The sequence below is a fragment of the Zosterops lateralis genome (genome assembly GCF_965231275.1).
Source record: "Zosterops lateralis genome assembly, chromosome: 3".
In the NCBI taxonomy this organism is placed as follows: Eukaryota; Metazoa; Chordata; class Aves; order Passeriformes; family Zosteropidae; genus Zosterops; species Zosterops lateralis.
Genome location: NC_139764.1, coordinates 35819551 through 35955499, shown reverse-complemented (window position 1 = coordinate 35955499; position 135949 = coordinate 35819551). Strand labels below are relative to the sequence as shown.

Here is a 135949-nt window from a genome sequence, read left to right as displayed (position 1 = left end):
AATGACCCAGTCTCTCTGTCAAGATTTTCCTGGAACTGATAAATACAAGATAGACTGCAAGAGAAATTGAAAATAAACTTCAAAATATGATTCTAAGAGCAAACCAATTTGGACAGTCTTATGGAAACTTAGAAAATCAAGTTCAAGCCACAGAGATTTAAAATAAAAAGGCAGAAAGAGCAGATCCTTAGATTCTGTAAACACATAGAACATAATATTTGCTCTGACTGAAAGATTTCCCACTATATTTTTGAAAATAAGTTTGCTTAAATAACACAAAATTGTACATACAAAGAATAATGTACATTTTATACCCTGACATAATCCATCCCATCTCAGATGAAAACCAATTGCACTATATACCTTAAATACTTTGTCACTGAAAGTTTAGCTAGACGAACAAATGCCTAACAATTTTATTGTTCAGTTCTTGAAAGAACTGAATTCTGGTTTTCATTACCGCAAAATTTAGCTATAAAAACGGCTTTTCACAGACTGACATTAGGTATCTAAATGAAGCCCATGGTGAGACTAAATTATGGCATATTTTCATCATCAGTTGCTAGATATTTGCAATCAATTGCTATGGAATTAAAGTCTCTAATAGCATCTAGAGCATGGACAGTCAAAGCATTAATCATTCCATCACTTTCCTTATGTTTTTAATTAGTTAAGATGACATAGGAAAAGACATCTCTGGTATTGTGAAGTCCCATAAATGTAGCCAAGGCACAGCTTTTGTGATTCTGAGCAGATCATGCCAGAAAAAGCCCAGCGTATCAAGAGATGCAGGACCAAATATCCCACAAATCTCATCTGTGTCCTTCCAAATAAAAAGGTGGGCATGAAAAGAGAGATGGAAGAGATGGGAGTGCACTCTCTGATCCTAGGTGCCTCCTTCCAAAAGTAGATGGCAAAGCAGGATACTTCAGCTAGAAAGGGCAAGGCAGAGCCAGGGAAAGGGTGTGATGGGAACCAGGCATGCTCAGGTTATTTATTTCTACAGCTGTACAGGAAATTTCAGCTGTGTGCAGCCCGCCTTGGCAAGCCACACCTTGTCACCCTTTCTGAGCAGACAGAAAAGAAAGAAGGGGAGCCAAATGAGATCCCTCTGTGGATTCAGCCACCAGTATCCGAAATGTGATGTTTGAGTACCTGCTTTATTTTACTTTGCTTATGGGGTAGAGATTTCTGCTTCACCCTCAAATTGGGGAATAGTAGTTGGCCTAAGTGCTGGAATGGCAAATGCTGGTAGGACTGTGAAACACATAGAAAAGTTAGATGCTTTCACTTCTCAGCATGGGAAAGAGCTCAGCTGAAATACTCTGCCCCATTTGGACTCTGCACTTCATAGATGGAGCCAAATGGAGACAGCCCTGAGGGGAGCAATGGAAACTAATCTGAGGTTCCGAAAACCTGACATACAGGGAAAGACAGCATAAACAAATTGTTTAGAGAAAAGGGCTGTGAAGAGACTTGAGAACAATCTCTGGTGTATAAGGCTGAAAAAAGAAAAGGAGGAGAACAAACTATTTTCCAGGTCTAGCGTAGACAGGATAAGAAGCAATATGCTTCATTTGCAGTATGAGAAATCTGGGGAAAGGAGTCCTCTAACAAAAAAGAAAACAAAACACTAGTGAGTTGGTCTGGAGAGCTCATTATGGGTGTTATTTAAGAACAGACCAGACAGCCAGACAGATCTCTATGACAAAGTGATGTTGGTTTAACTGATCCTTCCTTGGGACAGGGAGTGGACTTCACAACTTTTCTGAGATCACAGCTTGAGAAAACTCTAAATGAGGTAAACTGTGTGTCATAGTCACACTACAGACCCCAAGACATCACATGTGAAGGAAGGACTGTGCCATACTCCTTGGCACTTCAGTGGAGGATTGTGGGTACTTCTTTTGGCCACATAATGTGTGTGAAACATGACCTATTGACATTCACTTCTCTTTGCAATTTCCAGGTGACTACTGCTTGTCTGGGAGCTGATTCAGAGGACACTCCTTGTTAGGTCACTATTAGGGCCTCGCTTGGCCTCCTTTCCCATGAGGGAGAAAGTGCTCTGGGAAAAGAAATTGTATCCTCACAATAGTGGTTGGAAATCAAAACTTTTTTTTTTTTTTTTTTTTTTTTTTTTTGGGGGGGGGTGGGGCGTGTCAAGAGAAACCTCTTAAATCTGCTTCCAAATTTGGATTAACAGGAACACCGAGCATGTCTACAGTAAGCAGAGCCCTGGGGTGATAAACAGACTATTTCTTAGATAAGTTAAAAAAAGGGGACTGAAGAGAGCCACATCACACATACCTCCTGTATTTGTAAAGGGGCCAGGAGCCTTCTGGCCACTCCCAGATCAAGTGAATCCTCTTCTTCAACCCCATCCCAGCAGGAATCCTTCCAGGAAGGCTTGCCATGCTTTTCTGCCTGCTAGTCAGACAATGTCCTTGACTTCATTCAGCTCTGCAGGGAGCACATTTTGGTGAGTGCTGCAGTTTAAGGAATGCAGGCATGCTAATTATTAGAGTTTCAAAAGATACAAGTTCTAGTGGGCTGGATTCCAGAGTTCTGAATGAAATTAAAACCTCATCTTGATCTCCCCTGGTCCACAGTTTGGATTGTTAGTGGAAAAAAAGAATTGAGTACACACACAAGATGGTTTACCAGTACAAAACAATAGCACGCAGTTTTAGGACTCAGGGATATGTTAAAGAAGGAGCTGTTGTTGGGCAATGTTCCTTACATAGACTTACCCTTTGCTGCTGTTAAGAAAATTCCACAGGAAGATTTCAGTGTTATGTTTACAGTGCTCTCCTTTAAAACAGATGTAAACAGATCTCCTCTTTCTCTACTGTTTGTTTGGAGTTCACATTTCAGTTCCTATGCTGTGACCGTGTTATATAATGGGTGCCACTGGCATTCTGAATGCCATAAGCAAAAAAGAATCGCTTAAAAATATATCAGAACTGAGTTTCTCTGTCTGGAGTTTCTCATTGTGCCCCACTATAGTTTCTTGCTGTTCCTCTCCTTTTGCAGAACAATATATAAAGCTGTTATTTTGCCCCCTTCTCTGTCTGAGGAAGCCTGTGAGAGAATCAAAAAACCCTATGAGCTATGCTCACCCTCTGGCTGCTGAAAAGCTGTGATTTGAGGCATTGGATGTAGGAAGAATAGCACAAATACCCCTCCACCTCTGGTTACACAGGTAAGACAGCACAATCCAGGGCAGAAGTTCAAAATTCAGTCTGTCCTGCCCAGGCTCCTACTGTGGTCAAAATGAGCTTGTTTAGGTTATGATTAAGATGATGAGATGGCTTGTCTAGTAAAATATGACACCAGACAGTATCTAAAGGAATATGAGGTGTGTGTACAGAAGGAAAGGAAGGGGAATTCATTCTCTCATGAGAGCCACCATCACAGCTGAACACTGAGGAAAACAGTACAACCACATTCTGTACTCTCAAAAGTATTTTTTCATTGAGTGAGAGAAAAAATCATATGAAGATGGACTCAGCCACGGATGCACACCTCCTCCTAACAGAGGCAGACACATAAGCTTCTCCTTGCCAGCACACTGGTGCAAACTGTCTGAATTTCAGAAGGTGCCAATCTCCAGCTCTTTCTGCTCTTCAGACGCTCTGTTTTATGAACCACAGAGGTGAAGTGGCTGCCATTTCTGAAGATCAGAATCTCTGCTCTTCACTGCTAGCATGTGACATGTCTTCTCTCCTGCTGGCTCCTGCATGTGTCTGAATAGATGTGGCACAAGGTAGAAACATGAGCCCCTAATTCAAGTTCAGTTTCTTACTTGCTGGATGATCTGGGGCAAGTCACTTCAGTCTTCTGTGCCTCAAGTTCCCCATATGTGAACTGGTGCTACTAACACCTCTCCAAAGTCTCGGGAAATGGATGACCGAAAAGCTCTAGACACGGTAAGCAGTTTATTTCCCCAGCAGTTCTTAACAATTGCAGGGGACACTGACAAAAATACAACTCATTTAAAAGAAGTCAGGAAATTTCCAGGAGTTCAGACTCTAAGGAAAAGAAGTAAAGTCCAAACCTAAGAATCTGTCTAGAGAGAATCCAGAGTTTCTCATTTAATTAAAATATAGACAGCTAGCTCAAACTCCACCTCTTACCTCACTGCCTGTGAGTAATTCACAAGGGTTCCCTAGCACCCAAACAAGGGAGGATTTTCTGTGAGTGGGTAAAGGAAAAATTTGAGGGAGGTCTCTCTGGGATCAATAAAACCCATGCATATTACACTCTCAACTTGTTCCAAAACCATCAAGATTGAAAAATCGCATTTCAATACAGCCAAGAGTTCAAGTACTATAAAAGCACCGTTAAAATGTACATTTGTATTGCATCACTGAGGCAGAGCATCAAAGGATACACACTAGAATTTTATTTCACTGGCTTTAATATAGGCATTGCTATATCCTGGCTGCCCTAGGACTCCCTATGACTTTGCCTTTACCATCCAAATATACACATAAAGTGCTAGAAGTTGTTTCAGTGGACTGCACTGAAGAACACATTTCTTAAAAAAATAATAGTGCATACTTTGCATTTGACTGGATAATTACCTATGCAATTATGAATGAGTGTGCAACTATGAAAATGAAAAGATTAGACTTAACATTTGCCAGCACAGGTTTTTGTAGTAGGGCTGAAATTAAAATCTTCTGTTCTGAGGTGAAAAACTATGAAATCTGGATTAAAGAGCATAGTTAATCAACTGCTGATGGTGGTAGTTCTATGGTCTCACCAAAAGAAAAAGACAAAAGCACTATTTTGGGAGTGCATTACACATCTGCTGTTGTGCACACAACATTGAAAACCTGGAAATAAATCATCAGATCTGCTTTCTCTTATGGGAAAAACTTTGAACCAGGGTTTTCAAGCACACAAAAAATATGTGATAGTCACTGCAGTACTGCATCCTGTTACGTCCAAGTTATTTTCACTAGTGTTTCCTAGTGAAAATTGGAGCCTATGTGATCATTCATTTTGTGTTCACCTGTATATTCATTCCATCCATTTCTTAAAGATATTTCCAACCAGCTTCTAACACTGGTATACTTGTCAAAGATAGCCAAATTCTTCCTTTTTCTTCCTGAAAATAGACAGATGGGTAGAGATGCTATCAGAGTCCTGGCTCTGAGAAAACTTGCAGTTGTGAGTTCAAGATATGAGAAAAGCCTCATGGGAGAAATCTCTTATATAAACACCCCACTGATGGGAAAAGCTTTGCCTGGGGCTCACATCCTCTTAGATAGTGAAAGTCAATCACCCATGAGACAAAAAGCTATAGGAAACCAGGCTTCCTTAGCTCTGCTGCCACAAAATTTACTTGTTAAACAAAATGGCTATTCCAGGATTTCTGAAGAGCACTGTACTGTAGGCATGTGCAAATCTGGATTTTTTCCCCCTTTTTCACTAAGTATTTCTCTTTACTAAGCTGTAAGTTGTGTACCTAACTCACCAAAATGTAGTCTCACTGCCATCAATAGCAACACAAACTGGTGACCTATGAAACACATGAGAGTTGAGCAAAGGTTTGCACAAACAAGCCATGACACAGATCTACTGAGAACAACAAAGAATGAACAATTTAAACTACTTGCCTACTTTGCCAACACATGATGCCTGATTTTTAACAAGTAAATCTTTAGCAGAACATGGAGAGGAAAAAAACAACAACAAAAAAAAAACCCTGAAAGCAAGCTGTTCAGAATTTTCTTTTCAGCAGAATATAGTGTCCTAAATTTTCAGCAGTGGTTTTGCATGCCAAAACATCTGAAACAAGATTAATTATCAGAGAGCAAACTTTGAAAACATAGATAAAAACCCCCAAGCCTATTTTGATGTCTCATTGTTGGTCAACTCAGAAATGAGGTATACAAAATCTTTAACTTTTATTTCTAATCAAGTGTTGTGAGTATACTTTTTTGCTTCTTGGAATTCTCACTTTGTTTGGGAGAGAAGGAAATTTAGTCACAAAAGTCCCTCTGTATTCTTGATGACTGGCATTCTTCAAACACAAAAACAAGTTACAAAACTGTAATAATCTCTCCTTCAAATTCTGGATTTCACACATAATTACACACACACACAAAATACCCTCAACATCCTGGAAAGCTACTGCTATTGTAATTGCACCAGCATTCACAAAAACAACCTGGAGACTTGGGCCAGGGTCAAAGAATTGAATTTTTTCTGCTCTTCAGTATCACCAGTCTGAAAAATTAAGGCTTAGCAGCCTTCTTCCCTGGTGGTCTGCTAGTATGGACATACACTGGTTTAGATTTTTCAGGTCTGTTTCAGGAAGCAGGCTACAGACTTAAAAGAAAAACAACCCAAATTCACCTCAAACCTACTGGACACCCACCATAAGCCTCACCAGACTCCAGCTCAAAAGCCTCAGAAAATGGAGAGAGTGAACGTGACCACAGTCGCACATATGAAATATGCACATTGGTATGGACAGAGATCCATCCACTGGGTCTGGAAAGCAATTGCTTGAAACATTTACTAATTGTCCCATACCTCTTATTTTTTCATCCCTTTCTTGTATTTTTTTCATTTTTCTTCACAAAAAAGTATAGTCTGTGAATGTCTGCAGTCACACAAATCAAAAGTTCCTCAGTTTAGTCCCTAGTCTATATTGCTCTCAGTTAGCACATTGGCAGGAAAACACTTAATGGCTGTAGCCAGATTAAAACTGCTGTAGATTAATATTTTCCTTGCCCTTCTTAAGTCTCACTTAAATTAAGTCTCTTTACTCTTTTAAATCCTCTTTGTTTCTCCCAGCCCTTTCAAAGTAAAATCCCCATAATCTTTTCCTTGCACCTTAAAAGTTGATTCAGTTTGCCACCTCTACCATTTCCAGTTTATTCCCTTACTGTGAGAGCTGCTTTGTATGTCTTACCACAACTTCTTCATATCCAATTTTCAGTTCTCTCCACCCAGGTTTTAAGTGACTGGAGCAACAATAGAATGCAGGAGGTAACATAGCACCAGATGAGCTACAAGAAACATTGATAGTGGGAAGACAATGAGTATCTCTAATGAAAGAAATACCTTATTTTTTAAAAGCCTTTTTTTTTAGCTTGGCACGCCATAACTACTCTCTGCCTCACAGAATGATCTGCCCCATGAGCAAGTTTCCATGTCCTGTGCAGAGCTGACTGGTATTGCTTCAATTAAACACAATTTTCCATTGAATGGAGATGTTTATGTAGGGGATTTTACCATGAGTCTCTTGAATCCCAGACAATTACAGATTCTTAGATGATATATACATGCCTCTCTTCAGTGTTTACAGATTATTCATCAAGCCATTTTGCAATTATTTTACATTGTTTCCTTTTTTCAGTACCTTTGGTGAATTTCATTGATATATTCCCTAACTCAGTGGTTGAGTCACCAGCCCTGGAGATATTTAATAGATGTGTAGACAGGGCATTTATTAGGGCCATGATTTAGTGGTGGGCTTGGCAGTGCTGGGTTAATGGTTGGATTTGATGATCTTAAGGGTCTTTTCCAACCCTAAATGCTTCCGTGCTTGTAAATGGTTAACTAACACCAGAACCTTCACCACCTACGCATCACTACTCTGAGTCCCTTCATTATTTTTTAGATCATACTGATGCATACATTCAAGCTGATTTCAGAATTTGTACGCTGCATATTCCACGGTCCTCCACTGCTTTAGTTGTTATGTAAAAATACCACAGTGGAGTGTGATGAGGTCTGTTAGTGACATAAACAAGGGCTAGGACTGGAATGGCAGTAGCTATATGCAGACATCTGCTCATTGAGAAGAGAAACGATCCACGAGAGTTTGGCATCCTGCGAAACATGAATTAAAGCAGTAAGTGCTCCAATGCAGATATCTGATCCTGCACATTCCAGCCTATCTGGGACCTTGATCCTCTGATTCCCCCCTCTCCTCCCATCTCTGTAAATAACATTTCTTATTATGAGCCACGCCACATCTGGCACAGGATTGCTTATGCCAAGCTGAACTACACCCTTCCCCTGGGGAGTAAGGTCAGGAATCACGATAAACATAGCAGTATAGGAATTTCGCACCTTATAAAATTATTGTTTACAAGTAATAGCAATGATTACTCAAAAAAACTCAGGAAAAAAAAAGATGGAAAAAGCTAATCAGATATGTAGACACAGTAATTAGGTTGTAGCCACTACCAGTTATCAATTTATCCAGCAGTCTGTGTCTGTATTTATTCTTCTGCTGATTTTTCTCTAAGAAAGCAAACCCCCTGTGGTCCTACTGAAAGGAGAAACATCATTTAGATACCCTGCCCATGCAGCACAGAGCCCTGATTCAGATCCTTTCCTAACTCCCCAGAAAGAAAAAAGCCAAGAGGGTGCCTTCTGGAACACATTTATTTTGCTTACTAGCTTGAGACGAGTGAGATTTGGAGCCTATCCAAACTATCCAGTCTCGTAGTCTTCCCTTATGCAATTGCTCCAAGCATAATCCCACTGGGAGCACAGGCTGCCGGAAGACATTCAGCACTCGTGAGCTTCTGCATCCTTTCTATGTGTGGCATGGATGGCCAACCAGACAGAAACACCAGAGACACCATCTGGGAGGAGGTGAAGAGCAGCTTCCTCAGCCTGACTGTTCTGGATGGGCAGAGATCCAGGGCAGGTGACCTGCAGCACACACAGCCATGGCAGGGAAGTACCTGCTCAGCCACACTTCCAGCCTGGAGCTGACACTTCTCAACTGAGATGGAGGAACCCTGGTGCCACCAAAAAACCTGCTGTAGTCTCCCCAGCCTACAGTGTGTTTTTTTCCACTTCAGTTTATTTGCAAGTATCATCAAGTATCATACCTAAAGTGGGAAGTTGACTGTTTTCTGACTTCCCATACAGGTGCTCACCCCCAGTGTGGGGCCACAAACAACACACACAAACTCCCTGCAGCCCTGGAAGCCAGACAGCACCACACCTGAGTTACAGTGACCCTTGCTGGGTGCTATCAGCTGCACAAGGTTGGACAGGGAAGGTCTGACACATCAAAAAACAATCTCTTTCTCTCACTCAGTCTTTTGGCAACAAAGACTACTTTAGGGCTCAGGCTTTCTACATTTAGAAAACTTTCTCCCAAGCTGAAAACATCACTCAGGGACTTTCCAGACCCTTCAAAGCTATTGGAAATGGCAACAACATGTGTCCTCCTCCGCTCTCATCAGTGAGTTATTTAGGAGTTAGTTCCTCTGGGTTAATCTTAAAAATAATCAGAGCACAAAAATAAATCATGCCTGAAGGTCAGTTAAAATGAAATCTTCCCAATGGTGTTAAAAGTGCCCCACTAGATGCAGCTAAGAGTAAGGACTGGGATTTATTTCCCAACACCTTTCATATAGCTCAGTCAGTATTATGCCAACGTCAAGGGGAGACAGGGAAATATTCCAGAGTCAGATTTTGCATCTCTTCCTTTCTGTGTAGAGATGTGAATAGACTGACAGAAATGGTGGCAGCATGCCCATCACAAAGTTGTGCTCCATGACCAGGGACACATAAAATGGGGTTACAGAAGACAACAGCTACACCTTCCCTTGCCAGTCAGCCACAGGATGAGTCCATCTGCTGTTAAATTTACAGGTTCTTTACAAAGCAGACAGTATGGCCTGGCTGTCCCACCAGGGACAGCCAGTGCTGTCAGCTGTAGCTGGAATATAGCACATGGGGGACTGCAGGCATGCATGAATTTTGGATTTCTATTTCTTCCTACAAATTAAACCCTTTTACGGTTATATTTCTCTAAAGATATTTGAGCCATGAATATATGTTCTGTGCAGCTGCATAGATATATGCATGTTCTTTGACTCTATATAGAAGTTGCATCTGCTATAATCACCATCTGCTATATTCTCAGAAAAGTGTAGTATATAAAAATAACATTAAGGTGGAGATAGGAGCTGACTAAATGAATGCAGAAGATTAAAAGCCTTCTTCAAGGGCAGAAGAAAGTAGTTAATTTTAGTGGTTACTGCTCACTAGCAAGTTTGATTATTTTATGGTTCCCATCTCTTTACCCTTTCCTGTTTAATTATTCTTCCTTATCAGTCATTTGAAGACTAAAACCTTCAAGCCTGGCTTAATTCAGTCTTGTCCTCTTTTATGTTTTCTTGTCAAGACTGCTGTTATCTACTACTTCTTCCATCTGTGGCTTATTTTTCTGTCAGGGCAACAAACTTCTCTTTGTCAGCTTCCCAAGGTCACTTCTGGGACATCTTCCATATGTATAACTACATCTAAAACCAATGGCTCTAAGGTCACCTGCAAAGCCCTTTGCTATTTACAAGGCCTTACCTCATATCTCCTCCAACTGCTCACAGGAGTTCACAGTAATTTGTACATAAAATGAATGTACTAGAGACTGATGTTCTTATTCCTCTGCCTATTTGGCAATCCTTGGCCTGTGGTTTTCCTGGAGTAGGAACTCAATTCTTCAGCTATGTCTAGACTGCTCAAACTAACAGTGTCTGAGCACAGACCCACCCCAGTCACCCACTCAGCTGAATTGGTAGAATGGCCTCTTGGCATGGTTTTGGCTGAGGCCAGCTAACTCTTTTCCAAGCATTATGTGGGCACAGTTCAAGTTTGGACATTAAAATGGGCGACGGACCATTCCCAATAGGCAGTCGAGTCCCATGTTTGGGAGAGAGAAGTGTTTCTCTGTGTGGATGTGAGCTCTGTCTTGCCATCACAGAGCAGGCTGACATCCTACCAGACGTTACTGCAATCCCCAGCTCTTGCAACAGGGGCTGCTTGGGATGTGTGCAGTGCCCATCCCTGGGGGATCTCAGCCGTGACTGAGACCTCAGCTTGCTGCCTGAATCTCAGTGACTAAACAACGGCTTTATTTTTCCATTCCTAAGATTTCATGAGTGCATAAGAAAATATTTGCCTTTCCCTCCTCCCCCTCCCATTACTTGAGTATCCCTTTCTTAAGTCACAGAGGCACTTCACATAACACTTCAATGAGAAAACCCAATTTCAATCTCCCTTTCATTTGAGAGAAGCCAAGAGAAAGGATCAGTACTCTCTGCACTCCCATCCTCCTCCATGAGCCATCTGCATTACCTTGGCTGACTCAAGGGTTAGCAGGCAGGCAGTAAGTAGCCAAGTCTGCCAGGGACTTTCTGTCCAAACTCTCCCTGTGAAACCTGTGGGTTCCTCTTAAGGGACTACACTGGAGCAGTGGGACCTGGAGAGATTTCCCAATTTCCGATTCCAGAAAAGCCATGCTGCAGGGGAAAGGAGGGTTCTGGAGAGGTACAAAGGCTCTCAAAGAGCACCCTGAAAACAAGACAGCTGGCAATGAGTTGAAGCAGGGAAGGCTAATGTGTGAGGTGGTGATAGAAGGCAAGCAAGATGCAACAGAACCAGCAGCTGCCAAACCTTGCACTATTCAGAGGCTGTTCCCATGATGCTGGAGGGAGCAGAGTGTCAAAGATCCCCTTCATGTGACTGCACATAAAGCTGTTATTCCTTCCTATAAGGCCCCTCTCAGAGTCTAGGGAAGAGATGGGAAGACCCATCTCCTATGGGTCATTAGGAAGAAGAATTTGGTGGCAAAAGCTACAAGAAAGAAAGAAGCAAAGAAAAGCAAGAATGGCTGTGCATATCCCCTGCTGTCAACAACACACACTTACAGCTTGATGCCTTTCTTGGGCATTGAAGTGCTAGAAGGCAAAGAAAAAGACTGATACCTGGAAAAGTGGGCATTTTTTTCCTTGCATGGTTCTGACAATAGCTCATGGAGGTTTTCCTGCTACTGTGGCTTAGAAGCAAAAAAAGCAAATAGGGACAAGGAGAGTGTGTGCATATTCTTATCTAGATTTTGCTCATATATGAGAAAAGTCCAAAGAATAATTCATCTCTCTCTCTTAACTGGGATTCTTAGTGAGAGCATTGCTACATCATCCCTTCCAACTGCAGGCACAAGGCTGAGCCCTGAGATCTTTCAATCCCCATCTCCTAAACCCTCTCACCCCATGGCTGCATTACAATATTTACACAATATTTACGAGTGAGACTTACAAAACAATTTCATACCCATGCCCTCACTCTGCCACAATTAAACACCATCTCCAGAGCTGTTCTGAGATCACTGACGGTATCAAGAGCAAACAGGACAGTAATTTGTAAAGACACGTTGGCATTGTTCGCCTTTAAAAGGCACAAACCCGCACACGTACGTGCCCCTCGCACATACACCGTTCTGCCAAGCATTACAGCCAACGTTATTTTTAAGCTTCTGTCAAATAGATCCAGAACTGTGGGGATTTTATATGTTTAAGATGTCTAGCATTATTATAGATATTTTCCTCTTAGATCCCCACTTTTTAATTATTTTTCCAAACAGGTTTTGAAATACTCACAAAGCCTAAACACATTTAAGCTTGCAGAAGGACACATTTAAGATCTGACAAGAAAATGTTTAAGTAAGTTTGAAGAATCAATACTTTTTCAAGGGTACTGTTCTTACTATAGTGCTGGGTTTTGGCTTGATAAATCTACATAGACACAGAGGTAACTTTTCTCCACTGCATCCAACAAGAATATGCAAATGAACCAGGCTCACAGGCAGAACAAGTTATGAGAGCTACTGTTTTAAACTGTGAGGCCTCAGTTTTAGGAAGCATTCTTTACACTACAAATCCTCGAGTGAACAGAAAGGCTGTTTCACCGAGTTTCTCAGGGGAAGTTCATGGCCTCTGCATTTGACAGATCAAAATAACCCTGCTGCTCCATTCCTGAAGTGGTGATGCAATATTTTCACTAGAACTCTCAGAGAGAAAGTCCAAAGAAAAAAACTAAAACACCCTAGATTAATTTTCAGTGAAAATAAATTAAGGCATGATTGCTTTTAACAACTCAAATGCAATTGCTTGTCTGCACAGATACTACCTTGCCATCACATGATACAAACTCCATTTGTTTTCACTGATGCAGAACTTTGCTGTAGAAATGTCATTACAGCAAGAAGCAGCATAAGGGAAGCTATCAGGTTTTCCTTTGGATTTATGCCTTGGAAGGTAAGCACATCTGCACTATATCCAAAACACGCACAGGCAGGATGTGACAATGTATCCCAGTTGTGTTCACCATTGTCACAGTAAGCTACCTTCACTGCTTTCCCAATACTTTCACAAGAAGTAGACTTGTACGAAAAATAAAAATCATTTGAAATGTGCAAAATAACTTCTAGTGTGAATGTATGAGAAAATGCCCAGAAAAGATCTAAATACCTTCCAAAGTTCTTTGGCTCAGCTCCCCAAGCTTCCCCATGTAGCATCAAACTGATCACTCAGCTAAATGCATTGCCAGCAAAATAACACAGGATTCAACTGCTTTTAGAAAAAAAATAAAAAATTGCAAAACTTTCCTTTTAGAAACCAATCCAACAAACAAATCACCCCACCACAGTATTCACAAAACTGGTATCTTTTTCACTCAGTTAAACCTCATGGAAATAATAAAACCTTAACCAGAAACTCTAAAATTTAGCCTCAGGCAGAATGTTTGAAAGAGCATAAATCAAAAGCTCCCATGATATCCACAAGAGACTTGGTTATAGCCAGTGATATTATGCAGCAGGCACTCAAGCACTGCAGTAGCAGGTGGGAGGATTCATGTGCAGGAATTATAAACTAGGAAAAAAACCCCAAACCCCCAGTTTCAGACATGTCACCTTGGGAAGCTGGAAAGTTCTGGAAGAGCATTCCAGATTACTTTGCCTTGCCTCGATGTGGAGGGAGGATTACTACAAACATGTGTGATCATGTGTGTTTATATGTTCTACGAGTGGTCTGCAATATCTGCAGCAAGTTAGGTAGTTGCTGTAACCCAATCAAAGCAGAAAACCCTTGGTTTTATTTATCCAAGAGAGTGAGGCACTCAAGGGTATAATAGACTCAAGACACCGAGGAAACAGGGTAAGCAAAGGCTTAACCCCAGGAGATTGAAACTTTGTCCAAGATGTTCAAGATGATTGAATCAATCTCCTCGTTCAGGAGATTGAATCTTTGTCCAAGATGGAAAAATTCTATTTACCTCAGTGCCAATCCTCCTGATTAACAGTTTGCCAGAAGTTTGCTATAGTTCTGGTTAGGAACATATCAGAATCTGTATTGGTCAAGTCTTCCTGCAGTGAAACAGCATGTGCAGACAGCAGCAAGTATCTCTCTGCCTGTGCCACCTGTGAATGCCATCACAACACTGTGTGTCCTTGGTACTATCACTGCTTCATTTCATTTTATGGACTTAACTTCCCATATTGTTTCCATAGGCCAGTTCCCTTTTTCTCCTTCCTCCATTAATTTATAAATCCCACAGGACTCAAAGTCCTATTTGAAACTGTGTAAGTCATTCTACATTGATTCTTTACAACTGGCTTTCACCATGTATCAGCTTTCTTAGAGATAAAAAAGTGCAGTAAAAGCCCTTATGAAATACAGACCAAATGTAAGACATATTTTAGCTACAAAAGGCCCTCCTCTGCTTACCATGATAATAAGTTGAGATTACAAAAATTATCTGATTTCAGTAGCTTGCCAAGCTTATGAATCACTTGCCTGTTTTTCACTAGGAAACAGAAATGCAGACTGACTGAAGCTGTGTTCACTATACCTGGATTTAAGACTGCATAGAATTTATAGTGAAATTAAAAATCTCTCTAACAGGAGGCAATGATAGGACTGACAATAGCAAAAACTGAACCATGGAAGATGGACTGCTACAACTAAAACAAGTAAAAAAATTGCAGGTACCTCTGGAGCATTCCCTGACACACAATCCCTCAGACCACAGGGGCTGTTACAAGTCCTGCAGTGTGCTGGTTTGTGCCTGAAAGATGGCTCTTTTAACTTCGGGCTATTGCCAAACCATGACTTACCTTTCTCTCCAGCTGCATCTGTTACTTCTGGTTGGTCTGCCATCTCCCTCTGGCAATGTATGATCTGCTTATTTACTGCTCCAGCTTTTACTAAGGAAAGACTTGTGCTTTCCTGTCTGATGAAGAGTGCTAATCTTCTTTTCCTTGTTTCAGCAGTTCCACAGAGACCATCACCACCATCTTTGGGCTGCTGTTCTTCCTCCACAGTCCGAGTTTTCTGGCAAACACTAATGGTGCTCTTAACTCCCCTTAAAGATAAAGGTCCTTGCCCTATGTCGCATCCCCAAAAGGCTCAGCCAAGACAGAAGGGGAAAATGCCCTTTTCCCACACCTTCAAGTAACTCTCATCTCACTACAAATGAAATTTTTCATGCTGCTGCCAGCTAGTCTACAATAATTGCAATCTAAAGGTCCTGGCCAGCATCTTTCCTATTAAGACCTCATAGACAAACCTTAAAGCAGGGAAGAGAGATTACAGGGACAGTGGGATAGTACTGCTGGAAAAGGACAAAATGAAATTGCTGTGAGGCAGAAGCACATGAAGAACTATAAAAACCAAGAGTGTTTTTCTAGGGACCAAATGTCACAAAACTGACAGAGGGCTGGGAGATCACGAAGATGGGCAAGTCAAGTCTGTGCCAGAGAAGGTGGAGAAAGAATCACAAGGTAGTTTCTGTGCTTGTAGGATCACCATTCCAGTGTGCAGAAACTGAAAAGCAGTTCCTAAGCAGGAAAAATCCACTTGGAAGTGGATGCAACCAGTGCACTTAAGACAGAATGAATATGATGCTCATTTAGAGATGATAGTGAAAAATAGCTGAATTGTAGGGGTTAACTTCTAAAAGCAACTTTAAAAATGTAGCTACTTCACTTCAGCAGTGATGTCATTAATAGGCTAACTTGCAGTTTTGAAGTTCATGCTGTTAATCCCAGTTTTCCATTGCATGGCTCTTGGCTGGTACCTCTTTGCCTGGTTTGTTACACTGATTTTAGGCCAAGAACTCTTGTAGTTGACTCACAGGTCAGTAAGGTTTAAAATAAATAGGAAAAAAAACTTAGAAGGGACATATGACATCACTGGTGATGAAAAGGTTCTTGGTGTGTTCTGAGAAAACATTCAGATGAGAGTAAACTGGAAAAAGAAAAATGGACATTTGTATTTAGGTTAACTTGGAAAACAGTTCTTTTAAGAAAGCAGAGTTATTTAACATGGATTTTTAATCCTAAATCACTCCATTGTTGCAGACGCTCATTTTAGGTTTCTATCAGTATTAGTGGATTGAATTTGTAATAGGTCTCCTAATCCAGCAGAGAAGAGCAGCAATTACTTGACTTGGCATCCTTGTCTTGCTCAGTGAAGAGAGCCTGAATCCACAAACTTACTTTTCTTGCCTTAAGAAGGGAATCAAAGGGCAAAGGAAAGTCAAAGGTGCAAAAGTGTGAGTGAAAGGACAAATGCTATAAAAATGGTAAAACAAAACAAACCAAAATGTCCTACAAGATAGCTGCTGTTGTCTGATGGCTCTTTTTTTAAAGAGCAGAAACAAACTCACTTTAGCTGAACTGCTCCCAAAAGGAAGGTTGTCTCCATTTTCAGTAAGGAATTCTAAGACCATACTGTTAGGTTACTGATTTTCAACTCATTTCCTGAAAACCAAATACTGTCACTAATAATGATTAGACCTTGGTCTTTGAAGGATGTTGATAGTTAAAAAGAGAACCCTGTGCTACTACACTCAGCCCATAAAGCATAACTTTTATTAGTGTAGCTGAAGGATTAGTAGAAATGTTTGTCTAATGAATGCAGCTACTATATTTGAGCACATGCCTGAATAAGCTACTGGTTGGTTGAAACCTATCTATTTTTAAGTACGCCTGAATGTTGCAAAAACTTGCCCTAATGCACTATTATATTGGGTTTTGTATAAATGTAAACATTTTATTGCCAGAAACTTGTGAAATTCACCTTATTTGCAAGTCTTATGCCTGAAATACATAATGTAAAATGTACAATGTCTTTACTACATCTGGTCTGACTTCCAGTCTCTGTAATGCATACAGCTTTCATGAGATCTATCTTTCTGTAAATGTACCTCTTACACCTTCAGAATTAATAACTGTTTCTGTGACAGACACAAGATTCTATATATGTGTGTATGTGCATGTTTATACATGTATACATATAAGCTTACAAATATACAGACACAATATAAACAACAAAAAAAAAAAAGTTTTGAAATCGTTTTTGAAACACCAAGCAGTTAGTTTGAGTAATCACACTGAAAATAACTCCATACAGCTGATGGCAATCTTTTCTTCTTTACAGTAAGGTATTTCCTATCAAATTCCAGTTTATTTTTAAGTTCAGAGAACCCAAGTTGTACCCTATCAGCTGTTACCTTTTCCCTATTTCGTATGCACTTTGGGTACAGAGCTCTGCATGAATGCAGATGAAGAAAAATATTAGCTACTTGTATATTATTTTCATTTGTATTCCTCTGGAAATAGAATGAGTTTGTTTAGCTTCCTTTTATCTCCTGAAATACATTATGTCCATCTGTACTGTCAATCACTGATACTGAGACAGAAATACTGAACAGAAGAGTTAAGTCAAAATAATTTCAAAGAGACTTTTACAGCTTCTCTAAAGCAGGGTAAAATTAATACCTGGGATTTTTTGTCTAATTTATTTTGAAGAGGCATAGTTTTAACCAATGTATGTACACATCTGAAAGCTGATCTTGTAAATAGGTTCTTTATATTTGATATAAAACATGCACCATTTTTAGAACAGAAAAATTATTCAAAGCTTTCTTTCTTTCCATAGTTTTAGTACAGAGCTCTGCATGAATGATGGGATGAGAACTGCCTGCCTTTCTGAATGGTCAGTGTGGTGGAAGGAACACAAAGGACAATGTGACATGGAACACAACATTTACTGGCCTGTACTTGGGATGACCTGCCTGAGTCAGTGTGGCCTCACCAGCCCTAAGAACATTCACTTCAGCTCATGAGTAATGTCCCAACCCCCAAAAAACTTTTACTACCACACCCAGCCCAACACAGCCCTTTGGGTGAATCAGAAGATCTTCCCTGGGTTCTAACCACCAGGGGCTGAAAACACATCATGTGTTGAACCATATTAGGTCAAAGACATAGTAACAAACCCTTTTAGTCCATGGAAATTCATTCTTTTTCGTACATCATACTTCCTGGCTTTATATTCACCTTCAAAACTCTGAGACAGTTGTTTTCCCTGTCTGGGTTGGTAGAAATTGAAAAATCTCGACTCATCTGTTTTACCTCCATGTCACACCACATTAACTCTAATGGCAGACAGACATCAAAAGGGGAAAAGCCCAACACTTCTGAAGTCAGAAAGACAAAAGAGATCGGGAAGTACCTGAAGTTCTACTGTGAAGTGTAAGCCATTCCTGCAACATACTTCTTAATTGAGTCCATGCTACACTAATCATTAATCAGTAGCATGTGCTGTACATTAAGCTTTGAAAATAACAGAGGGGCCATAGAGGTATTTGCAGATGTGACAACTGTATCAGTAAAGGATTGTCCAGTTTTGCTAAATTGTCAAGGATTCTGCAGTTGTCATGAGAGTGATCCAAATAAGAAGACAGATGCTCCCAATAAGATGGAGAGCTGAAAAGTCTGAAGTCTGTTTAAGAAATGATTCTTCCTCTTTCAAGACTAGACAGAATTTTTTTTGACAGTCAGAGCTTTTATAGAAACATTGTCTTTACGACAACAGTCTCCTAAAGCTATTCTGAACCAAACGCTTCTGGCATGAATACAGAAAATCAGTACCATACAAAACTGATGTGGTTTTTGTGTCTGGAAAGTTTTAAAAGACTTGTGATGATCTCCAAAGAAACAGTATGGGCTCACCTTGTACCTGAGGAAGACGAAAACACAACCAACACACAGGAGGAGTTTGCAAGTACATATCTGGTAGAGAGATTTACATTAGGTATTCATGGATAAAGGCTGAAGTCTTCTGGCATCATTATCTGCTCTGCTCTGAAAAGCCAGACTCCTTAGTGATGAGCCAGCTCCTGCCTTGCCATCTTTCACACCATGTATATTGTCTGTACATATTTAAGTTGTGTATTTATAAGTCTCTGCAGACATCTATTACATTAATTGTGACAGGAAAACGGTCTGTCATAACACTGGTCATCCCACTGCACAGGAACACCCTGTCTGTTGACACCAGGCTTTCCCTGTATTAGGCAAAAGACAAAGCTGCTTATGTTCCATGTGTCTACTAAGACAGGGAGGCACAAATGGGGAAAAGATCTGTGCTAAGAATGCACATGAAGCACTGTAAGGAAAAGACACTGAGAGCAGAATGACATTTTCACTTGACCATCTTAGGCAAAGAAACAAACATAATTTTGAAAATAACAAAATTAAAGGGAAAAGGACTTGAAGGTTTTTTCACAGACTTTTCTAATATTCACATGAAGTGTTAACTTCCCATCTATCTTTTTTAAATGCTAGGCAGAAACGATTACACAAAAATTAATCTGGCCTCATGTTCTGCACTGCCAACTACAGCTATAAAAGTGTCTCAGGTAGACTCAGTAGAATTATTATCTTTTAAATCAAGACAATGGAATTCAAATCTCATGTTTTCAAGCTTATCATGGGATGTAATTCTGGTTTAAAATTTGCCATAGGATTACTACAAAAATTGAAGATTTTTCTGCCACTGAACTATTCCACACCTAAATCCTTTCTTCCTAAAAAACTTAGTGCTGGGAACAAAATAATAGTTTTAAAGATACTTTATTTTTCCTTAATGAATAAGGTTAAGTCTTGTCAAAACATAATGACAAATCAAAAAGATGGTAGTGGCGCTAGTCTGTCACAAAACTCTAAGCCTTCATTTTTTTTAAAGTCAGGTAGACTCCTCATTATATGTACAAGCAAAATGGGAGCAGCTAAAGCAAACTCCCTCTGCAAAAACTTCAATGTCTCCCCTCTTTCTGGGCAATTTCAACGAAATTTGGAGCCAGCTGTCCTTTGCCAGCAGGTAAACCTATCACCAAGATGGCAATTTCTGTGGGAACCTCATGTTTAAATACTGTCACCAAATAATTTATTCTCCATTCTAAGAAGCCTTAGAAGATGCACAAAGATGTGCAGCTTTACAAATGGGTCAAGATGGTTTACCCCTTCATGCACCAAAATAACATCCACGTACTGTTGCTTCAAATCCAAATAATTGTTTCATTTACTTGTACCTTCTGGCTTTCTCTTCAGGGAGAAAATTCTTACCATTCAGCAACAGATCGTACCATAGTCTGTACAAAACCAGAAGATAGATAGCCACACCATTCTCAAAGGGAGGAGGCAAGTCAAAACCATATATATGAGGGAATTATTTCACACAGTTTTCTGGAAAACACTGAAAAAATCTTATTTTAAAAACAGCAGTAGCAAAGGTGCTGAAAAATGAAACCATGAAAACAGTCTAGATGAAAACAAGACACTTGGGTCTAGGCAGATGTAAATATTTTAGATTAGACTGCAGTTTTATTGCTGCCTTAGTGAGGGAAATCCTCCTGCCTATAAAAAGTCCAAATGAGGTACCTGTCTATTGCCCATGGGACACAAGTTATGTATATTGAATAAACCAACACTGCTTTAAGTAATAACTGTTTTCAAATCCTAATGCAACAAACAATCTTCTACTTTAATTGTACTACCTGAAGAACAAAAACGACTAAATTCTTGCTTTCGGGACCCCACTCCCACCCTGTAATCAATTAATGCTGAATTAAAATGGGAAATAGGCTGGGCTCAGCTCCCACCTCTGCTGCTTGCTTCTTCCTCCAGCCCAGCACCTCTCCTGCTCCCCCACCTCGGTGGGGCATCCTCCAGCATCCCAGCACCAAGGTGGATGAAGCAGGCAGAACTAATCCTCCATAATTACCTCAGAAACATCAGCAGCTCTCTTCCAGGAAATCTGAGGCTGAAGAACCAAAACATGCAACTTTGTAAGACAGTAGGACCAGGTAAGAATGAATGTCTAAAGGCAGCAGCTGGAACTTTGAAAAAAGCTGACCACAAGAACAGCACTGTACAGAAAAGTGTTTATTGAGAGTGTTGTTGCCTGAGAATTGTTACCATTTCATCACCAAAAGCAGTGGCAAAGGAAACATGTCATTCTTGTCATTCGTGTCATCCTGTCCCAAAATTTGGTCCGTATGTCAGCACTGGTCTCTCAGCTGGTTGCTCAGCTCCTGAAGTTCAGCAATCATGTTGTCCATAGCTGTCACCTCATCAGCTATCTCACTGTGAACCTCATTACTTGTTACATCTATGAAAAGTTGCTGCACAACAAAAAGAAATACTTGTAAGTACTTTATAAATAAATATCTTTAAAAGATACATACAGTTTCTCTCTTTCAGGGAAGAGACCAAATACAGGAAGCTCATCATCTCTACACTGCTTTTCATAATTTTGTAAACTATGATGGTATCTCTTAAGAAAAGGCGATTTTGTGGTTAATAAACAGAAGTTATGCACACACATACAGACACATATCCTGCACACAGACCTGCAATCTGTGCCACACACCTGATGTTGTGCCAGAAGGGTCAAATCCTCCTGCAGGTGTGGGGTTTCCACTCTGACCTGACTGCCTATGCTGACTCCTGATTCCATTGAAATTGAAGGACTTTTTAATGAAACTCAGATTAGAAGAGTATCTCACTTTCTGTCAGTGCAATTTATAAGCCCATCTGCTGAGAAATTGTTAGTAAATTTTAATGACCATTTTTCCTAGTGTCATATTCTGTTGCTTCATTTTCTCCAAAACCTCAAATAAATGTTTTTTCACATCTGATGTCAAGACATGCATGGGTGGAGGCATTCACCTGTGTGTAATTAGGTTATACCAGAGAAAACAAAATGCTACAGAGCAATAAAAATATTGTTCCTAAAGACCTTAAGATATTAACAGAAACAACAACAAGAAAAAACACAGCTAACTTGTGAGCAATCATAATCTTCATTTATTTAACACTGAGGCTGTGTGAGGTACCACTACAGAAATATGGGGAAGGGGGGACACCCAAACATATGTTTTCACTTCATTATGTAAAGAGAGAGTGATTCACACTTCATTTGACACAAACAGAAAGTCGACATTTAGAGACAAAAAACAAACTGAGAAAACAAAAGTTGCTCTGGAGTACATCTGTACATCATTATATCATGGAAACATAATGGGATAATACAGATATGTATATAAACAAAAATGTACTCAAAAGGCTTGAACCAAGGTATTCACTGTGCATCAAAACAATACTGTCACTGAAAAAAGGAACATCTTACACAAAAATAGGAACATGTTCATCCTACAAGTACAGCAATTTCTTTGATTTTCAGCCCAAAAACCTCACACTGAGAGTGTGACAGAACAGTTTGGTTTTTTCTGGTAAGACAGCTAAATAAATCAGGATGATATAATTATTTTCTTTCTCTCTCTTTTTTTTTTTTTTTTTTCTTTCTTCCTTTCTCTACAGACAGAGAAATCTATTCAGCTAGAGACAGTCTGGGGGAGTTTCAAGCACCATCATTCTTTGGGCTTTGTGCCCTATGTTTCCCCCAAACAGTGCCCACATTTCATGCATTTACAATGTGCCTCCATAACCTTCCTGTTTGTTCTGATCCCACCTGTCAGATCCAAATGATGCATCGGGACAAGGACCAGAAGAGTGCCCAGAAGACACTGTCTCACCTGTTCTACTGATTTGTTCCAATTGCATGGTCCTGACTACAAAATTTTGGAATTTTATTTTATCAGTTATTTTCACTGGTTTTTCATTCCTTCTGAGATCTTAACTAATGAGTTTGCTCTTAGCCCATTTTTAAAGTGCTTTTTTCAGCTGAAATTAAAAATAAAAAAAAAAACAAACCCCACACTAATATTGACTCATAGGGCAGCAAAACGAGATGCAGTGAAGCTTGGACAGGCATAAACAGTGCTAAACCATTTGTGCATAGGGTCTGACAGAAGGTGACTGAGTTTTTAAACTTTTCAACACACTTTGAAAATTCAATATGACTTCAAATTAAAAGTAAGATGGCATTTTGGAAAGGATACAAAACTAGTGAGTTCATATAAAATGCTTCATTTCTAATATGGCAATTTTCTTAGAAATTCTGTAAAACCACTAGCTGCCAATAATATAGATGTTCATTTAATTAGCATTCTTGGGACTTAAAATAGAATTTATTAGACTCATACATTCTTAATCTTTCAGATACTACATGATCTTTCATAATATAAACTACCTGCACTTGTATTCATATAATTTGTCATTTTTTGCTTTCTCTACAGTAAGACTCAGTCTATACACCTTTTTTAATGCTTTTTTAAAGCACTCATATTTTGTGAGTAACAGCAAAACATATGTTGTCTCTTTTTCAACACATTTGAAAGTCATACCTATGCCTGTATCTAAAAACTGAGTTTTTAGAAAACAGATACAGCTTGTGTTTGCTAATGCAACTCTCCTAGGCTTTTATCCTTAAAATTAAAGGACTTAAGAGAAAATGAGCCAAGTTTCGCACACTGATGATGAATCAACACTTTGTAACACAAGCACACATTATAAAACTTCAGCTCTATGATCCACAGTTGCTAACTGCTCTTCACAGGTAGGAAGAATCCCTTTTTAAGACAAGATGTGTATTTTAACAGAAAAAGTATGATTCAAATATTATGACTTTTTCAAGTAATTGGTATCTGAATTGGTAGGGTATCCACAAAAACCGGACTAAAAATTAGTTCTGTCTTTTAATAAATAACTCTTTTTAAAACACTCTAAGTGATGCAAAGCAATCTTGACACATCTGGGTCTTTTCTGCAGGTTTAGATTCATTTTTTCTGAGACTGCCCCATTTATCCCATGACTGCTCACATTAAAAACAGGTCTTTGAAATGACTAACTGCTTTCAAACATTCAAATCTGTTTGCCCAACATTTTAAGTAAAATTCTACCTTACTCTAAAATGTCAATGCTGCCTCTTAGACTAGTATTGCAATCAAAGCCTAGCAGGAAGAAGGGAAATGAAAGTTTATTTAAAACTGGAATCCTTAACAGCATTGAGATGAACATCCACCTGATGATGCACTGAGACAGGCAGGTATTATTTGATCTATAATTGATTCAAAACAGAAATTCTGGCAACAGAACAAAGATTCCTACCTTTCAAACATTCCTACCTTTGCCTTGGATGACAAGCCACGCAAGTTGAGCCGAGCTGAAGAAAGTATCTGCAAAGCTTCCTGACGATTAGATTTGTTCTTGCTGCATTTTATAGCCACTAGAATCCAAACATAGAAGTACCCCAAAACAAACAAAAAAACCCATTACCACTCTTGCAATAATCTTGGAACAAAAACATTTAATTAAAGATCTTGATACCCTCCACAAACAATTTTAAATGTAATATCCCCCCCAAAAAACCACAAAGTAAAAAAATAAAGCCAAGTAATTTTGAGAAGACAATTTTAAACAAAACAGGTATCTGTATCCTTCTTAAACATAAGTACAACAGAACAGGGAATAATCTTACTAAGTTTCATTAATTTCCTGACTGGCACACTCAATCAAACAATTTATGTGATGATCTGAGGACTGAGATGAACTGCAGACACATTTTCACTTGCATTATGAAGTTGCTAGATCATGAAATTAATTGATTCCATGTTTACCAGTCATATGTTTACTGACTCACCCTACACAATTTCTGCCTCATTCCAAGTATATTTTTGTATGCAGTATCAGGATGATACTCTCTGTTACAGGACTCCTAGTAGTAGGAATAAATACAATATGTAGAGTATTATTTTGCCACTAAGCTTAATAAATATTTGTTACACTCTTCATGAAAAATATAAGTCTTTTTCAGGTAGAACATACCATGTGCAACCTCTATGGCTCCTTTCACCACTTCCTTAAAAGAAGAAACATCTTTCTCCCAATCACTTGATTGAATTTCACATTTATGTGCCTTAGTGAGATACTGCAGTGACTGCAAGAAGGAAAAAAAGAAAGTATTAGTATGTCAGAAAATCAATTTAAAACAAGTTAGTTTTAAGTATTTATGAAATTAGTGGCCAATTCAGAAAATGAATCTATCTTTACTAGATTTGATTTCTTGTGAGTTCTGTAGTGTCCTCCTGTGCAGCAGTAAGCACCAGCTGTAACACAGATGTTCTTCACCAATATTGCAGCTCAAGTATGAGAAGCATATAAAGTAACATGTGTCTAATTTTTATCTTCTAAAAATCTGTCTAGACTGATGGATGTGACCCATGTTTGCCAAGTCATCATAATTAAATGCACATGAAAAACAGAAAAATACTCACATTCACACTTCAAACAGCCAATTCATATCTAAAATAATTGTAACTGAACACATCAAAGCTTTCTTCCTGTATATGTAATCCTGGGAAATATGCATTTTACAGATGTAGCTATTAGTTGCCATACTGCTCTGGTTCTCAGTGTGAACAGGAAAAAAATGTAAACAACATGGAAGGAGGGTCCCATTAAAGGGAAAAAAACCAATTTTAGTAGAAGAAATTAAGTTTTGCTTTTTAGTTTTGTTTTCTTTCTACAGCACCAAAACCATGAAACAAATACATGCCAGAAATTACATGGCTTAGTTGAATGACAACTCTCCAGTTACCTTTTTAAAGAGTTTAAGTATAATATAAAAGATTAAAAAAAAGCCAGTGTGGTACATATACATGAGCACAGTAAAGACTTCTGATCTTGAGGGTTGTCACCCCAGAGGCTTCCACCTTCTCTCTCCCACCAGAGTTCCAATCACTATGGCACATGTGACTGAACTGCTCATGCTGCTGTAGATGGCAATAAAGGAATATTAAGTCAAACCAGAGTGAATTAATTTTTTTTTCATAATAACCTAGGTTATAACTGGTAGTAGTTCTGGCAAGCAGAGGCAAGAATTTCCAAGAGAAGGAACAACAGTTTTTACAGCAGTCTTATTCAAGTCTGCATGTGTCTGACTCAGAGCAGCAAATTAGGGGGTTTTGCTGACAGATGTCAAGGAGGGGAAAGAATTCAAAGTCTTGTGGGCTGTTTGTTTGCACTTCTGGAATCTGGATTTATCCTGAAAGGAAACAGTTATGAGCTGCGGAAAGTTCAAGGAACAGAAGGGATTCATAGCCTGGGATGGATCAGCAGGAAACTTGAAGGCTGGAAAGATTCCTCAGTGGGAAAGGTGTGGACTGGACTGCATTCAGTGTAGGGAAGAAAGAAGTACTGAATGAGGTGGCAGTTCAGATACATCGAAGTGTGAGAGTAAATATATGCTAAGCTAAAGAAAAAAACTCCAAAACAGAACCACAAACTCAACATCTGCAGTAGTTTTACACTCCTAACTTGCAAACCTTGTCTTTGATTCAATTTGCAAAGCACTGTTGTGAATTACAACTGTAGAACCTAGTGATTCACGTGGCTTCAGTTCTATCAGCACAAGAGAAAAGTAAAAAAACCCAGCAACCAAGACACTCTTTTACAATAGCCAGACATACGAAATTGTTCTTTCAAATTCCATGTTAGGAACAAAAGTGGTTAAATATAATTAAATCTGAACTAAATAAGGTGCAGAATGGAAAGATACAGAGTAAAAGTCAAACCCTACATTTGTAAGGAGGTGCATGACACTTTTAAAGGTTTGTTCCCATCTCTTTGTCCTTTGATGCCACAGTACAGTAAGTAATTCTCTTTTAGAATTCATTGACCTTTTGCCTAATAAACATGGGTGGCAAATACATCTAGAATTTTTCTACAGATATGGTTATAGTCACTGAATATCTGACTGACTCATGATAGTGCTTGTGGCAGTAAAGCCAATAAATACTGGTTTTATAATTTTTACTTCATAATATGCTATCAGCATCAGTGATTATTTAGTGTATTGCAAATTAATTTTTACACTGTAAATTAATATATGCTGTGGCTGTAGGCAGTTTTGCTCTTTTATAATCTGCATCTATGGTACTGTCATACCAGGATATTTGGATACATACGTAAGCATACCTTAAGTATTTATAAATATAATTCCATCTCGCAGGCAAGCTAGACTGTGTGTTCCACAAGCAGTCTGATTAGGAAACACAGTTAAAGTACTGTCTACCCTACAAATTGAAACCATGTTTTTAACTGGGTTAGTTAAAAATACCGTGATGTAACCAGATTCTGAAGTGATTACATTCATAGTATAGCCAGGGCCTCTGCTGCTTTGCATGTCTGAGTAAGAATTTGAGGATATATTACAGGATATTGCAGTGTCTGTATTTCTGCATTCTAAATAAGCCAAATCCTTTTTACTGTTCAGCTGTAAAGAAAAATAGGGAAGACAAAAGGGAGGAATTGGAGGTATAATAGACACCAGCAATGACTAAATGAGACTCTTTACAGGGCAGAACACAAAGAGACAATGAGCAAGGCTCAAAGGATTATTTATCCTCAAATGATTATTTGAGGATAAATATATCCTCAAATTTAAGCCCACAGGAATACACTTTGTAGGCCTAACCATCCTCCTTGCTTGACATCAAGCAATCTTCCAGAGAGGCATTTCTTGCCCAGGCCAAAGGCATACCCCCATTAGCAAACACATGCTGAATGCTGACCCTGTGTATTTTCAACTTCAGTGAAGATCTGATAACCCTTAATTATTTTTGAACTGTGCAAGGCTATTTGAACTTTTTGAGATTTAATATCAAATGCAAAGCACACTCCAGCATACAAGAAAGTAAACACTTCTAGCAGTGCAGAGTGTTTATTCTGGAAAGGCAATCAACTTAATTCCTTGGGAAATGATAAGGACAAGAAATGGAGGAAGTTAACATAGCAATATCCAGTGATGGGTAAAGAGAAAACAATGGTTCAAAAGACTAAGAATTAAATAGCATTATTTAATTCCATTTTAACCTAATTAATGAAAAAAATTCTACTCTGGGTCCTCTAACTGTGGTGTAAATTACTTTAAGTGCATCTTCCCTTAGTGATTGCAAAGAACACAGATGGCTTATGCTGCTACTGAATCATGCCTTTAAGATTCATTTTTTTTCCAGAAGCTGCAATATCCTGTCTCCAGAATCAAAGATTTCAATTTAAAAAAAAAGCCAAAACCCAGACCACCATTTGATTATAGATGTTAGACTGTTGCCAAGAAAAGTTTCAGAATACAAGTTCAGGACAATGCACTTATGCTGTGATATGATGGTTTGAAATGAAACATTGGTAAGAAAAAAAAGATTCTTTTTCAAGCTCAAGAAAACTGATGTAAAACATTTTGCTCCTGTTGTGCATAACAAAAACGTGTCCTAGGAACGTGAAGAAAAGACAATGAGCTTATAAAAACATTAAAGCAAAACAGGTCTGGAACAAGAGCATGTTCTACTACAGCACTATAGTTCTTACCTTTTCAATATCTTCACCACTATCATTCTCTCCATTTCCATAAAGTTGGGCATAAAGTCTCCAGATTGCCCCATCATTTGTCACTCGTGAAGTGACTCTGCCCAAGAGCTCTTGCAGTTTCCCCTTCAATCCACTTGATACCTCTCCAGCACGATCTGCCAGACCATCCACTACAGCTCTGACCAGAATAGCCAGCACCTTCAAAAAGCAGCACGAGAGAGTTGATACTTCAACACAAATCAACATCAGTATATATAATGTTATCTGTAATAGTTGGTCTCTATTAATGATTGTGCCATGAGAAGTAGAGAATTTACTAAGAAATACATGGAGTAATTGCACTGATTTAAACCTCATCTATAAGATCCTATGTTGGTGAAGGTGAAGAGGCCAAAAAACTAATTCTAAATCTAAGAAATTAAAATGCATCCGAAAAAATAACAGATTTTTATCAGATACAGAAAATTCTTGGCAGAACAACCCTAATTAATCAAAATGACTAATAATTTTATTAAATAAATCTAAGTAATACAAGAAGTGAAAGCAAATATACATCTACATGGTATCTTTTCAGAATTAAGGGTATCACAGTAACATGAGTTAAACAGTTCCCCTCTTGTGTCCCCAAAACCACAGCAGTTGCTTATATTCCTTATAAAATGATATGACAAACTGGCAGTTCCCTCTCTTCAAGATCTCTTAAGAGTCACTTAAGATAACAGAAAATATGATGAACTATTAGTAGTCCAAAAGTTCTGAACTGAAATTAATTTATATTCGTGATATGGAATAGAAGACACCAAGCCCCATCATTAACCAAGTCTTCTATAATGAGTTGCTAGAAAAACACTGGCAAGTGTTGGTATTTCCATTACTATAGCAATGTAATAAAAAACATAAGAAGTGCAAGAAAAAACACTAAACTATGTTCTCTTTTGACAAGGAACTAGAACTGGTCCTGAGGATTCATGCATAGGTGTATGACTTCTCAATCGATTTCTCAGTTTTACAAAACTGTTAGTCAAAGTCCAAAATGTTAGTTCATGTGAATATCATATATAATCATCAAAAGTTTTAAAGTCAATGATATTTTGTTTGTACATGAAAAAAAGGAGCTTCCTTAATAGGATGCAGAAACTGTAAAATTACCCCTATTCCCATAGAGTCCTGGCTTTGCTCACACTTCTATCATAATAATCAATTTCCTTTTTTGTAATCCATCATGTAAACTTTGGCACTACAGCAGTTAAAATGAAACTAGTGTCAAGACCGAGATTAAAAGGTCCATTAAACCTTAGTTTAATAGTAATAGATCATTAATGCTACTTGGTTGTGAACACTTGTTAAATAAAGTTATTTCAAACTGCAAGTGAATTGTACTACCCATACAAAAGTATCAGCAGTGTAGCAGAGCTTTGCATTTAGGTTGCCATAAATGTTAAAATTTGTATCTCTGAGAGATTTTAAACAGCCATACGTACTAAACTACCAGAGCAATGCTCTGCTGGCCCAAGATCCTAAATAAGCAGTAGAGGATTTTTTTGGTTGGTTGGTTTTTTTCATGTCTCTTTTAATGAACTGGGCTCCATATGATCAGAGGGTTCATGTTTAGTATGACATCACACCATCTGCCTTAGTCCTTCTCCTTTGCTTTTGTGAATAACGTGTTTACTACAAACTGAACAAAAGTCACTGTCAGACAAAACATTAGAAATAAATGAAGTAATTTATAAATGCTGCAATTTTCATCAGTTACTCTCATTTCACAATTGTTCTCCAAACAACTCCTTCCATATAAAAATTCTCTTGGTCAAACCATTTTTAAACGCTTCACTAATACTAATCAAACTTGACAGCGCCCCAAGAAAGATGAGAACCCTCAGATAAGAGATCAAAAATCACAAATCTGCAGCCTGTGAGCTCTCACTATTCCCCTTCCAAATTAAGGATTTTATAATAAAGACAATTGCCATTAGTGAGCTACTTAGGTGAAGTAGAGCTCCAGAAATCATTAATTCCTAGCCTTGCATTTCAAAATCCCCTCGGAAAGTGCTCTTATGGCCTTTTGTTAGAAATGGCTTGGCAACATGAACTGCTGAAATGAGGATGTTACTTAATGGAAAGGGTACCAGATAAACTTTGCTAGAATCAAAGTAGCACAGAATTGCCAAGTGGAACCCTTTCTCCATGCTTCTGTATTCATAATCTTTGACAGCACATAATAAAGATATGGTTTCTGAAACACTATATCTAAACAGTTTTTCCAATCACAAAATAATTTAGTAATTTACAGGCCTGCAACATTCCAAGTAAAAAAAGTTGATTGCCTCCACAAGCACACGTGACAGAAAGCAGTATAAGCAGGAGCTGCAAAAAATGTTCCAGGTACATTGCCTAGCTCATACCAATAATTCAGAGACCAAACTGATGATTATAATAGGTAAGGCTTTCTCCTGGGGTACTTTTTAGTGACTGATTTACTAGTGGAAACTACAGATAATTTAATTAACATTTATATTTGATGACATAACACATACCAAAGGTTTTCCAGGTATATTTCTCAGCTTTGTGAAAATTAAAAGATATGTGGAAATGTGAAGCATTTTAAGAACCAGTAAGGAGGTAAGAAAGTCTGCTTTTAACATTTACAAACTGATACTTTTGAAACTGTCCTTTGATGTAATCTTTTACTGCAATGTTGCTCATTTATAAAGAGCCTTTTAGCTCTTCCTTGTTCAATTATATCTGCAGAATTTGTGCATACATATCTTCATACATGATCTCAGAACCTTTGCCACAGGAATGGCATTGTTAAATAACCAGAACAGCACAGAAGCAATATTTTCCAAATCCGTGTGCTGTACTCCGAAGACTGGGAGAAAGGACAACAATCCAATCCTAACAGTCCTGTTAGGCACAAAGGCCTAACAGAAATCACCAATAAGAATCTGAATGCTTTACTAGGCAAAACCTGATTTTATTATTAATTATTAATTATTATTAGAAACCTGATTTAAAAATATTACTTCATGCTATTCTGAAATAAAATTAAGAAGTCTGATGTAATTATAGAAATCAAGGGCATTTCAAATTGTACATTAAACTGCACACTTGTCATGGATACATTCAGTCTCACATGGGGTATTCTACAACAATGATTATGCTAAAGGCAGTTGGTTTTCACAAAGAACTGGAATCTATGACTCAACTTGTTTCTTCCAGTCCTGTGCATATTTATTTTTTTTTAAATGCCTACCTTGTTTCTCACCACTATGTCATGTAGCTTAGTAGTCTATCAATTAAAATCTATGATGACTACAAATACTAAATATAACCTGAGAGTAGATGATACTATGTTGAATGGAAACAATGGTGTATGTTTTCATTTACTCATGTTCATGATTTCACATTGTCAAAATACAATTGCACAAGATGGTTATAGATCATCCCTATTTAAAACAGTCCAGCTGGAAAAAAGGAGAGGCTCACCAATTAATGATGAACTTGGTAAACAATCTCAGCAGAAGCTTTTATCTGCTTTTTGTTTTGCTACGGAAATACTCTTCTCTTCCTTGTAAGATAATTGTTTCAAGCCCGAAATTCTCTAAACAGGCTCTGAGGTTTTTCTTGGCAACTAGTAAAATCCTCCTAATTGAGGCAACTGTATTAGAAGTTACAATGAAACCCATAAAACACTTCATATCAGAAAGCCAAAGTTAAAATTAAGTTGCAAAAAGAATTTAGGAAAGATAGCATATATACTTCTGTAAAAGTTATAAGAGTTGTATGAGAATAAGATGAAAAAAGTTATGCCACAAAACCAGAAATTTAATACAAGCAATATCCTCAAATCCTTTAAAAAATGTATTACATAAAATTTGACATATAACAGTTATAGGCATCTGTATCATCTCAAAATATCTCAAATGGGCAAATATATGTAGAAACCTCTATTCCTAGTCAGCTGTCAGTCTGTTTAAAAGAGTACAGTAGACCACCCCTAAAAATGCTATTTTAAGTAGCAATTGAGAAGAAAATTCATTGAAAAAACCCAACCATCTACAAGATGCTTCACGACAGGCTGCACCAGTACTACAGTACTGTAGCTGCCAAACACACTTATCTTTACCACATATAACACAGTTTTCCATTGACACTCTTTAGTGCTCATGTTTAACGTTTAGCTATATCAAATCTAAAAGATTGTATTAATACAGAATGTTATCCTGTGCATGATTGGCTTTACTAGTAGTAAGTATTGCACTCACGTACGATTTGTTATTAAAAAGTAATGTGAAAGAAGTATTTAACACCCCTGCCCCCCGTGCCCATATGAGATGTTTCCACAATCATAATTAATTCTAGCTGCTCTCTCCTCCTCCCTGGACTCAAATTCTCAAGATTCAAGAAAGCTACTTTTTCTCTTTTTATGGGACAAGAAACAAAACACTCCTGGGATCCATGAGCAGCAGCAGCTGGTTCCTCTTACCCTTGTACTACACAATCTCCCTAAGAGTCCATAAGCTCTTCAACCACATCTGCTAATTTTGCAAAGGCTCTTAGAGGTGTGTTACTACTTTCCTTAGAGATTCTCTGGCTTGTCTTGCCGATTCGTCTCGCTATTTTCACTGAGGGTACAGAACCCTGCTTGGATCAGGAGCTGGTTTCAGGCAAGGTAACATCCTAGGTAGGTTCTCTGGATTTTGTCCAGAGTATACATCTACAAACACAAAATTTAACTGAACTTAACTGAACTACAGTGAAAGATGAGCAAAATAACTTTTATTTTTATTTGTTCAGGTTATTAAGAATCAATATTATGACCATAATGCATTCAATTTACTTTCAAAGGCTCATCTGTAGAATTTTCCAACACATGGGAAAAGCTTCCCTTTCTTTAAACTAAGTAATTTATATTAATTCTGATACAGATATATTTAGGAACAATATGGAAAGATGGGATTATGCACTGAATTTTACATAAAAATAGGCCTTAAAACTGCAAGGCTCATGTGTGTTCTTTAACAAAGTCTGCTGCAATCTGGATGCAAAGGTTTTCAGTCTTGTCCAGTTTCATTTTAAATATTTATTCCTAGAGTCCAAATCTCCAAAACTTAAATCACTAGCCTACATAACTTCATTGGCACATGCACTGTCATTACTGTTACCTCTATCAGCAGCGATCAGCAATCTCTCTGCCTCAGAACAAAAATATGAAAACTTCCCCACCTGTGTATCCTTGTACTTTTCTCTTAAGTCCATGAGCCGGTGATAAGCTTTAATTGCTTCTGAAAACTCTCCAACATCTGTACTGGTGAGAAGATAGTTCTCCCATATTTGCCAGTGCTCATAGTTGCACTTGAGAGCTTCTTGGAGGGTTCGAAATGCTTTGATCCTAATCAATTAGAATAACAGAAATTATTACAGAAAATTTCTACGCTAAAATCAGTTGGCATAGCATCAACTAAAAACCTGCTTATTTTTAAAAAATCACATTTAGAACACAGAGCAATGAAAAGCTATCACTTGTAATTTACAATTTCTTAATCTCTCTTGCAAACTATTTTATATTAGTTCATACACAACAGTACACTCAGTAGTTCAAATAGGTAACTTTTCTTAACTCTCATAATTTTCTTTTTTTTTTTTCAAAAAATTATCAAAATTTTGGCATCTACGTCAATATTTTCCTTTCCAAATTTTTAACTGGAACAATGAGAAAACAATCTTACTTATGCTGCAGTTGTAACACACATTAAAAAATTAAAATTCAGTGAGTTTGTGGCAGATGCAGAATGGTACTGACTTACTTAATCACACAGAGGAAGGCTACTTGACAGCTTTTTGTGATTTATTTTAAACATTTACATATGGCAAACAAGCATATCCACTGCACAGAAGCCCATCATTTTCAATTGTTTTTTTCCTTAGGTCAGGTGGAAGGTTTCTCTACACCCTCTGCTCCCTGATGTTGTGCTGCTCAGTACAAACGTGTCAGAATGGTCCCAACCACTACTAAGGTCCTTCTCCAATCTGACCCATCTCATACTGACAGGAGAACGTGTTATGGAATAAAGATGGACAGCACAGTTCCTATAAAATCATCAAGTTACGAAGCATCTTTAGTTTTTCATATGCATTCACTGCAGGCAACTCTTGACCATCTCCTTACCAAAGGAGAGCAATAATGGCATCTTCTGATAAGAAAATGCCATTTGAAGTGTATGTTTGTGAGGTAAGGTTTGTGAGTTTACTGTTTAAAGCCTTAAACATACTACCAAAAGTGGCAACAAATTTGAAACTTTAAAACAGCTCTACTAGAGAATTGGAATGATACAATTCTTTCTAAGAGACTGAAGTTGGACAGTTGTGACATGTAAAAAACCACAAAGGAACAGATTCCTTTAAATTAAGACTTGAATCAGAGCTTTCCTAGGCTGGTAAAAAGATCTTCTTCGGTAAGGCATAACAATACATCTATTCTTAATAAATATCATATAAAGATGGCCTGTTATCAAAATTTGCAGTTCACTTGCTCTATATTGCTTGAGTAAGTTATTAAAAGTACTTTCTCTCAAGAAAGACAGCACAAAGAAATTGTTGGCTGAGTTTCAAAAAGAGGGTCCAAGAGAGTGTAAACATCCCAGCCAAGACAATGTAATATCTAAGTAGTTGATCAGGCCATTAAAAGTTTGAAATAGCTTGGTCAGGGCAAAATGTCAATAAGTGCCAATCTAAGGCCATGATATTAAGAGTTATCGAATCACACAAAGCAAAATTATTGAAGGAGAGCAAATACACTTATAGGGCAAAATGATTTAAGGAGAACAGGTCATCTGTCATAGCTAGAGCAGAACAGTCCACATGCAGGATCTTCCCACATTCACTCACCTTTTCTCTCACTTCTGATACATGAGGAACAAATGTACTAACAGTTGAGTTTTCTCCACTGTTAACTATCTCACTAAGGGATTTCAGACCCCAATTTTACTAGATTAAATGAGAAAAGAACACAGTCCTGTTCCTTCTGTGGATTTTGCTACAATGGAAGTTGTGATCTGCCAGAGCTCTCTGACTGCCTGGAAGGTGCTCTGCCTGACTCATGTATTGTTTCTGCAACTGCTCTTCACCATCTGTAGGGCCAGCCTGTATCATCTCCCCTATCTTCCTGAAAATTAGTAAGCTATCAGGAGGGCAGATGCCAGTAAGATGGAAATGTGAAATGTAGTCAAGATACCAAAGGGATGGGAGAGAAACAGTATTCCACAAATCATCACTCTTGCTATGTAGTAAAATCTTCCAGATTCTCAAAACAAATGTGTATTTAACCAATCACATAATGATGGAGTATCCTTAACCAGTTAAGTAAATTCATACCCAGACAGGAAACAGTGGGCAGGACAAATGCATTATCTGGTCTTGGAAACCAGGAATCTTTCATATGAAGGACAGAGGGCCAGTCCCAGTTTGTTCTGAGAAATCTGAGACCTACATTTCAAAGACCTCCTGGCAGACAGAGTGGTTTTTCTGGTAAACCAAAGCAAGCAGTCTGTTTTCATCACAATTAGTTTTTCTGGAGGAAATTCAGAATACACAAAACTTGTGGAGTCTTAAAAAGCAAACAACCCCAAAAATCATCAAACCCCCTGTCCTTTGGGTGTTAGCAAGTTGCTTGCATATGCTTTTCAAAAAGTACTTATGTTATATATGTCTGTTTTGTGAGACTCTGCCAAGCCTTGGCCAAATGCACAATCTCTAAGTGGGCCTGAATTAAAAGCCTGGTTGGAGTAAAGCCAGATTTCTTCTGAGGAAGTGAAAGAAAACTATTAACTACCTTACTTTTGTTTTCCTTTTTTAAAATCCTCACTCCACTTAAAACTTTTTTTCTTCTGGCAGGCTTGAAAAATAAGAATTTATGTATCCCCACACAAATTATTCAAGTCCACTGCTATAGATATTCCCTGTTTTGAGACAGAGTTAAACTAGCTCACACACAGTCTTGACCTATAAATGACTACACAAATAATCAAAGAAGTTGTTATTCCACAGCAAGTACAGGCCACACTTGGCTATCAGCACATAATACTCAGTTTAAATTTACTGTACATTGAGTCCTATCTCACATGTTTCCTGTGGAAAAAAAGCTCAGTAACATGTCCCCATTCATTGCTTTTGCTACCATATCAAATAGGTTACAAGTTTTGTATGTACTTAGCATATTAGATCACAAGAGTAGATTAAGAATAGTAAAATTTAACCAGTAAACTGAAATTAATCACTCAGTAGTTTCTCAGCCTTGTAACAGATTAACAGACAGAAAATGAGTTTGATTAAAACCACTTTTATGAAACAAGCATAAGCCAGTACACTGAACATCTGACATTTTGAATCGTATGGAAATACAATTTTGAATTGTATGGAAAAGAAGGAGCAAGAACCACATGAATTGCACATACTCAAGGCACTGCAGAAGATGGAAGGAACTACTGAAAAGCTAAAACAAGCTCTTGCTTTCTATTACGTTTAGCCTTGTGTAGTTATTTTAACACTTCATTTTCTCCTCCCTCCTGCTCCCATTGACATTTCTGTCTCCTAAGTCTATATTACTTCTCACATTTCCTATGTATGTTTATAAATTTACACTTTTATGCAAGCTTATTATTCTTTCTCTCTTTTTTTACCTTGCCTTCTGACTACATAACCATATAAATCGATGTCAGATTTCAAGTAAGGTTTTAAAAAATAATTTACCTTACTCTTTTGTTTTGTTCTTTGGTGACAAGCTATAATGTGGAAATTCTTAAATATTAAATTATCCCAGGTAAACTTTTAATACATTGCATTGAAATACAAAACACAAAACAAGAGTGGCAGTCCACTTAGGTCAAAGCTTCTTGCATGAAGCATTAGTTTTGAAGGAAAAGAATAATCCAGCTGGCATGTGTGCAGATTTCCATCTGCTTTTGTATATAAAAACCAAACTGCTTTTCCCTTAAATCTACAGAGAATAATATCCTATGAAATTACATAGGTCTGAATACATCATTTGCTTGAAATGGACCTCTCTTCTTAAATTCACAGTCAAAGTAGTTTTTATTATTGATCTTTATTATGAATATTTTGCACTGGTTGTACTTACTACATTGCAAATACTTCTAACAAGAAGAAAGTGTAGAGAGAGGCTGCTACTTGTATAAAAGTTATGAAATCATTTTCTCTAAAATAAAATAGTTACCAGTGATTCAACCTGGGAGAGAGAACTGAAGGGCTAAGAATTACAAAATATGAGTTAAGCATCTTATAATTATAAAAAAACTCAATGTCAAAAAAAGGGAAACCAGAGTTATTTGTTTTGGAAGCAGTATCTTCTAATACTTTTGAAGTACTTACTTCTGTTTTAATCTGATATAAGCAGTTGATAAGTTGTTCCAGGCCTCAGCATTCTGGAATGATAAAAGGAGAAGTACCAAAGAATTTATTCACTTACGTTGTGTCTACTTGATAAAAAATACACAAGTGAAACTACTGCCAAATATCATTGATTTTGCTAATCACACAATATTGACACATACCTTCTACATAGCAGTTAAAATATTACTTTGAAATATAAATTACTATATTAAAATTGAAATGCATAAACATTTGACTACATCAGCAATCAGGTATATAAATATTAATTAACTGCTTTGTGGCTGCAATAAACTAAGTCAGCTCTTGCCTTCAGACTCAGCTGTAAACAGGCATCCTCTTCTAGGACCTAGCTGGGATGGCTGGAAAGGTCAGTGCTTCCAGCAGCCCATCACTTCTCAGTAGCTGGAAGCTACTTAACCTGCACCACTCTCTGTTACTGGACAAAAATGATCTGATGTCCCTAACGCACGTCAGGTAAAACCAGCAGAGATGTGCAGAGATGATTCCTGCCTTTCACCTGACACTGCTGTAAATGTGAAGCCCCATCACTGAAATCAGCAAAGTGACAACTGGAAATGATTTGAAGAATAGAGTCTGAGCACTGCAATGAAATGCGCTCTGGTACTGAAGGCTATCCTGAGACTTAAGGAGCATTTAACTCATGCTGGAAAACCTTTCTGAGACTTAATGCATGAAAATGGTCACTACATTGCTATAGCTGCAGATCTATAAAGACAGGTTTTGCCTCCAACTGAGAGCCAGTCCAGCACCTTTTCCTCATAAAAACCCCACCACGTAGCCCATTGAGAAGTCAGATGGCTTGGCAATATGAATACAATTAAATATAGGCCCTAGAGAGATAAGTGAATCCAGTTTAAGTATCTACTTGGAAGTAAATTTACTGCACTGAACAACAACAAAAAAACAATATTTAAAGTAAGAATTCCATTTTTGTCTGTATGTGCATTTTTTTCCCTTAAGGAAGTTACTGCATTTTATAATAAAGGAAAAGTATACTCTGTCACTTCTCATTTCTCTTGGAGAAAAGAATGAATAACAACAGTTTCTACTGAGTAGATGTAATTAACTCTAAGCAAGCAACAAGCTGGTCAGGCTTCTGGCAAAAATATTGTCAGTGTTCCTCAGGTAATCCAGCTGGCACCTTCACTGTCTCAATGCACACTCAAACAACAGTATTGTACACATCCATGCCCTGCCTCTTGAATCTATGCTCCATTCTCCCTGTGCTCTTGAAATACACAGATTTACTTGCCATACATGAACTTAACTTTTTTCCTTTCAGGAGAATTTAATTACTTAGAGGACTAAATATTTTAATATAATTTTAATCTCTTTTTAGCTCTCAAAATTTAGTCATTCCCTTTTGTCTGTTTTAGCAATGGGTGCAAGTATAAAGTATTTTTTCAAGTATATGTTAACATTCACACATTCATACTTGGACAAAGTTAAGTACTGGGCAAGTATTTTTATGATGCCTTATGACAAAAATATATCCTTCATGAACAAGCTTAATTTATTTAAAGGGCTAAGGTTCAAACAAGTTTTTCATTATTGCTTTGCTTGTTTATAATGAAAACATCCTTGCTGCTTTTAGATAAGCCATCTGTATCGTTTGTTCAAAAGTACATACATCTGGTTCCAATGTCACACAGCGCTGAAACGCTTTGGCAGCACCTTCGTAGCCTTCTAAAGCAATGTATGCACAGCCCAAGGAAAACCATACACCTAGCTGGAGAGAAAAAATTAATGATTACCTATACACATGGATATTTCAGCACAAAAGAAATAATTTGGCTTGAGTGAACAAACACACAATTCTTGTTGATTTTTACCTAACTTTAGCTATAATGGTATTGCACTGGAAAAAATAATATCCTGTATGCTGATTAGAGAACTTTAGGTTCAAAGTTTTAATAAATATGGATAAACAAAGGTGTTGACTGCATGAAGACCACATAACCATTTGTGAACTGCTCTTTAACAGTCCATTTTAATTTACAGAACAAAGCGATAGCTATTTAGAGGTTTGCATATTTTGCTTTCATTTGTGAAAAATCCACATTCGCTTTATACTATTACAATTAGGTCAAATGATAAACACTAGGAAATGTTTTTCAAGGTAATCACATCTTACAAATAACATCTCAAATGACCATACAGGAACAGTTCAAAGTTACAGTTCTTTCTGCTATTCAGAACATTGACATTCTTAAGTTTCTGTCAGAATGTTTAGAAATAGAAATGTACTTAAATAATGCCTTGCACAGAGAATGGAACTTTACCATTCAGTAATCTTGCATTTAAAGTATTTAGCTGTTACAACCAAATATATCTCATCACTAAAGATTCAACCAGGAAGGAGAGCTCAGCACCTCCCTTCTCCATTTTCCCTTCCCAGGGAGCTGTAGAGAGCAGCGATGTCACGTCTCAACTTTCTTTTCTCCAAACTAGACAATCCTGCTCCTCTCCGGATGTTCCTTCCAGTCAGACCTTTTTCCAGCTTTGGAGACCTCCTCTGGATGCTTTCAAGGACCTTCACATCCTTCTTAAACTTCACATCCTTCTTAAACCTTCTTAAATTGTGGGGCCCAGAACTGCATACAGTGTTCAAGGTGAGAACTGTAGACAGCAGGTTAAACACTTCTTTTGACCTGCTGGTTGTGCTGTGTTTGATACATCCCAGGATTTGCTGCCCATCTGATTGGCTTCCAGTCACTGCTGACTCACGGGAAACTGCTGCCCAATGGGATGATGTTTGGGAATGCTACAAAGCTGCACCAGAGGAGGTTTAGCCTGGACATTAGGAAGCATTTCTTTACCTAGAGGGTGCTCAGACACTGGAACAAATCTTCCTAGAGGAGGTTGATGCCCCAAAGCTGTCAAGTGTTTAATAGGCATGAGGACAATGCCCTTAAAAATGTGCTTTAATTTGGTCAGCCCTGAATTAGTCAGGCAGTTGGACCAGGTGATTTTAAGTCCCTTCCAACTGAAATAGTCCGTTCTACTCTACACAGTATCAGAAAATGGCATAAATTACAGCAAAATAAATTTTCACAGCTCTTCAACAGCAAGTTCCTGATTTGCCACATGGTTCATTCTAAAAGAGCTGTAAGTTTACCAGTATTACTTTTTATAAAAGTTCTGTAATTCTGAAAATTATTAAACCCTAAGTACACTAACAGAACATTTTCTGACAGCATTATGCTTTTTAAATGCATGCAGTCAAAACAAAACAGGACATTTTATAAGGTGCTGCAAAATCATTCCAGGTACTACTACTCTACTGCAATAAATTCAGCCATTTCTCCATTCTATCTTCCAAGGTGTAAAAAAAAAAAAAGTTTTTGTTGGGAATTTTTTTTGAGAGGGAAAGAGGTCGGGAAGAGGAAGATGGAAAACCAGGTTACATTAGATCTGTATTGCACAACAGTGTATTACTTCTTGAGGTGTCTGTTTAATGTTTATATTCTCTTGTATTTTGGGTACTAGTTCTGAAGCAACTAAGTCTCATAACTCAGGTTCTCCTTAGGAAATCATAACAAATATTTAAACACAAAAACATTACCTTAAATTTTTTTTTTCAAATCAGGGATTATACAGGGTTGAGGGTAACACTGTTGATTCATACACAAGGAGATTTTACCTCTATAGACTAATTGCAAACTGTAGTTCTCTCCACTGCAAACTCATTTTCTTGTCTCTGATACCAAACTTATATCTGCTCCTGACTTAATTGCCATAAAATTTATAGTTAATGTGCTTCAAAGCTTAGATCCCAGAATACAAACACATGACACTGATCTTTGTCAAACCTGGCAGCCTGGTGGGTAATCTTCATGATACTTAGAACAGAACAAACTTGAGAATAAAGATAACCTTTTGCTTATGAGGGCATAAGTGGATGGCCCATCTCTGGAGCAGGTGGATAAATAGGTGAAGACAGAATTGGCAACTACATCTGGCATGGGCAAACATGGAAACTTGCTTTTTAGTACAGTCAACCTGTCACTTTTATGATTCATAAACTCATCAATCAAGGAAGAAACTACACATGAAGAGAAAACTCAAATTTTCAAATTGTTTCTCAAATTTCAGATGGCAATGTTACTAGTAAATAAATATTTAGTCAATCTAATTTTTTAAGGCTCTTTTGTCCATCAAGTTTCCAAAAGTCCAGCACTCCCACATGGCTGCTATCTCATTAACTCCCCTTTATTGTCTTTCTAGGTCAGTAACTTCCTGAACAGGAAAAGCAGGGGCAGAGACAGGAGCGATCAAGTATGAAATTGAAGGTTAGTTCCAATTTTATAGCTCAGGATACAAGTTAAACAGTGCTCCTGTACAGGGCGAGAGGAAAAACAGTCACTGCATGTCTTATAAATCTAATGAGTAACAGCAGCACAGTCTGACTTCTGAACTTGTGCAGACATTCACCACTGGAGAACTAACTGTGTGAGCTCTTTCACCTCTGGAATTCTCTGTCAAGCCTTGCAAGATGCTCATAGTGAAAGTACAAGAGATATGCATCTGCCATCCACAGTTCTGTACAAGTAAGTCTGTGAGCAGCAGTGCTGATGAACACAAGTTTCAGGTGTATTTGAATTGAAAGGCTTTCATTTCTTTGTGGATTCCCCAAAGACTGATAGTGATTGGCTTATACAACAAACAACTGCCTCAAAGATCTCAACCACACTTGACCAGTTGGCAAAAAAGTACACAAGAATAAAGGAGGGTTGAGACGGAATGATTTTATCTATTGCATATTTTGGGCAATCACCTGATGCAGTCTAAAAGTCTCTTCCTTCAGAAAGGTTTCTAATAACCACAAATAAAAATTAGAATTTCTTTGTCACAGGGAGTCTTTGATACCTGATAAATTATTCACAATTCTGGGAACAAGTTAATCAATCAATTAATTAATATTTTCCTTGTGTTAAAGTCCTTGCATCTAAAATCAATTTCCACTCTGCTTTTCACCCACAAGACACCCTGGAAAAGGAAGCAATTAATTTCTGTAGTCACAGAATACAGACAGAATTTAGAAGACAGTTATGTCAATCTGCACTGTCTAGCTGCTTAGTATGTTTGTTTGAAACAATTCAACTGAATTTTAAAAAGAGCTTCCTAAGCAACAAGAGGAGGAAATGTTCACTTTCCTATATGGACTGGCCTATTTTTCTTGGATTTCCTTTCATTCTAAACTTCCTTTGGATAGGATACAAAATAAAAAAAGCATTTCAGCAGAATATTTCTCAGTTTTGAGCCCTGTAGGCCATCTTCTGAAGTCCTTTATTATCTGGAAGACCTCTCAATTTAAATAAAATTCCTATCTGAGTAATATATATTTTGCTGGCATTTTTGGTCATCTTCTTTTCCATTCTAAAGATGTTTATAAGTTATCTGGAGTTCATTTGAATAAGAATAGGATGCTGATTCATTGGAATAAATTACATCAGCAAAATACAAAAAAGCTTCATGAAAATGACTTGAAAGGCTGGAGGCCTTTAAAATTTTTCTAAAGCAAAAGTCCAGTTAGTCACATGGAACGTAAAACAGCAGCTTCAGCAGTGTTCTTTGGGGGCAAGAAGAAGGAAAACCCTGCTTCTGAATGGATCTAGAAATGGCTGTGAGGAGCACAGTTTACATACATAAACAACCACAAAGCTTTTTTAACTTCTCAAGACCTTCCACAGGGTGAACCTTATTGGCATGGGATCTACTGGCTGAAAAACTGAAACAAGATTACAAAAGTTGTCTGCAGAATAGCTTGCAAAGATCAGCAAGAGAAACCAGCCTCATCAAGAGAACTCTTTTCACTGTGGTTTCAGTTTTGGTGCATTGTTGTAATAGAAGCTACTGTCATCACAAGTGTAACACAGTGCTTCTCAGTGACCCCAAGACAGACCAGAACACTTAAGAAACATTTCTGTGAAATACAGACATCAGGGTTTGCAACTCAAAGCCAGGGCAAACTCAGACAGGGCAAAGGGATACTTTCATTAAAATCTGCATTCTTCTTGTAACGGTTTTGCTTTATACCCTGTTCATCATTTATTTGATGGCAAATATTAATTTGCAATGGCTTCAACTCTTTGAAATATCTTTGAAAGAGCTCTACAGGCAAAGATTTACCTGCATGCAAAGACATGGATGCAAAAGGATGTCTTCACTTCATACTACCATTTTTAGCCAGTCTTCCAAGCACAAGGTGAAAATTTTGCTAAGGATAGTAATGAACTGTTATTTTGACAACTGTGCCCAGAACTGTCTTTTTAAAAAAGTGTCATCATTCAAAACTCAACCCATTAAGTTCCCGACCTGCATAGGGTTGATCTGTACTGAACGTTCAAAGCACTCCACACATTCCCTGAATTCCCGGTTGCGGAGATGGAGGAGGCCTTTGGAGCGCTGGGCGCGGGCGCTGCGGTGCCTGGAAAGCTCCCAGGCCTTGTCGTAATAATGGTGGTCTTTAAGAACATCACCAAGCAAACAGTATAATCCTGGAGTTTCCTTCTTCTCTAACTCCCGCCTCAGTATTTCTTCTGCCTGTTAAAGAGCAAAGAGAAATCAACACATAATGAGGCTATTTATTTTCAGTTAACTACCCACCTGAACAAATACTGCTTTAGCACCTTGCAATCATCAGCTGAAGACCAAGAAGTAGGGCTAGTGAGGAAACGGTATCTTCATCCGACACAGTAACAAAGATAAAATCCAGAAAGAATTTGGTTCCAAACTGATGTTTAAAACATACTTCAACATAATATGGTAGGTTTGGTTTAACACACCAAGGAAAATTAAACCATAAAAACAAGAAGCAGCTTACTCCCTTCTTTAGGTATGTATTCTGTCCCAAGAACAAATACCAGTCCTGGACATCAAGCCTACACCTAATTCACAGCAATGCAGTATCAGCACCATTAAGGTATTTGGACTGCTAGAAGTTTATTCATTTTTATGTATCCTAATAAGTACTTTTGTAATAACTTTCATTCCCTTTTCTCTAATTGCTCTCCTCTGAAAACAGGATTTCCGTTTTATTATGCCTGAAGACAGTTTCATACTGTTGGCTGTAGAAATGCTATGCTTTTACCAAAGATACAGAAATTATAAAGTTATCTAAATGTTTAAAATAAAATATATTCGAAATATATACAGCTTTATGAAAAAGAAGACACAAGCTGTGTCTCCCAGACGTCTATTATGGACTGTAACTAGCTTTCAAAAGCTATTTTTCTTAGAGAGACTATCTTTGCTCTAACAATAAAATTATTGTTTCTCTTTTAAACAAGCAATAGTCTGCTTTCTGTGGATTTTTGAAAAGATACTGGACAGATGATCTGTTGTTCAGACTGAACTATTACCTCAATCCTCCACTGCAAAAATGTAACATACACAATTCAGATCAGTATAATTTTTCTTTTAGAAAAGATCTACTTGAACCACTTAAATCAAGAAAGATCCAACACAGCCTGAATAAAGATTTGACATTGTAAATCCAGTCATTCTTTTATCATAGCTCTTTTACCTAAAAGGAAAGCAGACATAATCTCTGCATCTAAATTATTACAGCTTTTCTTGTGTAAGAATTGCTTTCTTTGACTCTTAGATGACCTTCAGAGAAGCAAAGTCCTCTATGCCAATCAGTAAAGTTCATTAAACTTATCTCAAAAAAAAAATTTAGAAAATGGCTGTTTTACCTTGGTTTGAAATACTTAATGCATAGCAATTTTAGCATCTCATTCTTACTGCTAGTTTTGAAAAGTAAAAGCACAGTCTACAAATACTTGAAGTGCACAAATGTGAAGAAGGGTTTGATTTCTAAAAGAATCCTAAAATTAGCAAAAATAGAATCCCATTAAGAAGAAAAACTGGTGAGTAAATATTAGCAAGATAACTTGATGGCAAGTGTTTTTGAGACCCTATGGAACAGTTCTCTAAAAAAAAGCCGAAGAAACTATTATTTAACATCTAGAATTAGCCCAGTCAAAGCACTAGAAAAATCTTCACTAACTAGAAGACTATAGTTACAGAATCATAGAACAGTTTAATTTGGAAGGGAATTTAAATCTCATCTAGTTCCAGCCCCCTTGCAACGAGCAGGGACACCTTCCATGAGATCAGGTTAACCAAAGCCCTATTCAGCCTGGCTTCCAGGGATTTGGTTAAACTGCAGTTTACTTCCTCTTAACTGCCCCTATTAGTTGCTATAACATATTAGTAACAGACATTAAAGAAGATTTTTCTCTTCTAGAGCAAAGAGAGTTGAGTGCTTCATTTTTTGTGGTAACTACCTTAGACGCCACAAGATAAGGCGCGTTTTTTTTCCCGTTCAGATAAAGAAACAAGACTGAAATGTTGCTGTATAAGGAGATATGAGGTGAAAAGTGCATTGCAAACTGCTTCTTCACCACTTCCTCTGCAGGGCACTCCCAAGCTCAGAGTGCTATCCTGTGGCAATGCCTAGACTAGAGAGACAACCATTCACGAATGGTATTTCACGTTTAAGAGCATTAAAACATCATGTTCCAGTCTAAGCTTACAAGAATTCATTGCCAACATAAATACTTCAGCACACAGATAAAATACAAAATTAAATAAGCAGAAGTCTGACTTCTTCTTCATCTGATTAGCTATCTGATCACCTCTCTGGCATGTTGCAAACATTTTTATTACTTAAATCTTTAAAGAGTAGTACAAAGATCAAACTAAAAGAAAACCCCTGTGTTGTCAAAATATTTGCCTTCTACAAAACCAGATAATACTCTAAAACCGGATTTCTCATTTTGCTAGGATATTGTGGGAGGGAGAAAAAAAAACCCTAAAACCCTTTCTCCTAATGGTGTGGTAAAACGTTTCAAAAAATCACATTTAATCTTTGCTAAGAACCCTGCAAAAACAAATCTCTCCTTAACAACAAATATTATCAAGATACATTTTTCACACAGTGCATGTAATATATGTAAAAGAAATTTAGCCACTAGAGATTTATTCTTACTCATTAAATGGATACTAATTATTAATAAGCATGTTTATAACAAAAAGTTATAACTAAATTTACTAAGGTTTGATATTAAAATTATCAACTAAAATATAATAATTTTTAAAGAGCTGTATAACCCTCACTGACTGAATCATGTGCATTTATAATAACACTACTTTTTCACAGCACAGTCTGCACCAGAGTGGATGGAATTCAATACTCACCTCTAAAGTCAGTTGATTAAAACATAAGAAAGATTAAGGCTCTTATCTTTCCTTCTGAGCTACTAGGAGTGGTATGAGAATTAAACAGGCAACACTTCATGAAAATCTCCAATCAGTAAAGAGGAGTCTAGTTTAAACAAAAGGTGGTGGTGCCTTTTTATTACTCACTACACACAGACTCCTGGACACCAAGTTCAAGATTCATCCTGCACCTGGCTTCCCAATCCTGAACTTCCACTTGCAATCCCATCTATGCGTTCCCATGTTTTTATTTTATATATCTCCTGAAAGACCTTACTAGCCTTACTTTTCATTGATCCACTAGTTCTACTGTTTTTCAATTAATCCCTTTGCTAATTCAAAGTATTTCCTAAAAAGTATTCATTTTTCTGCTTGTAGGTAATTTGCTTGGCTAACAGAGAAATAGCATGAAGAAGCAGAACAGAGGAGCATGGAAAATGGCAGTGAGAGAAAAAGAAAGCTCTTTGCTTTTCATTTCCTCTTCCCTGTAATTTCATGCAAGACCTTGGGTGAGACACATACTCCTTTTTCTTAGCTTTGTAACCACATATAGGAGTGCTTATCTGCTTCTACAGCTGTTACTATATATAGTGGAAATTAATCAAGTTCTTGAATGAGCTTATGCACTAATCAGTGTAGTACTGCTTCACATCTGGGAGCCAAACCTGACTTTAAAGGTGGGCTCTTGAGATCTTGCAATAATTGTGTTTCCTCACTCAAATGTCTTGAGGTATCTGTGTCATGCAAGACAAGAAAAATAACCCTGTAGAACTTGGTTTGCTGGGGTCTGTCGGTCAAAAACAAAAACTGTATCATGCTGTATACTCTCATGAGATGATGGAATGGAGATAGGGCTGAAAATAGGCTGTTGTAACATGGACTATCCATCTGAGGCCAAATGGCAGATCTCACTCATCTATCAAAGGTCAGCAGCTACCATGTTAGAGTTCCTGCAAGGGAGAAAGGCCTCACTTCAAGGGGAACAACTGAAAAGTACTGTCTCTGGCTCAGCCTTTCTTTTTCTTTCAGCAGGGAAATAGTACCATTTGTAGGTTGAAGAGACTGCTTACACCTTAAATAGAGCAGTCCAATGTTAATAATACTCTTTGAGATCTCTGGGTCCCTCTCACAGTTAAAAGAAGGGAGAGAGGCACTTTTCAACACCAGTTCTCAACTACAGACATGGAGATGTCCCCTTTTGCAACAAGTCTGTTAAAGGAATACAAGGAGTAAAACACTTCAGTGAGAAAGCCACAGCAGCTATCAATATACTGTGTATTCAGGTCTCATAATAGCTCCTTGTTCTGTGCTATTTTGTTCATTGCTTGGCACTCTATTACTCTTATGTTGATTCACATTATAATATTAGCTCCTACTACTTTTGTTCAGGTAATAAAACAAATGAATATAGAGCCATACCTAGTAACAGTAACAAATCCTCAAAACAGTTTGCTAAATGTTAGTGACATCTTACTCGGCAAAATTTGTACTGCTACATGGCCCTGTTATAACCAAATGAATTATGTGTTTTCTGACAGCACAAGGTGGAGCTTCACATGGTCTTATCTACATGCTCTGTTTCTTTATCAGCAGATAATTCCAAAATAGGAGGAAAGAATGTATTACTTTGATGTGTAAATACTCATCACATTGGTATTGCTGATATTTAGCAGTTTTATTAGATTTTTCAGGATTTAAATTCAGGTTTTCTATATAAAAGTATTTCTGAATGAAAAACATACAGAAGTTTATTAAATATAGTTTGTTATTTTGCACAGATATATGTTAAGCTCATTAATGACTTGAGCATCTAGTGGCCAACATACCACTCCAGTAGTTTTTTGTGCATTTCTACAAAAATAACTGCCAGGTTTAAAAACATCAAAACACTTTAGGTAAATATAAGCAGTTCACACTCTGAACACTTTGCAATAAAGAGCATAGACATTCATTCCCCTTGGTGCACAGCTACATGTTTCTAATTTTCTCTCTTTTTTTGGTCCAAAGCTAGATTTTTTCCAATACTGTTATTTCATACTTACACAGCATTTTCTGTTTTTCAAAGCACAGCAAAATCCCTCATTCTGAAAGCATTTCTAAGCAGTTTCCTGTGTCAGATATCCTGTCCTATTCTCCGAGAGCCATTTTCATAACTCCCTAAGGGCAGGTTGTGAATGTAACTAGGACAGAATGCATTTCCAGGAAATGGAAAATACTGACCTCTATTTCTCCACTGTACTGAGAAGATTGTGATATTAGCATGCTATGCCCCAGGCATGCATAATGTGGCACAGAATTTGCCAGCAAGACATATCTGTCAGTTTATAATGAACAAAATCTAGGCTTTGGTGCATGACAATTAGGAAAAAACCATGTAAGTATAAGTAATTCTTATTTTTTTATATCAATTGAAATTATATATCTCTATTAATTAAGCTTAAATTATGTCAGAGCCTACTCTTTGTGCTTGTGGTGTCGTAAAGGCACACGTACAATCGCACACTTAATGCTACCATGTACCAAACAGAGGGAAAGGAAGGATAGAAAAGAAAAATCCCTATTTTTGGCTGAAATTGAATATTTTTGAAAATCTATATAAATTCTGAAAACACTGCTTGATAGTTCCTGCTACAGCCTGTGTGAGAGTTTGCACCAGAAAGAGAACATCGTCACATACAAGTAGGCATTACTTCCAAATATAATTTTCTAAAATCTTCCTATCATTGCTCTAATAGTAAAAGCAAAATAATAAACAATGGGAAGGTTAATACAGCCTGTTACCAGCAATTTTAAACAGTTATGTCACTGATATGCAGAGTTAGGTGATGGCTTGTAATTCCCTTTAGAGCTGATCACATGGAGTAGTAGCAGTGCTAAAGAAATGATGGAGAAGTTCAGGAAAACATCAAAAGAGACTTAACAAGTAAAGCCTTTTCTTTATACCATTTCTTGAGTGTTTTACCCTGTAATTTGAATATGTTAACATTAAATAATTAAATACATCAAACACTGATGCTACTCTATTTAAATTGTTTTTTAAACTAATAGTTTTAAGCTAATAGTTTGAAATCAAGTGGGAAAGAAAATTAGTATCCCCTCCAGACAAAGTCTCAAGACTCTATAATGAATGACTGCTACAGCTTTCTTGAAATGCCCACATTGCTGTTTATCCATAGCAGTTAATTTAATTATCCTTGAATATTTTCAAGGATCACTACCACAATCTTCTTGCATCTGAAGTTGCTTTCTATTTACCAACTTCTATTCCAAGTGACTATTACTCCAAGTCATTTTTTTTTTATTATTCACAGGTTATGACGGCTCTTATGTGATGTGTCCATTTTTCCTAAGCAGATTTTCCTGTGATGAAACCACTGCAGAAGTGTTATTAATGATTTGCCAGCTAAAGCCAGGCTGTCCTTCCCACTCCAGATGTTGTTTCAAGATGGGATCTCAGCCTTATGAAACATTTTTCTTACCTTTCCATGTTGTCCTGCTCTTTCATAGCAGATTACTGCATCTTCCCACATTTCCAGCTCCTCAAATATTTGTAAGGCAGAGCTGGTACATCCCAGCTCGAAGAGTAAATTTGCAAGCTGGCGCTGGAAAGGTAAGAAATTCTAGGTAACTGAAAGTAGCAAATAATGTCTATAATTTTAAGAGATGTTAGAGGCATTTCTGACATCTACAAGAAGCAGACAGATAATACAGAATGATTCTCCTGAAACTTCAGGCTGAAACCTCAGTGTATATATCTCGACACCCCCCAATCAACTGAATAAAAATTGCTGTGCTTTAACAATTGAACAATACAACACAAAACCAGAAATGGACACGGCAAGAATGAATTGACAGAACTTCCAGCCCTTAAATGAGGCCCATGTGGCTGGAGAACAGCTGCAGGAGGATGCTGGGAATGCTGACTGAGAAACACAGCCCAAAGAAGGGAATTAAAGCCCCTTCTAGCAATGCTCTATCACAGTAATCTGCACCTGTGGAGAAACAAGGATGGAGAGAGAGGCTCTGATACAATTCTGTTCAGTAGCCGTGAGAAATCACTGTCCCAAACAGCCACTGCCAAAGGGTGTTGGTTTTTATCCAACTCAGTATTGGATTTAAGTTCAGCTCCCTAGTTGAGTTTTCCTCACAGTTCAGTCAGCCTCTCTGTTATTTCAAATTCAGCTATTATTTCAGTGTACCAATGAAAATAAATGAGTCATGTCTTCAAAAACAAACATGGCATGTTTTCATGACTTTGAAAAGTCATCTTTGGTCTTTATTTTTTAAGAGAAGATTAAAACCGCAAATAGGTTTTAACCTTTGAAGAAAGGGTAACTTATATACCACGCGTGGCAGACAGACAAACAGGATTGCAAAAATAAAGGGGAGCATTCTGTGTATGGACAGCTACCTATGCTGTGATACCCGACACAGTTAACCTCTGCAGTGAACTTGGTGATCCTGAATGGACTCCCTGCAATTCTCTACATATGTCATGAACCCATCTTTATGGGTCTGGATTCAGTATTTGTTGCAAATTCAAGGAGTTACTAGAGGAGAATGGACTAGTAGTAAAAAAAACCCCAAAAAACCAAACCAAACAAAAACATCTGGCTACAACTCTTTGATATAAATGTGTAACAAACTCTGAAAACTCTTTGTTAGCTTGATATTAATCACTTAGGAAAAAAGCATTTGCCATTGTCTAAAACTAAATCTCATTAATGTTTAATTAAGTTTGTTCAGTTATATTTGGTAAAATTTATATATGTCATGTGTCTTCATTACTATGACTAGAAGATTGAGTCATCTTTCACTATAAATCCCTATTTTAGCATTTCTATCTTTGGCTTAGAAAACTGGCTTGGATTGAAAATGCCACTGACAACTGGAAATGAAAACCATATTTGATGGTTATATTGCAAGTGCCTGTTGAAAGGTTATGTAGAAAAATGTGAGAATGCTTGGAGAAAATATGATTGGTTAAAACAACATGCACCGAGATTAGAAATCAAAAAGGAATAAAAACACCATTAAAAGTAAATCAATATGAATACCTTTGGAGGTATGCAATGTTAACAATTTTCTTGAGTTTGTTAAATACAGCATCATCAGATAAGACTTTAGTGTGTAGATTGCTGTTCTAGAAAATCAAGATGAACTCTAGTTATGGGTGTAAAAAAATCTAGTCAATACTAGTAAAAGAGGGGCCTATCTCAAAAGAAAAACTTTCTCCGCTCAAGTTCTTCAGTGTACTATTGACTCCCACCCAACCTGGCTGATTTCACCATGATCAACTTCCCAAAGTGAAATTTAAAACACAAGTAACAATAGCACAAGTAAACCAGTAATAAAAGGTATTAAAAGACAGTGGCAAGTTTATTTTAATAGGAGATATGTTCAAAGCTTGCAAGTTTTAATCTATTCTGTACTGGAGGGAAAGGGAAAGTAAAGAAGTATTGCACTAATAAGCAATTACTCCTGTGCATGTCAGAATGACACATCTGAAAGCAAAGCCTTGTAGAACTTGACTTCTTCCCAGAAACACCTGGTCTATGTTGGGTTATGTCTTTATTTCTACAGTGTTTCAACTCAAAGTTGCATCACTCAGTTGACTTTGGAGTGATGCAGCATCAAAAATAACTACCACAGACTTTTAAGTAAAGATTGAAACAGGATTGTTTCACACCTGTATGGCCCAGCGTGGAGGCACCTGACAACAGTAGAAAATCTTCATGCGTTCGGATACTGACGTATTTGTGCTTTCAAACTGGTCTGCGAGTGCCTGTAAATGCAAAATATATCCTGATTTAGTATTTACTTAGACTTAATCAATCTAAACCCACCACAAATTCAAAGTATTCAGAATTTTAAGCATTTTTGACATAATGGAGAAATTACAATCAACTATAATCAATATCAGGAATAAGAATCAAATTTACAATCCTAACCAAATGCTTGCAGAGTCAAACTGCATCAACTATTGAAGTGACTCAGCCTAATCCATTTCAATTCTTAAGCTGGTTTTCCCCTAAAACAGAATTGATGTGTTTTAGGCATGGCATTTATTATTAAAAAGAGAAAGACAAACATATTATAGTGGACCATGGTTTTGGAAACAATTCTAATACAGAATAAATTATTGTGACTTGGTGTACAATTCAATTCAGGCTAATTTTTTTCTTTTGGTGGAGCTTTGGATTGCTGAAATATTTTCTTCTGAAGCCTTTTGAAAGAGATTGTAACTTTCACAGAGAAAAAACTGCCCCACTAATTTCTTATCTGAAAATTTGCTACAAAGTTACTTAAATCAAAATTCAATAGCAAAAAAAATTTACAATATTAAAGTAGGCTATAGCCAGAAAGGTGGTTAGAAATTTTAAGGTAAGGGAGAAACTCTCTTCAAATGCCAGCCATGATTAAGTGGCAAATTTAAGGCCAGCATTATAAGTAAGAGAATATTAAATTACTTGTGTTCACATGATTGACCTAGCAATGTCTCAATAATAACTCAGTCAAAGATTTACACATGGTGCTACAGAAGTCAGAATTTTCTCAGCTTTCTCAAAATGAATGCAAAGATTCCCAAGCAAAAGGAAAAAACGGACAGGATCACTTCTTTCTCTCTCTACAGCCAACTGTTGATATCAATAATGCAACTGACAGCTGCATAAAATCAATTCTGTGATTCAAACTATTAAGCATCTAGTACTTGCTATTGATGCTAATGGGATTTACTAGAGTGGCTTCATTTTTTTAATAAGAAAAGAAATCACAACATGCAGCAATAATTTAGGCTCTGAACTGATGCTTAACCTCTTAACTTCAAATACTAATATTTCACAATATTTCATCTAATTCTCATTCTTCTTCATAAAATTATCTCTGGAGGCCTGTTCCTACAGATTATCCACAAATCTATGTCAAGCACATGGCTGAGATATATTTGTAGTAAGAAAAATGACACACTAATAAAATTGCATTCCTTTACAGTTTCAGGCAATCCAAAAGAGTCAGATTAAAATAAAACTTTTAAAGTAATATTATTTAATTTTAGAACTTATTTGAATACAAACCATATAATACATTATATTTTTTCTGGTTTAGTTCTGCTGAAATGTTCTAATGCAACGCAGAAGCACATTATTCTATACTGTGTTGTATTAAAAATTAAACCAAAAAATTGTCCAATTCCTTGAGTACTCATTTTACGAGACAATTTAGTAAAATACAGTTGAAAAATTTAAAAACAATAATTGCTCTAAGGCTCAGAAAAGCAGGCAGCTCCTAAATACATCCTGCAAAATAATTTTTTGAGAACAGGAAACAAAAGGCAAGAAATATTTTAAGTGAATCAAAATAGATTTTTTTTTTTTTTAACTTTTTGCCTCCCCCTTTTCTAATTTCTATTGTTCCAAGAGAAAAACTGAAATACAAAGAAAAACATTTTTTCAGAATGTATTCTATTTTAAAAAGTGGCCATATCTTTTCTACACTTCAGAAGCAGAAAAGCCTAATATAAATGACACGTTAGAGGAGAATATGATTGTTAACAAGTAGAATTCTCCCCCTCCCCAAAACTAATACTGTTCTCTGTTCAGAGTTCTAACAAAAACTGAAAATGTAGGTAGAACTTACGAATATTACACATTCCTTGAGAAGAGTAAATGACAATGAATTTAGAAGTCCTAAAAATCTGTGGTTAATGCACTCTTTAATATATTGAAAAAATTAGCTCTGACAGTTCTGCCTGCTATTCAAGTGTAGAGAATAAGCTACTCAAACTTTGAATTCTGTGTTTCTGAATAATGCTTGAAGAAATAAGATTTGGCTTGTATAATGGCAAGAAAAAGAGAATCCTAACATTATTGCACAGCTGATATCTAACAGAGATTAGATCACAGAACAATAAATCAATAAATTCAACAAGTGAGCACTATCAAGTGAGCAGTCTTTTTCATGAATAACCTTCAAGATAAATATGCTGTAATAAAAAAGGTATGTAAATACAGAATACTTGCAACACAGTCAGATGTGAGGTTTTGTGACTTAGTTTAACGTGAGACTCAGATTCTTGTCTTGCAAGTTGTTAAACAGAAATAGAGCAGAAACTAATTAAAATTCACAATTCTAAATGATATGAGTTCTTCCACAGGCAACATTTAAAAACCTCAACAGGCTACTCTCTCTACGCTATTCCCAAGGCTTAAACTGTCATAAGAAATCCAAAAGCACAATACAGAGACACATTAATCCAGTCTGAAAAAACAAAATCAGATAGTGCTGATGGAATTTTATATCATGAGTAAAACTATGCTATTGCCAAATGAATGCAGGAAAAAACCACTCTAGAAACTATGATGCATTCTCCCCATCTCACTCTCCAATCTCTGCTCTAAGATTAAGTAGTACAATATGCAGTCATTTGGGATAAGCATACCATGCTAATTTGAAATGATCACAGTGGAGCTGTTATTGCTTTACTTATCAATCTCAGTCTAATCACTTTTCTAATCACTCTCAGCTGGTAATTATCCACCACCTGAGTACATGAAGCTTGTAAAGTACTTTTCCCACCTTGGACATCATTTTCCTACATTCAGTCCCATTGTATATTCTTGCTTTGCTTCTATGTTCAACATATGTGTAACACCACTAAGGTCCTCATGATAAAATACCAGCTTTGATCTTGAGCCTGACCAAATTTCAGTCTCTTCATCCACTCCCCACATGTTTTGCCATCTTTATCTTCAATGGCTGAGTTAGAACTTCTTTTCTTTTTAGCCAGATCTTATCTCTGTGCTTAATCTCTGAAAGTACTATTACACCCTTATGGTTTCTGAGTTGTCATTTTTCCACAACAATATGCTGCTTGATTTCTCAACCTACTTACAGTACAGTTTTTAAATCTGTTATTCATCCAACTGGTCTGAAATCCTCCCCCAAAGATTTGTTCCTTTTGTAAAAGTATAATCTTCACATAGCTTTTTGCATCTAAGGTAAATAAATGGCAAACCTTCACATGCTTCTTTCTATTCTTAACCTCTTTATTCTAGATGAAATAGTTTACTTGCTTTAAAAAATGCTCTTTACTATGTAATACTAACTATATGCAAACATTTATTTCCATCCATTTCACCTGGATGTCCTGATCTAAGCTTATTTAGGTGAAAAATCCCCCCACAAACAAACAAAAAAGCCCCAAATTCCTATCCTTTGAAAACGGCAAGACATTTAATACTTGTCAAAACCATATTGGAAACAACATAACATCTTGCTTGTGCAGCAACTACTTAAATTCAATTTGGACCTCCCACCTCAAAAACACTGAAGATACAACTACTCATATCCAAAATTTAACGTTGCTGGCCCAAATAAAACATCTCCATTTTATCCATGCAATTTCATCTCACTTCTTCCCAGGTTTTCATATCAGGAACATACAGTGTGACTACACTACCTATCTCTTCCAACGAGAGCATTTTGCAGTTTTAGTGTTCTAATTACAACTGTTCCACCAGACTTCCTTCATCTCTGCAACAGCTTGCTTCACAGACAGTGTTAATCATCATAGCTTGTTTATTTTGTTTTCCTGTCTTGTCCTACTGCTAACCAGGCAGCCAGCTGTTTTCCACCAACCACACCTTATTTAAAAACGCTAGTCTTTACATGTTAGTACCTGGCCATTTGCTATGCATTTACCAGTACTGCTATCTCCACCCTTCTTACATTTCCTCATACCCTTTGATTTATACTGGTACCCTTAATATTCCTCTTTATGGATGATTTTATAGACAGGAAGATGAAGTAAGTTTTTTCTAGACTTCTGCTGCTCAGGCTGCAAGAATCAATCCTCAGTTAATATCTCTGGGCCTCCAGCGCTGACAGTCCACCCACAAAGTCCTCCCTACATGAATGCTCACACCAGCCATAAACCACTATGTTTATCCACCTAATCCAAGGTGACATGGTGACTGTGGCATTATCTTGTCCTGCTTTTGCCCTTCTCTAGCACCTCTAAGATGTCCTGCTTCTCACATATTTTTACCATATTTGACATGGATTTAGTTTGATTGGGTGAATGGAAAAGTGCCTTTCATTCTTTTCTAACACAGAAACTCCAGACACACTTTTTTATGAAATTCTTGTAATTCTAAGGTTCTTTTTCTTTGATTTCTCCCAAGCCTGAAGATTCCTTCTGAAAATTCCACTAATCACCCTGACCTCTCCATGCTGTGCCTAGACAACCACTTCCATTTTCCTTGAGCTTCTTCCATTTCTGTACATTACCTCTGGATGACTTATAAGCAGCAAGTTGGTGTCACACCACTCTACTGCTCTTGCATTCTAGTTGCTCCTTTAGCTACTTCCACAACTTATATACCTGTTAAAGTACCAAAGTATGGACATCAGCTGTGGGACTGCCTGCTGGATCATGGCACCATGACACAGTTGGAATTTTTCAGCTGCTTAGAAGAAAGATGTCTAGAGACAAAGGGGGCAAGAGGTAAAAATACATCTGTAGGGAAAACAAACCTGCTACCTCATCCATGCTATGGTTCCTAAGAACTTAGCAGCTGTACAGCTCAAACTGAACTGAGCTCACTTATGTTATTTACTCAAAAACAAAGTAGAGAGGAAAGCTTTGTAAAAATAACAGCAACTACATGTGTAACTCTGGTTGTGGAATTACATAGTTCTTATTTTGTTCATAAGCTTACTTCAAAAATTATGAATTAATAGGAAAATTTATCATCAAAAAGCTCCTTTGATTTCCTACCACAAAAGTAGGTCTCACAGAGTTTCTACTGTATTCATAAGACAAAGTGGGCATATTTTTAAGCTTATGGAACATTCAGTTCTTGTGGACCCTGTAATAGGTACAGACTTTCGTAAAACTTTCAGAGATTCTGATATATTAATTCAAACTTTCACACAATTTAAGACTAAATTAAAGACAATTAATTCTAAATGCTTTAAAATATTTGTTTTAGGAGGCAGTGGTATCAAGACACTTGTTTAACAGAAAACTACAAAATTCTTAAAGTTTCAAAACATTAATTGGCTTTATAATTTTTCATGTTGTCTTCTACGAAGTTACATTTTCTAACAATAAAGTCTGAAAAACACTGCAGAAGAAAGAACTACAATCTAAGTTAATATGGAGGTATTACAACAGTAACTGTGGCAGCCTTGTTCCACAATAGTGTACACAATAATAAACACAGAAAATTACTAACAAAACTACCATTCTCCCTGAAGAACACGTATGTAATCAATGTCTAAAATTCAGAAACTGTATACATATCAGATAACAGGTAACAAACAGAGATAATTAAATATGGAGAATTCGAATTTTTGAAATTATTTTCCTTTGCATTATGTATTAGGTATTCCAAGCTTTTCTAGTACAATAACTATTTTAGCACCTTGTGGATATGTAATTGGATCTTGAGTTACGCTCCTTTGAATAATTTTGCTTTAAAAAAGCATTAAACCCCATATTTACCTAACTACACACTTATTTCAACAGCTTTTTGTCAAACCAAGAGCTCCTGTAACCAAGACCACCAGGAAAAACTGAGACATACGAAAACTTCTAAAATCCAATGGTCAAACTAACTTAAACTATCAGTGAAGCAATGCCAGAAATGATGAAACTATTAAAACTTTTCATATAACAATGCAGTAAAGTTTTGCTTAATGGGAGAGAGTAATTTCTGGTCTAGTCAAAACTTCATGACAGAGATTATGATGAAATAGTGATTACTTTATTGATTGCCAATTTTTATCACTAGAGAAATAGATATAAAACCATTTCATTGGGTCATATTACATTCAATCATTATTCAAAACAGCATATTGACAGTTCAAACAGAACTTCATTGCTTGGAAACTAAAATGGCTTAAAGGAAATAACAAGGTATTCTTTTAAAAGCTCATAGATTAGATATTTCTGTTAAACAATGAAATGCTCTCTGAATAGTTAAGAACTAAGGCGTCAAAACACACAGCAAAAACCATTAAGCAAGGATGCATTGCAACATCAAGAAGAAACCTCCCACTCATTTATCTGATTTTCAAAGTGGAATTATGACATTAAATATTTGAGGAAAATTTATTACAGTGATCACTATTATAAATTGTGATTTGTAATTCCTGGAAACTTAAACAGACCATTTGTTACACTGTGCAAAGATGCCAAGCTGAAGACAACTACTTACTGGAGAAGTTACGTTATTCGTTTTCTCAGGAGGATAAAAATGTTCTGTGAGAAATCTGCACAAGTTAAATGCTTAAAAGCACCAGAATATTGCCTCTTTTTTACACCTCATTAAAATACAAGTCTTAGTTTCATTAAAATCTTGTAGCCTTGAAGATCTGTGTTTTTGCTCATTTGGCAAATTCACCCTCTCCAGTCATTTTTCCAATCAAATTATTGCTTCTTAGGATTGACCTCAATTGGTATGTTTATTTAAACCAACTAGAGGACTGTGTATCCCCAGGAATTAACAACTTTAAAATTTATGAAAACTAACTTTACCATGTTGTACAGCACTGACTGCCTACTTTGTATTGCAAATAAAAGGCTACAGAGTGTCTGGAACACAGAAACCAGAAAGATTTCAGGATGCTTCACAGAAATAAACTACTAACAAGGTAATGAAACTTGAAACAAAATTAACTAAAACATTCAAGTAAAAGACTTTAGGATGCAAGTTTTGAAATCTGTTTACATTGAAAGCAGTGTTTTACCAACTTTGCTCAAGGCTCTGGTAAAAACTTCTTGACAGTATATAGTCACTACACTTATAGAAAATACAATAGTCACTGACCCAGGTTATTCCTGGGTCCACAAAAAGAAAATGGTCCCAGTTTCTAGCAGCTTTACACACAGAAGGAAAAACACTAATTTCCTTTAACTGAAATGAAAACAAAAATTTTCTATGCATATTCTCTCAAATTAGAGTAATCCCTTTTTAAACAGCAGGCTAATCCCAATTAATACTTTGCTTATTTTTCCCTCTCACCATAGACTCAATGGAGAAATCTCTCTGATCTGTAAAAACAGGTTTTCTGCTACTGGATTCAGCACTATCCACCCCAGAGCAATGTTCTAGTAGCTGATTTTGACGGATTTTTCAGTTAAGATGCTCCAGAGCTCTCAAAGCTGTAAGTACCAAGAGTAGTGAGTATGCATAAGGAACAAGGATTCTCCTCTGCTATCTTCTTTTTCCTTCTTCCCACTAAACAGCTAAAGAAACTCCTTGGCATCAACAATTCCTCACCAAATACTTAAAAACTTAAAAGCTTCTAGGCTGAAAGGACTGCTAGTAGAGGCTTTTTCAGGACAGATTTCTCTCTGGCATCTGCACACAGGGCTGATTTCACTGTCAGCACTTGACTTGAACCTGAGAATAATGTAGTATTCTCCCCAAGACAGATTACAACTAGAGAATTTCCTAATAAGTTTGGAAATTTTAAGTCCATTAAACTTATTATTCCCTTTAAAAACATAAACATTTTTTTTTTTTTGACAAAGGTTTTGTCAACTTTGCAGCAAAGGAGGAACTTGCTTGTAGCCTTTAATAAAGATCTGACTGTTCTTGCACCAGAAGCCTCTGTTTTGGTGCACTCTTTCCTCCCCAGCCCCATCAGGCATTACAGTAAATTGTTACAGAGAGTAAGTTACATCAAACACTTTGTTTTGTAATATACAACAGATATATTCTTTGAGAGATGCAGCTCTTCCTCAGAAAAGCCAAGAAAGGAAGGGGATAGTCAAGCTAAACCCTTTAATTTAATAATTTTTCTATGCAATATATAATTGTTAGTTTGGGTGTAGTCATAAACTCTCATAATGGACCCATTTGATCTATCCTGCATTCCAACTGGAACACTCTGCTCACAAAGAATAATCTATCAGAAATATCCTGTACTTTTTCTATTGCTGGTAGACTTGAGTCTACCTACCATATAGCAGATATTTGCATTTTGCTGATAGTAAATTGTGCAATAACGTATATATATACAAGCATTTAAAAAAAGGTCAAAGTATCTATAAATAGCAGGAAAAAAGCCTCACTCAAGCTTTAATATAAAGCATAAGTAAGCATATTACAAATAAATATTCAAAGTAAACATTTATATATGGCAAAAATATAGAATTTAGGAATTAGATGGTCATTTCTGAAACAACCAATACTTTGAATAAAAAAAGAATTTCAGAGGAAAAGTTCTTAACACCATGTCACTAAATTGCAAGCATGAACATTTACAGCTTCCTACCTAGGGTAGAGACTGGATGATATTTTGTTAGAGAAATAGAAATATCAAAGAAAAAAAACACAGTAGAAAACAAAATGTTGTGTATTCATGTAACTGTTTTGGTGCAAGCGCGTTTGGTTTTGGTGCAGTTGCACCAAGTGTAATTCTTTCATGTTACTAAGATACCTGGAAAAAGGAAAGAAAATCACGTCTAGTCTTATCTAGATACCCACAACATGAAATCATAGAAATTCTGCTGTTTTAATTGCCAGAAGCTCTTTTTTCAGTAATAGAAACAGTCAATTTATCATGGGGGGTTTTTTCACCCACAAAGTGCTCTTTTTGCTCTTTTATCTGTTTTTCAACTATCTTCATTCATTGGAAAACTTCAAGAACTTCTTTGCTTATCTGGTGAACAGGACAGGAGTATAAAGGGAAAAGACAGCCAAGTTCAGTTTCTTTTGTCCTGAATCCGGCCAGAATGGCTCAGAGAACATCTTGAGACACCCACTGTTTTCCCTTCTTACCAGAAAAAAGGCTTTTTGTAACAATAGCTGCCCTATACAATGAAACCTTGACTGATACTCAGTAGTTTCTGTTGAAAAATTACTTGTCAGGAAATAAACATTCTTCCAGTAGCTGAGCCTGACCCAGCAACCATATAGTGTAGGATGGTAAGTACATTAGAAATATGACACACAGGCAAAGCGTTTAAACTTTAGCTGTCCCAAAAGAAAGCAGTCACATGTAAAGAAATCTGTTTTCAATATATGTATTTTCTTGAAAGACATCCAGTCCAGTTCTTCACATGTTCCTGGAAAGCTCTCTATACATGAGGGAAAAACAAACAAACCCCCTATCATTCTCTGCTAGTGATTGATCTGTTCACCAAAGAGGAAAAATAAACATCTTCAGTAACAACTGGTTTGAAATCAGTTCAACTTCTAGTGAAAATGAAAACACTCTAAATGCATTACATGTTCCATGCCTGACCGTATGACATACTCAAACAGAAGTGTATCAAGCTCCCCTGAAGACTCGGTTCTTTATTAAAGAAGGAGGAATCCACAAAAACACAGTTTGTTCCACAACTATATAACCTGTTTGGCACACAACCAACCAAAAACAACAGACCAAATGAAAAATTTTTGGTCAGCTGGACAAAGTTTCAGAGAATGTACTGGTCACATACACAGAACTGGTTGATGGACAGAGACAAGACAAAGAAGACTGTTCTGCTACTTCACAGAAGTCCAACTGGACTTATACTAAAAACCTTGCCCAACAAAACCATGGAGTATAGAAACAAAGAGACAGCCAAGATAACATGTACATCTTTTACTCTGTTAACAGTCTTCAACTGCTTAACTGAGGACCATCAGCTGCAAGTTCTAATGGTACCACTCTTGCACTGGAGGCAATTTTCTTGCAGATCTGCAGGAAGAGGTAGCACGCTGCTGCCAAAGGAAGAGATGCACTTTGCTTTCAGCTAACCCCGTTTTACATGAGAATCTCTAACCTGAGCTAGAAGAAGAGTACTGAAGGACAAATTAACTCTACCACCAGCAGCTGCCACCACCTACTTCCTGCTACCATTGTTTTCCAGAGTACAGAAGAACATGACCCCAGGAGCCTGCTAGGCTTCTGGCCATTCATTAAACCCTCAGCCTGCACCCTTAATGGAGAGCCAGAGGGAAGAAGGCAGATTTCAGGCCAGAGAAAAGGGCAAGGTAGAGCTTGGGAGATCCTGAAATAGTTAAAGATTGCACTGTAATTTGGCATTTTTGACTTTGTAAGGGTCTAAAATTGCAACATTATTAATGACCTCAGCTTGTGTGCATTTCACGCTGAGGAAAACAGAAAGAAAGCAGAAGTGTTCTGTGGTAGAATCATTTACTACATGTTTCTATTTCTAGGCAACTTCAATGTTTTCACAGATCTGTATCTGGAAAAATGAGCAGGTATAGCACAGCAATGTGCATAACAGCTACAAACAATAATATTTATGCCATTTAAAAATCTAGTCCTGGCATGAAAGGTCATATTGCTTACAAAAACATCTCCACGTTTGTCAAAACGCCTAAGTCTTATCACAAAACCACAGTGCTATCATTTACAATATTCAGTCAGAAAGCAATACTGTGAAAAAACTGGGTAACTGCAAAAGTAAATGGAAATATTGAAACAAATCATTATCATATCATTCTCAGAGGGAGGCTGGATACCAGACTGGGGCCCCCAGAGAAGTGGTCTCAGCACAAAGCCTGGCAGAGTTCAAGAAGCATTTGGACAATGCTCTCAGGCACAAGGTGTAAGTCTTGGGGATGGTGCTCTGCAGGGCCAGGAGTGGAACTTGATGATCCTTGTGGGGCCCTTCAAACTCAGCCTATTCTGTGATAATAAAACTCTCCATACACCAATCCCAGTGATTATTTGAATCAATGGTCCTTAAATCAGTCTGGAAAGTTCACAATATAATGCTTCAAAATATATATTTCAATTCATAACTAAAACTGTATGAGGAACTAAATGAGATTAATTAGGCCATAAAAATCAGTTCTCTGGTTAGAAGCTACATCTAGCACACACTATTGCAAAGGTTTTCTCCAGTATAATAGCTTCCAATCAATTGATTCCTTACATACTAGATTCTCCAAATTTTCTATCTTCAAACGCTTAGAAACCACAATGTTCACCATAATAAATAGGGTTTTTTAACAACCAAACCCTCCTTGTAACTTACCTGAAAGTGAACCCCTCGGCATGATGGAAATTATTTCAGTAGAAATATCTCTCAGAAAACGCAGTGCTCACTCTCCACTACTTCATCACAGTTACAAACTATTTTAAACGCATCAACATTTTCATTTCATATGAAACTAGTTTTTATTTTTGTAAATGGTACGATCATTTAATCTAAAACCAGAAAAATAACATTTTCCCTTTTAATTACACAATAGTCCATTCTTTTCTATTTTATCTTTTCCTCAAACATTATTTTCCATCCTTATTTCTGTACTTACAGGGATTTGTCACCAGTTTAATGGCCTTTTTTACAAATCCCTTCATCCCACTTTCTGTGAATTCATATTCTCGAGGTCAAAGATTACATATCTCTACAGCTTGTACTTCAAAATTTTGATGCAGAAAACTTATCTGCTGAAATCTTACTCTTAATAGTGTACAAGAAAAAAATTCCAAAGAATTCTCCTTGATTATCCTTGGTGTTGACCTGCATAACAAAAATATTTCCAATGTACTGTGCTGAAAATCTACCTCTATTTGGCTCTACAAACACTTCCTTGCCTCTAAACACCTGAGAGTAATTCTTTTTGGTTTTTTTACCAGATTTCCCACTGAAAATCTCCTTTGGCAATAAATGCATTGGCTTCCCTTAAAATCACAGCTTGTATGCTGACTTGGGAAGTAAAATATTTTTTTTGTATCAGGAGAAAATAAAAGCCCTACTGACAGACCATTCAGTCTTTCTTTACTGAATGAATATATATGGGCAAGATCAAGGACCACTTGTTATTGGGACTTACTAAGTTGGCTTTGATTTATTACCTATTCTGACTTTTGCAAATATTAGAGAACCAGTATTTCCATATTCATTCACTTTTAATACTTTTAAAACTAAAAGCAGTCTTCAGTGTGATTTCCTGCAATGGGTAAAGCAATACTAAAATACCTCCTAATGAAAGGATTTGTCAGAACAATGCTGGATCACTTTCAAAATATTAAAAGACACACAGATACAAGCACTTCTACCAATAACATTTGTCTTGTTATTGTGTTATTTCCCAGCAATTGTTTTGGTACATCTTAATTTCATTGCATTAAAGAAGAAGGCACTATCTACTACATGCATGACTCTGAATTAAAGACTGGATTAATTCTGTTTTTCAGTACAGTTCACCGTGGTCCTGGAACTATAATAACCAATGCACTTAGTGCCTTTTCATTGTATTGAAAAACTCATGCATTTGGCAGGCTTTTCACAGCAAGATTCCGCAGAGAAAACACAGAGGACAAGGAGAACTGCTTTAATTTGTTTAACTGATTTAACTTCTTCCCTGCAATAAGCTGATTACCATTACTGAATTGTAATTGCAAAACTGTCATAATGAGGGCATTTTATACCTTTGCTGCATATATTTTTATTGGTCTGGGAAATTATTAAAAACTGAAAAGAATACAAATTTCACTGTCTTAATTTGGTTTTAAAAAGCCATTTGATGCAAGAGCTTCCATATTTACAACAGACTACTACCTAATCAAACAAAATAAGCATTCAGATTTGTGTCATTGAAGGTGAAGAATGATTGGGCCAGAGAGAACTGTTACAAATTTATGCATTTTGAATTAATAAACTTCAATACTATTTTAGTCAGCAAATAATTTTTCTAGGGTTTTGTTTCATTTATTAGGGTTTTGTTGGTTTGTTTTTTTAATTTGTATCTTCTCTGCCTCTACAGAAAATAAATTTTCATCAGCAATGAGAATCAGACTACCTTTCAATGATATATAGATTTATTTCTATATGTATTTTTTTAAAATCCAGAAGGATTCAATGTAAACATATTTAAGACAACTCTATCTTTAGCACAGAATTCCTGCTTGATTTGAATTTAATTTAAATTTAATTTCTCATGTTCTAAATTAAGTTAATTTGCCCCTGTTTAAAGACTTTTTTAGTTGGAAATGGAAGTGTGGTTACCAAATACGGAAAATGTACATTATGATCCATATTAAACAAAATTACTGGCCTTATAACAAACACACAACTATCAAAATTAGTTTTGCATTTACAATTTTCTCTTTTCTTATAGATATCTTAGAAATGCACAGGTGTTGATTACACATTAAAATTAATATATATTAGGGCTTTAGTCCTAATTTTACAGAGCAAACACAAAAACCATGCCTTTTGTCCTATGGGCTCCCACGGAGTTTCTCAATTCTGAATAAATTAGGTCTTAAGCTATGAAAGAAAACACACCTTTGCACCTGCCTGCCAGGTACTGAAGGCTGGTTTGCCCTTTCAATACACTCTCAATTCCAGATACTTTGTTAGTGGTTTTTATCAGGTCATACATACTATTGCCCTTTAACCTTAGCATCAAAACATGTCCGGCTGGTATATTTGTTGAGATTACTAATAATAAAGATATTAACATTTTTAAGCATTCAACAATTCAGCTAAATTACCAATTTTAAACAAGTATTCTACACTTAGTCTGTAAGAAAAAAAATCATTTATCATTTCTTGCTAATCTTTCTAGAAGTGTGCACTCAGAAAAATTACACTTGTTTAACTGTCTATCTCTAGTAGACCAAGAGGTTTTTCAGTCTAATTCTTTAGTATACCAGTTAAAGCTGTTAAATTTTTCTATTTTATATAGTGGAAGCCTGGAAAGCTACTGACTATTCAACATTTCCCAATTGATTTTCTTTATGATATTCTGGTTATTCATTCCTTCCCACCCACTACAACCTTGTCTCCAGGCAAAAAAAAAAAAAAAAAAAAAAAAAAAAAAAAAAAAAAAAAAAAAAAAAAAAATCATTCTTCACTTTAACTTGTTCTTTAAGTATCCCCTACACGTTTAAGCAATTTCAACAGCCAAAGTTATTCACATCACAAATAATTTGAATTTAAAAATTATTAAGGAAGAGACTACCTCTTGAAAATAATGTACCCATTTCACCTATACAATCACTTTAATGGCAGGAAAGAGAGAAAGCAAAAAATTAGTAAAGCATCTACACAGAAGAACTTCAGGCACCGGAAGACCAATAGTACTTAGATTTTGCCTAACTCAAGGTGAATTTCTAGGACGCAAGATGATGCTGATAGTTTTAAGGAAGTATGCCAGGGCAGGAGTTGATTAGCGTGATGAAACCTTGCATATTGGTATTTTTTCTAAAGCAAGTCAAATAGCAGATTCTTAATTGCGTATTTTGGTTCATTATATCAGGTCCTGCCAATGTGCGTTTCATTTTGAAAACAATACTAGCCAACTAAGAAACAACATTCACTTTGATTGTTCACAGTCATTTTACTAAAAAAAGCTTCAATTTCTTTATAATAGGGCTCTCGCAATGGGTGGGGATGAAAAGCACATAAGAGGAAATGAGTCGAACAATCCCAAATGAAATACAAAGCATTTTGATATCAAAATTAGCACAAAAGAGGCCAAGGTCACGAGTAGAAGATAACTGGATTTATGACCATCTGACGTAAGATTTCCTTTTTGTTTCAAACACAAAGAAAAGCAGCGTACCAGGCAATTCAGAGCATCCCAATGCAACTGCCCTTTGGAATGTTTTGCTGTAGTCAAACACTACCACCTAAAGAAGGGTGGCAAAACACATGAGGTATCCAACAGCACAGAAGCATTACTGACTATCAAAATTATAAGCTTACTGTTATTTCTGGACAAATACTGAACCCAAAGTTACTCTGAGTGCCAGCACTTAGGATGTGGGTTTCAATGTTAAAACCTGTTAGTGACTTAAGCCTCCACTTCCAGCACAAAATCTTCAGTAAAGTACTGGGTGTATTTTATGCCATTTACACTTACTTTTTATATATGTTACTTAAATGAAATATAATTTCATAGTTATTGCATTATCTTTATCAAGCAAGCGTATCTTCGTGAATGTTTTTGTTTTCAAAGGAAAAGCTTTTCCACCTGTTGACTACGTTACTTCTATGATTTATGAAAAGATGTAAGCAGAATTTCCTCTAAAGTCTGTAGAATAAGCTAGATTTACAAATTTACTTGATGAAGGGTAGATTTAAAACCAGACCACTTTTTGTACTGCCACTGGTGAACAGCAGGTATAAAAAACAATTCGCACAGGGTGCAAAACCCACAGAGGAACTGCAGATGATTCAAAATAGTATGCCTGTGGCAAGTCCCAAGCTGTTGTGGTTACACTGCTTTTATAGCTCCCAAGCTATAAAAGTTTGATCGAGGGAAGACACAACAGCAGTCAGTGCTGAAAAATAGATCCAAAGACCTCTTATATCAGCTCTGCTTTCTGTTTTTCACTAAAGAGGCAAGTAAGGACAAGAATGGAGAAAGAAAAGAACAACTATCACCATTAAATTCAAGTTGAATTACAATTACCTTATCTCTGCCTTGAGATAAGGCAGAGTCTGGTTTGCAGTACCTGGCATATGTGCTGGACAGTGTGACTGTCTACCAGCACACAGCTATTTCAAAACAGGATTTATTAGTTCACCTTGAACCTATCTCCAGATCTGTAATGATACTTATGACATAAAACTGTAAAGACAGATCTATTCAAATTTAACAACAGCTGTATGTCTTCATCTATTCAATTTAGCAACAGACAGAAATAGTGCCCCCTCCACGCCACCTGGTCTGTGGAACTAATTATTTTAATTGTTTAGTTCGTTGAAGTGTAGCATATAATGTTTATGCCTTCCAGAGCAAAGCTGAGGCAGAATGATGAGAATGTTGTGTCCCAATACTTGTATTTTTCTTTGCAACTTCCTGTCATCACTTCATCTATAAAAAAAAGTGTAGTATTACCGCTCAATATGGCTTAAGGATTCCTATCACCACTTTTCAAAATGTCACAACACTGAGTGAAGAGAGTCTAAAGGGAGAAATGTCTTCAGAACTAAGGCTCAATGGGAAACATTTGGAAAAAAATGGAGGCTTCATATTTTTGGCTTCTTTAAGAAACTGACACTGGAAGTGGAACAGCTCAGGTATTGAACATAATTGTCAAGAATAGTTGAGAGAATATTAAGAAACTTCTGTGCAGAAAGAATGGGTTCATTCTTTCACCCATACCAGCTAATAGCACTGATCCAAAATGGCAAAACCAAGAGTGCAGTAGAAAACTTCCAGGCAGAAACCATAACCTGAGAAATTAAACTACTCAATATTCTCTTTTTTTGCTAGTGGTACAAAAGCACTTCAGTTATTCCTGAATAACTCTTGGCAGACTGGATCTCTGATTCCCCCTCCTCCCTGTCCCTTCCATAATCACATAGTCGAAGAAAAACAGAAGGAGTCAAGCACCACCACATTAATTATTTTGAAGTGTGCTAATGAGTTTGGTGTATCCCCAGACTCAGTTGTGTCATGTAACATCTTCTGTCAAATATGTCATCTGTTTAAGGAAAATGAAATATGTTCTGGAAATGTGCGCCTTGAGACTGAAATCATAACTATCACCAAGAGGTCACTCTCTTTTGAGATTGCTTTCTGAGGTAATAAGGTTTATTTCTAGTGTTCTGGAGACCTTATGATCTTGTATAGAATTCAGTAAGGAATGGTTTTATAAGACACCTGGCTTTTCTCATCTTTTTAAATACTTTTTGGAACATGTGTTCTAATAATAAATACAATTCATAATAGTTAAGAACTACTGGGATATCAGTACAGGATCTCCACAGGAAAGAAGAGGGCTGTCATCCACTTATTACCCTCCTGAAGGAACTGATTTATTTCTCCCTCAGTTCTCCAATACATTTCAGATCCCAGTAACTTTCCACTACAACTTTCAACTTCATGTGAAACAAATCTATTAAAATTAATTTTCTCCTCCTTCCTCCCTTCCTCCATTCCACCCACAACTAAAAGCAAATACTAGAATCTTGTTTAATGTACCCCTAGAGTTCAAGTGTGGGTTAAAGAACAGAAACAGGAACTCCTAATACAGGGATCTAGTAGTTCTGCTGAACAGACAGGTGTTGTCATTCCCTTGGTTATGCTACATGTCTCTCCCTATTACTCCAGCTGTGGTTTGAAAGGCCTGATCAGAAAGATATATTACTTGAGAAGCAAAAGAACAGGGAAAAATCTATTTGCCTCAGACCTCTCTAGATGGGCCTTTTGGGAGGAATACTGCTCCCCACTCCTTTTTGAACTCTTCCCTAAAATGTTGAATTTGTCCAATGTAGAACCACCACCAAATAAAGGAAAGCAGAGCAAGCAATTTGGCAAGGAAGTGACCGTTTAATTTTGAAAATAAGAAGGATATATTTCTATGATAAATGACATAACTTTCTTGCATAACCATTTAAAGCCCATCAATGTGAAATTAACAAAAACAGCAAAGTTGTGTTCAAGCTCATAAAGCTCAAGACACCAGTTCTGTTAGACCTCTACCAGCCTTTCCTTTATAGATGCACATAATTTTTTTTTCAGATTTGAAAGAGCTGAACACTAACTAGCATGGTTTTTTAGTAAGAACAATTTAAACAACAACAACAAAAAAATCTCTTTTTTATACACACAGAAAAACATTAGTGGCTGGAGAAAATGACACTCTGAAGTATTATTTAAGTGCAAATTAAAGGGCAGTTGACAGAATTCCCAACCACATACATCTGTGTATGACTAAGGATATAAAACAAGATCTCATGTGACCTTTCAATCTTAGGCATAATGATTAGCCTATAATATTGCTAGTCTGCTCCCAGCTCTCCTGAAGTCTTATTAAAACACCCTTTTTAAGACACATTTCTCTGCCCCAACAGGCAAATTCCTTTACTGCCAAGAAAAGCAAGCAGGAGGGAACTGTATGAAATAGTGCGTATGTTGTACGACGTGCTAGGAAAGCCAAGGCATCAGCTTGCAGGCATGCTGTCACCAGGTGTAATGAGCAGCAGAAAACACAGGCAAAAAAGGGGCCCATAACAAGCTGCTAAAAGCTGCAAATGGAGAGGTAGCCAGTGTAGCCACCCAGGTTAGGGTAGGATACACCTGGGATATCCCAGGTAGGACAAACCTGACAGGCTGCTGGAGTACCAGGCACATGGCAGCTTCACCACTTTCACTGCTGGCATAATTCAGCAGTAAATGATGGTCCTGTTTCTACCCCACCATCCTTTGTACCAAGGATGGCATTTTAATTCATTTTGCTTCATTCTTAAAAATACTGCCAAATCCACTGAAATGGAACAGTAAACTTATTTCATGTACCAAGAAACTACAGTGGGATGATACTCTATGTGTTTTGAACTGGTTTGGTTGTGGGTGGTTTCTTTTTCAGACCATCCCTCACTTTTCTTGTTTTTTCATAGCTCCTAGGCCACTCAAAATTCCTTTTTTTTTCTCTTGCCCATCCTGTTACTTGAGCTCTCACTGCACTTGCAGTAGTAACCTATGACTTAACAGCTTAGTCCAACCCATCTTCCACTATTAATAGTTTCTGAATTACTTTCTTACAATAAAAGGTACGTGAAGATCTCCAAACTGATACAGCAAACTGATACAGGTTTCTGGTTTTATCAAAAACCTACCCCCATTTGTTCCTGTTTTCTCCCTCCACCTTTTCTTTCCACCTTAGTACTTCTCACTCTCCTGGACCTTCACCCAAATGGAGGAAAAACAACCACAAAACCTTAAAAAAAATTCATACTGAATTCAGAGACACATTTTAGTTCCTCAATCCGCATTTCTTTGTACGTTACACTGGTAATGACTAAATATTCTAGTGGAATGTAAAATAACTGGTTTAGCTTACAAATGCTGTTTCCTTTTCTTAGAAAAATGGTTGGAAAAGTCCTGGCATTAGAAATCTTTAACCTTAGTTTTGCAGATCCAAACCTCATTTAAGCAAAAACTGGACAGAGACTACCCGCCACATCCAGAAAAAGTTAAGGAAATAAGTATCTCCTCCTTACTTGCAGTTAGCTACTAGCTGAGTACCCAGAAATCATTTTAAAAATCAGTCCAAACACTGCATTATCTGTAGTTCAGATTTTAAAAATAACCAGAAAAAGGTTTTGAAAACGACCATTCCAATTCTTCTTGAAGCTTTCCAATTTGGGAAAAAAAAAATTTAAAAAATTATGAACACTGTTTAGCATAAAGTAGGGGCATATTAAATATTTTAAGTCTGGCAGTTAATTTTAACCAACACGCCCTCATTGCAAAAAGAGCTGCAAATATTTTCAAGTAATTAAAATAATGTAACCAGACATAGCCAGTCCTACAAAAAAAAGGTAGCTGAAAAACACTTTCTTTGACAGACCAACAATGTAGCCAAGTTTGCTTCACTGCTGAAAAGCAGCATATGCCTACTCAGCAACATTCATTTAAAAATATATTTATCAGCTGCAGACCCAGCATAAGAACAGGTGAGAGTGGAAATGGGGAAAGGAAGAAAAACTAGAGTAGAATGACACAATAGAGTCCCAGCACCCCTAAGCTAGAGCCTAAAACGGCTCATGAACTTTTCAGACAACCCTAAAAGAATGTAACTTTAGTTTACCATTCAAGCTGTTTTACAAGAATTTTTATAATTCCTTTAGAAGACTGATATTGCAAACAATCACATTTGTACCTCCTCCCCTTAATCTACCATAACTAATCTTTCTACAGCACTCTGGACTAGTAACTAATGAAATTGTAAAACAAGAACACATTAAATCCATTTGTATGAAAATTCTGTGCATTTGAGATCCATTTTCTACTGACAAATAGCTGCAGAATTCACTTGTTCTGTGGCATCTTAAAGAAAAATATACATCAGCATCTTCCTGAAGATGATACATCAAACGTTGCTTCTGCTATGAAAATAACATCATTCATGGTATCTTTTCTGATTCCTTCTTAGCACTATTAGAAACACTGATATTAAAAAAATTCTGATCTGATGGAACTCAGGAATGAAAACCTTAAATGGAAAGTTATTCAAGCTATTTGATTAATTTAGCACATACAAATCATTAAACAACTTTTAACTATTTTTGGAAACTGAGCTTGTTATCATCAGATCAACACAAATATGCAATTATATCCAAATGACTAGAAAGCTTAATGAAAGAAAACATAAACACACTAAGATTAAAAGGAATATTTAAAACCACAGATTCTGTGTCTACTATGGGGTCATCTCCCAAAATGTCACAGCCCATGCTAATCAAATCTTTTGCATTACTGCAGTTGCAGCATAAGAAGTCAGATAAATGGACTCGCTAAGAGAACCCCCTTCATGAAGACTTCTGTCATGAGACTGTCAAACTGTCCAATATAACAATTTCCAGCACTCAGGTTTAATCAAAGTAGACAAAAAATGCTGGAGGCACTCCAATTGTTTTATTGCTTAGAGCATCAAGGATTCTGAGATCACTTCCATCAGATTCAACATCTCCCAGATTTGGAATCCTGGCTTCCCTGACAGTCTCCTAATGACCACAGGAAATTCCACTACAGCAACTCCGTATCTTCATCATCGAAAGAAAAATGCAGCAGCACAGCCAAAATGCCCTCCTTCAAAGGCTCATGCGCCATAATGATTTTAAATGAAATATCAGCTTTTTAGGATTTAACTACATAGCACCATAATGATAATTTTTACATTCCTGGCTGTTTTAGCCAGCAGGAGTGTTGCCTGATGGACATACACAAATGACTGTGGTCATGCACAACAAGACTTTGCGGTACAAAGATGACAAGGGACTAACGAAACTGCAATATGAAGGTAAAAATAATCTAAAAGAATCTTGATACAGCCTATAGACCTTTCTTTTGAAAAAATTATTTTTAAAAGAAATCTTACTAGATTACACATTTCAGTATTTTAACATTTCTTTTTTGTATTTGAAAAAATAATCTTCTCTTTGTTTGGACTGAGATAATTTAAATAATCACTGCCTCAAACTTGCAACAAAACTACTAATTGCCAACTATCACATCAAAATGGTAAATTGAAATTGCTGCTTTATTCGCAAATGTGTTTTCTTGTTCTCACAATACCAATGACTGTTTACAAGTTTCAGTGTTTTATAGAGAAGAGTTACTTGAGAAAAGAAAATATCGAAAAATTTGATAGCAGTAGCAGCTTGACGTTCAGGAACATTTACATATACTCCTCAGATCAGAAGTCAGAAACAAGTACAAAAATAGATTTTAATTTCAATCTTCCATAACTTGTCATGTTTTTGAAAGTGATGATTCATTACTTGCACATATAAGCTTATCTCAGGACTAGCAGACACAGAAGGACTTGTGGTTTACGCATCTAATTTAGAGACATAATTAGAAAATTATCTTGTACAGTTTGCAGGGAGGAACTGCAGAACCTCTTAACTCCTGCTTGTTTGTATTTGATTTTATATATGTATATCTAAAATATATATATATATACACACACATATATTATAGTAAGGCAGCTCAGAAGTCTCACCTGAATCTGCTTCATTGCCCGTTCCATTCTGCGAGTGCTTCCTTTCTCCAGTTTGGTCCGAATGAGGAGGGCTGATGTCTGAAGGGCCCAGAACTTTGGCTGGGAGAGCAAGCACTGCAGAGAAAAAGAACATTTTGCCATTACTTCACTTCTAAAGACATTGAAGGCAGAAAAAGCTTTTAACAGTGGTCTCAAACATGAATACTGTTTCCTATTCTGAAAGTCGAATATGTGGCTGGAGGACTCATTTTATGAGCTGAGGGCTGTACAAATTACTTTAATCTATTGTCAACATAAAAAGTGGCCTTCAAAACCACCCTCTCCTTCTCAGCCATGCAGTGCTATGTTTACATGTACCCATACAGTGCACAGACCAAACTGCACAAATGAAAATGGCTACTCAGAATCAAAGGAAAACAAATCATTTGATCCTGGGCTGACTGGCTCAGCCTTCTCCACACCTGCATACTGGGTAGCTGCAGACAGCTGCAGGGATCCTACTTCTCAAGGCTGAACAAATCAGCTCTCTCTTGGCTTCTTCTCATATGCAAGGTGCCCTGATGCCTATGTTAACAGCACTTCCACATGAAAAATGTTGAATTTGCTAGGAATCTGAAGAATATTAATTAATCTAGAACTTGCCATGACTTGAGAATAACAGGAAGAATTTTTGATTTCAGTAGATGTATCAGGAATATGGAATAATCTACATAAGCAGCTTTGCTAAAATAATTTGAAGTTATCACTTGGAACACGCTGCACTCATGCCAGGAACTTACTGCCAGTCTCCAACCACTGATTTTCAGGAAAGTCCAATAGAAGACATGCAGCCAATACAATTTTGGTATCTCTTAATAATTTACAGACTTCCTGGATTCCTTCCAGTATGGTTTTAGACAGAATATACCATTTCTGAAAAGTGAGACAGCAGGAAAACTTCCTTGCTAATTTTATTGACACTGCAAATATAATCCATCTTCTCTGAGAAAATATATTTGTCTATAGATATTTGTAGACTGGAGAAAAAGCCCCAGTGGTTTTATTCTTTTCTCTCAAAGATCTCCCAAAGCATTCAAAAGCGTAATTTGCTCATGGTTTGTGTTTAATGCCTGACAAATTTCTGTCATGTTGTAATCTGGTTTTGTTTTCCCTAGTGATTTCAAAGGAAAGGAAGCAGAAAGAAACAATCTAAAAAAAAATCCTCTAAACAAAGCTACAATAGGAAGAGAGGCAACAGCAAATGAAAACATAAAAGAACGCAGTGTGAAAGCAAACACTTCAACTAATCTTACCCTTTTTGCCCAAGAACCGCTGCACTGACTCCTTCATGACTTCTACTCAGTATTAGACTAAGAGGCAACCAAAGGCTTCTATATTATTCTCTACATTCTGAGGATCTGGAATTAAGGGAATGCAATCATAATGTTCTCTTTCTGTAGACTTTCAGGTCTACACATAGGACACTTCCTCTATTTCTGTAGACTTTTACCATCTATAATCACTAATCTGTTAACTGATATATGTCCTAGTTCTGAGAGCTCATCTCTCTTCTGTTTGATCAAACTTCAGCCAAATACCCATTTTCGTTAAGTCTTAAGGCAAACACAAGCAAGGCATTCCTATCACAGGACATTGGTGTCTGTGTTTATTTTTTAGCAGCCATACCAGGTAGCTGCTAAATCAAAAACCTTTAGGAATTGCTAGGGAAACACTCAACCAACATTTCCTTTACCTTAAAATCTTATTTTATGGGAAAGGTCACATTTTCCCCATTTTCTCCACTATTAATATTTTGTCATTTGACTTAATTTTTTACTTCAAGGGATTTTTTTCTGTGCTACCTGGTGGTAGATCCTAGTATTAATTTTGCAAAAGAACAATGACAATTGAAAGCCTTGGCTAATAATGCTCCTAAAGGTATTTTCATATCTGATTACTACCCTTTTCCAGTAGTAGAGTCCTGGTTCACCTTAGCAAGCGGCCCATGGAGGGCCAGAGCACGAAGCTTCTGTGTCCACAGCATCCGGCTCTGCAGGAGAACCAGCAGCCCAGGAAAGCCTCTCCTCTGTCTCTGTGTGCACCTCCCACACCACCTAAGCAGTGATTTAAGCAAGCATGCTGCATGAGCTGTGTGCAAAGTCAAATAGGGAGGGAGAAAATCTGAAGGGTGGAAGACGAGCAGAGATAATTATGTTTCACTCCTCTGCAGGATCAATGACAAGTCGTATTTTGAATAACGATCCAGCTTCTTAAAGGTATTCATGAAATAAAATGAAAGGAATACCTGCTGTAAAATTACAGTAGAAAAATTTTCCAACAGTTTAATTTTTTTCCAAAAAAACACTGCAACTGCACAAGACAATGAGAAGTAGACCTAGTTTTCATTTAAGAAGCACTTGTAATTTTATACTTGTACAGAGCTCACAATCTTGTGCCAGAATTCAAAATGCTCACCTTTTCATTGCCTAATTATAATGTTTAAAGCACTACAAAAACCTCAAAATAATAACACATAAAGGGCACAAACTTAAAGGCTCTAAAGAACAGTTTCAGAACATCTAAACATAACTAGTAAGCAAGCTTTAATCTTATGCCCAGAATGTCCAAATATTCCAGATAATAAGATCTTTCTCATAAGATCCAAAGCTTTGTATTTTTCACCTGAAGCTAAATCTAAACTCTGTTAATAGGACTATAGGTTAAAATAAAGCATCTGGGAAAAAAAAAAAAAAAAAAAAAAAAAAAAAAAAAAAAAAAAAAAACCCACACAATCAAGATCATACAAGTTTTGCCATATTTTAAAGTTCAATCGTACTGCACCAAGGGCAGTTAAGAAAATTAACAAAATAATTCTGAAGCAACACCACTATTGAGAATCTTCACAAGTCATCTTTGCTCTTACTTTAGGGAAAGAACAATAAAATAAAGAAAGAGAAACACAGGAAGATTAGACAGAGTAAGAAGAAATGAAAGGAAATAAAGTTATGCAACACTTTCTGCATAGAATAGGATATTTTCACATGGGAAAACTCATTTCTCAAATTCTTCCACACATTTTTTTCCTACAAACAATATCATCCTCTCCCATCATATCAGAATGTAAAAAAGGAGATGACTAAAGGATTACACAAACCAGAATATTTAATTCAATGTATCTTCCTTATATGACATTCAAATGAAATAAGATTACGTAGTCTTAATGAAATGTCTTAAGTCTTAATAACAAAGTAGTCCATTATTGTACAACACTTACGGTATCCCCATAACTACATAAGAACAAAAGGCAAGTTTTGTTCTTGGAACAAAACTTTTCAAGGCAACCTGTTCTGGATTGCTCAAGGAAGCAATTTGATGCCCTATCCCTGGATGTGTTCAGGGCCAGGCTGGATGGGGCTCTGAGCAACCTGGTCTAAGTGTCCCTGCCCATGGCAGGGGAGTTGGAACAGGATGGCCTTTAAGGTCCTTATGAACCCAAAACATGCTATGATTCCAAGTGATACCTGAATAGTGAGATACAAAGATTACATCAGTAATGACACCCAGATCAAACCCAGCCACAGTCAAATCAAACCAAAAATCACGTACCATTAATGAACAATTGAGCCTCAGTATTCAGAATTTAACCTAGATGTGAAGCACTCACTGATCACTCTTATAACTTTCTGTCAGAGAACCAGAGAAAGAACTGCATCAGTCGCTCATGAATTACAGAAGGCAAAGGTTGGTCAAAGCAACTCTTCTGCCTTCCTCCATCTACTATTTAAAAAAGTTGGAGCTCCTACAGGAATTGTTCCTGGCATCAAAGTCAGGAAGAGCTTAATTGGGCATATAAGACATGCTAAGAAACCTGGTAAAGGTAAAGATGATTCTTGTTAAATGCACCTCTAATTAATTTTTCTAATTTTTCCTTACGATAAACCTATGCAGTAAGGTTAGTCTTTCACTCCTGAAGCTTGCTCACTGATAAATTATCTGCAGCCTAGCAAAGTACTGTGATTGCTATGATGGAGCTATCATCTGAAAACGGACTTGCAAACTGAGCAATTTTAATTGCAACCAGTTGTGGAATTCCTAAGAATTTGCACATCAGTCCATCAGCGAACCAAAAATATTCTGTTTATTGCCCAAATTGCCAGGATGTGGCAAAATTATTTAACAGAAGTCACAAACATGAGGCACCCTGAGGACTGCTCTGTTCCTCTGTCATGCCTTCAAAGACACGACCCTTAGTTCAGATTTGGCTCAGGTTATTTGCTAACATACTTTAAGTTACAAACAAACAAGAACAAAACACTGGGGAGGATTTAGAGAAAAAAATGAAAAATATTCCTTTTTAGTTCCCTTCTATTATCCATTCCACTTAACATACTTCAGGAGCCTTGTTTACTTTTCCAAAAACCACACATTAAGATTTTCAAATTACTCATGTGGATTACTTCATGTCTACTTATCAATAGTCTTGTTTCATATAACCATGTCTATCTGTATTTGATGATTTTCAGTAATTCATTCAGATAGTTAACATGAAAGCCTTAAACACATCCCAAAGCAAAATGGCAACATTTTAACTTGTTCTATACTTTTCTGTAAAATGAGACACTACCATAGCTTCTTTTCCACATTCTATATCCTGCACAATACTCAGGTAAGTACATTAAAAAAATCACCAGTATAACTGGGGCATGAACAGGGAAAATGTGCATTGGCCTTGTATACATATCTTTTGTTTTTATGTACACAGCAAAGTATTATAACTAATGCAAGTTTTTCTTCTAAAAAGTCATGTTTAAATGACACTTATTTAATTAGAAATTCTTTGGAAATTTCTTCTAGCACTAAACTGGTGACCAAAAAAGCAAAATGAAATAAAATTAAAAGTAATCAACTTAGAGAAAAATCTGAAAGATGCCACATTATTGTGGAAAAACTTCCTTACATTATGCCATATACCTATTTTTTTCAACAGAACCCTATTTCATAAAAGATACTCCTTGCATTTCTGGAAAAAAAAAGTATATACAGAAAACTCTGCCCTGGAAAGTAGCTCAATTAACTTCATTAAACTATTTTTAATTGCCTAAGAAAGATTAAGGGTATCCAAGGTCCAGAGGGATGCAAAAAGAATAGAAGTTTTGAGAAAAGTCCTTAAAATATTAACTCCTTTACTAACTAAGCTCAAACACAGATGATCTGCAGTAGTACTGGCAGCATCTGGTTGAAATGGGATTTGTAACTTTAAACAGTAATTCTGTTAGAACCCTATAAGTTAAAATAAAGTACATTCGTGACTAAGTGGTTTCCAATACCAGTGCACTTTTTATGTTTTAGTGAAAAGCACAAGTATCAAGAGGGCAAGAAAAACACTAAATTTCTACTTACAATTAAGCAGCAGAACCATGGCTTGGCAACAGAACAAGCCAGTCAGCATGACCACTTTTAGCTTTTCTGCTTAGTGTAGGAACATGTAAAAATTTCCTGTTGGCTAAAACAGATCAAATATGTTCAAACCAAGTATTCATACCTATTCTGCTGTACATGCCCACCCCAAATATTTTAAAATAAATAGGATCAAAAGAAGATTTGATTATATGGCATCACTAGCAAATGTATGACACTGAGGTTTCACAGAGCCCAAATTCCTCCTAGTAGTGTTTTTATTCTTATCACAACACTCAACAGTTTACCAATCCTTCAGTGGCCACAAATTAAGATGAAACTATAATAACTATGCACACACACAAACCCTCAAATCAATAAACAATTAAAATTCATTACTGTTTTCTAAATAGGCATATTTAACTGGACAAGAAATAGTATTTGATGTGTAAGCTGATTTAATGTACATGTCAAAGGATTGCTTTTAAGCACAAAATGCAGTTGTGCTGGTGAATATAAATATTTTAATGCAAAAAACTGCTTAGCAACCAGCTAAAGGAATTATTTTATCTCCTTGTATTTATATTAAGTTTCTACTTTGAAATTATCACATTACATGAAATGAAATTTCCAATAAATCTAAAAATGCATTCAGGATTGCAGAACATTGAATAATAGTTTAAAAAAAAAGATTTTGTCTTTGATTACCCTGTCTTTACTTACACCATTACCCTTAGTTCAATGCTACCTCCAAGTTCAATGTGGCTTCCTCTTTTTATTTTCAACTGTTATTGTACACAAATCCTCTCTGCTATTATGTGTAATGATATATAATTACTGTATGTAAATCCCCATATGTATTTTTATGCTACTGCATTGAAATGGAATCCTTAAACTGAAATCTGTATCTGTAAACACCCATCTGATTCATCCCAAAGACTTAAAGTTATTATTTCAGAGAGGTCGGGGGTTTTTTATACTAACAGGGAAACTCCTCCAGTGTCTTCATAAATCATCATTTTATTTAAGTTGAATAATCTGAAGTTCAGACAGAAACAACTCCATACTTCTATACTTTTATATAAATATATTAAATACTTGAAATACTTTTCATTTCTCTGAGGCTATCACCTCAACGCATGACGACTTCACTTCAGGTTCAAAATTCAAACTCAACCTGACAGGCAATAAAGATTTCCTCTTGGACAGTAAATTGGAAGAGGTAACAACAAAACACAACACATCAAATTCAAGCCTATTGACTTTACTGCTTCCACAGGAGAACTTCTACTCATGGAATCCACAGTACAACCCCCAATTTATATAAAACATCATGAGTACATGATGGTTCTAAACAAACAACAGTGGTTAACTTGGGGACAAAAAAATAGGATGACGAAGTAAATTATTTCAAACCATCCTCTCTTTTCAGCTTCTGTCATCCACAATCACTGGCACTGCTGACAACATTCCCAAATAATATTTTTGGAATCTGCACCACTATACAGGATGGCAATTTGAGCACCTATAAATTCCTCACCTTTCTAAGTATTTTGACAAGAAGTATTTGATTGCATGTGTCAGTAGTTAGATATGACATACTAATGTGAAAAAAACTACCCGAATTTGGAGCATCTGTTAATTTGTTTGACAGCAAACCTTCAGATAAATAATTTCTAGAAACATTAGGATTGCTTTAGGCACGAGCAATCAGGCTGTATATTCTCCAGTCACATTTTATTAGCTACAAACACCTTCGTATTTCCTAAGGCCCAACAAGAAAAAAATTATATTAGGATTTCACTCCAGATGATTCACGTCTCAAATTGACAAATTCTAACCCCATTTGGCATAATTTATCCTTGGAGAGCAACACAAACAAGATACAGGACACAAAGAAGGACAATAACGCTTCTACAACTTGAAAATGCAAGGCTTCCGTTAATACTATGACAGTGGATATGTTTAGTGGCTAGCAGGAAGGAAGAGAAGATAGTCCAATTTATGCAGAAAATTATTCCTAGTATGGACTAGCTAACAGACTTAGCAGATTGGGTTTTGGTTGCTTTTTTTTCCTATTTAAAAAAATCTAAAAAGAAGGAATACTTGCACCACTGTGTATTGTAGTCTATTACATCTTTCCTCCTCAAGGTACAAAGAACTGCTCAGGTATCAAGCAAACATCAAAGGCCCTGTTGGTATGTTCAACAACTATCAAAACCTGTGCTGTATATGCCTTTACACACCTTTTTAATTTCACACTTTCACTAAATATGGAAATCTGTCCTACACCTCCAGTCATTCTAACAGAGTTCTGGACCGAAAAAAAAGATCAAAATATTACCAACTAATCCTGCAAATTAGAAGTGTATATATATCAACACATAAGCAACTGTCTTCAAAATTTCTGCCTGTTTCTGTAAAATGGACTGCAATTTTAGGTAGCAACCAAAAGCATCTTTTTCCATATGGCTTTGACAACTAGAACTTAAAAACCAACAATATGCAAAAAAGTCTTTGGAGTTACAGATTACTAACTGATTTAGCAGTCTTAGGGTAAAACTAGCAAGACTAGGATAATTTACATTTTTTTGTTCACAAACATGACAACTGGCATTATACACTTCTAATTAATTTTATTTCAGGCATTATTCCAAGTCCTGTGTTAGTGTTTCTTTTTCAGTGTTGCATGAAGAAAATGCATTATTACTTGGTTAGGTCTTAAATACTTTCCTGCCTAACAGCATCTAATGTAAATTCTATATAGCACTTTTAGAGCATTATGCCAAGACCTTTGCACTGTAATAACAAAACAAAAAATAAAGCCAAGCTTGAGCCTGTACGAAGTGCATTAGCAGAAGTTCTGTATTTTTGTTTATTACATCTCAGTGTTTCAGTGAGTTGTTACCTCATGACAGCATGCTACAGACTCAATCACGTCATCACCTGTGCTTTCTTTAAGGCCTCTTGAAGTTATCGTGATTTAAAAAATTGTCTGACTGTCAGTTTGGTAAACGAGAGAGACAGGCAGAAACCCTGAAAGTATTAAAGTGACACAGAAGTTTTACTTTCCTGCACTGGCTGAAACATCAGCATTTGCACAGTGCCATTTTCCAGTACTGCTTTAATATTCTATATATTTCACTAAGTTTAGACCCCACATTCAGCATATTTTTCCCAAAATCTAAAGCTATTCACTCAAGTGTATGACAAGGGTTTATTTTGGTCTATAAAACTAATCCTGGGACTGTAGAACTAAAATAGCTTTTCACCACAACAGGTGTTAGCTGATCATTAGCAGAGCTGGGCTTAAAGCTCTTAACCACAGCCATTAGAAATACCTCTTGGTGTTAAAAAGTCAAGAGCAAGGCCAAAACACCATCAGAGATCTGCATCAAGGGACTAGTTTAATTAGAATGGCATTTTTAAAATTCACTTTGTCTAGTCTTGTCTGGTAGCCTCAGTGCTTAAATTATAACATTACATCATTGTAAATACAGAGTACCTTTTGTTGACTTTGACTACCGAAACAAGAAGACACTACCTGATTTTTTTTTTTTGCATTGCTATATACTTCAATGTGTTTGAATGAGATTTTTTCATATACATAATTTCAGAAGCTTGGTTAATTTAATGGATTTGGAGTAAAATATTAATTATGGCTGCTTTAAAATGAAACATATGTGTACACACACTCACTGGTTACTTTTTTCAGATTTCTTTTTGTCCATACGCACTTTATAAGGCAAAATGTTAGAAACCTCTTAGGTAAACAGTTACTTATTTACACTGTACTACACTGATCTAGAAATGAAGGCTAGACTCAATAGAGCAGCAATTATATTGCACTTACCCAAAGGCAATTTAATGTTCTCAAGTGTCTCATTTAATTTTAGTATGGAAGTGACTGATTCTCTCTGAAATTTATCAGATCTGGAAATTTATCACATCTGAAGGTCCATTAAATACAATATAAGAGTTATTTCGCATCTCACTCAATCAATTCAAAAGTTAGAAGATAAGACTGGAATAAATTTTCTTCTCAGAAGACTTAAAAAAAATCCCAATACGTGAAGGCAAACATAGTTTCATTTCAACTGTATTTTCCACAGCTTTTTTACCCCACTCAATGGTGTTTTGTAGCAAATGGGTAGGTCTTGATAACACCCACCCACCGGTATCCCCATATTCTGTCCTGCTTATCATTCTAAATAATTTCCCCTCCATGGCACTTGTTTTAAGCAGTAATTCTTACTCCTTCTGATATCTACCTTGTAAAGGGACAGTTCTTGCTTCTAGGCAACTAGGTATGCTAGATCAGCTTGTCTACCACTTCTGTAGTACCTAGAATTTCAAGGAATAAAAAAAAAAAAAAAAAATCAGGCAGGAAATCTTGGAAGTTACTTCTATCATCTGCCCAAAGATATCTGTTACTATCCTTATTAGAAACAAGACACTTCATTATCTTTCTTCAGCCATCTCTTCTACCTCCCCTTAAAAGAAAGTAATTGTGATTGGAAAAACTCAACACAGCCTCCTCTCAGCAACAGATCAACATTACTTTATAATCACCAGCAACCTTTTCCTTTGTTAATCGGTTATCAGACTCACCATAGTTAGCTGACTATAGAGCTGACTATGAAAGCCTCTCGATCGGAAAAAAGGATGATTTCCCAAAAGAAAATATCCTCAGACTTTACAGTTTGTTTGTTCCATTTGTTTTCTTTAGCAAAGGAAACACGACTGATATTCAGGTAAAATGAGACTGCCTTACCCCTGTTTTTTGGTTCTTCTAAATAACATTGGTCAGGAAAACATCCAACTTCTCTTTCCACTCTCCATCAACCATCTCCTTTAAAACCTAAATAATCTCAAGTCCATTTTGCCTCTTCAGTGATTTATTTTTTTAAGAACACAGAGCAAAAAGAATCATACAAAAGGTATCTGCTGCTTTTACTAACAGATCTAAGTATGTTGTTCTTTATTTCTCCCTCCTTCTGCTTCCATGTACACTTCCTCACATGCAGAATACCAGTCATAACAACTCACTCTCCTTCTCCCCACTCACACTTCTCAGAAGTGTAAAGGGAAATGGTTAAGCATTGTTAGAATGAGGTTCATAACCAAACATATGAAATGCCATAGCTGTTCCCTCCTCCTGTTAGTCTTTGTATCTTCTGAATTTCCTCAGCTTTTAAGTTGGATGTTCCTATGTTCTCCCAGAAAATCTGGCCTCACACCATAACCCTGCAACTCAGAAACAGCTAAATATTGTGTGTATTAAAAAATTTAAATAAAAGTAGGTCCTTTGATATGAACATGGGAGTACTGGAAACAGATCTCTAGTCACAAACAGAAGGAACACAAGCACATGATGATTGTCTTTCCAGCTAGCTCTGAAAGTAGCTCTGCAGATAAAACTGAAATGACAGCCCAGTGTCCCCTACATGATACAATTCTCAGGGAAAAAGGTCAGAGAAAATGAGCACTAGAGAAATCTTCCCTTTCAGAGGAAGTCTCATATGTTCAACAGAAAGAGTTGTGTGAAAGGAGTACAAAGATCTACGCTTACTGGAGGATTTTCAGTGGAAACAAAAGACTCAAAGAAAGCTTTGTATGGATTCAAATGTAACAGAAACACAAAAAAGCAAGTCCATTATTAGTCTGCATGGAACAAAAATATAATAAAAAGTATGGAGACTTATAGTGAGCTATAAACATGATTCTTTGCCTCCATATAACACAGTCTGTGAGTTAACTTGCATGCATGCAGGTACGTAATTTGCAGAGAAAGCTATGGAAGAACCAAATACCACAATTCAAACTAAGTTTAGACACAATGAAATAAACAACTCAGATCAGGTTTGCCTAGGAAAATGTTTCAATCCTTTTCCTCCTTTAAGATTTTCTACTTTCTAGTAACAGTACAAAGATATTATCAATCAAATTAGTTGTTCAGTTCTACTTATACAACCAAATTGCAGATATATCCTGGATGTCTGGAATTAAGTAAGTTTTCTTTCACATCAACAGGCATTGGTGGGCTGATATTTAAGCAGGTTTTTAAGAGCTTGACACTCTCTTTTGATACTAAGTGGTATACATATTGTGTCCTCATGTAAGATGTAAAAGAAGAATATTTTTAATGCTGTTGCCTAATCTATTTTTTGTGTTGTATTCTGATTTGCTTTTTTCGTTTCATTTTAAGATACTATTTAAGTTCAGAAGTAAGCCTTCCTTGGAGGTTCTCAAATATTTTTTTAGGAGAAGAAAGAAACTAGAGAAGAAAAGGAAATGTCATGAAAAAAAAGAAGATACTGCTTTATTTAAAGGAATCAGCTTTCAGTGAGTAGTGAAGGGTAAACCACATAAGATATGGCTCCTATTTTCACTTAGAATGGAGTCCAGCCATATGACTGACACTTGTTCTGTTGTGCCAAACACATCACTTATTCTGTATTATGCTGCAAACAAATTCAGCCAGATTTGACTGTAGTAGCATTGTTTTTTTTCAGGTCTGTGGTTTGGACCTACTCCTGAAACAGCATAAGTACAGACTTCCACACCACATCACAGTACTGCATTTATTTCCTAAGGCCCAAGCCCAACAGTAATAAATCACTACTTTGGATACAAAAGACTAGACTTTAACTCTTTGGTACCAATGATAAGGATTTCCCTAGTTATTAAACAACAGCAAATTTCTCATTTTAACTGCTCAGCCTCTGGAATTTCACCATCTGTGCCAAGATTCTCAACATATCATGTGATCTTGAGGTTATATCCTGAAAACCAGAATAATACCTTTTTTTTTTTTTTTTTCTCTCTGCACAGGTAGTAAAATAGTGAATCTGGTTTGACAATGGCTAGATATCATATTTTAAAAAAAGATAATTTCAGGACTGTATGCAATGGAAAACACCATCTGCAGACTTGCAATCTATTCACTCTCAAGACAAACAAAACAAATGAATGAAAAAAGGCTAAAATTTAAAAAAACACTGCATCAATGGAGAATATTTTCTAACTTGTTAGAATTGGCCATGTGGGAGAAGAAATATATCCTACTCCCCTTGTGAACTACCACAGTAGGCTCCTAAATCCTCTGCCCTTCATGCTTCACCCACCTCTTCAGCCTTGCCTCTCCTCTGACAAAGAACATTTTTGGAACAGACAGTGCTACAGGTTAACTCATCTTCTGCTGATAGAAAGTTATTCTTCAGGGAGACAGTTATGACTTTTAATCTTTCCATTTGTTACTGCTGCCTGTGGCTACAGACAAAACCCAAGATCTTTCAATACTTTCTTTGAGTTGGTCAATTTTATTTTATTTTTTTTTTTAAGTAGTACTTCTTACTCAGCAAAATTCAGGTAAAACTACACATTAAGGTTCCCATTCCCTTTTTTTCTGCTTTACTTGTTTCAACTTTTCAGGGCAAACTCACTACTTTCAAAACTCCAGATCACTGGAAAATTTCTTTAGGCCTGACAGATCCTGCATCCTTATGCAACTGACCCAGGGTGGTGGGATTAGTCTGTTCTGCCTGCCTCCCCACATTTATAAGCTCACCATTATGGTTTTTTCCATTTACTGCCAGTGATACTTCCTGTTTATCTGGCCTAGCAACAGCCTCTGGAAGAATGCTGCTTTATATACTGTTGTTATCTGATGCTGCATAGATTTGTACCCTAACAGCAACCTTTATCTTTAATTCTACAATGATAACTTCAGTACAAGTATGCATTTACAGTAATTATCCTTAAAATACCTTAACTGAGAATCTTTTACAGGAAGAGAATTTAGGGTAGCAAAAAATGATTGTTCTCAGATAGATTTGGAGCACAAACATAAAAATTACACAAAACAATGAAGCATTAAAAGTTCCCTTCACAGCCTCACTAGAAAGCATTAAATTATCTTTTGAAAAGAACTAATTTAAATGTTTTCATAATTTCATAAGTTTAACATTAGTCAACAGCACAAGAAGAATACCAATTGCATACAGCTACATATCAGTTTGAACCCATCCTATAACGACGTTAACTAGTCAAAACCAGCTACCACATTTTCTTCTGTAACAGACACAGTCAAAAAAATTCAGGAATAATTACATGCCTAGACCAGTGATTTACAGTAAGGCTGCCACTGACTTTATTATTCATCTATGTCAGAACAAATTACAGAAATTCTATAAAACACCTTCCCAACCTTCAGTCTGTAAGAACAGCTGCCTGTAGAACAGTGAGACACAGCAAAAGAAAAACCACACGGTGCCAGACAGGGCTCTACAGGGAGTGTGTCTACCTGGTTTTTCCCCATTTTGAATGCCAGCATCCACCACAGGAATTCTGCCTACAATGATCTCTATGGTTCAGCAGTCTACTCACTGCAATACTTGGTGTTCACAAGTGATTTGACGTGTTAATGCAAGAGGCATGCCTCACTCACTGCTTGGTGGGCTAAGAGGCTGGGAGATGGCTGAAGATGGCCTCAACAGTTTCCCCATGAAGATCATATTAGCAAGTCACAATGTCCACTAAAAGATACTTGATTTCTGATTTCATTCAGCTCCTTCCAAACTTCACCAGCAGAAGTATTTTGTATCTTTAAAGAGCTACTGCTCTCACATGCAAGAGAATCAAGCTGCTAGAGGACACTGGCACCCTGGCTTTTAACATTATGTGCAGAAGTTGAGTTCTCAGGAGCAAAACAAAACTGCCACCTTCCTTTCAGAGCCTGCAGACACAATAGTCCTGAAAGAAGACTAACTCCTTAAGCAGCAAGCAAAAGTGAGGAAGGAATTGAGTAAAAATAGTCAGCAATACATTAGCAAGAAAAGAATTAGGGAAGATGAGAGCAAGGGTGAAAGTTAAACAACAGGCAAGAGCTGACAAAGAAGGGTTGAGAGGAATATGGTATGGATGAGTAAACAAAAAGGGAAGCTGACACAAGCACAAGTGACTAATACTAGTGGCAGGAAGAGTTAGAGACTGCTGGAGAGCACAAAAGAAAATCCTCATTTGGTGGGCAAAAGTGAATAACATTCCTAAATCTGACAGAGTTGTGTAAAGAGAAGCTATAATCTGAATATATTTGTAAGAGACAAATGGCAGTGTCTGGGTTGTGCTTTGACTTCAAGGAAGCTACATGCAGAAGCTGTAATGGATTAAGAGTCAAACACAACACTATAGTGTCTGATCAACTGTATTATGCATAGAAACCACCCTAGTGATTAAAATCACTATGAAAATTGAATGAAGAATTATAGAATGGGTTGAGTTGGCAGCGACCCTTAAAGGCCATCTAGTCCAATCTCCCTGCAATAATCAGGGGCATCTTCAACTAAAACAAGGTAGCCAGAGACTCATGCAATTTGACCTTGAATGGTTCCAGGGATGGGGTATCTACCACATCTCTGGGCAACTTGTTCCAGTGCGTCAACACCATCTTCATAAAAAATTTCCACCTTATGTCTGTCTAGTTTGAAGAAGCTACAAAGACTTTGACAAATTTTACTTTGACAAACAAAAGAAGCCATTTTAGTTATGTACTCCTATGGTTTGCAGCTTTATTACAGCTACAACACACAGAAATAAACATTTGCCTATTATAGATAAGGAGAAGAAACAGAATATATAGACACATAAGACACACACTGCAGTTCTTGCACAATAAGCTGTAGGATGACAACTGTGTCCTTACCTCAGCCACTAAATGTCCTGTTTGCTTTTTGACTTACTACTAAGTTACTAAGAGCTTCAGACCATGCAAGCTGTTCCAAATAAAAGCTATTTCCTAAACATATTTTATTCTTTTAGTCCAAAACTGTAAGGCTTTGACAGATATACATTAAACTAAAAAGCAAAGAAAACATAATTTCTAGCAAACAAAAAAAAACATATTAGGTACAATACCCAAGACATATGCTTTCCCTCTTCTGGTGTTGCAATTATGAAATCAAACATCTAATCTTACAGCACAGAAAAATCTTCCACAGTCTATTTATAGAAAACTGTAAAAAATATTTTCTCTCTCATCTTTTGTCTAGACTAGACAGAATTCATTGGAGAATGTGTTGGCCAATATATTCTGACAAAAGTACTTAAGAAAAATCTAGCTGACACAAGACATGAAGTCTTTCAAGAAGAAAAGAAAAGCTCAAGCTCCAATTTAATTAATGCAAGACATGCTTTAGGATAATATAGACAAGCCAGTAAAATCTCAAATATGTCAAAATATATCAACTAATACCTAGTGTCATGATTTGTATTTTAGTTCAGAAAAGCCCCCAAATTCTCAGCTTCTCATACAGAAAAACATTAAATAGTGTAAATATTTTAAAACATTTTCGCAAATTGAAATATGCAGAACGTGATGCTTTTAAACATTTTATTGGCCTTTATTTAAATAGTCTTCATAACTAACAGCTCTACTTGCTATGATTAATGCAGCCAATCTAAACATGTCACAAGTATTTATACCATATTATCATACATACTATATTCTAGGCATATAAATTATACCAGAAAAAAGTCTGAAATTTCTCACAGTAATCATGAGACTCATTTATGATACACATTGCTTGAACAGTCCACTAAATGAGCTGGCATTGGTTCTATTTCCTGATGCAATGGGCTAATCTTCATCAACAGAAAATGAACCTTTCTTATTCATGTATTTGCATAACTGGAAATTACTTTTCGTAAGAGTCACAAACACTTCATGTGAATTACCTTATGAAGTTTTCCTGCATATTTGATGTTACAAATAAGTACTAAAAATAATACTTTGCTTTACTTGTCTGTAAATTATACCAGTAAAAATCTATTTCTGGAAGAAAAAAAAAAATCCAGCTGAGTAATGGGGTCCTGCTGGCAGGAATAAAAGCTTCCCTCCCTTTAGTCATATAATATGTGATCAGTACTTGAGTTCAAGCATTCTATAAATACATGTAAAATAAATGTGCATACACCCTGCATACATATGTATTTAAATGTTTCACAAAGTAATTTAACCTTAATATCTTACTTTCTGGCCAACAGCATTTTAAAATTCCATTTTTCTATTTCAACGTGCTGCTTCTGATAAAAGAAAGGAAAGGAAATACTGTAGAAATACCAGAATCAGAGCTGCTTTATCTCTGTCCTTCTGTAACCTAGAGGGCACTGTGTTTTTCTAGAACATACCAAAGCCAACAAACTCCTCATACAGGAGGGCAGGACAATGCACAAAACCACAACCAAGATCACTGATGAACAGAACAGGGTTTACTCAAATGAGGACAGCTAAGCAAGTAAATGAGCATTTCCATGAGTCTAAGCTATAAGTTTTTCTTTGGAAAGTTTTTCAAAAATAGTTACTCCAGATCTTTCTCTATTATATCTCCTTCCAAAAGCCCTCTGTTTATAGACTTAGAACTTGATTAAACATTTTTTCCGCAAAAATCTTGAACTGTCTGTCAATAAATGTACAAAAGAAAATACCAATTAGAAATCCTTTCCAGCAGCTTGGCTATCTAAAACTTCAAAAGGAAAAAAAAACCAAAGGAAAAAAAAATAAAGAAAGGAAGAATCATTGGAGCCATTTCAGTTTTTCATCCCTAATATTGGGGGAATAGAAAAAGATAGTCATGCAGAAACAGGATAAGATAGATTTATTGCTTGTCAGTTCATATTATATTTTTCCCAAAGCAGCTAGAATAGAATAGCTATAACTAACTGCATCCAAATGAACCAAGAACAACAGGACAGTGACATTTTACTGATGATAAATGAATCAAAAAATATCAGATTTGCACATTTCAGACACCTTGGGAGGGAAGAAAAAACACATTTCATGTCTGCAATCAAAGACTGTGACACTGTAATCGAATCTACCTTAAAGTATATTAAGTCACAAAAAATCTGTTACTTGTTCTATATTTCATCTTTAACATAGACCATAAAGATTGTTTGGTCAACTGATATGAAAAATGGTCTACTTACAGTTGAAATACTGACATTATATCATCAGAGAAAATTAAACTCAAGTTATTTAGACACTAGTAAACAAGAATTCAACCACTTTTATTTTTTCAGGTGCTATGTAACAAGCAAGATTAGAGTAGTATTTGAAGTATTGAGTTAAGAAGAGACACAAAGGAAGGGATGCTATTTAAGTAGGTAGAGAAGATGAGGGCAAAACATTATGACAGCTATATAAATTTTAAGAATAATTCTTCCTCACATATAGTAAACCTACAAAAAAATTACTTTGAAAAAAGGGAGGATTGGATTTACACCTTGTTTTAGTTAATCTGCGCCCTCTCCAGCCAAACAGTCACTAAATACGATGAATTACACTCAGAATGTAAGTCGCTAAAGGAAGTGACTGCTGGTACTGATAACATGTGAAGTGATCATCCTAATATCATCAAAAAGGGGTTACTAAGCATCAGACAGAATAGTGAGAATGTCTTATTTCCTTCAGATGATATACCACAGACAGCATTTTGTTGAATAGGGGGTCTAATTTCACCTTCTTGTTGCAATGAAGTATTTCTTGCTGAAGTAAATTATAATACTTCTAACTGGTGAAGGACATGACAGGGGGGAAGGGAAGCCTGGGACATGTCAACTGGCTGTCAGAGAGGCTGCTAGAAAAAATAAGTGAGCTGCTGATAGATAAAGGAGGAGGGGGGGAAGAAAGGCTGCTGTGGGAAAAAATGTTATTAATTGTCATCAAATTTGCCTGCTTAACTTCTCAAACCCTTAGACAGGCAAGAAATCTATTAATATTTAAGCATGATTTTCATGTTCTTTTACCAGTACAGTTTCAGTGAGCCCACTAAAGTCTCCTGCTTGAGTAGTTCTGGACGGATTATACAAAAGAGCACACCATGCTAGAAAGGAAAGACTATCCCAAATTTCTTGCTCAAAAAGGCATGCAATAAATCAGGAATCATCTCTTGCAAGATATAATTCAAGCAGAGCTGTGGATCTCATGGACTGAGGGAAGAATGCAGACCACAGAGGAGAACAAAGTTGAAAGGGATAAAAGTGTCAATTATGCTGAAATCTGATACTTTGTAAAATAAACCAACTTCAGACAGACTGTTACTTAATCCCAGTTTTGGAATGGTATGCAAGCTTCACCCCTGCCCTGCAACACATGTACTACAGCACCCAGTTACTTTACCCTAAAACATCTAAATGCAGCAAACATAACTGACAACAGCAGGCCAGTCTCCTACCCACAAAACACTGCAAACCCAAGTACCAGAGGCTTTGTGAATAAGCTTCCAAGTGATCCAGTCGAGTCTTTGCACATGCAGCAGAAAGAGGCAGCTTCTCTTTTGCTACATTCAATCTGATTTCTCAGTTCTGTGTGATGGGCCAGAAGGCATACATGCACTAAATTAGCAAGTGTTTAGATCCTGACATTCCTGCAAAATGATTCAGACTTTTGAATAAAGTCTTTAGAAAAAAAAAAAAAAAAAAATGAAAGAAAAAAAAAAGAATAGACTAGCTTTGAATTCATTTACTTAAAAAAAGTCTCACTAGTAACTAGCAGGGCTTTGCTGAGAGAAAGCCTCTGCAGTGTTATAATCTTGTAACCAACAGAGGCTATTCAAAATGGGCAACACAGCTTAGAAAAGAAGTGAAAGAAACTTTTTATAAAGCCACAAAAGTTACAGCAGTAGAGACACATGGCACTCTTAATGAGCATTTCAATACTCTTGCTGCTTATAAAACATAAAAAACTGCAGCCATTTTCTCAGCAGAGAAAAATGCACTGCTTTTATTTAAGCTATATAAACAACTTCTCTTTAGAAACCAAATTGGCATGTTAGTTTTATAGAGTTTTGATAGGAAGGCTTAACATTAAAAATATCGTATGCTGTGATTTGATTGCTCCCTAGTTCCACATTAATATGGCAAATGCCATAGAAAAGATGAGAAAAACAAAGCATTTCCATTTCCACCTTCCACTCCCTCTTCCCAAAGCCCCCTTCTACAGTGAAAAGCAGAAAAAGTATTCATATATGCATATTCATACACACACACTCAATAAAATGTGCACTGTAATTCTTCACTGTGATTTTCAAAGGTACCATACAACATCAGCTTCTATCACACTCAGTAAATGCCCACCTATGGAAAAAAAAACATCCAACTATTCTAAAATTCCTTAGTAAAAACAGTCTCTTATGGAATCAGTAGCTCAACACGGGAAAATCATTCCCATCTGGTCTATCTTTGGAATATATAGTATTCCTTGGATTTTGCAGACTCCTTCCACATTCTCCAATTCCTCCATCAGATCCTGGTATCCCCTCTCAGCATTACTCAAACAATTTCAGCATGATACGCTGTTTTTGTCAGAAGGTGGTAAATAACTTCAGTTTTGTAGTCTGAGAAAAATACAAGTTATTACCCTGGGGTTTTTTTCCCTCTTTAGAAAGATATTCTCACCTGTTCAAAATGTCCAGAGAGAGAAGAATTGCCAGAGCTTCCTTTTCCCTCTTTCACCACTTAATAAAAAACCCGACAGTTCAACTCTCCGTAAATCCCGAGAAGTCTCAGAATTTTAAGAAACCAAAGCAACTAAATTTTCATGGTCCCTTTTCTCTTCCTTCTCATCTTCCATGGATTTCAAAGGACACAAATAAGGGGCTAAGATGTGTGATGCACAAAGCAAAGCTTCTCCTTCAGTTTCTGGTTACTTTCTCTTCTCAGTCCCCTACAGGTTAATACTGTTGCTGCCATTCAATGTCCCTTGATCATAACACACTAATAAGGAGGAAAAAAAGTAATATTCTCCCACACTGGGCTAAGTGCTCATCACATTTACCACAAAAACTATTTCTCCTGGACTGTTCAAGTGCTTCCACAGATGGAATGGCTAATCTTAAGGACCAGTGCAGCTCCTTAATCTTGGATATTTGTTGGAGTGTTGTATTAGACTACTGACATTGCATTGTTTCCCCAGTATGCAAATGATATAGTAAAACCATATAGTAAAAGCTTTCTGTGAAGCTCCAAGAACTTGTATTGCAGACTTTAATCTTATTAGCCTTTTTTTAAAAAAGAAAACATTTTCTCTTTTGCAAGAGAAAAATGCAACACCATCCAGTATTTAATATTTTCCCCATTTCTCTGCAAAACTGCATAATACTAAAATTAAAATGAAGGAATATTTATCAGTTCTTAAATAGATGTTTCATGTGTTCCTGGAACTTTTTTTACATTTCAGAAATAGTTTGCAGTCCCCTGTTCTAAAACTTACGTTCACATCACAAACATCTTTATAAAGCTTTAAATGTAATTTTGATTTTTTTGTTTTTAAATATCATATACACTTACATAGCACTTGTTCATTTCATCTTCTCCTTGGCATACTGTCTGACCTATTTGAAATATTGCAAATAGTAAATAACTAATAGAAATTATTTTAAGGCTTACTTTTGCTTATTTCGTAAAAAGACTTTTTTTTCCTAAAAAATATATTTTGGCCACTGATTTATAGCTCAGTGATGTACTTGTGTAATTCTAGGGGAAAACTGCTGACCAATATAAAATGCAGTAGAACTTCACAACTGTATTTTTACATTAAAAATAATCCACTGAAATTAAAGAAGGTAAGGAAGCACACCTAGGCATTGAAAACTAAGATACAAAATCTCAATGTAAAAGCAGCACTGATTTATTTCTTTGATTTCTGGCATTGTCTACTTCCCATATCCTACACAGAAAGCTCTGGCAAAAAAAAATATCAAAAGGAAGAAACCAGTAATTCTACCAGAGAAGCAACTCACTTCTGAGTCTCACTATGGCTTTACTGTCCCACCATCCCTCTCCTAAAATGGCTTTTGAATGCAATATCCAGTTAGGTAATCAGAAAGTTCACCAAATACCAGCTGCATAACTGTGTCCCCAAAGTGGCTTGTGCGATATTTGATTTCTAAAAAAAAAATCTTAGCTTTCTTAGAAGACCAAGTGCTTACCATAATAGAATTAATTTTAAAAATATATAATTGTTTCCCTAAACTATTAAGTGTGAAAAAAATAATATTTAATTTCCCCAAAAAAATGCATGTTTTATTTTATGTTTAGTCTTACGTTAAAATGTAGAATGTGAGCTGCATTACTTCTCATATAAAGATACTGTATCAACAATTGAACTATAAGGAGAAAAAAATCTAGTGCTTCTAATATCATTTCTGGATTAACATCTTAAAAGTTGAAATATTATACTGATGGGTTAAGAGATTTGACTAGAATATCTCAAAATTTAAGTCCAAATTCTTGTTACAAGAGCTGCTATCCCAATCAATGAGACTATATAGACCCTCACAAGTTGCTTCAAAAATGAGCAACACTGAAAGCAATTCTTAGTTACAAAAGATAGCGCTTTTAGGACAATAGCAACTAGTGCTTTTAGGACAACACAACTATTTGCAAGTGACTCCAGTAAATGAAAACAGCAATCCTTTTGTAGTTGACTGCAGTTGCCAAGCAGTGAATAGTGTTATATTTAGCATCATAAGTTATGTTGTTTAATAGATATAGATATTGATATATAAAGATATCTTACAGATCCAGTAATTTTCAACTTTTACAGATATAAAAGGGAGTTTAGAATGTCAGTTTTCCAAACTGCACCTAGTACAAGGCAGAATAACATCATCTACTTGAGATCAGTTGATCATCCTTTCCCTCTCGCACTACCTAGATCTTAATTCTCTCTGCTTGAGAGAAATTGCATGTCACATGCACTTATTTTATAGTGTCCAAGAGGATCTCTTGATGATACACTGATCAATTAAAAATGCCTTGGAATTTTTCAAGTTTCCTAAGATAACTTGAAATGCCTTGCTTTTTTGAGGAAACATGAATTTCAGTAGATATCAGATGAATGCATGACAACCATCTAACCAGCCTGCAGATTTAGGAATCCACATGTAGGCTGAGAAGATGCCTGCTCACACACACACACAGAGCAGTTTGATGCTAAAGAAATTACTAGAGCAGCATTGATAAAGTGCTCATTTGCTTGTTTTGGCAGTACCAAAGCTTAGTAAATACCTTAAATACAAGTGATAACAGCTATGGTGCCATTTAATTTACTCAGCTAGCAGACACTGCAGGAACCAAGGCTGTGTTAACACTCACACCAAGGCTGGGTTGACATGGACACAGAACATCCCTACTGCTAGAGAACACAGTGATGGATTTCCTCAATGACTCAGTTCTGAGACACAGAAGAGTTCAGAGATTTCATCATGAAATTCTGCAGTGACTATTCACACTTTTAGGCTCAGATGCAAGTGCCACAAAAGTTACATCTATCAAAAAGAACTCATATAAGCTAATATCTGATTCTTGCTTTTGGCTTCCAGGAAAGACCTGGGATGGTAATACTACAATTCATACTTGCTCTTGTTTGTGTCTTGGGACCACAGATCTAGATCAAGATCAAAAGAGAAAGTAATTCTAATTCTTAGATTCAATTGTGTCCCTACATCCAATTAATGGAAACATTAAGCAAAAGTTTAAAAGAACGCTATTCTGATACCAAGAATTATTACTCTTTGGTAAATTATTATTTACTCTAATATGTAGACTGACTTCTCTATGTCACTGCTGTTCACTGAATTTTGCATTACTAGTGAGATCTACATCCCTATTCATCTACTCCCAGAGATACTTCTTTTGCTACTCTGAGCACAAAGTAAAAGGGAAGATCCGACACAGATCTCTCAGCTGTTTCTCTGGAGATCTAACCCGACACCGCCTGCTGATCTCACAAACGTGAAGCAAGCCATAGCTGACTTAGCACGTTCATGAAAATATAAATAAGTAAATCAATGAAAACATAAGCTCCCCATAGTCATTGCAATAAAATAATTAAAGAGTAAGTTAATCAGCTGTCCTGTGGTTTTTGAGGGATCAGCCACTAGATGGCAGAAAAATGCAGTTTGATTTTCCCATCACGATGAAGAATTCACCCAACAGATCCCATACATCTGATCTAACAGGTCATCTGTCAAGCAACGTTAGATAAAGGATGACAGTAAGACTGATAATCTTTCTTCCTTAGTGCACAACCTACCTTGGCTTTTTATGCTCTGCTGTAAAACTTTAAAAATATTTGTATGTTGGAAAACTCAAGTATTAAAACAGTTAAACTCCACACCTACTTTCATTATTCTGAAAGTAGACCACTACACAAGTAGGGTAAATTTTGTTAAAGACATTCTATTATCACAATATCATTCCACTTAATATAAAAATGACAGAATAAATGGAGAAGTTATCTCAAGATTCAGGTATATAATGGCTGCTTTTCCACCCAATAATGATGTGAACAATAGTGGTAGTGAGGAGACTGAAGCAAGGCGTATACAAAATAATCCGGAGTTTGGAAATAAAATATGAAAAGCAAGATTACAAGTTTTCATAGAAATCCCTATTTCTATAGTTTTATATACTGTTCTAACATAATTTTAACAATAAAAACGGCAGGGTTTGTCTTAACGAAATTACATGCATGTCCTGAAACCTCGTACATTTGTATTAACATTACTTTTGGGGGAAAAATTTTATTGCAATAGTTTCACCATTTTTGAAAAAAGCTTACAGTTGTCATTCACCAATTTGGTGTCACACCTACAGGCCTCTTTTATGTGTACATTTCCTTTATATGTGTTTATTATTTCTGTAATCTTTTGTTCCCCTTTAATGGTCATAATTCTTCAATACTCTTATTGGATACTTCAATTACTACTACAGGAGACTGGACAGTCTCCTTTTTTTCTACATTTCAACTTTTTCTGGCTCTCTATTTCTAACTTTTGGAAAAAAAAAACAAACCCTGAAACACCAAGCCCAAAACAAAACTCTAGTTCAAAACAAAATACTTCAGAAATTATATAATGAGGAATTATATCACTACAACCATTGTAGCAACAAAGAGAAAGCCAACAAAACCCAAACTGTTTAACAGCAATTCACTCAGTTCCCTCATGCATCCCCTCTTACATATACTGTATTACCAAGCAACCTAAACAAACAGCACTTTCAAAGCAACCTATTTTACATTTATCTAGTAAGATTAGGATTATCTTTTTTACAGATAGAACCTCCTTTTACAAAAAAATCCTCAGCCAAACATTACCATAGTTAACCTTAGATTACTGTCCTTGGTCCTTTCATATAACTACAATTGTCAGTAGTAAGATTCCAGCTCAAGTGAAACCCAAGGGATTTTTGCTGAGTCCCAATAATTTACTTTTTCAGATGACACTACTACAGCAATACAGTCTCTTACTACAAGGCTTGGGTAGGAGAGCGAGCCCTCTTTCCTGCACCCAAACTTAAGTCTAACATTGTGGAAAGTAAGCAAAAAAGGCAACATAATGACAAGCCTTTCCTCCTACCTCCTCCCATCTAAACTAATGTTGAAAACCCCACAAAAGCAAAAAAGGTCAGGGAAGAAGGAAATTGTGTTTTGTATTAAGTAAAAAAAAAATACATAAAAAATACTGAGAATTTTTGAAGCTTCATTGGAAGTTACAGATTTGTTCTGCAGCAAATCAGCCACTGAACTGGGAAGAACCATGTCTAAGCAGAACATCTGATACAGACTGAATAAATCTGATAGAATAAAGCTGAAATTTCTTTAGCACTCTTCTGAATAATTGTTTAAAGAAAAGCTCCTTCAACAGCAGTGTCACAAGCAGAGTTTACTGTAAAATTATGTAATTGGATATTATGTTATAATTCATACAGCGAATAAAACAAACACATAAAAATGTATGTGTTTTGAGGTGGAATAAAATTTTTAGATGTCAAGTTTTTCCTGCACGATGATGGCTGAAAATAAGTTCAACTTCAGCATATTTTAACTTCTTGAAATAAGAAAAAATTAATGAAACATCTGACTATTAATAAAAATTTCGTTTACAAACAGTTTCCTGATTAGTGTGATTGACAGATTATTCCTTAGTACTTAAATATTAAGTGAAAACATGTTTATTAAGTGCCAGGTAAGTTACTTACTGAAGTGAAAGCCAGAAGTTCCTCTTCAGTTAATTTGTGTATTGGATTATTCTTTTGGAAGTCTATACTGTAAAGAGAAAAAAAAAAACCAAACAAACAATAATTCTGATTCACCTTTAGAATAACATTATTCAGAACACATTTTTCAAACTTGCAGAAATCTAAAGGACATTCTGGAAATGACAAATGGGAGTATGATATGTGCAGAATATGACCTAGACCTAGAAAACAGTCACAGAAATAAAGAACCATCTAGGGGACCAAGATATTTTATAAGTACCTTTCCAACACCACCCTGAAGTGAAATGTCTTACTCGGTTTAAGCTTATGGAGATAACAATTTCACTAATCCTAAAAATTTTAAAATCTATTTCTTGTTTTTTACAGAGATCTGTTTTGAGTTAAAATCCTATAACTAATTGAATGCAGATTCTCCAAGGCAAACAACTACTCATGCTCGAGAAGTTCTGAAAGGTAATCTCAGACAAACACCCTCCTTCTAGTCACTCTAAAAACATGACCACATGAGTCCATCTCTCACTAACCAGCATTACCACTACCTTGAAGTATTTGCAGGGGGAAAATCAGAAGAAAACACAGAGGTGAGAATTAAAATTATTTTATTCAGAGTTGGATATGCTTATAGAGATGATAAAGAAATCTGGCTTACAACTCTGTGCGGGTGAAAGTTTTCCTTTGACAACAGCTCCCCAACATTTACAAACATACTTAAGAGATATCACCAAAATTGCACAAAAAACCAACAAAAGCTCTAATTCAAGCTTCCTGCTAAAACTGAAGACACCAAGTGAAAATATATCCTAAATTGTACCATAGATGATGAATCATCACCAAACCCATGTAATGGCTATATACATAAGCCCAAATTCATCACACTAAATTCTGCAGCAGGCTTCATATTCTAGGCTAAAATTGCAAGGATACTTACAGTGATAATAGATTAGAGGCTGAAATTACACCCTCTACATTATGTATTTTACTTTGGATATTGCTTTACCTGGTTATTCAGGCACGATTTCTTATACTTAAATGCACACAGACTACTCACAACAATTTCTAGAAGGCTTGAGAGCTCTTCCAGCTTTTCTTCCTGCACCACAAACCTCTCACTTTAGACAAATTATTAGCTAGTCCGTTCCCACTGACCTCCCATGATGGAGGTTCCACACACTTCATACCATTTATGCTGATGTTTCATAACACCATCAGCTTCAGCAAGCTATTTGAAGGACATAAAGGTAAGTTTTTTAACTATTGCTTCAATACATTTTCCCTGATTCCCCCACATTAAAAAATCTACACAAATCTATGCTGTTGGTGCAATGTTTTGGAAGTTTTAGATAGCATTGCTAGGAAACAAATTCTAGATATATATCTGTATCTATATATAGATATATATCTCATTGGTATTTTCCTTCCTTGTGAAAATTTTCATGCAAATAGGAAAGTTATAGAGAATTTCACTGCTTCAGTTAAGCATTTTTCCATATCTAATGTCAGCTGCTAGCAGACAGACTTCTTGTTGGCTGCATGTAGTCAACCCAAGTCAACTGACTTCAGATAAACAACAGCAACTTTCTCTATGCATGGGGGAGGGAGACAACCAAGAAAAAGAGGAAAAAAAGGCAAGAAAAGTTCAAGTATTAGACCAACTCAACAGCAGTTAGGCAACCAGAATGTTAAATGATGCGACCATAGCTTTTGAAAAGCACAGGTAAACCAAGGGACAGTTAAATTTTTACAAAAGTGGAGCTTATTTTTCATCACTCTAAAAATATATTGATTCAAACAAAAAGGACTAATCCTCTTCTTATTCTAGATCAATTTTTGTTGCAGCTTTTTGAAGCTCATCGATGCAGTTCTTCCAGATCAAAGCAGTACCAAAATAGATCTCGGAATTTCATTTCCGCCACATCCATTTACAAAGCTTTACGACAAATAAGTACAAAAATACTAGTCTTGAAAGACAGGAGATCAACTAAATTGTTTTAATTATTTTCCATACAGAATCAAATCAAATTTAAAGCTGTAATTTGAATCTGAATCTAGAATAAAATTGTACCTTAGTTTTAAGCATTTTTAATGACTGTGTTAGTTCTTGTCAGACTACATTATGAAAATTGAATTTCTATGATCTATATTTGTTCTGGTTTCAAGGACAGATAAACCAGTTCATCCCAGAGAATTTCAGGGGCTGAAATCTGAGTGGAACTTAGGATCTACTGTGTAGGATCTATGATGAGCAATCTTTTCATAACATCACTAATCATCACATCATTCAGTTTTGTAATGCATTTTCTCTCCACTCTTGAATCTTGTCTTAAAGAGTTTATTGAAACAATAAAGAGAAACAATGAGAAACAGACAATCTGTAGACAGGTAAAACAGAACCTTAGAGTAAGACGTCCTGTGCAGCAGAAAAAAGCACTTTCTAGTAAAACAGCAAAAGCTAATTGTAAACAGCTTACAACCAATTCTTAAATTTGATTAATCAGGTCTACCTTGACAGCCTAATGGATAAAGAATCCAGCTTAGCTAATGAGTTACAAACATTGGGATTTAATGGGCCACATTTGAAACAGTCGAATTAATCAAAGTATCAATTTTGGATTATGACTACATACTTGTTTCAAAACCTGATTTTGAAAGATGAAAAATGTTAAAGAACACTGCTAAAGCTATTAAAAATAAAATAGCTTAAAGGAACTCTAAAGCTAACTTGTTAATTATGAAATTAAGCATTTACCCTCCAGAACTGCAGTCCTCATGCATGAAAGTAAAGCACAGAACCTGCTATAGAAGAAGGCTTGAAAAGAATATTTTGCTTAAAAGCCAATGCTAATGCTTTAACATGTCTATGCTTCCTCACAAACTGACATACCAGTAGCTGGTATGGACACCAAGGGTATAGCCAGCAATCCAAGCCTAAAATCTACTCTGCTACAAGGACAATTCCCAAAGCTGTCATCCAACCACAACACCCTTTCTGCAACACGGCTGGATCTCAAATTCCGTTTCCATCTCTGACTGAGGCAGCTTCAGTCACTTTGTGTTATCCCACCCACTGACTGGCATTTACCATTCCCACAGGGAAGCAACAATGAATTTGGTTTGGTTGGTTGTCCTTAGTTTCGTCTTGTCTTGAGTCTTGCCAACTCCAACTGGCAGTCAATATGGTTCCCAGCCACTGTTCAGAACATGACAGTGGTGGTGCCAAAGCCAAACACTGTGATCAAAAACATACTGGGCAGCCAGCCCAGTAAAACTCAAATTGTGCCCTTAACAAAAAAGAAAAGGAAAAGAAGAAGAGCAGTAGGCAAATTAAAATTTCCTTCAGAAGGGAGGGAACAAGAAGGATTACATAATCTGAACATAAGACAATACTCTGTTAAAAAATGAAGTCCTCATAAAAATAGTAAGGAAAGCGCTTTGCCTTGACTTGAGTCAAGTGTGGAAGACTAAAAGTGACTGGGCTGAAAATTTATTTCAACCCACTGTTCACTACATGGTCCTCAAACTGGATCAAACAGATTCCATCATTTTGCAATTCTTAGATCAGGAAAACACTTTGAGAGTCAGTGATGGTGAACACTGCACCAATGTCACTGATTGACTATATTATTCTCCTAATGCCATAACTTCTGATCCTCAGATCTCAAGCCTGCCTTTTGTTCTCCTACACTATTTACAAAACCCATGTAGCATATCATTTCTAAAAGTAAAGGGAAAAAAACCAAGGTGCAAAACCACAAGGATTTTATACTATAGCTTTTAACTAGCAATGGACACTGAATTTATACAAGTATTTCCATTTCCGTGAACAGCAGGGCAGTGTTTTGCTTGATGGTTGATCCCCGCAGTAAGCTGGCAATTGCAGAATCTGAAATATGTTTTCAAAATTTACCGAAATGCTATCACTGTATGGTAGCTGATGCCAGCTGATATTTGAAATGTAATTAATGCGAAGCCCAAAGAATATAAAGCTTTTTACAGATAAAACTACAATATAGCTACTAATGAAATACTGCTGAAATTCTGCACTGGACACTAATGCTTACTCTGAGATAATTGAAAATGCTATCCACCTATACTGCAAATCTTTTAGCCTTTTAGCCAGACTCTATAATAAGGAAGGAAAAAAGTCCCATCAACTTAACCATTTCATTATTTCATTGTCACAATGTTTCATGCAGTTGTTTGTTTGGTTTTTTTTTAAAGTAACCAGAAACTAACTTACCATATCCCAAGGATTACAGCAAGCTCTTCTGCACACAAATCAGGTACCTGGTACTGATCAGAATCTGCTAATTTTATCTCATTAAGCACTGTGTCATCATTTAAATCAAAATTCTGTTGGAAGAGAAAAAGAATATTTTTAACAGATAGAATTATGCCTTCAAAATATGAAAAAATAAGACTTGTTTGAAAAAGGATATTACCATTAAAGAACAACACAATGGAAAGTAATTTACCATTATGATAAATAACTAACTAATGAGGCCAGTACAAGGATTTATCATCCAAAACATTTTTGCCAGAAATATACAGTTTCTTATGCACGAGGAACAGCATTCAGAGCAACTCTAAGGTTATCTAATATCAATTTTCTATTTAAATAAGCCTGAAGGCAGCTTCCCTTTTCAAACTGTTGCTCACAGAATTATCAATAATTTTATCCTCTATTAGATACCTACAGACAACTGAAATAGATTGATGTTATGGTCATTAATGTCTGTTTCCAGGCTAGCCACCTTGGACCTCTGGGAACTGAAGGATTTCTGTTTAAGTATCAGAAAAACCCAACTACATAAACCATGACTTCTGGCAGCAAAGGTAATTTTTTGAAAAACAGAGACTGAAAAGACCTCACTGAGCCAGCACGTTTTGAAAACATTTGCTCCTGGACAACTACTTGTGAAATTATCCACAAAATTTCCTCTGGAACACACTTTTTATTTAAAGAGTCTTTAGTTTAAGTTTTCCAAAAAAGCATGCTACCTGTAGTTCACTGTCTATCATTTAACCTGAAAATAATATAAACTATGTCTGAAAAGTGTAAATTACTGTGTTCATAGAATCTGTGTTTGTTTGAAAACAATAAAAGATTTCCTTGGCTTCTAACAAAGAGGAAGTAGCTGTAATACTACTTCTTCCTTCTTCTGTTGAAAAACAAACTCAAACCAAAACAATTGGTCCTGAAACCAATTATCATACTACTGGTTTTTAGTTACCAGTAGTAGTTTTTACAAACTATTAAAAACAGATAATGGATTTATATTAACAGTTTTTCAAATTTCCGATTAATTTCCCTTCAGTGTCCCAGTTGTAGCTGTTTCTCATTCATATCTTCCGTTGGCAAGGTCAAAATGAAGGTCCACAGAAGAACAAAGAGAAAACAGGAATGCTTTGAAGTGGGTTATCTGCATTCATCACCAGTATTTTACCACTATATAAATGAAAAGAAACTGGGATTTGACAGAGAATTTGAAGAAAATAAGTTTGGGGTTTTTTTTAAAGTGGATAGGTAAGATACTCACAGTTTTAAAGTCAAACTTATTACCATAATTTTCTTCTCTTACTACATTAGACTATATAAGGATTATCTACCACTTCCAGTGGGAAAATTATTTTAGAACTAGTGTAATGATACTTCATCAAGTGTAACATAAATTACAATTTAACTTATATGGAAATTAGTTAAAAATTTCCCCCTTCACATCTACACAATTTTAAAAATGTAACTTGTATAAATAGTACTAATTACTTTAGCTTCACTATGAATATCGAACAACTGAACGGCAGAGCTTTAAAGCATGACTTCCATTCCTAGATATAAAAAAGAACTTCCTCATTCCTCCAAAACATAAAAACAGCTCTGGATTGTTTAAAACTGATCAAACTATTTTAACATACCACTCCATCTCAAAAGTACTTATGCATCACCTCCAGCCTGAGGCTTTCCCTTTACAGAAATTGACCTGTGAGCAAAGATTTGAATTTACGATCTTAAATATTTATTTTGAAATGAAAATAGTTTTGCTTCTAGTGCCACCTGAGATAATGTAATTGCTCAGCACCAGAGGGAAGGACAAAGCCCTTGACTAGAAATCAGCACAGGTACTAATCCAACCATTGGACACATCATTATTTTGATTGTATTTTACTGTAAAGTAGACTTGTTCAGTCTTCATACTGAACTAAGGGGAGAACTTTAAGACCATGGAGGTAAGCACTCCAAAATAGGAGATGAAAATTAGGTGGGACCAGCCTCAACTTATCCAAATTGTCAGAATATATAATTTTCTCAGGAAATTTTCCACTCATCCAGGATAAATCCTATCTTGAGACAAATAGAGCACTTTCATTTATCTGCAAATGGCAGACGTAACATAAGAACTCTGGAGAGAACTGGAAGAAAATTTACCTATTATAATTTTGCTTTTCACATGCACAGGTTAATGCTGTGGAGATTCTCAGCACCTCTCAAGACTTAACCTCTATGTATTTGCCATGAATAGTCTCTTAGAAGTATACAAGACACAAGTATCTTCCCTAAACCTAGACAGGGATGCAATGATGTTGTTGCAGTTTTTGGCAGAAGGAAAATAGTATTAACTCCAATTTTAGCTAAAACACCTTCAAGATACTCATGGACAACAAATTTGAAATCAGACCTGGCAAAAGAATTACTAGGATTCACTACTAATTACATTGTACTAACAAACTACATTAATAAATTGTATTTTGATACTACGTTAACAATAAAAACATCTTTGGAAAAGGGGAACAAAATGAAACCTTTAGTTGGCCATTCAATACACACATGAATTGAAGAATCTACTTAGTCAAACCTGGTGTAATACCTGTGGCAAAACACTCACACAAGTTAATAAAATATCTGAACTTGAAATACATCAGGTTTTCCTCAAAGCAGCACATGGTTCTACTACAAGATTTTCTAGAATTTGACACACACGATACAGAAATAAAAAGTTCTGGTTTTTTAATTCTTAATTTTTTATGAGAAGTAGACTGTGGGAACAGAAAGCCTCACCTTCTCTAAAGAGGAGCCTGAGTAACTCACGACAGCATTATGAAACACAGTCACTCAGATTTGCAAAAAAACTCAACTCTCTCCCTGCAGCCAGAATCTCTCATTTCTAGCATCTCCTTTCCATTTTTCCAAAAGCATAGATATGTTTACTTTCTCTAGCATTATTTTCAAGCCACACTCAGTAAAATTTTAGTAGGAAAGTATGGATCACATCAGCATGGCTGCCTTATTTTTAAAGGTTCCAATCACCCACATTTTCTTTCTCAAATTCTCTGCTAAAGAATTTGAAGCTCTGTGTCTGTTCATTGAAAGGACATATAAGTACAATACTTGATTAGCAAAGACAATATTTCATTCTGAGTTGTACCTACAGCCTAAGCCACTGTAGCCATTTTTATTGAAATAATGGAATAATTTTATTCCAAACTACAGACTTTCTCAGAAATAAACTACAAAGGCAAATGCTTCAGAAAGTTGCGAGTAAGTGGAACAAAACCACTCGTACAAGATCCCAGTTAGGAACTCTGAGAACAATGCATCCTATCATTTAGTTCTAGGTAAGTTGTAACTGAAGTCTATAACTAAGTGTGCCATTCACCAGGCAGCCTGCCCTGAGCTCTCACTGTCCTAAAAGGGGCTGCCATATGTAGTTCTACCATAAGCCTAAGGTGTGACATATGTAGTCAACTTCTCTTCATCAAATCAAATGCAACACCAAGGATATATTAATGGGTAAACAAGAAAAATCTAGATTAGTCTCCTAAGATATTTATGCATTCAAATAAGAAATAGAGAAGTATTGACAATTTTTTTGCATAAAATCCCTGCTTGACCTGGAACTCTATAAAGGCACAACATTTTTTAATAAAGGCTTTCCTACTTGAAGTATAAACTTAGGACCATAATGGCTCAATTCATCTCTGCTGCTTTAGCAAGTTCGAATAACTTCAAATCTCCTTATGAGGGAGAAATGCCATCCTAAATCAATACAGTGGTTCTCAAGCAATTTATAATTGAAGTCATCATGCACACCCTTAAGATCAGTAGAACCAACTCACATAATTCATGCCACAGGAATAAGTAGAGCAATTTCCTATCTTTGCGCTGTAACCGAATACGTCTGTCAGTCCATAGGAATCTGTGAAATTCTGTGATGCCTTGAAGGCTATTTTGAAAATCTGCCTCTCACCTGTTTTCCTAGCTCCATTATTCTTAGTCACTAAAAATTAATGCATGAACTGTAGAAGATCATACTTGCAAACATGCTCTTAGTTGAGTAGACACATCTGTCTTGCAGACATTCATATGTTCTTTTACCCCATATCCTTTAATATCAGGCAAGCTACTGCCCCACAGCTCTTCCACAAACTTTCCAAAACCCCAGCTAAGTCTCTCTAGTCACAAAACACTTTTCCCTAGCAGACACCCAGCAAAAGCCTCAGAACATTTTCATTTTAAGAAATTAAAACAATTCTTCTCAGATACATACTATTGTTAAGCTTTCTAGAGATGTTGGAGCTGGACTTAGTTCACTGTGAGGAAGGAGGAATCCATCTGTTCTTTGGACATCCAAAATAAGCTGTGCAACGTATTTTTCCTGAAATCGTGTTCTCTTCCCCAAAGCACCTATGGAAAATATGTTTATATTAATGAACACTGAGAACCAGTTATCTAATCATATACTAGACAGTGGCTACCAAAAAAACCCCAGACAAAACAGAGAAATACACTGAGAATTAACCTATGAAATTTAGCAGCAGTTTAACTCTGTTTGATCTCTTTGCAGTGTTCTCACTGCCAGCAAACATACAAAGTAATACACATTATAAACACACAAACACAGCTATACAGGTCTTGCAAAGCTGCTTTTAATTAAATTCCCCATAACCCAGCATTTTGAAAATTCACAGTCATCAAGTTTCATCACTTCCCCGTGAATTTCCAAGCAATAAACCAGAAACAATTGTTCAATTTGCTGGCTGGAAGTTAGTAACTACATGGAGACATTTATGCAAATTAAAATCCCATAATATTTTACAGGCCATCATTTTAAATATTTCAAATCTTCATTTGAAGAGTTCAGTCTTTGAAGAAGGATTGCAGACATGATGCTACCAGAATATGGCATGTAAGACACTCTAAAAGTAATACTGACAGTGAGTGAAACAGCAAGCCAGTGAAGGCTGTATAATGAATTAACTAATATTTAGAACGCACAAGGTGAAATTCCTTTCAGTCTTGTTTCTTCAGTTCCTTATTAAACTGACAATTTTTATTAGCTTTTAAAGCGGTAATTGACATTTACACCAAGTTGTAAGGAAAAATATGTCTGTTCCTCTTCTGTTAGAAAATTGCTTGTAAAATGAAGAGAAATAAAAGAGTAATTTCAGGACAGTAACTTAAAATAACAGAATTTTAGCTCCTAACCAGAGCCAAAATGGAGCTAAAAATTACTCTATAAAATTTGCAGATTTGCTTGTTCATTATTATTGTGATACACTACTCAGACAGTGTGAAATGGAGGAGGAATGAGAGCTAATCCCACTGCTGCTTTTGCAGAACCAATTAAGATCAAATAAAGTATTTTGTGATAATTTAAAAAAAATTTCAGTACATAAAATCTTTGAGGTAAAGAGAGACTGCTCCCGTGACAAAAGTCTGAAGATGAGGCCACTGTCCATAAGAATCATCCAGCAGAGTGTGAAATCATTCATCAGTGTGTGAAATAGCAGTCACACACTTTTCTTCCTGAAAGCAGAAAGAAATGAGTGGGGAAGCCAGAAATCAAACTGATTTCTCCTTTTCTGTCAATTATCCCTTTTAGTGGAAGAACCCTGTATTATGAGTTTATGAAAAAGGTTCTAAAAATATCACTTGGAAAAATCACACAGCACACTGCAGAGAAGACACAGAGAAATACTGGCTAATAATTCATACTAATTTTACACAGTAGCACTCAATTCTCTGTTTTAATATTGCTTGGAAATCACTATGCTGTAATTCACTTCCTGTTATGCCTTATTGCCTGAACAGCTGAAGGAAACTTATTCTGGATATAAATAAAATTGCTTACTACCACTCAGAAACTGTGATTTGTTTATGCTCTCATATGCACACACCCCTCCATCCCATTTTTTAAACCTAAGAACTCCTGGCCGTTACAGGGACAAAACACTATTTTTTACTTGAAAAATATGTATCACATGTGTTAAAGCTGAGAAAAAATTTGGTTGGTTTATACCACCATGTACAACAGTGTTCAAGGCTAGGCTGGGTAATATCTTGAGAAACCTGGTCTACTGGGAAATGTCCCTGTCCCTGTCTTTAAGGTCCCTTTCAACCCTTAACATTCTATAGTAGATTCTCACAAAGTAAAAGGAATCTACTCAGAAACTTCACTTTCTGTTTCATATTAAAAGTTCCCAGATATGCATTACTGGGCATGAAAAGAATAAATAGATCTCAGAGTTCATTAATCCTCTAGATCTGTTGATCCTAAATTTATTTTGGATTACTACCCTTCATTTCACTAAATTTATATGCAAGCAGGATCATGGTGTTCTCTTTTACTGGAAATTGCTTTGTAGAGTTATTGATGGTTATGACTCATTTGAGGGGCATAATGACACTTTTCAATAAAAAATGAACACAATACATATTTGGATTAATAGGATTTAAAAAACGTACACAAACCAAGTATGATTTATTCACACACTACTGAAATAACTTTGGAAAATATGGTCCTAAAATCTCGGTTTTAAGAAAAATATATATTTCCATGCTGCAATACAATACTTAGTTAGTAAGGATTACAACCATTAATGCATATAACCCTCTCCAAATCCTTTCCTTAAAAGGAAATTCCTCCCAAAAGCCTTAAAAATGTCTTTACTGGAGATTGGATTTTTACATTAAACCAAAGTCTTTTTCGATGATGTAACATTCCTCCCATTTAGCCCAAACATGCATGTCAAATGAACTTGTCTAGAATGCCAGCAATTCCCACATGTTCAGTTCAGTTCATTTGCCTTCAGGTTAGACATAACTATGTTAATAGATTTATGGAGATAAACCACAGAACATTTAGGAGTTTCACAACATTCTTCTAAGATACTGTATCACCACAATCTTTCCCTGGGACTATCATAACCTCTTGGTAAAGTAATAAAAAATATAAATAATTCCACTGCATCCTATCTTTTTTTTTTCTTCTCCAAACAAGAAGGTTTTTTGAAGTTAGATTTAATAAAATTATTATTCCAAAATCTGATTATCTCCTTTAAAGGAAAAAAAAATCCAACATGAATACTATCAGTGAATAACCACCTGTCTCTTTGATTTTACCTGTTCTCAGTTAATTGTATTTTTATAGCTAGAGTACCATCATAGGTACTAATGTTTTTAATAAAAAAAGCGAGAAAAATTTTTACTAACTTGAAAGAGAAATACTTTATAATACCAACTTGGCAATAAATGCCACACTTGGAACACATCACAAGCAGAGATTTTGTTGCATACAAGAAAAAAAGGGTAGGATCAACTGAGATGTATAGATTTCCTTCAGATATAAACTATTATGTTTTATTTCCATTATAGATCTTTCAAAGAAAGCTTTTAAAACCTTTGAATAAATAAGCATGGAGTTGCACATAATTTCTTTCAGTTTGTGTTTTTTTAGGTTTTTATTTGCTTTTTTGTGTGGTTTAGGGCTTTTTTTTTTTGCTGCTGATGGCTTGAGGTTTTCTAAATTAAATTATTAAACTGATTCATGGAATAAACAGGATTAGCTGCAGCTCCAACCTAGATATGAAGGAGCATAAGCCTTGTGACAAACAGTGATATAAGTAAGGAAGCTGCAAGTTCCACTTCCTTAGGGCTTTCTACTAGCATGTCTACAGGAAAAAAACTTGATAATAGATTTTGTTCATTTCTACTCAGGTACCATCATAAGTTCTCACACAGAAAAAGTGTGATTTTATGTCATTTTGATTGCCTAGCAGGACCAGCTAGACCATAGATCCATATCTGTACATGTAAAGTTGTAAGTGCAGCAATCTGACCTTGTGATGCCAAAGAACAGGTTCTGAAAGGATAAAGTCTCCATAGTGATTGAATCCTTGTGATTTCTGTTCATCAGAAATTTGACTTCTCTATTTATTTCCTGTGATTACGCCAGTCTTGGGAGTGACTTTAAAAAAGCTATTTACATGGAGTAGATCTAGGCTAGTGGCACAAAAGGTGAAAGACTTCATCGAATTATCATGCAGACACCTTTATAAGTTTCTCCAAACAAACCAAACCAAACAAAAAAATATTCATCATGACACCAGCAGGTGCAACTAGACCTAGAATTTGGTATGAAACACTAGAAAGGATTAAAATACCCCAACTCCTCAAATACCCATTCAGGAATGTTTTTTTAAACTAGATGTATTTCTCTTCCAAGCAATACTAATTCTTAGAAGACAAGCAAGACCTACCTGTTAAACATCAAGCTCTTTCAAAGTACAGCTCCTCATTACTTGGATATGTCACAAAAAACCCCAACAAAAATAGGTTACTTTGGTCCAACCAATCATCCTCACAGACTTTGCAAGCAAAACTTACCTGTAAGGTTAATTTGCAGTTTTGTTATGTCTTTAGCCATACTGAAACACTGTTTAGCTTTTTTATATTCATAGTAAAACAAAAATGTATAGGCAGACTCAAGATGGAACTGAACTGCTAAGTGCCAGCTTTCACCATCTGTGAACAAAGCTTCTGATTCTGTCACTGCAAATTAAGAAAAAGAAAAGAGATGAGAATGCAGTTCAGGAGAATGGTATTTTAAAAATACATTTAATATACCATGAGAGAAAGTCTGTTACTCTTCACACATTTAAAAACCTCACTGACAGTGTATAAAAGATATGTGATTTAAAGCAGTTTTCAAGTTTTATATCTAAAGATTACTACTAGAAAAAAAGAAAAGTTCAATCTTTGCTTATATTTAACAGCAAACTGGGAAATATCACTTCTGCAGAAAATAAACAATTCTAATTGTATTGGACTTTCTAAAGAACTTAAAAACAAAATATTCAGCTACTACCCACCCCTTAAGTATAAAGCCTCAAATTAAAGTTACAACAGCAGATTAAATATTGAATGGTGGTTTGGGATTCATAAGACATTTCCTGTTTGGTTGTTTTTTGTTCGTGCGTTGAGTTTTTGTTTATTTATTGGTTTGTTTTTTAAATAATTATTGACTTGCTGAATGATAAAGATCGTGTTCTCCATCTGAACTGGAGAAAATACCTTTGTGAACAGATCTGAAGTCTTTAGGAAAGAAGACCTGACATTTTTTCATCCAATATTAAAAGCATTTGTATTTCTTATATATTTAAGTTCTATCAAAGTACAGTAAGTTACAAGTGAATATTCCTGCAAATACAGACCATTAAGTTGAAAATTATTCATGCCGATTATTCTTAAATGGAAGTGGTTTTTTTGCTTCATGCTTCATGTCTGCATTTTGTAAAAATGCTTAGATAATAAGAAGTCCAAAAAAAGCTCACGACATCACAGTACTTTAAAAAGACTGGTTACCCAGTTATAGCACTCAGGCTGTGTTTCTTAACAGATGCTTAATTTTTCAAACGAGCTTCATTAATGGTGTTAAAAAGTCTTACTATTTAAAAAAACCTGTTAGCAAGGATTTTTAAAATATTTTCTCTGAATTTTTTGATTTTTTTTGAATTTAGAGATTGGCAGTCAACTCTAGCACAAACAGATTTTACTGTTTAAACCTCCTAGGCTTTTTTGTTAGGACTTGTTAATCCTCAAAACCTTTCACTTAATACAGAAAGCTGCTAAATCTGTGTATAGTTTTTTACGTAGCTTTTTAAATTCATTAAGCCCAAATTTGCACAGATAAATCCTGCCTAGTTACAACTTTTTCAAAGACAAGATTTAAACCTTTTTTTTTTTAATGAACCATGAACTAGCAATTTAAAAATATTACTCCAAGTCTACAAAATATTGGATATGCAAGTACCAGTGGAAACCACACAAAACCACAACTTTTAAACTGAGTGACACAGTATAATTTTAAAGGAAAAAAAAATAGGTGTTTAATCATGCATTACAACTAGATTTTCTGCAGCTAGTAAGTTTCAATGAGCTGAATACAAGACTACTTGTGCTAAATCCATATGATGAAATCCACTGACACAAGAAGCAGCCTCACCACTACCTAAATACCATTTACTCACAGTGCTTGGTAAGTTTAGGGACTTTGAAACTCCAAGGACCTTTGGGGAAAGCTTCACATCATTACCAGTACTGATGTAGTGGCCCAGAAACACTGATGTCCTAAACTTACAACATCCTTCTGGCACCTCATACCATGTTTGGCACATGGCCAAAGGGATGGGAAACTGCATCAAGTCCAACTGATTTTACGTAACGGCTGCTCCAAAACAGCACAGAATCCTTGCAGTTGTCTTCTATTCAGCCGATGATATTGACCTAACACTCGAGAAAAATGGAATTTCTCCTAAAGTTGAAGGTCCTTTCCTCTAGTAACTAACACAAAGTTTTCTTGAGAACTTGATATAGACAAGCAAGTAGGTTATTCAAGCCCTACTCAAAGACTATTTTAAAGGTTTTAAAGTATTTACTTTATAGAATATGAAATGTTGAAATTTGTTTGAAATACCAGATAGCTTCGATGAGAAAATAAACAAACTGGTAAGAGGCACCAGGCAACAAAAACTGCCAGAAAGAAACTCACTAAAAATATTCAGGTGTACTTTACATCACATATCTCTAAAACCATATCCAAGGGTCTCAAAGCAAGTCACTGTCAAAAACCCTTTGTCTACACTCACATTTTCATCTTAGAGGCTGAAAAAAATACTGTGTGCCTTAAAAGTTCATGTCAACTTAAGTGAAATCCTGCTCTCTTTCTACTGATTGCAGTTATGTAAGTGCCTGATAAGCATCAGAACAGTTATGACTACAAATTCTCCTCCCCTGTGCTATCTTAAAAGAGATGCTGCAAGCCAATAAAACAATAACTAGAAACATACCTTGTTTTATACAGGTCTGGGCAAGAGCAAATAGCTCAGGTGATCTCTCCTCCAACAACTGCTGGTGAATATTTACACATCTTAGAGTCCACCAAGGTAACGTCTGAAAGTAAATATGGATATTTCAAGTTCATAGCAAGTATAGGGCATTAAGAAAATAAAGGGGGGAAAAAGTGGTTTTAAAATACAGATTTTGTAGTCTATTCAATTCTAGTTTCTAAAAAATACAAACATGTCCAAAATAGCTGTTTTATTAAAAAAACAACCATAACCTAGTGTAAAGATTAACTATCCAGGCAGCTCTATAGTGTTCCAAGGGTTTGATGGATTTTCCTTCTATTAATTTCTCTAACTGCTCTTTGAACCCTGCAAATCTTTAGTACCACCATGTGGTAAGAAACACTGTGAACAGCAGAAAAAAGGAATACTTGCATGCATTTTTTTTGAGCAGCCATTTGCTACTTTGATTTCATAGCTCCTAACTCTTGTAACAGAAAAGGACCAAAATAAAATCAAAACCCCAAATCCAGCTGTTTCCTACTTATCTTCTTTTGTGTCACATTGATTATTTTAACAGAAAGCCATGATCTCATTCTTCAGCAATCTTCTGAAGAGTTCTAAACTATTTAGTTACTGTTTGTATGGAAGCCATTCAGTATTTCTGATAACCCACTGTCATACTTCTATGCATTTTTTTCCTGTTCTCTTTGACCTTTTTTATTTCTTCAGGTGGCAGCATAAAGGATCCTGAGAGAGGCAGAACAGGAGCAGAATAAGAGCAGAATTGCTCTTGAGAACACATTACAATCACAGTTGAAAGTCCTAATATCTGCATGTTGAACTTGAGAAGGGCAAAGATGTTACTGAACTAAGCAATCACTCTACAGCAGGCAGAGCTGAACCACAGCCCAGGAAATACTTGATTTCAGAAAGCTGTGTACACAAAGCATAAATTCCTCACAGTCTCTTAACCTCCTCTCTAGTTGCAGGAGAAAATGCATGGAAAGGTTAATTTTAATATTCTAGTCTCAAAATTACATTTAAGATTATAACCGTGAATGCAGAGCACACCTCTACAGAGGCTGTAATGATTGCTATTTATTCTGGTGCTGCTAGCACACCAATCGTTTTCTGTCAAAGATGTTTGATTGCTTTAGAGGCACTCATCTTCTGAACTTTTTATGCAGGTATGCTTCAGACTGACCTTAGGGCTGTGCAGTATTCAAGCACAAACATCTAAACCAATTACATGGACCTGATTCTAATGTCCCCAGAAAGGAACCATCAAAAAGAATAATAGCATTTATTTCCAAGAGCAATGAAAGATGACTTTTGATATCAAGCTGGACAGAGTAAAGCACACAAACAGGCTTCATGAAAGAGGTCAGATCCCAACATTTCATCATTTTTTTAGAAACCTAAAGGTAATTTAAGTAACAAGTTTCAAATTACTTGAGTTTAGCTTTATACAATGCAGTATTAATTTTCCCACACAATCGAGTATCCAGTTTAATGATACAATTTCCTGAGGCCTCATGCTTACCACTTAGAAATGCCAGAATCAGTGAGAATATATTTTTAAAGTTTCAGATAAGCCAGCTGAGCTGTGTACATTATTTTATTGGCAATGTTATTTGGGAGCCAAGTTGAAAATTTGCAGACGATTTTTCAGCATTTACTCTTACATGTAAAATAGCATACAAGGCTTTATTAATGCTTTAGATAATACATTTTGAAGTATTTTACCTTGTTTTAAATTTGTGTGCACTATTAAAGCAGCAAAAGTATTAAGAGGCCACCTTTGAATCAAGCTAAAAGGAAAAAGAATGGCAAGCTTTAATTGCTACACCAACCTGTTGATGAAAGTAGCTCTTATCAGTTGTTGCCTTTGAACTACTATTCAGACTTAATGTAGACACAAATAACTGAATCTCGACCCTGTAGAATAAAGTCCCCCATTATGTCATTCTTAGGAGAGGCAGCAGGGGAATTCTCTATACCAGGTACATTTTCTGTTTCCCTGACTGACCCAGTTGCTGAAATTCAACAGCACTCATCTGTGAATAAGAGGGAAAACGATGGAAGAACTTGGCTTCCAGAAATGCAGTACAGCCAACATCTCCCACACAGTTTAATTCATCACTCATACAAAGACCCAGCTGGGAATGGATGTTGTCAGCCAAGCATAAAGAGAGGCCATGTGGCATTTTGATCTCTAGCCAAATTCTGTTCAACTGGAATTCAATAAAGAGAAGCTGCTGCTGTTAAAAGTCCCCCACTTCCAGAGAGCCCTGCTACCAACCAGGCTGCTGCTGAACTACAAGGGAGGTACAGACCCTCCAAAAGGTACTTCACCATGTCTGCTTGTTTTTAACACACATACACAACAGAGACTTAGACTCACAATTCATACAGTAATGGTTAACAGCATTCAAAAGTTTGTTAAAAAGGGTATAGATGATATGTAAGCTGCATTATAGGGCATGCCTAGCTAACCCGACAAATAATATCACGAAGTATGTATCTTGATCAAGTTGGTTGTATTAAATTTTCTAATTTTTCCAGCTAATGAAGACACCTTTCTTCTCTTTTTGGGAAGACAGTGAATAAATAGTTTATCTTTAAGAAGACACTTGTGATTAATTGCAATCACTTTGTCCCAACTGTTTCTTAGAGGGAAGAACCTCAGAGATACAGGAAAAGAAATGGAAGTCAGAATGATTCAATGAGGTATGAAGAAAAGAATGGGAGAACCAATTAAGGAGTAGCTGGTAGTCACAGTCATTATTCACATAATTCTTACCTGGAGAGATGAGAGTTTGTGTCTTGAATTCACAAGGATTATCCTGGCTATAAGCAGCAAAATAGGATGAGAAGTCAAGGTATAGACTGATTCACCATCTAGAACCAGCATCTTCAGAATAGTTGCATGCAGCATCTTTGGCTAAAAGAAGGGGAAAAAAACCCACAAGTTTCAGAAAAATTAAGCTTATTAAAAAACAATGTAATATAGAACAGAAAAAATAGCTATTAATGTATTTAAGGAAAAAGTCTTCTCAAAACATAAGAAAATCCAAAAAACAAGACCAAAAACTCTGCCTCTTGCAATCTCAATCTTTTACCAAATCATGGTAAACTCTGCACTGTTTCTTGCTGTCCTGAAACACCACATCAACATGGTTTGCAGGACACTGATTTCCTCCCACCTCAAATGCACATGTCATCCAGTCAACTAACCCCAAACACATTCCAGTAATATAATCATTCCCACAATCTAAGGAGAAAAGCTCCTGGTAAATCCATGCCATTCAATTTGCAATCAGAGAAACAAAACAATTTTATAATTAAATTAATCCTACAGCACTGAAATACACTAGATATTCCTGCAGTGCTGTCAGTATGTGTTATCATTTTCTTTCCCCAGAGGGAGCTTCCTGTTGGGGTGGCATCAGAGCAGCAATATCAGAGCCATTATTCCCTTTTTCTGATAAATAAAAACCTCTCCCTGCTTTGGATGCATTCCTGTATGACATTCTCTACAGTAACTCTTTTACTTAATGGCCTTGAGGTAGCTCTCCAGGGACTCTCAGTGGTGATTGTCATCTGACAGTCACCTATTCTCCCCTCCCTTTTAATGCAATGAAAGCATTTGAACAGTCTATCTTCAGGCTCAGGGAGATGTTCACTTATCAGTCTATTCCTGGTTCTCATATGACACATTTCCTTAATGAAGAAAAAAATAGGGGTTTAGTTTTCAGTCAGTACAAAAGGGGCACGAAAAGGGAATGGAAGGGAAAAAGCACAGAAGGCTAAATGACAGCTTGCATTGAAGTCACTTGCCTGAGAAAGATTCTTAATCAGCCTATGCAACCAAGATATAAGTTACTTGAATCATATTTCAGCTTTTTAAACTAATCACATAATTCCTGAGTTATTTGAAACTCTTTTCAATACCTTTATCAACAGATTACATTGAAGACAAAAATTCAGTGTTAAGCTACATGAATCTCCAACATCACTTTTTAATAACAGAGTAACTTTGAGGCTTATTCTGATTTACTGCAGGTTTTTTTAGTTTGCAATAGCATTGAAAAGACTTCTACTGTGTAGACAATTATTTGGGACAAAGGGGAATTCCTGTATGACATCACTGCAGTCATTTCAATCCCACTGTGGAAAATTATGATCACAACAGTCAGACAAATCACTTGAGAATAAAGTAAAGAAACTATCAACTGGAAATATACCAGATCTGTTGCACCTCTTGCCATTCAGAAAAGAAGAACCTTATCAACACCTATAATTTTGAGAGGTAAAGTCATCAAGCAGTACTCCTAAAGATTAATTTTTCAAATACACACACATAGTGAGACACTCAATAACATTTTTAGTTTAGTGTAAACTTTTTCCTATCTGCATGTTTTTGATTCTTTCTATAATAATCAAAGTAGACTACACTTAAAATACTCAATGGGAAAGCAAAAGACATTTGTTATAAAACGTTTTTCAAAAACAGCCTTGCAATGCTAGACTTATCTATATTTGTTTAAGCACTGTAAGAACGAATTAATCTCAAATTTACATTTCAGGTTGTTTCACCACAAAACCAAGTCCTGCTAATGTAACATTAACAAGGAATGAGGGAGGAAGAAGAGAAAGTTGATGACATACTACAGCCTTGAAAATAAGCCAAGAAGTCCCAGAGCTAAAGAACTGCTATCTTCTATTTTCACAAATCCATGTCCTTTTTCATGAAACAAATCCCATTCAGAAAAGCAGCCATCCTTTACATTTAGCTGAAAAAGTCTAAACCAACATTCATTTTTCCAGCCTATACTCTAAGACTGCATTATCCATGCAGAATTCACTGCCCTGAGGTAGTCTTTAAGGTGAGAGAACAGCTACAAGTAAGAGGTCGACATTTAAGGTGTTATGGGTTCAAGGACTGCAAAGTTAAGAATCAAAGTCCACCAAAATCTCCAGAACATTGGCTAAGAGCAAAAAGAAAATTTGAGCATGCGTTCTTGTGTTTAAATACCTAAATATATAATGTGTTGAACCTATCTTGTAGCTCAAAAATTTCATGTATCTCAAAACAGCCACAACCCAAGACTTGCTAATAATGATCCTCACCTAGTAAATCTGGATTAGATTTTTGAGTCTTTCTATTCTTCATCAGACTTGACATCACAAAGTATAATTATTTTATATAATTTAGGAGTAATGTTCGTAAAGCACAGAAACATATACTAGGTAACTACTTCAGGAACATATGCAGAAAAATCACTGGAGCAGTCATCCAGCTTCTGCTGGACCTGCAAGTGGTTCTGTTTGACCATCACAAATTAATACACAAAATACACACAAATTAAGCCAAATTCACTCGAGATCCATATTTTTTAATCTCTGAAGCACAGCTGTTTCTATATTCAACCCCTAAACAGTAACTTAATGGCTACTTTTAAGTTACTACTACTAAAGCCCCAAATCAACTGCAAGCTGGACAGTACTCCTGAGTATTTCCATTTTCACAGTATTTCAAAAGTGCTTCCCACCACAACTGGTGCCACCTGAATAATAGTAAAAATCAGAAGAAGAAAGTTCCTGCTATTCACATTCAATAGCTCTAGAAACAGAGTGTATGAGAATTTTAGTTTAGAGAATTAATGTTCTTTTTCTTGCTCACATTTTTAAAGACTACTGCACAACAATCTGTCATTTAGCGACGCTAAGGTGATCTACCTTCCAGATTAACAGAGGATATACTGAGGTTACCTGCCAAAGGTTTGATCCTTGAAAACAGAATTCACCCTTTAGACTTTAAGGCAAGGGAAATACTGTTTTTCTCTTCAACTTTCTGCAAAGGAGGTAAGATTACACAGGAGGCTGTCTGCAGTTTTACAAGCCAAATCAGTAACAGGTAACCTATGGAGAGCTGAGGTCCAGACTGAAGATAATCATAGTGAGCTAGTAAAAGCAAGTCTTGCCTGAGAGCGCTACATGTCCAAGAAGTAGTTTGGTTATGAAGGCTCTTGTTCATAAACCCTATGAGGGTGACTTTGCTCTGCTATTAGGGGCTATTTTTCAAGTGGCCGCACTAGGATTCCCCCTTTTGTTCTATATTCATAGTAAGGGAATGCAGGGTAAGACTGTAGGCTACTTTAGCAGACTATCTTTGCTTACAAGACTCTGCCTACATATCTAGCCTTTATCATCCATCCTTACATTCCCCACAAGAGGGAGAAATCTGCATAATTTTTAAAGTCTATATCTTGCTGCTCAAGCATGGACTTTTTTCTTCCTAGATAGTTCATGCCAATGGAAGCCGAGCATCTGGGCCTGATAAAAGGAATTGACAACAGATTGAATTAACAAGACCAAGGAATCATACTGGATTTAAGACAGTAGTGCTACATAATATATTGGTGTTTTTCATATTAATTATGAACATGAGTATAGATGCCAACAGAAGAAGGGCAATATTTCAGTCTCTTCCAACAAAAGAATCATAAAAGATAGAGTAAAAAAACATAACGAAAAAAATTATTCAAATGTATTCCTAAACTTATTCTTTGGGATCAGCCTGGAAGCTACAAAAAGAAGAGCAGGAACTGTTGATAAATGCATTTGGAGGACTCCTACCAGTTATTTACATGCATTATCAATTAACAGATTAAGATCTTCCGGATGGAGCTTCTCACCGTTACTAGATATATTCCACTTGTGAATATGAAATCAGACAACAAATAAAGCAGCAAGCAGCTTGTCTTCACAACATTCTTAATCATCAGTGGTCTCCATTAGTACTACTGCACATTCTTTTCTAGTTCATCCACTGAAAATACTGAGCTCAGCTGTATGAAATAATACATACACGCTCTGAAGGCAGAATAAATATGCTCCAACTTCAGCAGTTTTGTACCTTTTATTCCCTTACATGCAGAGACAGAGACAATTATTTTAATACACAAGGAGCCTATTACTATAAATAGCTTATTTGAAGCACTGAGCTCATTAATAATGTTTTAGTCTAACCTCAGCAAGTTCAAAACCACAACTGTTAATCCATTTTAACCAGAATTCAGAACTTTTTAATCTTCCTTTACCACATTCACTCATTAAAAAAATGCAGCTTAGTATCAGTCAGACTATTAACTGATGTGATAAAGTCTCACAGTTATTTTAGAGATCTGAAGTACAGCTAATAAATAAAATGCTACTTTTGTGTCGACTGAAAATCACAAGCCAGTTCTGCAGGACATAAAACCAAAACTAAATAGAGTACGTGAATGTAACTATAATTTAGAGAGAAGGCTAGACTCGATTTGCAGAAATGGAAAAAATATACACATATTTGTGAATACTGTTCATTGAAGACATCCAAGAGGCTTCTACTAGCAACTCATCTTAAAGAGGCTAGTTTATTTATTCTTCACCAAAATTAATTACAGTCTCATGCAGCCTTACTGCACTCATAAGAAAAGAAGTTATCTGGGAGCAGAAATGAAGCTAGGTCACTGATCCAGAAGTGAAACTTTCCAAGGATAGAAATGGCAGCAGTTATATACCCTGGAAACAAAGACTAATCCAATAAAGTGTTCTGAAAATAAGAGTAACAGTTTCTAAAATATTCCTGAAATAAATGAGACACTGTAAAGCTGAAATTTAGTGACACTACTTAGAGCAGGCTAAAAGAAACACGAATACATAATAAAACAGTTTTAGTTTGAAAACCTGGAAAATGGATGGTCTGTTTAAAAAGAGATTGTATTGGTCTTGATGACAGAGTACTGAGGGTTACAACAGATGGAGAAAGTTAAGAGTTCCATTTTTAACCCACGTTTTCTGAATATCTGCATATGTATGAGAGGAAAGTTGGATTAAAGGAAACACAAAAATGTCACTATTGAGATGTTCATTTTTACAGAGTATTTATATACTAAGAATCCTTGGAATGAAAAGTACATAAAGATAATTCAAAACCTTTAAGACTCTTAAAGAAGAAGAGAACTGGATATTATATTTTAGCACATAAGTGCATAGTGCTCTTGGAAAAAAAACATTAATATGCCAGAAGACAATACAGATAGCATTAATAGAAATAAAGGTAAACTTCTGCCTGAACACATAAATAGCTAAACCTTGAAGCAATATGGAAGTCTGATGGAGCACTCATTAGAAATAAAGTATGTTCAAGTCTGTTTTCCTTTATAATCTCTTGCCAGTTTAGTTTCCCACAATACCACCCCTGCATAAGCAAACATATTTCAAAGCATCACATTCCCAGGACCTAAAGAAATATAACTAAACAGGAGATCAAGTATTTCCTTACTCAACAGGGAATTAGTATCTCATTCTTCCAGACATTAAATTAAATTGCCTGGAAAAAAGACGGATTTGGGGTGACCTAATAGTGGCCTTCCAGTACCTGAAGGCAACCTATAAGAAAGGGGGAGAGAGACTATTTACAAGGGCTTGTAGTGACAGGACAAGGGGCAGTGCCTTAAAACGGACAGGGAGTAGGTTTCAGTGAAGAAATTCTTTGCTCTGAGGGTGGTGTGGCACTGGAACAGGGTACCCAGAGAAGCTGTGGATGCCCCTTCCCTGGAAGTGTTCAAGGCCAGGTTGGATGGAACTCTGATTTAGTGGGAGGTGTCCCTGCTCATGGCTGGGGACTTGGAACTGGGTGATCGTTAAAGTCCTGTCCAAGTCAAAACATTTTATGATTCTATGAAATGGTTAACAGAAATTATGAACACTATATTTTCCAGGTCTCTGAACTCTGTCAGTGACACCAATCCTATAAGCATCATCTTGGGCTGCAGACTGTGTTAGACTGCAACCTGTGCATACACACTAACATAGAATATAGAGATTTCCAGTAAACAGAAACAAAATTTGCAAGAATATTTCAATATTATAATATTAAATATTATAAACAAATTATAAAGAGAATCAATAAAATAAGGTTTTATTATTTTTACTATATGTAAAGGCAAAATGAACTATTTTTGCCTTCAGAGGTAGCACACTTGAAAATTTCTGCTAACTCATTTCACACCCTAAAAGGTTTAGTACACTTGGTTTCCACTGTTACTTATTTAGTCATCAGAAGATGAGATCTGAATTTCAAGTATCAAAAATGATGCAAAAAATAAGCCTATCTACACATACTGTGCCAGCCCTAAAAGATAACCCAAATTTATAAACATCTACTTAAAAAAACAGGAGCAATACTGTATCTGAATTAGTCATTTAGAAGTACAACCTTGCAAATGAACCTAAGGCAGGATTTTATGAATTATGGAAAACATGCCACAATAAGGCAGCAGAGCCGACAGTTTTGCATGAAGCTTTTCATATACCTCAACTTCCCCTCATTTCACAGTTTCCAGCACTTACATTACTCATGGTCCATAACTTATTCTTAGTGAAATTCTAAATTTAAACTTGTGTATAGATTTAGCATTAGCAGAGACTACTGATATGTTCTTCACTGACACACTGCAGTAGTCAGAGTTTTACCACAGCTTTAACCCTGAGAAAAATCACGAAGCTGTGCTGAACACACATGAGGAGAGTCTGGACTGTGGTACTGCCATGAGGAACAATGCAGACATCTCACTAAAAGAAGTTAAGGGTGTTGATTAGTAATCTGCATAAAACAATGACAAAATAAATAAAACTGACAGTCCTCAATTTGATCTCCTACATTCCCATCTGCTTCCAAAAGCTCTATTTAAATTAGCATTTTTGTACTAATATTACCTCAACTCACTTGGCATTCAGGAGCCTAACAGGATACTGAGCATCCAAATCTACTGTTAGCATCTGCCAAACACTCTGCTATTTGCAAGATATGCAACTTCTACCTCTCCCTAAAGAGAGGGAAATTCTAAGCCATTTATAAACATCTTTCTTCAATCTGGCTAAGAATGTATCCCAAAATAAACACATAAAAAGTTTATTGATTGCAAACGCCCTTTGAGGAAATGCTTGCCTATATTGAAGGTGTCTTCTCCATCCAAACCCAACAATTCCAGCAGGAAGTATCTTAAGTAGAGAAACAGTAACTCCTTTTAGGACACACTGCTGATACAACTGAAGATGCTGCAATAGCAGTCAGTAGGATTGATGACTACAGCAATTCATTCAGCACCTTGCCTTGCAGATGTGCCTTCTGTCACACACCTAAGTGTTATGGTTACTTGTGAAAAGCAGTGACAACAAAAGGCCAGCTTATTAAAATCCAAACCTACCTCACAGAATTTCTGTAACAATTCAGGTGGCAAAAAATCCTGAAGCTTTAACTGAACAGGAGGCCCAGTCCAATTGCTTTGAACAAAGAGCTGCAAACTCCCCACACCAAGCAGAAACATCAGCCTCTGCCTGCAAAACAGATAAGAACAGCAATTAGCAACATATTACATTTTCACTTAAGGCTACAAGAGCTGATTAAATCTTGTGCTAGCTCAAAACCCTCAGCTTAAAAAAAAAAAAATCACTCTCCTGTGAGGAGGGTACAATGAATGGAATATTCAAGAATGTACACAGGAAACGATAAGTCCTGGAAACTTGCTTGTTTATAAAGGTTGTAACTAATGCATTTTGGAGGCAGAGTTCATATATTTCACAATTTAAGGCTATATAACTATCAGAGATCAGAAGATCAGCAAAGCGCGCAGATAATCCAATATTTGCCTATGGAATGGTTGTTATAGTTTCTTATGATACTTCTAACTCTCAGCATTTTCACAGAAAAAACACTGCATTAGCATATGTTCCAAAAGAGCAAGTTTATTTTGTTTTGACATAACTGTTTATTTTCACTCCCTCTGATTAAAAATTAAATTAAATCAAAAATTCAGAATACTACCTCCAAGTTGGTTCAAACACTTAGGCAGTAAATAGTATCTAATTCATCATGGCTTTTATTTAAATAATAGTAATTTATTTTAAGATGAAATTAAGAGACTTTGTTTCATTTCTGAAACTAGGTATGACAAAATTTTCCTTATCTACAAGACTAAGCTCATTTTACATTACTATGATTTCTTCAGCAAATAATCTATCTGGTCTGCAGAAGGCAGGGCACAATCTCTCAGAATTTAATGGTCAACTTAATAGGTGTAGACTTTTAAAGATTTATGTACAAATTTCTTGTTTATTTTATGATACCTTAGTGACTTAGAACCTTACTGAACAAGGGCCCTAACACACAGAGAATGGGCCTCCTAAACTACAAAAAGTTAGCATTTTAATTATGCAGGTTTGATACAAACACTAGTACATCAAGGAGCATAATTGAAACAGAAAAACCTTTTTTTTTGTAAAAACAGAAACTTGGAGATGTAAGAGCCCTCCAATCCAAACAAAAAAAAAAAAAAAAAAAAAAAAAAAAAAAAAAAAAAAAAAAAGCATTATACAACCCCTTAAAAACCAAAGTAAAATAGAAAAGCTGAACACAAACAAGCAGCTGGTGGGCAAGCATAAAACAAAAGATGTAGAACAATAAGAAAGCAGGAGTGGAGAACATTTAATTAGAAGTTAAAAAAAAAATCAAATGAGAAACAAACAACCAAAAAACCAAAACTATCTTTCAGGGGAGTTAGAGAACAAGGGCCAGTATAAAGAGTTCTTGTTGAACAAGACAAGGTAACTCTGTCATTATTCAGCCAGTAACTATCTGCTAGGAAATATGAACACATATCCAAGATCACCATTAAACTTCCAAATAACTCAAGAACATAAAGGACTAACAATTATTGTATACTAAATTATTACCACTGCACACAAAATATTTACATTGGTATAAATTTCCTAATTTTTCACCCATGATAAATTATGCTTCAAAGCTTCTGAAAGATAACATACAGAACAGTCAACCATTCATGCACCATCATTTGATACTCTAGTGTTTTGAAGAGCATTTTCATTATTTTATCATTTACACTGTTTCTGCTAGTAACGATTTTTTAATTTATTTTAACATTACTGATATCTATCTGGAAAGCAAACTTGCTTGAAGACACAGTTTTATCCATGCAGAACATCTCCAGAACAACTGATAACCAAATCCATTACTTTGGCTGGGATACTGTTTTCCCACTGTTTAATTTGTCATCACCAAATTATTTTTCTTTTCCCCATTTTCAGATTCACAACCAACTCCCAGGCTCCTTATCACACTCACCCTGTATCACAAAACCAATTTCAATTCAAACCAATTCTGCAATCCCTGCAAATGCTGACCTCCCTTGCCTATCCCCTATTTTTTTCCCAAGAAAACACATTCTGTCTCCCTGACTGCCCTTCACTTACAATGCAGACCTGCAATGCTGACCTCTCAACAGTTGCCTGAAAAGCAATGGAGAGACTGCTGCAAATGTCCCCTTACTATGGTGATAGACATAATTTATTTTGCATTTATCCTTAGATATATGTCTAAGGATATCCACTCATCTTGTTTTTTCCTTTCTCTGTGTGAATGGACTGCCTTTTTTTTAAACTGTTTACACCAAGTCCAATTGTTCTTAATGATGCAAAATTGCATGCTTAATATTCATATTGCTGTATCAAATGTTCCTCAAAAGTAAAGAACAGTGCATTTGTATTTCAAAAAAAACGGGTGTGCATATAACGCTAGAATTCACAAACAAAATAAAAGAAAAAATATTCAATAGCCAGGTTCTGCTTAAGAAGTTACAGGTTTCTGTTCTTTTTAGCCATCCTAGAAATTACAGAAGAGTAACCAAAACTATTCAGTGTCTCTGCTATTTTTTCAATTCATGAACATCAAAGCAAGCTGCAGAAACAGCAAGAATTTCTTCGTTTTCAGTTTTCATTGCATAGAGCATACCAGTTAACCAACCATCAGATGTTCCATGAGAAACACCAGAAATTCCATTCAGTGCTCAGTCTGGGAAATCATAACAAGCTTTATTGTATGGATTTCTTTTGCCAAGTTTAGTATGCATTTATATGTTGAATAAGGTAGAAGTAGTAAATACATGCTCAACAAAAAACAGTGTTGATTTCCTTATTCCTTTAGATTTTGGAACCTGCACATTTCCTTCCAGTCTTTTGAATCCAACTGTACCTCAGGCAAGGAATGCACCACCTAGAGCTCAGAAAAAAAAAAACAACCAAAAAAGGTATTCCCTCTCTGCATGGTTAACACATATCCTATTGCTTCATCCTCCAAATTTTACTGATTAAAATACAGCCATGAAGCTACATTTTCTGTAGAAAAGAGCTTTTAAGCATTGTAGTGAGTAGCAATAGCGGGAAAAAACCAAAACAAAAAATATCCTATTCAACACATTTATTATAAGGAATGTTTCATTTTTAGGGCATAAAGGCTTAAAGTGCCATACTGAAACTGTGTCTGGGGCAGGGAAAAGAAGGCAATCAGTCAAAAGGATAGAAAAGTTTTATCAATTTTTAAAATTTTTAAAATTAAAATCCTGTCCTTGTAGGACTATGGATTTGAAAGTGGAAGAAGTTTCAGAGAACTTGTCCAAAAGAACTACTGTCTAGATCCAAATTTTGAGCTGTTTTGCCCTCAAGCTGCTCAGTTTTAACTTCAGAAAAAGAACTCCTTAAGAGTTCTTTAAACACTATTACAAAACCATGTCTTGCACTGTTTATATTGTGCAAAAAGAATAAGATTCACATTATCCAACTTTCTGTTTCCGATTGAATTCAAGTCCTACTGTGTTTTTAATTCTGTAATTTCCAGAATTATAACTTTCAGTTCAAGAAAAAGAAATTTAATTTTTTCCATTTACAAAAAAATCACGAGAAAACCAGTGTCTCATTGAATTTTCTGGGCTAGAACTTAAAAGGTTTGATGCACTTCCTTTGAATCACTCAGTGGAAAAAGAAAATTACATTTTAGGCATTAAAAAAATAGAAACATATCCACCTCCCTACCCTGCCCCCCCAAGTTTCATCATAAGCAACGCAAAGTCTGGATGCAAAGTTTACACAGGTTCCTTCCATAGGGCCTTCACAGGACATCGGGTCTGCAGGTAGGGAAAATAACTATGTGACACATTTTAACCCAGAAAGTCATGGGAGACCAAGACAGTACAGGTCAAAGTGCTGTGCAGTGCCTACCTAAAACAGGAAATTATCTGTCTTTCAGACTGGCAACTTCAGTAGAAGTTCTTGTACAAGAGAAAGCCACAACCTACTTCCTTCAGCCCCCAAAACTTCTTAAATTATTACTAATGGAGCTTGAAAAATCCACTTGGAAGCTACAAACAAAACTGTTTCTGGCAGACACTGATAGGTTTTGAAGACTCTTTGCTTTCATTTTGAATTAACTTCAGGCTATAATTTTGGGCAGAAAATCCTCTGTCTGCTTCTGAAGCACTAAATATTGCAGATCTGCCTCCATATCTTCTGGCAAGGGGGCTCCTAATGCAGCCCAGAGCTGCAGAGAAAACAAGAAAAACCTCAAAGACCACAGAGCTGAAGCATGAGCAGCCAAGGAACGAATTCCTTTGCTGTCTGCAGTAGGAGTGCACTATAACAGGATACATATAAAGTTCCACTGATATAGATTATGATTACCTTCAAGAAGCTGAATGGCTTAAAAAGGCAGCAACACATATTTGAAGCAATAATTAAGATCAGGATTGACTCTGTTTCAAGTTGTGACTAATTTTTCTTTCCTTGTCATGTCATTTGAACTACTGCATGGTGACAGAATCCAGAAATACTGAACATTTTCTCCAGCTAATATTTAACACTAACAGCACAATAAAGTAAGGGAAAAAAAGCCAAACAAGAAACATCTAGCAGAAAACATGTAAGGAAACTCTACCTCAGAAAGCAGGAGTGCATTGTATTGTGCACCACAGCAGAAGATGAGTTTTTGACACACTATGATTACAAGCAAATCCCAGCTCAGTTGTTCAAACATGCCAACTATTTCTTTTTCTCTGATATTTTAGCAAAAATTCTTAGATTTAGCTGTGTCATACCAAAACACACATATTTGAACTCTGCCAACACTAACTGGTAATAACTATCTTCCTCTTACTTTTATTTTTTAATCTTTATTTCTCTTATCTTTTGCTCTTCTTTTGGTGAAACTATTTTATCTTTAAAAATATCTATATCTATATATATATACACACACACACAGAGAACACACATACAGTTTTCTGCTTCTACTATCCCTAGCATGTCAGATTTCAGTCTGTTCATCATTTACACAGCAAATTGTAAACAGTAAATTCAGACTCCTTAACAGCAACAACTAGCACATACAGTACTATTAGGAGAGACTCTATCAGAGAAAGCCTTAGGAAGAAAGCAGTTGAGGAACAGCATCCATGGGTAGGTAACACCTTACATTAAGAAGAGCAGAACAACCTCATTATAAGCCAGACTTACAAATACAGGCATTGGTTGGACAGTAACATTACAAAAGCAGCCACATAAATGCAATACAACATTTCAGAGAGAAAACTGTTAATTGATGATATATGGCAACATGAATGTGTATGTGTGACTTCTTTATACCAGAACCTTCTGAGGTCATCACTCAAATGAAATAAAGCTCATGTTTTCAACAAACCCCCATACCACAACATCATTGTTTCTTTCACTGGACAGTAACAAATCGATGCCCAAGAGAGTGGAGTGAATAACACAAGAAATTTGTTTTCTGCTTTCCTGTCAGTACAAAGATTTTGAAGGCCCTATACAAATTATAGATTTTTAAAATACCTTTTGCAAAAATCAAACACAGCCTCTATTAAACTTCCATATAATAAATAAAAATGTCCACCTTTCCACATTATCCACCTCTGCAGAACAATCCAAGTATGCAAGAATCTGTTTCTCCAAGTAAGTGTCAATGTTCTCCTCCGCCACAGAAGATGCACTGAAAACATTCTGAATGGCTGAATTTGAAAATATTGCCTCGTATTTCCCATCAAACATCAATTGCAACAATGATCCACTTTCTGGAAGAGAGAGAAAAAAAAATCAACACAGAAATCAGTGTCAACAATTTTGTTTTTCAAGATCTATTACATCTATTCCAATGAAACTATCTATCACTCCCCTTCTAAAGAATGTTTCTTCATTTACATTGCAGGGAAAGTGCAGTTGCACTGAAACTCAAGAGCAGGTGTCACTTCATTCAAAATAATTTGTATTAAAGTTACAGTGAAACAAAACGACCAGATGAATGTAAAACAAAAACTGGCACTGAAATTTCATGAAAAATAAATGGATGGCCTTTTAAAATACTTCAATTACAACACTAGGAGGTTCTTCCTTCAAAACATTTTAAATAAACAGTAAAGTCCTACAGATAAGACAATAATTTCACAGACTAGAGAACCTATTTAGGGGAAATGCAACAAATAAAAATGATTCAATATTTGCAGAGTTCAATGAATAAAGTCTTAGGCAAAACCGCAGAAACTGCTCAGTCCTTCATTTACATGCTTCGAATATCCACAAGCAATGGGCAATGAGATTTTATCTTTACAAAATAATTATTACCTATAGTAGCTGTACTATCTCAGTGAAAAGCCTGCAAATGGAGCAGATTCTTAGGAGTAATTACTAAGGTGGATTTAGGCCCATGACTGTTTTAAAAGTCCGATTTTAAGACAAAGGGACAAAGAGAGGTCAATAAATGCTATATATTTCTAAGACGCTTCAGACCCGTCGAGTTCTTGACCCAGGTAACAACTTTATTCACAGAAGCTATCTTCAGATATGCCACAATACAGCACTTGTTGGAACAATCTGGCCATGTTAAAACTTGCTACTCTTGAGCAAACCCATGACCTGCCTGCCCTGCAGCTGTGGCTACAACTCACGCAGATGCACTAACTGGTTTCTGACCACACGATGCAGGTGTTGGTGATGGTTCAGCTGAGGAAATGCAGAAGTCTTCACACGATAAATGCCTTACTATCGATTTGTGATTCCAGCTGGGCATTGCAGCTCCCCACACTCGCTGTTCCTGTAGCTGCACTAACAGCAGCAGCCAAGGTAACCAATTTAACACTGCCACAGCTGTGGATACACAAAAGCAGCAGCTGTGCAAGGAAGTGATCTGAATACCAACCTCAAGCTCATCCAGCTAAACAAGTACTTTAAATTTTAGAAATACAGGAACACAGAGGGCAGAACCACCTTCAAGAACAGCAATGGATGAAGGACTCTGTAGGAATGGGTGACAGAGACTCATTCATTCTAATGTCTCTGCACCACATTGTTGACCAAAGTTGACTTCTGTTCTCCACAATGATCTCCTGAATGATACAAGAGATAATGTATGCCACGTATTATTTCAAAAACCTTTAAAGCTGTACCTGGAAGGACATTATATAAAAGAATAGCAGTGGTTCTGCAATGCTGTTGACATCATACCCTCACAGAGAATGGAAATAACAAAAGATTTTTCTCCAATCTTTGCTTTGGAGAGACTTTCTCTCATCAAATGAAAACTTTTTTAGATTGGATTATACTTGCCCAGACAGGCAATGCTGTAGTTTGTAGAATAACTATGGGCTGCGAGGACACATGATGATAAATGAGGAATATTGAGGTTCTTCTCTTTTCAGTAATATAACTTTAAGCATGTAAAATATCCTTTTGATTCTGTGTGTAGCTATAAGACACTATACAAATTCAAGGTCATGGCATTTAAATCTCTTTTCAGGATCATCAATAGGAAGGGTCCATATAAATGATGACTAAGAATCATCACAAACCCCACCACTTTCTATCTGTACTGCAAGATGCCTTTCTTCAACAAGTTTTCCCCACACCTTATAGCAGCACACTACTTAAAGTACCTCAAAACAAACAAACAAACAAAAAGCTAAAAAACCAATCTGACAAAAAAGATCAGAAAAAGAAAACTCCACACCACAAACAGCATGCACAACTCTCGTTGAAAAGACAGGAGCCAGTCACATCAGCTACCATTCCTGGACAATACAATGATTAAGGTAAAATGAAACGTCACATAAGGAAATAAGAGCTGTATGGTTCTTTTCCAAAAAGCAGTAAGAGCTAAAGGATAAATGAGATTTTCAATATGCTACAACATTCCACATAATTTGAGCACAACTCTAGTTTAGTCTGCCTGAAACATGGAAGTACCTTTACAGGTTACATTTTAAGAGCTGCTGCATTCCCCTAAAGGAAAGCCGGGTCTAACCAAGTCCCCTCAAGACACTATTTCCCATTGATCCCTCAAGCAACTGTGACCGGATAACTGATAAACACAGAGCAGGCAGCTCATGCCACTCTTCCTTCCCACGTTTTGCTCCAAGAGCGCGTTCCACCGCCCTGCCAAGCTCCAGCAGGCGGGCAGGCAGCCTTTCACTCGGGAGGCAGCCGGCGGGAGCCCCCCGAGCGCCAGCCTGGGGCGGGCAGGGGCGTCTGCCGGCCCCGCCGCCCGCACCGACAGCGCCCGAGGAACCCGCGGAGCCCCGGCCGCTCCCGCTCCTCCAGCCTGACAAGCCACGGCCTCCTCCGCCCCACAACCCGGGCAGGAGCCCCCAGGAGCTCGGCGAGGAGCTGACAGGGCGCCGGAGGTGAAAACGCCCGCGGGGAAAGGGAGCGCGGCCGGGTCCGGGGGCTCCGGACACACACGGCACACGGGCACCTTTCCCCGCCGGGCCGGGACCTCCCCTCACCTGCGGCCGCGACTTCGCCCTGCTTCCACTCCAGGGACTCCGCGGCGCTGAGGAAGCCCCTGAGCAGGGCGCGCTCCAGGGCCAGCATGGTCCCGCCGCCCGGTCCCGCTCCCGCTCCCCGGCGCCGCCGCCCCGCGCCCACAGAGCCGAGCGCTCAGCCCATGTGCGGGCAGCGGGCGCAGGGAGCCGCCATGACAGCGGCGCGGGGCACGCCGGGAGAGCGCGCTGGCCCCGCCCCGATGGCGGCGTGAGGGGAGCGCGGGCCCCGCCATGGCCGGGGGGTGCCCTCTGTACCCGGGGCCCGGCCCTGACCCCGCCCAGGGAACAAACAGCTTGTCGGGGAGCGGGGCTGGCCCAGGCACGCCTACCTATCCAAATCAGTCCGCCTGGGCCGTTCCCTGTGGAGAATCTCCGCAGGGGTCAGGCTAGAAGGGAACGCCGTGGCTCAGCTGGTCCAACTCCATCGCCCAAGCTCCCTGCTCCAGAGGGTCATCCCAGAGCACCCGGCACAGGATTGCATTCACACCGCTCCAGGATATCTCCAGTGAGAGAGGCTCCACAGCCTCTCTGGGCAATCTGTTCCAGTGCTCAGTCACACACAGAGTAAAGAAGTTCTTCTTCATGTTTAGGTGGAACTTGCTTTGCATCAGTTTCTGCCCGTTGCCTCCTGTCCCATTGCTCAGCACCACTGAGCAGAGCCTGGCTCCATCCCCTTGGCACCTCCCTGCAGATATCCATACATCCTCTGTGGAGAACCTCTGGGGTCTGGGCAGTGCAGGCTGAGGTGCCCAGCACTCGGGACAGGCAGGTCACATCATGCTTTGGTCCATCCTGGGGTTAATTTCAGCATCTGTCCAAACATAATGTTGATAAAATTAAAATTCCTATTGTGAGATTTTGTGCTTTCTATTTTCAGGCAAAACCAATAAAGTAACATTTTCTGTAAATAAATAGTCACTAAACATAAATCCTTAGTGAAAAGAAGGAATGTTTTGCTGTCTTCCTCACCTCTTCCAGTTCCCCCAATGTGTGGGGTTTCACCCTTACAGTTTGGTCTGGGAGCATCTAGAAACACCTGGAAGCTGCAGCAGGAGTACCCCTGGCAGGAATTAGTGCACTCCTCCTTGGCGCTGGGCTGATTGTTGCTGCTGATTTAAAAGATGGTTTGGAATGTTCATCAGTTGCCACAGACTTACTGAAATCTGCTGCTTAAGTTTTCTTCCCTAAACTATATTTGAAGAATATACATTTATTTCTCAAAGAACAACCAATATGCTTTGTTTGCATTGGAGGATGGCTTCTGCCAGATGGCTCAAGGGGAAGAAAGTCTTTGCAGGTCTGTGTAGTGCAGATTCAAGATTTTAGCATAGTGCTGCTTATTATTTCTAAGCAGGAAGTAAATAATCAAAATTTCTGATACAAGAGTTTTCAGAGAATAACCTTCATCTTTAACTTTTTTTTGAGAGTGTAAGAAAATTTTCCTTATGAAATGTGCTACTGTGGTATCTGAACTAGCACATTTAGTATCACCTTACACGATACCTGTGCTGCTGTATTGATGCAGGTTTTATCTTCTGCTGCAGGGTTTTTTTTTCCTAAAGCCTTTTGAAACAGATGATCTCCTTGTGGAGTCCAAAAAAAATAGAACCTGCTAACTGAAAAAAAAAAAAAGATTTTGTAAGCTTCAAGCAATTAATACTAGCATAGACTTTTATTATTATGACATTTTTAATAACCAAACTTCTGCAATTCTAAGGAGCACATTTGATGCACCTGGTGAGAGGAGGGGAGATGCAAGGCTTGTGTTGGGGAATTCTGTCAGTTTTTCTTGCTTTGGCTCTGGGAGTTCAGTCAAGTGACATCCCACCAATCAGTTGGTCTCTGTGATTGATCATATTTAATGGTACATCATCTTAGTTACAGTATAGGAAACTTCAGGTTTGTTAGAAGCCTGGGGAGCCCAGCAGACATCAGCTAAATGTTCAAACTGTATTCTGGGGTTTTTATAACCTGAGTTAATGCACAGGCCCTCAGAAGGCTCCCAGCAGCTCTCCTGCTTTTCCAGTTACATTTGCAGTTTAAAAATAAATTTGGGCTTGCAGTCTCAAGGTGACAAGGGCAGAAGAATGGGAATTATTACACA

The 135949-nt window shown here is 36.5% G+C and overlaps 1 protein-coding gene across 2 annotated transcripts; it reads right to left on the bottom strand.

Annotated features, from left to right (window-relative positions):
* Positions 1-21056: 21056 nt before the first annotated feature.
* On the bottom strand, positions 21057-133913 carry TTC27 (tetratricopeptide repeat domain 27). 2 transcript variants are annotated; one of them, XM_083858263.1, is made up of 20 exons: positions 133807-133913; positions 130926-131103; positions 125380-125509; positions 117924-118064; positions 115121-115223; positions 112659-112823; positions 108541-108677; positions 104235-104347; positions 99977-100043; positions 74558-74671; positions 52797-52892; positions 50587-50709; positions 44198-44425; positions 39510-39608; positions 37838-37890; positions 33677-33842; positions 28448-28645; positions 24908-25019; positions 24208-24308; positions 21057-21303 (listed from the first exon to the last, which is right to left on the bottom strand). In XM_083858263.1, exons 1-20 carry the CDS (start codon positions 133892-133894, stop codon positions 21181-21183), a joined length of 2535 nt encoding a protein of 844 aa, XP_083714389.1. In that variant the 5' UTR covers positions 133895-133913; the 3' UTR covers positions 21057-21180. The 2 variants fall into 2 exon arrangements, with proteins under 2 accessions (XP_083714389.1, XP_083714390.1); XM_083858264.1 differs by lacking the exons at positions 125380-125509; positions 133807-133913 and having other exon boundaries at positions 130926-131008.
* Positions 133914-135949: the final 2036 nt, after the last annotated feature.

Excerpts from the sequence above, each read along its gene's own strand:
- TTC27 (XM_083858263.1), bottom strand. The coding sequence starts at position 133,894 with ATGCTGGCCCTGGAGCGCGCCCTGCTCAGGGGCTTCCTCAGCGCCGCG. Across the intron at positions 118,065-125,379 it reads TGTTACAGAAATTCTGTGAG|CCAAAGATGCTGCATGCAAC; the intron begins GTAGGTTTGGAT and ends CCCTTCTTTTAG. Across the intron at positions 28,646-33,676 it reads AAAAGTACAAGGATACACAG|GTGCTGGCTATTCTGGTCAG; the intron begins GTGGGGAAGTTT and ends TGCTTTTTGAAG.